The sequence below is a fragment of the Podarcis erhardii genome, assembly GCF_964252035.2.
Source record: "Podarcis erhardii genome assembly, chromosome: 3".
Classification (NCBI taxonomy): domain Eukaryota; kingdom Metazoa; phylum Chordata; class Lepidosauria; order Squamata; family Lacertidae; genus Podarcis; species Podarcis erhardii.
Genome location: NC_138507.1, coordinates 91,158,348 through 91,299,807, shown reverse-complemented (window position 1 = coordinate 91,299,807; position 141,460 = coordinate 91,158,348). Strand labels below are relative to the sequence as shown.

At 40.9% G+C, this 141,460-nt stretch overlaps 1 protein-coding gene across 1 annotated transcript; it reads right to left on the bottom strand.

The window, feature by feature from the left end:
- Positions 1-25,647: 25,647 nt before the first annotated feature.
- On the bottom strand, positions 25,648-116,009 carry LCLAT1 (lysocardiolipin acyltransferase 1). Its single transcript, XM_081854204.1, has 6 exons — positions 115,665-116,009; positions 87,946-88,114; positions 82,330-82,528; positions 74,072-74,218; positions 69,170-69,286; positions 25,648-28,711 (listed from the first exon to the last, which is right to left on the bottom strand). Exons 2-6 carry the CDS (start codon positions 88,108-88,110, stop codon positions 28,215-28,217), a joined length of 1,125 nt encoding a protein of 374 aa, XP_081710330.1. The 5' UTR covers positions 88,111-88,114; positions 115,665-116,009; the 3' UTR covers positions 25,648-28,214.
- Positions 116,010-141,460: the final 25,451 nt, after the last annotated feature.

The window sequence follows — 141,460 nt, the reverse complement described above, 5'->3', positions numbered from 1 at the left end:
ATGGGGAAACAACTTGCAAAAATGTGTACATTAGCCAAAACTGCACATAAAAGTGTATTTATTCAGAGAAATTCACACAAAAACACTGGTGAATTTTCATGAGCTTCTTTAAAAAAGAAAAAAAATAGTAAATTGCTGCAAAATATGGAGAACTGAATTTAAGATTGGAAAAATGAGAAACCCAGAGAACCAAAATAATAATAATAATAATAATAATAATAATAATAATAATAATAATAATATATTTGTACCCCACCCATCTGGCTGGGCCTCCCCAGCCACTCTGGGCAGCCTCCAACAAAAATTAACAATACATTAAAAAGTCAAAATTGACAAATCTTTCCTAGCATGGGATAATATTTACTTGAGACAACTTCTTCTAACCTCACCCTAAATTAATCAGGATGAACATTTCTTCTGGAAATGCCCTAATTTATTCTGTGCATGTGAGCCATGATAAAACACATAAGGTGATATTCTAGTGAGTCCTGTTACTGCAAGGATTTCTGCTTGCACAATAGGACTTTCCCCTGCTCGTCTTCCCCTGCACAATTCCTGCGCCCTCCCCAAATATGCTCTAGGGGGTTGGGAGCACCCCTAGAACAGATCTGGGAAGTGCACAAGGAGAGGAGAAAGAGAGAGAGAGAGAGGTTTCTTTTGTACCAGCAGAGAACTCTCTGTGCTGGCAGAATGATTGCTTTAGCACCCCATGGGATCTGATCACCCATGAAAAGGCAAAGTTGATGGAATTGTACATATGAATACATAAAGAATTTTTTGTGTAGTATGTTACCAGTAGAGTTGTACACACTGATGAAACATGGGGCTTATCATTTTTAGAAGGCACTTAGGGTGCAATCCTATACATATCTACTCAGAAGGAAGCAGTTTTGACTTTTTGCAAGTTCAATAGAACTTAGGTCGTTTCTAGGCAACCTGTCTATTGAGCATTCACCCTGATTTGTTTACAGGGAGGTTAGACGATGTCACACCAAATCTTATCCCACACTGTCTTGTGCATTCTCCCATCACTTATCTTATCACAAGAAGTCCAGTCTTGGGAAGAAGCAGTTTTGTTGCACAGGAGCTTCCAATCAACTTTCTTTGCACAACCTGAACTTCCTGATAAACATTTGAACCCCCAATTGAAAACAGTGGCAGTCTGGAAGCACCACCTAGATTAAGGCAGCCTTTGGACTTTAAGTTGGTATGCAGCTTCAACCTTTGCTATGCCAAGTCGCTGAATCTTTAAATCTCAAAGTGACAACTACCTGTACATTGAAACTTAAATGTATTGAGTCCTAATTGAGTCTAATTATAACCTGATTAACCTGCCTAATCACAGTTGCTTTCTCCAGGGGATCATGACATTGTGAGCTTATGGAGATACACCATTACATTCAATAGTTAGTTGAATAAGACCACCTGCTTGAGTTGTATCACTTCTATTATGTAAAAGATCTGATGGGTGCATTTTGAATTGCTTAATCACTGTGTTTATTTATTATTATGTAAAATCCACAGTTAAATGTTAATAACAAATACATAAATATCTCTGCTGATTTGAGTCTATTTGTGAAGATCCTAAGCAGCAGAGAAAAGCCATGAATTAGTTTGTATGTGGTATCTTGTTCAGGAAATTATCATGCTCAGAGTGAATGACACAGTCTTTAGAAATGTAGTTCATTTGAATTGTTTGGCGACTGCAGGCTCTCCTTTTCCCTTGAACAGACCCACTTTACAAGACGCACACGACTGGGTGGTAACAGACATTTTTGGTCATCATATATGGATGCTCCATCTGGGGATACAGGAATAACTTGATATTTACAAAGTCCATTATGAACTGATCTACTCCCTCTTTCCCAGACGGAAGTGCAGATGAGAATCCAATTTATCCATAGTCTTTCATGCTTCCATGTTACATCCTTGGCTCAATAATCATATCCAAATAATTTATTTAATTTTACTTAACAAATTTTACAACCTCTGTGCAATTTCTGAAAACATTTAGATTCTCAATAAAAACAAATATTTTTAAAAATATTCAAAGGGTTATTAAAATCAGGAGCAGTTACATAAAACACTTGTAACTTCTACATGTCTGGATAGGTTTTTCTAACCAGAAATGTTTTGTACAGTGAAGGCACTTGCTGGATGTCAGTAGGCAGGGAGTTCCAAAGTTTAGGTGCTACAACACTAAAGAGTCAATATCTCACAAGTGCAGGGCAAGTAATACGTGGCGCCTGTAACAGTCTCAGGTCCACAGATGTAAAGGATTGAGTGTGCAAATGTTTGGGGTCAAGTAAACTGGTTCCCAAGCGGTTAAGGGCTTTATAGCAAACATCTTGACCTTGGCTTGGTAATAAGGTTAGAAATGTGTGTTTTGTGGGATTTTTTTTTTTAATGCCTGTTTAAATACTATTTCAAGAAGGATTTTCATGCAGAAGTGAAGCAAACAGATCGGCAGATTCTGCAGATAAGGAAAAGAGATCTGCACAAAAATAAAAATCCAACAAAAGAAGAAGTGAAGCTTGGCCTTTTTTGAAACCATTTTTGGTGCACTTCTCCCACCCACTGAATCTTCAGAAGGAATTGAGCTCAGCTGACCACAAAGGAGAAATCATGACTTTATGAGCTGAATGGAAGATTGCACCATGTTTCCATTCCAACAACTGATTTCAAATGAAAGGAGCTGGTCAGTTGCCCTGGAATTACCCAAAGCTTTGGCTCTCTCTACCACTGGACCTGTGGCAAACTGTCTTTCTTCAGGGATCTAGGGAGGTTTTAAAGGCACTTATTTTCCAGCTGGTTTCTTGTGATTTTTCATAATTGTTATTTTTATTGGCCAGATTACTGTTATGATTACTATTGCTGTGTGAGAGAAAAATACTTTATTGGTTGGGTGAGTATGTCTTATTGGTTCTTATTTTTGTGTAAAAAAAAGGTTTTACCTTTTCTATTGGTTCTTATTTTTGTTTTAAAAAAGTTTTACCTTTTCTATTGTTGATGTCCTCTTTTTGTGCTGTTGGTAGCTGCAAGCCATCTAGGATGGGTAAGGTCCAGAAAGGCATCCCAGATATATTTCAAAACAAAATGAACAATTTGAAGACCAAACATGTATTGATAAAGCTTGTGTTGAAAAATGGGTCAACATACCAAATGCAAGCCACACCTAGGGGTCACCTACCTGCACAAAACAACAAGCAGAAAACCAACCAAGATGTATGAACCCAGGATGCCGACCAAGCATAGGAACAATTGGTGGGGCGACAGGTACAATTTTTTTACAAGCAATAATATTACTTAATTATTTTATGTTGGTGTGTGAGCATCTACTCTTGGGTTTTCATTTCTCTCTGCAGCAGAGTTCCTTTTACAGAGTTTTCTTTTACTTCTTTACAGCAGCAGCACCCCAGCTCTTAGTGAAATCCCCATTATAGTAATAAACACTCTTTGGTTCTGTTTTTCAGTGTATTTTATTATTTACAAAACTTTACACTGGTCAAAAACAAAGAACACAACATAATCTTTTTCACTTTTAGCCATCCAGCCAGAGACCTAATGCTGACTCATTCCCATGCTCATTTACACTGACCCAGACTTAGTTGATCACATGCCCTAATAAAGGCACCTGTTGCTGGGGAAATTTTCTGTTGCCTAGCAACTTCTTCAGGACCATTTTCAAGTTTCTTCTAGAATATTCCAACATTTTATACACTGCTTGCGTGCCAAAATGTCTTCTAAGCTGTTTACAAATATCAAATCAGTTCTAAAATATCCATGTGTAATCAAAAGACACACTAATGCAATTCCATCATTCCAACATTAAAAGCACACAGGATTAAAATATACAATAAAACAAGCCTATTAAAAAGTATGACAATTAAAAGAGCTAAAAGAGCAAAAGAAGGCTGATCGCCAAAGAATTGATGCTTTTGAATTATGGTGCTGGAGGAGACTCTTGAGAGTCCCATGGACTGCAAGAAGATCAAACCTATCCATTCTTAAGGAAATCAGCCCTGGGTGCTCACTGGAAGGACAAATCCTGAAGCTGAGGCTCCAATACTTTGGCCACCTCATGAGAAGAGAAGACTCCCTGGAAAAGACCCTGATGTTGGGAAAGATTGAGGGCACAAGGAGAAGGGGACGACAGAGGATGAGATGGTTGGATAGTGTTCTCGAAGCTACCGGCATGAGTTTGACCAAACTGCGGGAGGCAGTGGAAGACATGAGAGTCTGGCGTGCTCTGGTCCATGGAGTCATAAAGAGTCGGACACAACTAAACGACTAAACAACAACAACAACAAAAGAGCAATTACAGCAGTCTTGGGGGAAAGTGACCAGCAACACTGCAGCTGGCAGAACTGATGCATTCATCTGTAAGACAGGCACTACAAAATGGTGACCCTGTGAGAATAGGACTTGCTGGCTCTGTGATCACCTATGTGTTGTATTAAACAAGCACTGGGCTATTTTGATACATCAGAGTTATGGATTGAGAAGGCCGAGTTTCATACACACCTGGTTAGCTAGAACGAAATGTTTCCCGAGGGTAAGCCGGGTCAGTGAGGTGTATATCTTGGAACAAAGCAGAAACCAATTAGAGCAATCCAGTCCTTCTGCTGAGGGAAAAGTGACTGGTAGGAATAGATATATATATGGCACACAGAGCAAGGGATGGAAAGAAAAAACATTGATTTTTTTGAAGGAAAGAGTTACCATTTGAAGGGAGGGAAGTAGAATGACTTCTGTATAAAAATATCCTCTCTGCCGCTATAATATTTGACTTCACCCCCAAAGGCACACTCCTCCATTGTCTCCTGAGACAGGAGGGTGCCAACAACAACCCTGTTGAATAGGTAACTTCAGAAGTAATTATCAGCAACTGGGACTTCTTTGTTTAGAGAAACGGCGAGTGTAAGAGGTGACAAAATAGAAGTTTATAAAGTTATGCATGGCTCAGAGAGAGGAGACAGGAAAAAAAGTTCTCTCCCTCTCTGCTAGCATGAGAACTCATGGGCGTTCCATGAAGTTGCAAGTTGAAAGAATCAGGAAGGATAAAAGAAAATACTTCTTCATGCAGCACAGTTAAAACCGTGGAACTCATTCAAATTTCTACATGTTTGATCTTTGTGGGTTCTGACATGAATTGATCTGCTCCACACCTCCGAGAAGAATTTATGGATCAGAACATCAAATTTCAACACAGTTCACACCTCAAATACACACGCACACATTCAAATCTATTTTTAAGATGCGTATTTTGAGATAATATACATTTAGACCTGTATTTTAGGAGAACATTTAAGATACACACAGATTTTTTTAAAATTCTCTTTTAAATGCAGAAATAGGCTGGGACAGATTTATGAGTGAACAGATGAGAAAGTGAATCGGACCAAAGAAGGTGGGTGCTTTTGTGATGAGGACTGGTGACTCCAACAACTAGGCGGAGGATTTCTCCACCATCTTGGAAATTCTGATTGGTCTCCTGGGTCTGAGGAGAGATTAAAAGATTGTTTACAGTACACACAGCCTTGGTGAAGCTGTGGAATACAGCAGGCAACTACAGTCTTAGAATACAGTGGTACCTCGGGTTAAGTACTTAATTCGTTCCGGAGGTCTGTTCTCAACCTGAAACTGTTCTTAACCTGAAGCACCACTTTAGCTAATGGGGCCTCCCGCTGCCACCGCGCTGCTGGAGCACGATTTCTGTTCTCATCCTGAAGCAAAGGACTTAACCTGAGGTACTATTCCTGGATTAGCGGAGTCTGTAACTTGAAGCATATGTAACCTGAAGTGTATGTAACCCGAGGTACCACTGTAGTACATCTTTTGGTAGGTATGACCTACAGAAGCTCCCTTCATTATGACAGGCTGGACTTGTGGGGTAGGTGAGGAAAACCTTCGCTTTTCAGGTAGCTCTGGGGAAGGTGTGAGAAACATGGAAGGGTTGTAGTTTAGTGGCAGAGCATCTGCTTTGCGTGCAGAAGGTCCCATGTTCAATCTCCAGCTGCTCCAGATAGGGCTGGGAATGGCCCTCATCTGAAACCCTGGAGAGTTACTGCCAGTCTGTGTTGACAATACTGTGCTCGATGGGCAAAGGTACTTTCCTAAGCTCACTCCCCCTAGAAGCTGGAACACTGGTTTGTTGCACACTGGTCCTGCTGGCAGACTTCTCATAGGCATCTGACTGGCCACTGTGAGAACTGAAGATAGCCTGCTGGTCTGATCCAGAAGGGCTCTTTTTATTTATATTTTTGCAAAGATGTGTACCTTAAGCAAAATTGGGCATATTAGGATAAATTTGCATTAAAACGCTGATGGATTTTCATTATGACTTCTTTTAAAAAAAATAAAAATAAATGTAAATGGATGTAGAAATGTGTAGGACTGAACTTCAGATTGGAAAAATGAGAAGCTTGGAGAAATCAAAATGGTCAGATTGGCCCATCCCTTCCCACTACTGAAAGCACCATACCACGACTGTAATAGCAGGCATACTAATCCAATGAGGTTATTGCCAGTACAGTGGTACTTCGGGTTACAGACGCTTCAGGTTACAGACGCTTCAGGTTACAGACTCCGCTAACCCAGAAATATTACCTCAGGTTAAGAACTTTGCTTCAGGATGAGAACAGAAATCGGGCGGTGGCGGTGCGGCAGCAGCGGAAGGCCCCATTAGCTAAAGTGGTGCTTCAAGTTAAGAACCGTTTCAGGTTAAGAATGGACCTGCAGGACGAATTAAGCTCTTAACCCGAGGTACCACTGTATCCAGTGGGAATCCAGGAAATCCAGCACCCTTCTCCTGCTCAGAAATGGCCACAGGATTTCATTTCTCTCTCTCTCTCTTTTTCTCCCTCCCTCCCTCCCTCCCTCCCTCTGTGTGTGTTGGATTGGGATGAATAACTAGAACCACCCACCCCATTTCTCATTTGTGAATGAGACCAGGAAAGGAAAGCACTGCTCCATTCTTCCCCATCTCTTCTGCTGAAGTTTAAGAAACAGAATAACAGCTGCTTCCTCATTCTTGAGTGAACAAGTGATTATCCTTTCAGCTCTCTAATTGCCCAATCAGTGTTACATCAAGCAATGAAATCAAGCCAATCAATGCAAAATTCAACTTTAAATATACCCTTTCGTTTGTATATATATGTATGTACAAAACTGGTAAACAAACAACAGCACCAATGCTGGAAATGGCATGCAAACATCTTAAGCGAGGAAGAAAGATACAGTCATGTGCACTCTCCACACTGTGGCTGAATCAGAAGGCAGTGCTGCCTTGCAGTCACCCAGAATGTGTTTTCTGAGCCTAAGCTCTGTTAATCATACCATTACAGAAGGTGGACCTCTCTGCCTTTGAGAGACATCAGAAGAGTCCTGTCGGATCAGACCAAAGGCCCATCTGTTTCAGCAGCCTGCTTCCCACACTGGCCAATCAGATACCTAGGGGATACCCATAAGCAGAACATCACACCAATAGGCCGCCTCTCAGTATTGTTCCCTGGCAATTGGTAGCCAGAAAGGCATAGTGCCTCCAAATCTGAAAGCAGGAACACAGGAAATTGACTCATACTACATCAAAGCATTGGTTCATCTAGCTTAGTATTGTCTACAGTGACAAGCAGCAAGTCTCCAAGATTTCAGACAAGGTCCTCTCCTAGCCCTACCAGGAGATGCTGGGGACTGAGACTGGAAACTTCTGCATTCAAAGTAGAGGTAGTACAACTGAGCTACAGCCCTTCCCATCCATATAGTATGAGGCAGTTCAATCCCTGGCATTTCCAGGTAGGGTTGGAGATAACCCCCGTCTGAATGCCTGGAGAACTTCTACTAGTCACTGCATTGGTCCAAACTGACCAATGGTCTAACTCCACAGAGGGCAGCCTTCCATTCTCCTCCCCAGCATTGTTTTTATAACATCAGCAAGTAATGGATGTGTATTTCGTGGGACTTGGATGGTTCTCAGGTTCTGTTCCCCAGCGAAACTGCAAAAAAGTAAACAATAAACCTTTTTTCTAAAACAAAGTAAAAATAATAATGGTAGCAATTCAGGCTGCCAGATGGTAAAGTTTAATGGCTTTAACTACACATAAACTGGAAACTGATGGGTTTCTAAGAAAGCAGCCTCCTGTTTGCAGATCTTCCTTTGCCGGCACTGCTGACTTCAATTACACAGGTGCTGCTTATTCTTTTTTTTTCTAAGTGGCAACCCAGTTATGTAAGAATTCCAGGAAATCAATCAGGCAGAAACAAAGGAGGCAATTCAGAGGCAGAATAGTTCCCCACTCCACCATCCTTATAAAAACAGCAGCAAAATCCAGCTCCCTCCTAAAAATATCAGAGCCGGGACTTGGTTTCTGTCTGTCCCCAGCCAATCCATTGTCACTCGCAATGGGAAAATGGTCTCACCCCTGGCATTCTGTGAATGAGTTGGAGAGGAAAGCAATTAGACAGGAAAGAATGAAACCATTCATCCCAAAATACCTGCCCTGCCTGCTGTAAACAACTGGGTTTCATTCCCGACTTTTGCAGGCATTTATCTATTTTGAGAAGCATTGCAAAGTCAGTGATTCATGTGTACATAATACTGCCTGTATAATTAGAGACAAAAGGGACCCTCTTGGGAAGCAGCCACTGAGATTTGGGTGCCTGTATAATAATAAAACTAAATGCCATGAATTTCATAGCACTCAGGCAGCTAGGAAGCGCCACTTGATTGGATCCACAAGATGCCCAGGCCATGAAGTGTAAAATGGACCCCAGACACTTACATGTAGAATAGCCAGCCTGCAATTATGGAGGCAAACAGTTCAGCCAATAGACACTGTGCCAGAATCTTGCTTAATACTTCTTATTCAAAGAAATAAGTCCAGAGACCTTCCCTCTTCCCAACAACTCAAGACACTCTTTTTTACACTAACATTCTCCACCCAGGTGGAGAACTTTGATAAAGCTGGCAGCTTTTGCAGGTGTGTTGCAAAACCCGCTTCCCAACTTGGGGATCTTTCTTTAGGAGGGACATGATAGTACTGTGACTTAGAAATTGTGAACCAGGAAGTCCCTGATTTGAATGTTAGCTCTGCCATAAACTCACGACGTGGCCACTTTCTCAAGCCTCAGACCCCACATCTCCAATATGGGGGATAATATTACTTGCTGTACCTTACATGGCTATTGTTAGGAACTCTAATGAGAGAACGATAGCTCGTCAGAAATTTGAAAGTGCCATACAAATTTAAGTATCGTGGTCATCCTCAACATCTCAGCCAAGGGTTGAGTCACATCACTAACTTGAACCAAGCCCTGCCTGGCATCTATGCCAACTTCCCTCCCCTGCCAAATAGGTGCTGGATGGAGTCAATGTTTGTTGGGCATGTAACTTGGAAGGGAAACATGAACATTTGTTTGCTATTTTTAGAGCAATTTGCTTTTTACTATATTGGGGAATGGAGCAGAAAGCAACCAAGCCAAGCCTGCTAAACAAAGGTTTCACCATGCACAAGCTTCTGCTTGTTGAACTCTTAGCTGTTTTGTACTCCCTTTAATATACCTTGGAAATTGTCAGAAAATGAAGCCAATCTATTGAAATGCAATGGATCAATTCATTACAAGGAAGAGGACTGATCAGTTAAGCATTGTAACTTTGCATGGCCTAGATCTGAAGCTACAAATGAATGGATTTATTTGTTTTCAACAAGAGGGGCTTCACCCACAGATTCCCTCTGGATGGGGCTTGGCTGAGACCTTCCACAGAAGGATGAACAGAGGAAAACAACTCAAAGCTTATGAGAAAGAACCATATTCATCCTTCTTACTTCTATCTAGTCTTCACTCCATACTTGATGCTCTTCTACTGTGTGTGTGGAAGGGAACTTCAGGTAAGAGTGTCTTCCAGTCAGCATCACTGTATACTCAAAGCATCCTTCACCTTTTAGCGGAAACAATGGATGTGACTTCCTTCACTTATTTAGGGAAACCATTTTCATAACCATCATTCCTGCTGGTAAACCAGCTGATCCAGATCAGTGTAGCATCAGTGACCATGGACCACTCAATAGCCTACTGTGAGAGATTTACAAATCACCTTTTTTGGAGGGGGGGGAATTAGTCAAGTTCTGTGCTGAACTTGATTCCAAAATGGGTTTAGGAGTGTTGGATGTCCCTGGAGCACAGTCGAATTACAGGTCACGGGATTGGTTTCAGTTGTTGCAGCCCAAGAATGTGGACAGGACACTTGTGTAGCAGTGAGGCTGACTCCATGTCCTCTTGGTCCCTATCCATCATGGCTGGTAAATCTGGGCAAAGGGGAATGAATGGCTGGAGGGGGCCAGGGTGTGCTCAATGCCTCACTACAGGAGTGACTTATGCCCACTGCCTTGAAAAAGGTGGGGATGCAACCCCTCTTGAAGAGGTCCTTGGATCCAGAGGTTTATGAAAACTACTGTCCAGTCTCTAATACTCCCATCCTGGGCAAGGTGTTTCAGAGAGGCCTGGCAAAGCAGCTGCAGGTATGCCTAGAAGGAGCAGATTATCTAATTCCATTCTGGTCTGGTTTCAGGCTTGGTTTTGGCATTGAAGCATCCTTGGTTGTCCTGACTGTTGACCGCTTGTCAGGTGAGAGACAGGGGAGTGTGACCCTGTTAGTTCTCCTTAACAGTGGAACAACTCAAAAGTAAGTTGAAGAGAACATAATGTGTCCCTCTTGTAGTGCAACCCTCTACTCTGAACAAGTCCCAACAAACAACAGTCACCTCTGATGTCAAGGCACAGTCAGGAGATGGGAAAGGAATTCTCAACAGCCCTGATTCTACAGACACATCAGAGACAACAAGCAAGCAAACAAACAAACAAACAAACAAACAAACAAACACACACACACACACTTTGCATCGCCCTGCATTGGGTTGTTAAGGGGACTGGGAAATCAACAGCTGTTGCTATGGTGATGACAGTTCATCACCATTCAGTGCACAGACCTGAGAAGCACACAAGAAGGAAATGATAGAAAAAGGCAGGCAAATGGCAACAGGTTCCTCTGGGTCACAGGAGCTCGATGAGGCCAAAGGAGCAAAGGGAACCTTAGCCCCCTCGTGGCTCTTTTGGATGACAGAAGATGGGAAGGTATTCAGTCTGCTGCTCATTTGTGTTTCTGCTGGCAAATGCTTTGACTACAAGCTGGTGAGGCGGGTTTTTTTTTCTTTCTCTTTCTGGGCTTCAGCCCAAGGTGCTTCAACCTGATCATATTTACCTACTTGGGCATCACACATAAGGATACGAAGAAAGCTCTGCTGGACCAGGCCAAAGGTCCACCTAGTCCAGCCGAGTCACAGTGGCAAACGTATAAGAAACCTGTGAGTACCATTAGTGAGAAGAGTAACAAACAATTAAATAGATCACAATGTATTACAGCACAATTGCATGGAATGGTTTGCCATGCCTATTGGGTGATTAGCTCCATGCCACCACAGAACTTTCTTTCAGAGCCATCTGGTAAAGCACCAAGAGTCTCAAATCAGGGGTTCTGGAAGGGAGAACCAAATCCGGTTATTTTCTGTGCACAGTGAATGCTTGTCAAAGGAGGAGTGGCTGCTCATCAGCACCACTGCTGCCAGTGAACAGAGCCAATGACTTAGCTCACCACGCCCAGGAAATAGACACCTGGGTGTAAAAGGGTGCTGACATTCTTCTGCCTGAGTTACCCTTGATGTACCAAGAGCTTTGTCTCAGAACACCACCAGCCCTGGCCCACTTGTGAAGCTATAGAAAACTGACTTATCCATGTGGTGAGCCATGTTTCACAGCATGATAAGGACCACTGCTGCGTGGAGCAATGGGAAGCAGTTGGCTATGTCCACTGTTCCTGATACGAGGCAATAGGGCAGATGTTCCCAAGTCTTCTGGGTCTTCAAAACAGAGACACCCCTCCTTCATGTATGTATGTCTTCCTTCCTTCCTTCCTTCCTTCCTTCCTTCCTTCCTTCCTTCCTTCCTTCCTTCCTTCCTTCCTTCCTTCCTTCCTTCCCTCCTTCCTTCCCTCCTTCCTTCCTTCCTTCCTTCCTTCCTTCTTTCTTTCTTTCTTTCTTTCTTTCTTTCTTTCTTTCTTTCTTTCTTTCTTTCGTCTTTCTGTCTGTCTCTCTTTGTAGTAAGTGGCTCTTTTTCAGTTTTACATTTTGTAAGAGTGACGCTGTTGGAATATTTATTTAACATGACATTATCTGCAAGAAGAAACTTCACTGACTTTTATTTATTTTTGCTCATAACCCCATTTGCCATTTCAGTCTACCTAGCAGGTATTGTCTCAGAGGAGCCAGAGTGGCGGTGAAAACATGCTAGCCCTTGCCAGTGGATGCATGTTTAGTGTTGCACCTGTGCTTTGTGGTTTAAAAATATCCCTTAAATCTCCATTAATAACTGCTATCAAAGTCCCATCTAAACCCTGGTACAATTTTGCCTCTCTTTCCCACCACCAGAGAAGGATAGAACACTGTCATTATGTGTCCTTTAGATCTCTGTGCGGCTCTTTGTAATTTGATGGCATTTGACTCAGTCGATTGAAAGAGCAAAGCCCAGCCTGCATCACAAAGTCTGGCCTCCTCTTTTTTTTTCCAGAACAGGAAGGGGAAATTGCTGGCATTACATAAAAGCTTCGCAAGCACATATTCTATCTATATTTATTTCTCTTTTGCAGTCTGTTCCCTACCACCACCACCACCACACAAAAAAAGGCTGGGCTTACAAAACAGTTGCTGCTTTAGTTTCTCTACCACCTGCTTTGTATATCTGGGAGAAAGATTGCAATCACAGTCATACCTCGGGTTAAAGTCGCTTCAGGTTGAATGTTTTCAGGTTGCGTCCCGTGGCGACCCGGAAGTAATGGAACGGATTACTTCCGGGTTTCACTGCTCACGCAGATGCTCAGAATGACATCACATGCATGTGCAGACATGGCGAATCACGTCCTGTGCACGCGCAGACGCACAGACATGGGTTGCTTTCTGCTCATGATGCAAATGGGGCTTCGGAACGGATCCCATTCGCATCCAGAGGTACCACTGCATTTGTTTCATGGAGACCCCTTGCCTTCTGTTCTGCTCAATTCACTACGCAATAGTTGTGATGCCCTGCAGCGCCCCCTAGGCTCAGTGCCCAGTGTGGCAAAACTGGTTGTACTGCCCTAAATCTGCCTCTGATGGCTACTAGCCATGATGGCTATACTCTACCTCCACTGTTGGAGGCAGGATGCCTCTGAATGCCAGTTGCTGGGAATTACAAGTGAGGATAGTGTTGGTCCTGCTTTTGGACTTTCCACGGGCATCTGTTTGGCTAGTTTGAGAACAGGATGCTGGACTAGTTGGACCATAACCCGAAGACAGCAGGATAGAGAGTGGGATGGGTCTGAACACTGCCCAAATACCAAAGTTTTTAATCTTAAGCAGCGGCAGCAGAAAATTCCAGTTACATCAGCCCCGAAACTAAACACAACAACCATGGACCACCCAAACTGGTACCACCCAGCAGGAAAGCAAAAAGAAATATTTCTCTACTTTGGGGAAAAGAGAAAATGTTGTCAAGATGGTCATAGCCCTCTGACCTCCCAAGGTTGCATTCCAGCACATATTTACCAGGATTGAAGTCCCAGTATGCTCAGTGGGTCCCAAGAGGAGATTTGTGACTGTGTCTTTGCCAAAGAAGCACATCTGGGATGGGGCTGCAAGTGCTTCAAAGGGCAACAAAGCCAGCGACTTGTGGGAGGAGGAGCTCCATTAGAGCTCAAAAGGCTTGGAAAAATATCCATACAGATGGCAGTGGGGGGTGGGAAGAACTCTTCCCTGGCAGATAGTTGCAAAATGTGTTATACTTATTGCTTCCAAGGAGTACAATTGACCACAACAGTACAGTCACCCTATGAATGTGTGGACACTGTCTGATTCACTGGAAAATTATGTTAATCATTTTCATTAATGTTTGTTTTTTCAAAACAAAGCAGAAAAGGAACAAAACAGAGTTAGTTGCAGTGTGTGCAGCAAACACCTTCTACCACCTGTTGAACAAATTTTTGCCTTGTTTGTCTATGATGCACAGTGTTCAGTCTGCCAAGACAGTTATTGATTCTGCTGCAAAGCCATCCTTGATTTCTAGACTGTTCTTCCAGCAATATGTGAGGGACACGTGACCTCTGACTCGACAGTTTCTTTTATTCCTAACATGGTTCCCAACTTGTTGCTCTTCTCCATTTACAACTTCCTGGAATAACCTTCATGAAGAGGCAGCCACTATTTATGGAAACAAATATGTCCATTGAATTTGTGACCCTTTGTTCAAAACATGTCAGCAGTATGTGGGTTTGGCACTTGTTTTCCAAATCCACAGTTCAAGTGGAAGCATCTTGAAGAAGCAGATATTTCCTTTCCAGAACACACTTCTTCATTTTAACAGGCTCCAAGTCCAAATCTCACCACTGCGCTTCTCTAGTGGTGGTGGTCCCACAAGTACTGCCACCTGCAGGGTAGACAATGTTGGGAGCCAGAACAGACCCAAGATGACAGTAGGCACAGAGATCAAGTGGATGCCTGCCTGCCTCCTTACACAGCCACGTGGTTGCATCCTTGGGCTTTCTGAGAGTTCAGGGGCCAACACGGCTGCTAGAAAACGGCTCTTTCATCTTCCTTTCAGAGTGGCCATCCTAGCAAGCATAGGCAACCAAACGAGGTTGACATTTAACGGAATGGCAAAGATTACATTTCTGAGATTATATTTAATATGAGCAGCCCAATTAGTCAAGCAAAATCAATACATTTCTACTGAATAATAAGCCTGGCACACTCTAATGCAGGCTCCTTAGGAGGAGGGGGAAAATAGCCTTATTTTTCTACATTCATTTTCTGTTGTGACATCTCTGGCTGCCTCAAATGATGCATAATGTTATTTTCATCTCTTTCAATTGAATTTTAGTACGTTCCCTTCTTTGATCTATCAATTTCAATATTCATTCATCAAAGCCTTATCAAAAGGGGACAGGAACAGATGTAGGTGGAGAAGTCGTCTGTGCCTTGCCCAGCATCACCCAAGGTTTGTACAATATTCACTGCGCAGAATCTGTTCATTTACCCTTTGCTGAAAAATGGGAGTTCCGTGGTGACCTTTGTATGGAAAGTTTCCTCTGAAGGAGACAGTGCAGGAGTCTTTGTGCTTTTGCTGATTGACTGAGAAGAAATCACAAAGATGTAGAGGCGAACGCTCGTAGGATGTTCACACTGGTGACTTAAAATGCGGTGAGATCAGCCTCCTGCCCTGCTGTGTCCCAGGCCACATTTGCATGGTGTTGTGCGCATCAGATATGGGGCAGGGATGCCTTCACCCAGTGCACATTACCCTTTTGGGTTCCTCATGACTGTAACACACACACACAAACCCCTGAATTTCTATTCACGAAGCTGTCATTTGCGCATGCAAATGTCTCAAATGCATACAGTGGGGGTACATGAAAGTGTTTCAAAGGGCACACACCAGTAACTTTTATTTTGCTTTCTCATAGATAAAATAGTTTTATTAAAACTAGTATTATTTTCATGTGAGGAGTAGTAAGTATCACTTTGGGAAACAATGCAGTAGGGCATTAGGTGAAACACATAAGGGAAATTATTGTTTTATTTACAGTACCAAAGTGTTTGGTACACAAGAATTAAAAGGCTGCAATCCTAAATATATTTCTTATGTGGAAGTAAGCGGCTTTGGAAGGGACTCCCTCAGAAGGTGGTGGACTCTCCTTCCTTAGAAGTTTTTAAGCAGAGGTTGGATGGCCATCTGTCATGGATGCTTTAGTTGAGATTCCCCCATTGCAGGGGGTTGGACTTTAAAAATTTCATAGAATCAAAGAATCATAAAGTTGCCTCCTGTTCAAGACTAGGGTGCAATATACAATCATCTGCCCAGTGCTGCTGCAGATTGGCTCACATCCAGTTCCACTTCTCCAACTTGGGGGGGGGGCACTAAGTGGCTTATGATCACTGTTCCATTCATAAGAGCAGTGCTTTTTTCTGGGGGGATGCAGGGGTATGTGTAACCTTAAACATTTTGTGTTGCCCCAACCAACCAACAGATGGACCAACATGCCAGCTGTCTCCGCAGTAGCAGCGCAGACTGGACCTCTGTCATTCTCCCCACCAGTGCCCAGGGAGGGAAGTCTAGGGCGGCCTCAGTGGAGGCGATAGCGCTCCTCCTCCTCTTGCCAGGCTACAGCCAGCCGGCAAGCACTTGCCCCTTCTCACTCAAGCCAACCCCGCCATCGCCCTTCCCGTCCTCTCAGCGCCACTGCCACCTCAATTCCCTTGTCCAGGGGTTGGGAGGCAGTTGGGGGGAGGAAGGGGGCGAGGGCGAGAGCGAGCAGGTGAAATGAGAGTACCCCTAAACAATTTTTTAGGGGGGGGGGAAGGACTGCATAAGAGTGATTTAATAGCTTTCCAGTCAATTCAGTTAATCTCATGGCTGTGGCCTTGAGGCCCCACATTGGCACAAGGTTCCTGCACTGCAGGGGTTTCAACCAAATGACCCTTATGGTCCCTTCCAACTCTGTCCCATGATTCTATGAATCAGTCAGTCACCGGCAGGAAGTATGTGATAAGCTGGACCGAATTTAGTAGTGAGCTATTCCATCATCATAGTTGTTGTTGTTATTTCTATATTCCCCTTCAGCTGAGGATCAGCGTGCGGTTTGCGATATAAAAACACAAAAATAAAATACTGAAAGATCATGTGGATCATCAATGACGAACATATCACTGAAGGACATATTGACATCATTGACATTGGCCACACACAACTGTACATACTCTCTCTTTTTTGGAGGGCTAACTTGGGTCAGAACTTGACACTGTATGACTCGGAGTGTAAACATCAGGTGAAATCAGCAGAGAGGCTGCATTTTTCAAATTTTCTTTATCCTAGGATAAACTCTTCCAGTTGGGTGAAAGCAGCCTCCCTCCTCCCAACTTCTTTATAATGAAATGGAACAGGAGGGGCGCTGTTGTTTGCTCAGGAAGACAGATGCCCACTAATGGAGGAGACCTTTCCCCCTTCGCCGCCTCCTGCTGGAGAATAAAACCCGAGGCTCAGCTGCCTATTCATAGGGAGGCTACTTCCTATGACTCGTCGCCTGTCAGGCGCGCTTGATGAGCAGAGTCGCTTAATCAGGAGACGGGGAGCTGCAGGCGAGCGATAAAGGGGGATCTTTTGTATCTCGGTGTACAAAAATAAAAAGCAATTTCATCAGGCAGAGCCGGGAAGAAACAGTCTTTGCAATTTCATGCTGGGAAAGAATGAAGGCAGCGGGAAAGGGGTGGAGAGTGAGACCGAGAAGCAGGCTCTGTGCGATGGCTCGCTTCTCCAGGGAGAGAAATGGCGGCAAAAAAGAGACCCAGAGAACTCTGCCAAGAAAATGAAAGATCTTTCCTTCAAATAAATGAGGTTCTCTGAGAAATAACAAGCCTACAGGAGGTCTGGCACGGTGTTGTTGTTTACTCTTGGCTTTCCTTTCATTGCCATGGTGAGGTGCATCCCATTTCTACTCTGCCACATCACCCCAGACTTCATTTTGGTGCAGGATTAAACCAGGGTAAGAGGACCCTGTTTAGCCTTATTGCCCGGCTGATGCCACTGAGGATGCTGAACAAAACTAGCAGTGCCATTTCTCCAGCACTTAGGCCACTCTCCTTTTCAAACTGTCTGGAGAAAAATATCCTGGAGAAAATAAAGGAGAGGCTTGTTTTGTTTGCTTGTGTTCTGCATTCGTATACTGCCCCTCTGCCAAGGCCCACACAAGGCATTTTATTATTTTAAAAAGCTAAAACCAATAAATGATATTAAAATGGAGAGTGACAGAGTGCCCTCAGGCTGATTATATACAAGAGACCTGGCCTGGGCTTCCTGGCTTCTGCCTCCCCTCAGGGCATGTCCGCCCTTCAGTAGCTCCAGGGAAACCAGAGGTTGCTGCCCTGACTGTTCCCTCAAGCCATCATTGGATCTGTCAGGAGTGGAGGCAATATGCTCCCTGGCCTTGTCTTCCATGCTGCTCAAGTGATAAACTTGTCACATGCTCCCATTGGCTAAAATGGATCTAGGTATGAACAACTGCTCTGTTCACAGAACTGCTGTTTCACACAACCACTTAGAGGCACTCCCATCCCCACACTTGCTGGTCATTCTCCCCTCCTTTCCCAGCTCTCTTTCCCTTCCTCCACACTTGCCAGCCATTTCCCCTCCTCCCACTACCCTCACCTAACCTCTCCACTTTCTCTGCCACCACAACAACTTTTAAAATAATCTGGGCCACTTTCCCCCTTAACACCGCCGCTTTTATCTCCTGGGTGACTGAGCTACTCTTCTGTGGACAAAGGGCGGTTTACAAATTTAATAAATGATCAACAACAACAACAACATTGTCAGAGATCAATGAAACAACATTGTCAGAGATCAATGTGGAAGGTGTTGGGAGAAGAGAAGGGAGAGAAAGAGACAGAGCAGCCAGCTGCGACATTATCACAGGAGAGCGTGTTGTTGTTGATCATTTAATAATGGGTATGTGGTCCTTGCGATGCTGCTGGCTGAAATTCCCATCATCCCTAGCCCTTGGCTGTGCAACTCCAACAACATCTGGAAGACACCAGCCTGTGGGGGGCTGGAAACTTGATGCTTATAGGCCGCATGCCACAGAATCCCAGTAGATTGGGTGGGTGGGGGGCAAAGCAGGCTGTTGGCATCAGTCCTTGCCTGCGGTCTTTCCAAAGGGTTGACTGCTGTGGGAAGCAGGATGTTGGACTAGCTCCAGCAGAGTTTTTCTTCTGTTATTAATTCATAAATGACACTTGACTGTTATTTTTATTCCATTGCACTGAGTTGTGTCCCATTGCATAAATATGCTGGGCAGCACGGACCAGGCTAGAACGGGGTCACTTTGCTGTGTAATGCAAAAGGTTTGACATCTTTGTCAAGGTGGGCCTTCCTTCTGTAGGATGGCCACATACACGTCACACAAAAAAAAGAAGACAAGAGGGGACACAGATTGGCATAGAAACTGCATGGGCTAGTATATATGCAGAGATGCAAGGTTAGAAATCATTGTGGCAATTTAAATAGAAACACAGTAAATCTTACCCAGAAGCATACATAGACTCCCTTGCTTCCCTGGCAAGGAGCTGTATCATTGTGTTCCTCTGTCTCTTGACAAGGAGATGTTGGGTGTCCAGATCAGCAGAGTTTCTGGTTTCAGTGAATTCCAATCCTCCCCCCTCTCACGGCAGACAGCCAAGGAAGTAGATGGGAAGCTCTTACTGAGTCTTCAATATTCACAGCAAGAGGCCTCTGTACGCTGCCTCTTAGGTTAATGGCGTTGCTCCAACTGAGCTCCTCCCTCCTCCCTTCCTAGCAAAAGCACTTCCCCTTATGGTGGCTGCCAGGGGCTAATTGTTTCTGAGTCCTCTGCTCTTCCACTTTCAGTGCAAGTCGGGTTCTGGGAGAAGGGGGGTCAGAAACACTCTCCAGTGATAACATCTCAGCTGGCTGCTCTGTCTCTGTCTCCCCCTTCTCTTCTCCCAAAACCTTCCACATCTTCTGTTTGCCTGTCTCTGGGCTGTGACCTTCCTCAAACCACTGCTGTAATTCAATACTGCCTTCCTCTTTTCTGGAAGATTCAGTTTCGTCCCTCTCAGTCCAGTCCCTGACACAGAGGAGTGGCCTGGGGATGACACGGACATGCAGGTGGGCTCAGAGCCGCTCAGAGCCAGAGTGAAGAGGTATGATATTTGCACACCCCTGGGCCTGAGCTCCAGTGTTATTAAGGTTGCAAGGTTTTTAACTGGGGCAATCAGAATAAGACCCACTATTTGACTATTGATTCAAAACCCTAAAATGTATTTTATATAATTGACTTTTTATTTCTATTCTTTGTATATCGTATTGTTGTTTTATTGCTATGTCCAATGGCCGACGCAAATAAAGTTTCATTCATTCATTCTAGTGATATGAGACAGGGACAAAAACTTTTCTCTACCCACTTTCTCTATGACATGCATAATTTTTATAAACTTCTATCGTGTCACTTCTTACTCACCTCTTCTCTAAACTAAAACACCCCAACCCGCTTCAGAAAACACCATGAAGTGGACGGGGAATAACTGAAGGCCGAGAATAGCATTGAAATGCCACAGCCATATATTGTTGGCCCTCTTCACTGTCTCTCAAAACAGGCTTTAAGCAGTGAGTCGTCAAGATGGTTTAAATTACTAGTGCCATGTTGAACTTGATATAAGCCAGTCTAAATGTCTTTGAATAACTACACACACCGAGATATATTCACAGCTAATCCTTTGGGACTGAAATGATGTTGAATTTAGTGAAGTGGCTCTTGAGTTGAGATGGCTGTAGGAATTACCAAGAGAGGGTCATGCGGATCTGCTATGCATTTTGAAGGTTCTCCCCCCCCCCCAACGTGGGGAAATTCATAGGAGAAATCCTTCAGGGCTCTTAACTCCTACTATGAACACATTTGAAATGTCAGTGGCTTTTGGTAGATGTTACTAGGTTGCACAATGCATCATTCCCTCTTTTTATTTATTTGGAGGTAGCATTTTAAAAAATAAATGTTATTATAAAAATTAATTTCTGAAGTACATGGATTACTCTGATCTGTCTTCTGGTCATATACATTTTTTGTGTTTTACTGTGCAGTAGCTTTCCATATGGTTTGCCAGTATCTGAGTTATTAGCCAGTACCCTATGGGGAGGAGTGAGGGCTACAATGGAGGAAGTAGAAAGTGCCATCTTTCCCATTAAGAAACTTGTGATACTGGTCTAGTATAGAATTTGAGAGCAGGGGAGCTTTTCTGGGTGTTTAAGGGACAGAGCAAGACTCCTCCTGTTTTGTAAGTGTTGAATCAGTCCATCGTATTTCTAAATGGTTGCTCAGGAAATGTTCACAAGTTTTGGTAGGATGGGCCCTTGTCAATTTAATGTTTTGCCCATAGGACAGACTTGGCATGGTAGCAGGTAGCTAGGAAGCTGTCTTAGTCAGTCTGCTATACTGACTCTCAGCTGCTCCTCAGAATTTCAGACAGGGCTCTCTCCCAGCCCTACCTAGAGATTGAACCTAGAGCCTTCTTCATGCAAAGCAGATCCTCTACCACTAAGCAATGGCCCTTCCTCATAATTCACAGGGTAGTCAGTTTACTTTAATGACTACAGCAGCCTTTTCCAACCTGGTACCCTCCAGATGAAGACAGGAGTGCCTGGTGTGCTCTGGTCCATGTGGTCACGAAGAGTTGGACACAACAAAACAACAACACCCTCCAGATGTTTTGGACTACAACCATGATTAACCTCAGTCGACTTATCTAGAGGACATCAGGGTTGTTCAATGGCAGTAGAGGTAGTGCTAGATTGGTTCCACCAATGTCCTGACTCCCACCACTGCCCTACCTCACCACAGCCCCATCCATATAAGATGAATTATTGCTGGGGACGGGAGGGTGGCATTGCGGCTCCACCCCACCCCACGGGCTGCAAATGAGGTCCAACTTGTATTTACTTTTGGAAACCCTTAAAATATTTTCCTCAACTTTGGATAGGTGCATACAGGAGTTTACAGGCAACACAACTTTAAACTTTTATTTTTTTAAAGCAACAACAAGGGAAGTCTATTACCTTTTCTTTTTGTGCAAAAATTGAATCCAATTTCCAATTTGGAAACGTGAAACCCTTCCCCAAGTCTCCCTGGTGCTCTTTGTAATTCAGGCAGTACCCTGCTCTAATGCCCACACCTCGCCCACACAATAACCCTAATATATATCACTGTTCAAGGATACAGGTTGTTTTTTTTTAAAGCCACAGTAAGCAGGAATACATTAGCCACATATTTATTTTATTTAATGTATTCATACCCCATAAATACATTTATGGTAAACTTTTACAAGGTGTCTCAAGGGCAGTAAGTCAAGTAATCAATAAAATTAAGAAGAACAGGCCAATGAAAATAAAAAAGCGACAAAGAGCACCATATGCATCTTTGATGTTTGCCTGACAAACATGGCTCCTTGCATTTGCTTTATGTCTGGCCTGAGCAACTATTGAATTACCGCCTATTAACATGACATTTTTATATGACATGAAAGCCCAGCCAAGGATCTGATAATAGCCACCCTTAGCATTTCTCTTGTGCTTTTTCCTAAGTGGTCAAAACACTTCATGCATGTTTTCAGTGATCGTTCCTTACAATAGGAGGTGAGTCAACACCATTCCCCATCACTGCTAGGGTACTGAATGTTCCTAAATTAATGATACAGTATAGCAGCTCAAAAGTGGCTTGTAAGAACCATGTGGTCTCCGACACCGCAGCCAGCTCAGACCTCCTCACATGTTGAGCTTCTCATGTAGACTGAAAGGGAACAAAGTCTTGATCACCTAGACCCTCCCTAGGCAAGTTAAGCCTGGCAGGACAGCTTACTCTATGGTCTTAACCCCTTCATACATTAATTAGACTTAAGCATGTTGGCTATATGAGGCTGGTCATTCTATCCTCACAAGAGCCCTCAGGAAGCAATATTGCCCCATGGGATCTTGTGAGGGGTAGAGTGGCCAAGAGCTTAGAAGCCCCAGTGGCAAAGGAAGGGGGGATATTTTGCTTGTATGACTATGCCATAAATCAGAACAAATGCTAAGAAAGACCTAACCTCTGAATAAGCAAATCATGATGACGGCTCAATGAACAGGACATCTGGAGGGGCCTGAAGAAACTAGAGCATTGTGGTTATTAAAGGACCCATTTTTCTCACACAGACAACCCTGTGACAGCCTGTCAGCTAAATATATGCTCATTTTTAGGCCATCAGCTTTGCTGACTCCACCTATGATACTAGAAGTTCCTGAATTGACCTTAGATCCACGTGTTATGCAACCTTGATAAATATAGATGTGTTTTGATTTCACTTCTTACCCAGCCTGGTGAGCAACCTCCTATTTGTGTTGGGCACGCGTACAAAGTACTTACGTCACAAGTGAAAAACGATGCGTCACCTTCTCCTTCTTGTTGTTGTTTTAAATTGTTTCAGTATCTTAGTCTTTTTGTGACTTCCTGTCACATTTACCTAATTAATGACTCAGTAATTTCAGTTGTCCCTGGAAGAACTCCAGGTTCCAAGTAATCTTACTGCCCTGTGCATCATTGAGAGAGCTTAAGTCTGGAACCAGACCATGAATTCTATAAGCTGATTGACTGAGCTTAAATGTAATATAGGGACACAGTTAGGGGAACCTCACAGCTCCCCATACACACAGTTTTCCCTAGCTGAAGCTCCTTCTGGGGCTGTTTCGTCTCCCTGACCATGTCCTCCGTGGGGCGTATCAGGAGAGGCGGCCTGTTCCAGCCTGGGCTCTTGTGTTCTAAATGCAGCCCCGTTTCATCCAAGGGAAGCCTTTGGGTCTGCCAGATCTAAAGTCCCCCTCATTTCCTAGACATGCCCCCAGAACAAAGGTGAAACTATGCCAGCACTGGTACTTGTGCGGTTATTTCCACTTCCGCTGGAAACAATGGGGCTGGGGAAAGGGGTAGTGAAAAATCTACAAGGAAAAAGACATAAATTACTTATGGCTTATGATGATTTCACACCTAACTCAAATTGTAATACCACTTTGTCTCCATTATACTGAATGGAGAGAAAAAACACCACAGGATGCATTTTTAAGCCTCAAGAATGCAGAGAATTAGCTGCATCCCTGTCACTGCCTAGCAAAGTTTTATATTTACCGGCTCAGTTTTATATTTGCCTCAAAATGGTCATCCAAAGAAGAAAAACTACACTCAGACTGCATCAAAGACCAAAAATTGGAACTGAATAGCACAGGAAATGTTGGCTGATAATGTTGTGTCATTTAACAGGAAACTTGTTTAGAGTCTTCTCCAGCTTAAAAGGCCTCTGGGTCTGTTGTGAACACTGAAGAAGCAAATAGGAGACACACAGTAATTTTGATGACTGCAGTTGGGTAATCACCCATTTTACAAAGCAATTGTGCAAATCAGTCCATTTGCAGTCTGTGTCACTTTTTCATATATTCACCCATCTTGTTTCTGTATTCATCTGTGATTTAAACTGTCAACAGAAAAATACATTTCTAAACCTTTCTTTTGAACTGCTGAAATGCTCTCAAAATATTCATTTTAAACATATTTTTTTGTAAGCCTGATAATGCCTGAATAGTCCTAGAGTACAGTGGATGCTTGGGTTGCGAATGTAATCCGTGTGGGGCGCACGTTCGCAATCCGCAGCGGTGTGTCTGCGCATGCGCAGGTTGCGATTCGGTGCAAAGCGCGATTTAGTGCTTCTGCGCATGTGCAACCCCCGAAATCCAGAAGTAACCCGTTCCAGTACTTCCGGGGTTTCGGTGGGTCCGTAACCCGAAAAACACGCAACCTGAAGCGTCTGTAACCCAAGGTATGACTGTATGCCGACCCAAGAATGATTTTGGCAAGAGCATGGTATGGAGTGATGGAAAGTTTTGCTTCTACACATGACTCTGGCAAAACCATTTTAAGCTGAGACATTCCTTCATCACCCTAGAATGTTCAGTTCACATTGAGTTCATGAGACATTGCATCCTGACCTGTTCTTAGTGCTTGGTTGACCACATCTACGGAATGCGATAGTTATGTTCCTTTAAGTCTTGTTATATCAATCATTAGTAACAGTTTAAGTCCTGCTATATCAATCACTAGTAATAGTTTAATAAGGAGGTTTTCACGCCTGCCTAATTCTGTGTTCCCTTTCCCAGCCTTTAATCTATTGATGATTAATGCCTATATGCAACCCTTGCATTGTATTTGTGTTAACCAATCAGCAACAAGCACCTATGAGGCAATGCTGTAATATTCAATAAAAGGGACTTCCTGAGACATGCTCGGGAGATGCCTCCCATATGACACTTGTCATTCGTCTGTCGTTTATTTCAACCCAACAATGGAGAAAGTAGTTAGGGGGAAGTTTTCCTCCCTCTTTCATTAGACCAGAACTCAGAGACATCCTGTGTGGTTCCATGTTGGAAATACAGGCTAGACAAAACCAATTACTTCTCCACACAGCACGTAGTTAAAACTATGGAATTCATTCCCGCAAGGGAAAGCAATGGCCACCAAATTGTCTGGCTTTAAAGGATGCTTAGACAAATTGATGGAGGATAAGGCTGTTGATGGGTTGATGAAGCCCAATGGTTATGTTCTCCCAGCACAGCTGGAGGTGCTATGCTTCTGAATACCAGAAACGACAGGAAGGGACAGTGCTGTTGTGCTCAGGTCCTGCTTGTTGGCTTCCCATAGGTATCTGGTTGGCTTCTGGGAGAAGAGAAATTTGGATTAGCTGGGCTACAGGCCTGATCCGGCAGGCCTTTCTCATGTCATGTTCTCACCCTATTTGAATTGGTCTGCTGTTATTATTCTGCTACGATGCAATATCACAACCTCTTTGAACCTTTGAGATTGGATGCCTCAATAGTAAATCAATCTCTCAGTAAAAGGCTGCAGACAGAAGCAATGTCTTTGTTTTATGAAAAAGGGACTAATTCACCATGGATATTATACCAAGGAATACAATCACACCAATGTGCATTTGAAATTCTTTTATTGTTGCTGTAGAATAAGTTTGTTCGTTTGTGGCTAAAACATTCTAACAGTTTGGTAAAACCTGAAAACTAAGGCTAGTCTGGAGACCTTTTGTACCCCAGTTGTCTCTTAATACAATTTATTTATAAAATGAACCTATAAAAATGCATTGCAGAAGCAACAAGGTTTGAACGAAGACATGGAAGCAGACATGACACTTAATGAGATCAACAATGAATACTTAAGTGTTGGCTTATGGCTCCGTCTTACTAATTATATTCAGTGCAGGGAAGGGAACTTTGTCAGCTATAACCAATTGATGACAAATACAGTCCGTAGAAAGAGTTCACTGTAATTCTAAGAAAAAGTGCTGGGGGGAAAGTGCTTAGTCAACAGAGATGATGTATAACTAAGCTAGGACATTTCAAGGAATACATGTAGCCTCAAGTCACTAGAGAGAGTAGGGAACTTGCTTCTTAGCAAGTGTGGGGTTATTTCCAGAGTGGCCAAGAGAGTGAATAGAGAAGGGGCAGCCAACAATTCCCAGGCCTACAATTCCCACAATTCCCAGTTATCACAGACAGCAGTCAGGGATATTGGGATTTGTAGTCCAACAATATCTGGAGGGTCACAGGTCCCCCTTCCCTCCACTGAATAGAGATCGGTTTCTTCTTGCTAGAAACCTCTCCCATCTGATAGTTTGCATGACAGCGGCTCCCCCATTTATTTTTATGTCAAAAGCAAAGGTAACAGATGCTCTAGAAAACAGGAAGCAGTTCACGAATCAAGCATATAAACCAGAGTGTCTGAGACACTGAGAATGGTGACCTTCCAAGACCACAGAAGGTCCAACCGGCCACATGTTGCGGCCTGCCAGGGGCTTGACAACCTGATTTTGTCTGGCAGGCAGCAAACACAAGATTTATCAGTCTCCCTGGTGGATAGGTGGCTCTCGGTGTGTGTTTGTTTTAGCTTGCTGGCTCACTAGTTGTTCAGGCATCCCCTTTTACTGGGAAGTGGTCCCGTGAAAAGGACTCTCTGGAGCAAAGGGGAGGTGGCACTGTGAGAGTCCTCTGTTTGGCATTCTAGGAGTCATTTTACAGATTCTTGCTGTAGGGGAGTTACGCTGGGGTGGGTGGAGTGACTGTGGACATGATGCCTCAACTTCACTTGCCATCTATAGGATGCTGCTTTAACCTCAGAAGGTAAAGATGTTCCTACTGGCTGGGGCTTCCAAATGTTGACCAGTAGAACGAAGCAGCGAAACAAAAATAAAAATATTTTCTCTCACATAATCAAGGTGAAATTCTTCACAGCAATGCTGAAACTCATGCTTCTAATACACTGTGTGAAAACCCATCATGTTTTTCAAACATTCAAGTCCTGTACATCTGTATGATTTCCTTAATTGCAAAGCCAATGTACCATTCCCTTTATACTCTCAGCACCTGAATAGGAAATGAGGGGTGATCCAGCTATTGACACCTATCATGTGAATCTTTGTGAGGTGAGCATATCTACATGTGCCATTTGTGATCCAAAAACACATTATTAAAGTAAACAAGCGAACAACAAAAACTCTTAACTTTTCTCATGTTTTGCCACAATCCAAAAGGGAGATTTTTTAAAAAATAAAAAAAATGTAACTGGTACTTCTAATCGTGTGGGCATTAAGATCCTTTGTTGGTGTTGAACAATTGTGTTATGTGCTGGCTCCCTGTTTCCTATCTTGTGGATGGTTTGGTACGTGGTCATGTTGTAGGCCAATCCAGTTTCAAACATGAGATTGCCTACTATCTGAACATATTACAAACCATTCACAGGACTTCAATACAGCCAGCCTTAGGTGGGCTGCTGACAAAATATTTGTTGAAACTTCATGAAAATCCTTTGCCATAATATTTACCTCAAGATCAATTCAACTGATTTTCATTGAAACCTGTTTCAAAATACATGTTCAAAACTTGTTTCGAAGCTTGTTTAAAAACCGAGGTGTACAAGTTTAATCAACAGACAGAACAGGCATATAAAAATGGAGTATAATAGAATAGACCCAAATTAACATCTTTTGTTTTCTCATTCTGCAGGTCAGAAAATTTGATGATACTCATAATGATTCTGTCACAGAAAGGGAAAGGGGGAAAGAGCTAAAGAAAGGCCAATATGAACCATGTAATGAGTGGGGACTTTCAAATTTCACAATTTATTTATGGCAAGGCCATGTAGGGATCACAGGCCACTGCTTTTAGCACGACAATTTGCCCAGCTATTTATAGCTCCCGAAAGGCTCAAGAGCTATAAAATGTGATTGGTTGGCAAATTATTTTGCAAAGACATTGTATATGCTAGCTGCCAAAGAGAGAAACTCTGAAGATACATTCAAAAATTAAAAATTCACATGACTGTTCTTTCTCCTTTTACAATATAAGTGCACAGTGTATTAACCAACCACAGCATTAAGACAGACCAATGATTCTCATGCAAAATCTCCTCCCACTTTTGCAAACCCTGTGGCACATTTGAAAAATGTCCACAAACTTAACCCCCCTCCCCACAACATACACCAAATTTAGTCTCTTTCTGAGTTGCGTAATTTTTTACTAAAAAAACGATGACATGCAAGTTCCAGCAATTCAAGCCCACCAAATGCTTTTTGTTGCATAACAAAAATGACAACAAGAATCACAAAATACCACCGCACAAAGCTGTACAAGTATAGCAGCACAAACATAGCCAGTGTGAAAGATGTCCAGTAAAAGAGTGAAATGCACTTAACAACCATGACCCTGAACTCAGATTTACAGGGTGGAATTTTGCTTCTTCCTGTTGCATCAAAGTATTTTTTGCCTTCATAAAACAAACGAAGCCTTTCTTCCTTTTCTTCCCAGCGCTTCTGACACCAGAGTTGCAGTTCTTCCCGAGAGGTTGGCAGAGACTGTACTGGATATCTCTGGACGTGAAAATGAATCTCCTTTGGGAAGTTTCCATACAGAAGATGCTTCTCGGTTTGAGGAATGTTTTGAGGATATGCCACTGTTATGTCATGGATAGCATCAAGGTTGTTGCCTAGGGGGAAATAGATAAAGACTATGAATACAGCTAGTCAGTATTCACGGAACTGAGCACTGATTAGATACTGTGAACAACTGAAACCAGAATCACCTAAAAATCTAGGAGATGCATTATAAAATGTCATTTTCTGTCTTCTAGGTCCAGGAAAATAGGCCACAAACCTTTAAGATTATGTTTTGCCATTTGCGTTCTCCTCTTCAATCAAAAGAACTTTTGAAAATCTTATCTATTTAATTCCAAAAATTCAACTGAAGTGAAGTCTGCAATTTTCATCCCACTTATCAAGGAGTATTGAATTCAATACAAGTTACTTTGGAGTAGACATTGTTACGACTGCAAGCTAAGTCATCTATGTATCTTCTATTGCTGCTTCCTTTTAAGATGGAAAGTGGTCTACACTATTATTTACGCTCCACATATTTGCACCAATGCCAGCTCTAACACAGTTACAGATAGGTAGCCGTGTTGGTCTGCCATAGTCAAAACAAAAAAAATTCCTTCCAGTGGCACCTTAAAGACCAACTAAGTCAGTTCTTGGTATGAGCTTTCGTGTGCATGCATTCGTGTGTATTTCGAAAGCTCATACCAAGAACTGACTTAGTTGGTCTTTAAGGTGCCACTGGAAGGAATTTTTTTTGTTTTAGCTCTAACACAGTGCACTACTTTCTTGCCTAACAGTGTCCCAGATTTTTTAAAAGTGGCTTTGAGTTACTTTTCATTCAAAAAGATGAATAAGTTAAATAAATAATAAATAGCAATAATACGACATTATTTTTATGCAATCTAAAGTCAGCTTGCCTAATTCAATGTGGGTGCCACACTCACTGGATATGATGTTTAAGATAAGCTGTGCCAGCACATTAATTTATTTTGCATTTCCTTTTAAAACTTCAGTCTGCTGGCTGGGGTAGAGCTGAGTGCATTAGAGATTTAAAACAATGGTTGTTTGGAAATACAGGCCGGCTACTTCAGGAGGGCTTTTGTTGTTGTTATAGTTGTACACATACTGGAAATGGGCAACATGTTGCATAGTTGGGTATAAAATATCTCTCTCTTTGCTTTCAAAATTCTGCTCTTTGGCATTTTTGTCAAATATTTCCATCGGCATACCTCTCCCATGTCATCACAACACTGTTGCCAATTTTAAGGAGAGTATATGCTTTGTAGTATTGCGACTGCGTACTTTTGCTATGACCCGGTTCTAAACATTTATGTGCTGGCATAGGATTTTATTTCCACCTTACTTTATCATTCTGTCAGATGTTATGGCCCGGAAGTAGCCAATGTGGTGTCTTCCAGATGTTTTCGATTATCATTCCCATCAGCCCCAGCCATCATGGCCAATGGTCAGGGATGACTGGAGCTCTAGTCAAAAACATCTAGCGGGTGCCACACTGGTCCCCCATGTCATAGGCTCCTTTTGTCCCTGGAAATCCCTGATATTGATTCATTTTTCCTCTGCCTTGCTGAACTAACATAGATTCTAACCCTTTTAGACCACGGATCATGCCATTTCTGAACATTATACAGTACCCGGCATGCAGCTGGTGTTATGTGTCATATAAGGAATAATAAAAGTAACTGATGACTGACAGTCTTAACATCTTCTCCAGGGCTGTTTCAGCCTCTGTGTGCATGATTCCCAGTTGGCTTACAAAAGTTGTGTTTCATGGATTGCAAATACCCCTCACCCTCCTTGCTAGGTCCCTGTGGTTAGTTGAAGGAAAGCAAGTTTTCACACACAAATGATAGACTATAAATTAAAGTAAAGCTTCAACTTTGAGCAAAGTTACTTGACATTTCATCAAAAATCCATTGAAAATACTTATAGAGAAAATGTCAAGGATGGAAGTGTTAAAGTGAATCTCTTTCAGAAATCTAAAATGTGAGGAAGGTCCCTTCCCATTTTCTCCAAAACATACAGTGCTACTTCTGTGCACTTCACATATTTTTCTGGTGCTACCGCTCTGCTACAAGCTGAAATCTATACTCCTCAAGTAAGGCAGACAGCTTTCAAAGAGCCTCCTGACGGTACATCTGAAGAAATATGCTAGCCTTTAGACATGGAGATCTATGTTGCTAAAATCACCAGCGAGACTGCCTTGTGGTTCTGTGTGACTTTTACTAAACTTTGAAAACTGCAGGAAAACCAGTTGAGTTTGACTGAGGTCAATGCAAAGAACGGAAATTACAACTGAATTGTCAAGCTTCATGTGCTTTGGATGTCACTTATGAGAGCACCTGGAATGAAGGATTGGCCCTCCATCCAACATGAATAGCATATACCTGCATACTTTCTTGTCCCAACAAGTGGGGCTGTGCCCTCTCCTGCCACAGCCTGCATGAATTTTCAAAGCACGGTAAGCCTTCATTTGAAAACTAAGAAAATGTAAATGAGCCTTAGCAGCAGTAGCTGTAACAATGCCTCAGGTGAGAACGAAAACAGTTTTCAAGTATGTCTGAAATGTCCTAAGATCTGCCTCACAAGAAAGGCTCTTTGTGATCCATATTAAGTGCTGTTTTTCTAGAAAAGAAGAGGTGCCAGAATTCACCACAAACACCTCGCTTGTTCTCTTATAATGGCAATGGCGCCCACCTGAGAGGTGCTGGAACTGAGTTCCAGCAAGTTCCAGCTGAAAAAAAGCCTTGTCCGGAAAGAATGGAAGTTATTTTTATACGCAGTAACGGCAGCAAGAATATTAATGGCCCAAAAATGGAAACAAGAAGAACTACCTACGATTGAAGAATGGAGAATGAAATTAATGGAATACACAGAACTTGATAAATTAGCAGGAAGGATCCGGAACCGATGAGACCAGAGATTCACTGAAGACTGGATTAAATTCACAGATTATATGAAAACTACATGTGATGACCAGATAACGTTTGTAAGCTTTCAGGAAGCTCTGTGAGAATGTATGCTAGAAATATTGTTTAAAAAATAAGGTAAATTAGGATATTATTGTAGTGCAATATTAAATTAAGAAATGTGTAAGAAGTGATTAAGACGGAGAATTATCAGACATGTTGGTGGAAGTAAAAAAAAGATGTTGGTGATAAATTGGATGATTTGTTTTATATAGTTTTATATTGGAAAACTAATAAAAAATATATATTAAAAAAAAAGCCCTGTCGGCATTCTCCTGCAGATCCAGAACATTCAGTTTTGTTAAACAAGATCTACTTGTTAAGGATACAGAATGCACAATCAAAAACTCCTGCAGAATAGAGCTCATACTAGCTTGTCCTCAGTGCAACTCTTCAAGGCCACATTGCTTTATACATTTACCTCATACAAAGTCCCACTGAATCCTTCTGAGTAAACATGCATAAGATTTCACCAATATATTTGATTTCCAGAATATTTGCTTTGTACTTTCTCTACCACTATAGTACATTGAAAATTCCTTCCTTCCTTCCTTCCTTCCTTCCTTCCTTCCTTCCTTCCTTCCTTCCTAGTATAACCAGATTATGAACTGCATTGTACCTGCTGCTATTATTAGTTGATGAACTTCCCACACTATAGTAGGGGCAATCCAAATAATGTCATTACTTAAGTATGTGTAATAAGGTAAAGAATAAAATGTATAATCTCTTCTTTAGTGTAATGTCATATAGCATAAAAAGTACAATCTCTTCTTTAGCACAATATCTCCCACAATCTATTAGTAACAGGGATTTCATATACAGTGGTGCCTCGCAAGACGAAAAGAATCCGTTCCGCGATTCTCTTCGTCTAGCGGTTTTTTCGTCTTGCGAAGCAAGCCCATTGATGGCTTAGCGGATTAGCGGCTTTTAGCGGCTTATCGGCTTAGCGGATCAGCTGATAAGCGGCTTAGCGGCTTAGAAAAAGGGGGGGAAAGGGAAAAAAAGTCGGAAAAACTCGCAAGACATTTCGTCTTGCGAAGCAAGCCCATAGGGAAATTCATTTTGCGAAGCGCCTCCAAAACGGAAAACCCTTTCGTCTAGCGAGTTTTCCATCTTGCGAGGCGTTCGTCTTGCGGGGCACCACTGTATATCCCCACATTGGTTGGTAACCTGAATTTCACTGACACTTTCTTTCCTTGGACCACTGTTTATCCAGCTTGGGACTTAACACATCATTCAAATCATCTGTCTAAACAATTTCTTTATTTGTAAAAAGTTAGTCAAAATTTTACAAAAACGAAGTGAAAAATCTTGCCTGTTCTAACATAATCTTGACTAATGGAGTTTTAATAATTTAATAGAATGAATCTACCCTCCGAATGAATGTACTAAGCAGAAGAATGCTCTTTGTATCTGGAGTTACCACACTTCTAAGAACAGAGCAACTCAGAAAACAGAGGCATCAGTATTCCACTGCTGGCAAACTAATAGGAACTCATGCATAACAATTCCTAATAAAGATAAAGCACTAAAATGGGCACTGGCTCCAGCTACTTAGAAGTTACTAAGCAAAAGACAATCCAGAAAGCATTATTGTCTGGCTCCTTTCTATTAATATTTCTTTTGACCTATTTGCATTCCACTTAAAGTCGCTCATATTTCAGGATCTACAGACATCACATCTTTCTCTCAATAATTACAATGCAAAGCTAATTGTTTTAGGCATTATGTCTGAGCCAGCAAAAGGCAACTCCCAAAACTATAACTAAGCTTGTGACCAAAGTAAAAGCTTCCTTAATAAATCACTCTCTTCAGTTAAATGCATTTTCAAAAGCAAACAAAAGTCACTTTTATCGCATTGGATTTTTGAAATTCTCCTTTTATTAAAAGCATCTTGCTTGAATTTACACAAATTTAACTTCATTGGTTAAATTTCTATCTTACTATCACGGGAAATTATTCATCCTTGGCACATATCAAGCTCTTAAGATGTATCTGAAAGCTTTTCTTTACTTGGTTTATGAAAATAACACATTAATCTTGTGAGGTGGCTAAAAAAAAAGCGTGGGTGAAAAAATCCAAACGATGTAGTATGGAATGTAGGTTTGCCTGCAAAGATCTTGGGAAGCAGAAGTTAAGACTTGGAATGATCAAAATTACACTGCAACCGGCTTATTGAGGTGGAATCCAGGGCAGCATATGCCTTCCAAATGGATCACCAAGCTGGCTGTTCTCTTTGCCTAAACCAGGAGAGTTTGTCAGCCCAAGGGCTACAGCTGGAAACCTTCGCAGAAGCCACATGCCAGTTTGGGCTGAGCAATGGACATGACTTTTACCTATGTATAGTTGGGTACATTCTAGGTGCACAAAAGTTGGAGGTTTCTACCCCTGCCCTTGCCCTTCATCTCTCCATCCATGAAAGCAAGAGACATGACACTTGAAGGATCCATTCCAGCCAGGCCAAAACACTTGAGGAGAGTGCAAAGCACAGCTGGTGGGGGGTCCAGAGGGTGGCAATATGTGGGAGTGGTGATGCAGGACTTTTTTTTGGGGGGGGGTGACAATCTGGAAGAGGTTGGGCAATCTGATGGGGGAGGGGAGGGTGACTTGTGAGTGAGATGGAAAGGGGAACAGGTGAGATGCGAGGAGATGGGGAGGAGGGGTTTGGGGGTGAGTTGTAAAGAGAAGGGGGTTGGCAATGGGGTGGGGGTGAAGGAGGTAGATGGGGTTGGTGAACAATGAAAGCAGAAGCCACAACCTGTAGTTTTTTGGGGAAACAACATCAGTAAAGGGGGAATATACTTCAAAAAGCATTTCACTAATAACATCAATAACATAACACAGCAACCTGATAGCTCAGTTGGTAGAGAATGAGACTTAATCTCAGGGACATGGGTTGGGGAAAAGATTCCTGCATTGCAGGGAGTTGGACTAGATGATCCTTGTGGTCCCTTCCAGCTCTATGAGAATGTAGGTTTAAAGAAAACTGGGTGAAACCAAGCCTTAAGCATCTAGCTCACTGCCATCCCCTCTTCAGGCTACGATAAGCCTGTCCATAGAGCAAAGACACAATTTGCAGAATTAAAACCCAATCATTCAATCCGGCTTTAACGATACCATAGTGATGCTACTGAACATTATACAGGGTAAACACTCTGGTTGTCAGGAAAGTCTAGCTATCAAAAGCTGTGATGTGTCCCTTCTGGCAAGCTATGTAAATGAATCTGCATGGAAAATAAATAGCACTTTTGCCTTCTCAATTGCATGTTTATCAAAAGGGTTTGGGTGTCTTGCAGTCCGTACAGACGAATGAGGTTGCACTGTACTCCTGGCATCTTGCCAGAACAAAATCTAACTGCCAAAAGCTGATGAAACCTATGCCAAAGGCCAACTGCGAGGCAAGGAAAGAATCCTAAATGCGCGCCTAAGAATGTCATTGTGCACTCCTGCCTTTGCAACAAGAAGCAACTTCACCAGATATCAGCAAAGAGTTCAACAGGACCCTTATTATCTCCCAAGCTTTCTTTACATGACAAGAGATCTGCCACCTATGTCCTGAAAATTTGTAACCCTGGCCAGACTGATAATGGTTGTGTTTTTTTTTTAATGCACCCCAATCCTATGCAAGTTTAGTCAGCAGTAAATTCCTACTGCTTGTATTACTGTGCCAAGTAAATAATTATTCCCACTTAGGAGTGCAACCTTTTTTAAACTCATTTTTTCTGTCCCACCCTTTAGGCTAGGGGTGGGGAACCTGCGGCCCTCCAGGTGTTGCTGAATGTGCCATGCTGGTTGACATGGAGGGAGCAACATCTAGGGGTCAATCAGTTCCCCACCCCTGAACTTTAGGCCTTTATTTGTGTTTTTTTTTTTTTTTTTTTTTTTGGATTTCAAATATTTTTATTAATTTTACAGAATAAAAAAGAACAAAGAATAAAATACAAAAGTTTCATAAATCATATTTCTTTTACAGAATCTTTTGGACTTCCCCACATCTTCCCGAATCTGCATTATTTATAATACCAATTTCAGCATTTTGTTATCTTATTTCATCACTTATTGTATCTTTCATTTTGTCATGTTACCCATTTCAATATATTTATAACCCAATGTTCATAATACAAAGTCTTCAGCTATTTATTATCTTATTTCATTACTTATTGTATCTTTCAGTTCATTATTGTATCTTTCAATTTCATGTTACCAAAGTCAAAGTTATTGTGACCATGATCTTATATATTGTGATTAAAACGTAATGCAATAAAGATTTTTCTTAATTTCACCTCTCTTTTCTTGTGCCTTAATTTTGATTTCACCTAATTACCATTGCTGGGGCTAATATTTCCTAAAAAGTGCATTTTCTTAACATTCATACAGCTTATAATATTTTTGTAAATAGTCCTTAAATTTTTTCCAGTCCTCTTCCATTTTTTCTTCTCCCAAGTCTCGGATTCTGCCAGTCATTTCCGCCAGTTCCATATAGTCCATCAACTGCGTCTGCCATTCCTCCAGTGTGGGTAAATCTTGTGTCTTCCAACACTTTGCGATGAGAATTCTTGCTGCTGTTGTAGCATACATAAAAAAAGTTCTATCCTTCTTTAACACATTCTGGTCTACAATGCCCAGAAGGAAGGCCTCCGGTTTCTTAGGCAAGGTATATCTAAATACCTTTTTTAACTCATTATAGATCATTTCCCAAAAGGCCTTCACTTTCGGACATGTCCACCAGAGATGGAAGAACGTCCCTTCCGCCTCTTTACACTTCCAGCATTTATTATCAGACAGGTGATATATCTTAGCAAGCTTGACTGGGGTCATGTACCACCGGTATATCATTTTCATAATATTTTCTTTCAGGGCACTACATGCCGTGAATTTCAATCCGGTGGTCCATAACCTTTCCCAGTCCTCAAACATAATGTTATGTCCAATATCCTGTGCCCACTTTATCATGGCGGATTTGACTGTCTCATCCTGTGTATTCCATTTAAGCAGCAAGTTATACATTCTTGAAAGTAATTTGTCTTTAGGTTCTAACAATTCTGTCTCTAATTTCGATTTTTCCACCTGGAACCCAACCTTTTTGTCTGTTTTGAAAATTTCCCGAATTTGGGCATAATGCAACCAGTCTCGCACCTTACTTTTTACATTTTCAAAACTCTGCAGCTTCCAATTGTCACCATCTTTTTCTATTAATTCCCAATATTTTGGCCAGTAGGCCTCCATGTTAAGTCTCTTGCGTGCCTTGGCCTCTGCCGGTGAAAGCCACCTTGGTGTTTTACTCTCCAATAAGTCTTTATATTTTGTCCAGACCATAAAGATTGCTTTTCTAACAATATGGTTTTTGAACATTTTATGAACTTTAACCTTGTCATACCACAAATACGCATGCCACCCAAAAGCGTTATCAAACCCTTCCAGATCTAGGACATCGGTGTTCTCTAACAAAAACCAGTCTTTCAACCAGCAGAAGGCTGCAGATTCATAATATAACCTCAAGTCTGGCAGGGCAAATCCCCCCCTTTCTTTCGCATCTGTTAGTATTTTAAACTTAATTCGGGGCTTTTTGCCCTGCCAAACAAACTTAGAAATATCCCTCTGCCACTTTCCGAAGCATACCACTTTGTCCACAATCTGCAGGGTCTGAAACAAAAATAACATTTTCGGCAAAACATTCATCTTTATAGCTGCTATTCGGCCTAACAAGGAAAGTTTTAGTCTTGTCCAAGTTTCCAAATCCCTTTTGATTTCTGACCAACATTTCTCATAGTTGTCCTTAAACAAATTCAAGTTTTTAGAAGTCAAGAACACCCCTAAATATTTTACCTTTTTAACCACATTTAGTCCTGTCTCTTTCAAAAACTCATCTGTTTCTGTAGACGTTAGGTTCTTAGCTAAGACCTTAGTCTTTTGCTTGTTCAACTTAAATCCCGCCACCCGACCATAATCGGATATTAAATCCAAAACTCTTTTTGTGCTAGAAACTGGCTCCTGTAATGTTAGTACCAAATCGTCTGCAAATGCTTTCAGTTTATATTGTTTCACTCCGACCTCAATGCCCCGAACTGACCGGTCCCTTCTAATCATATTCAAAAGCACCTCCAGGACCGAGATAAACAATAATGGGGATAGAGGGCACCCTTGTCGTGTCCCTTTTTCAATATTGAATTCCTCCGTCACCACATTGTTTACTATCAATTTAGCTTTTTGGTCTGAATATATTGCTTCTATACCATTTTCAAACCCCCGTCCCACTCCCATCCCTTCCAAATTTTTCTTCATGAACATCCAAGAAATGTTGTCAAAGGCTTTCTCCGCATCAATGAAAATTAACGCCGCTCTAGTGTTAATATTTGTTTGTAAGAGTTCCAAGATGTCAATAATGTTTCTCGTGTTGTCAAACAAATGCCTACCCGGGAGAAAGCCTGCTTGGTCCTTATGAATCACTTCATTCAATACCTTTTTAAATCTATTTGCCAAAATGTCTGCAAAAATTTTGTAATCCACGTTTAGGAGTGAGATGGGACGGTAGTTCTTAAGTTGAGTCTTTTCAGTTTCTATTTTAGGAATCAATGTGATGAAAGCTTCTTTCCACGTTTCTGGTGCCTTCTTACCCTCCATAATCTGGTTACATACCTCCATCAAGGGTTGTATCAAATAGTCCTTCAAAACCTTATAATATTTGGAGGTAAGTCCATCAGGGCCTGGAGATTTGCCTAATTGGAGGCTCTGTATGGCACTCTCGATTTCCTGCTGTGTAACTTTAACATTCAGGGTTGTTCTCATTTCCTGAGGAATTTTTTGTAATCCGTTAATTTTAATAAATTGATCTATCTCAGATTCTTTCTGCGGCCCTTGTGCATAGAGATCTTTGAAATATCTCTGGAAACATTTCCTAATTTCTTCTGGCTTCTGAACCATTCTTCCTTCAATCTCTAGATTTGTAACTGTATTTAATTTTTGTCTTTTTTTCAACTGCCATGCTAGCAGTTTCCCACATTTATTTGCTGAATCGAAAGATCTTTGTCTCATTTGTTTAATTTTCCACTCCACTTCTTGGTTTATCAGTTTCATATATTGGGCCTGGAAAAATTTCACTTCTCTCAGCACTTCCTTAGACTTGGGCCTAGATCTTAATTTCCTTTCACCCTCACTTATTCTCTCCAATATCTTCTGCTTCTTTTCATTCCAGAGTCTTTTCTTTACAGTGTTTTGTTGTATTAGAAACCCTCTCATCACCGCTTTACTTGCGTCCCAGATTGTTCTTTTTTCCACCGTAGTGTTCAGATTTATCTCAAAGTAATCTTTTAAAGTTTTTTGGGCCTTCTTCACAATCTCCTGATCTCTGAATAAAGTGTCATTCATTTTCCATCTGAAGGATCCGGTTATGTTTAGTCTCAATTCCATTTTCAAAGCATTATGGTCGGAGCAAGTTTTTGGGCAGATTTCCACTTTTCTAGTTTTAGGTGCCAGTCCTTTAGTTATCCATATTTGGTCGATTCGTGTCCATGACAAATGAGCTTCAGAAAAGAAAGTTCCTTCTTTTCCTAGGGGGTTCTTGACTCTCCATATATCAATCAAATCCATATTGTCTGTCATTTCAAAAAAAGTTTTAGGTAGTCTGCCTTCTTTTGTTATATTTACACTCTGCGACTTATCCATATTTACAGAGACAACCCCATTCATATCCCCCAACATAATAATGTTGTTATAATCCAGATAGTCCAGTAAAGTCTCATGCAGCTTCTTAAAAAATTCCGATTTTCCATCATTTGGCGCATAAATTCCTAATATCAAAAATTTTTCACCATGTGTGTGAATTTCAATAGCCAAAATTCTGCCTTGTTCATCTTTAAATAAAAATTTCGGTGACAGGCTCTCCTTTGCGTAGATCACTACTCCTCTTTTCTTAACTCTGTCCGAAGAAATAAATTCTTGGCCTAGCCTTTTATTGATTAGCACTTTCCGATGAAGCCTTGTCACATGTGTTTCTTGCAGACAAATAATGTCCAATTGCTCTTTCTTCAATATATGGAATACTTTCCTTCTTTTTTCTGGAGAATTTCCGCCATTTATATTCCAACTAAGAAGTTGCAGAGACATCCTGAGTCAATTTGTAGGCCTTACAATGGGGTGTCTAGATCTCCCGTTCCCGGCGGTGGCAGTGATGGTCCAGCTCCAGGCTGTTTAGTTCCTGGTGGTGGAGGTGGCCAAGACGCAACTGCTCCTTTCTGGAGGTCTTCCCCGTTGTCGTGAAGAAACTTCTGCTGGTCCTCTGGTGTTCTGATTCTTGTTTTCCTTCCTTTATAGCTAAATGATAGTCCTTGCGGGAACTCCCACCTATAAGGGATTGTGTTGTTTCTCAACAACTTTGCCAGTTCTAAGTATGAGGCTCTAAGATCCAATAACAATTTGGGTATATCTCTGTAAATTTCAGCCTTTTTACCTTCTATCTCTAGAGATTTTTTGAAATGTAGGCCTAGTATCTTGTCTCTTTCCTCTCTTGATTTCAGAATAACCAAACAATCTCTGGACTTGTCTTTCTTCACCGATCTGCCCAGTCTAAATGCAGTCACAATTTTAAAGTCTTTATCCTCTTCTATTCCCCAAAATTTGGAGAATAAAAGTGTCAAAAATCCCTCCAAGTTGCCTTCCTCCAATTCTGGGACAGCTCTCAACCTGAGGTTATTCTCCTTGTTTCTCAATTCCACCATCGACAGGTAGGCCTGTTGTTCCCCTACCTGTCTTTGCAGAGGCTTGATTTCGCCTTTAATCTCATCAACTTTTTTACTTGCTTGCTCCGCTTTTTGATAGGCTTCCACAGCTAATTTATGATTTTCAGCTGTAGCTCCTTGTAGATTCTCAATTGCCTGTGTGTTCTGAGAGACCTTTTCAGAAAGTACGCCAATAGTAGTTGTTGCTTGGTCTATTTTTAATGATTGACTGTCCACTTTTTGATTTAAAATTGCTAGTTGTTCTAAAATTTGTTTCAAAACTGTGTCAGATCCTCCTGTTGCCATGTCCTCTTCAGCAGGCTGTTCGGCCTCCACCTCCTGTGCTATCAGGACGGTTGGAACAGATGATCTGCGATGATGAGCTAAAGTTGTTTGGACAAGTTGCACAGGCTTCCTTTCTTTTTCTTTTTCTTTTTCTCTTTCTTTAGCTTTGGCTGCTCTTGTTTTCCCTGTGCCACTCATTCCACACCTGCCTCTTGTTCAAGGTCAAGTTATCCTTTATTCCATGAGAAAGCAAGTCCGGAGTACACACAATTAAACCACAGAAATTCCAAACAAAAAATGTTTCCCAGGCCTCTATAGCTCCACAATCCTCTAGGGGGAGTATCTTAAAATTTCAGGGAAGGAAAAGGTTTTTCCGCCATTTAAAGTTTCTGTAATCTCTTTTTTAGTTTGTAATTCCAAGACAAAAAGGAAGATTCGCAGAGTCCTTTACTTTTTAAGCTAAAGCCACTAGGAGCCAGACTGGTGATTGCAACAGTATTTCAAACGTTTAAAGTTTCAATATATGTAGCAACTTAAAATCTTGTTACTATAGTCCGCAGTTTGACAGCTCAGTTACATACTGACAGCCCGACGACTTGCGTTCTTAAAACAAAGTCCCAAATATAAATCCCATAGGCAAAAATAAAGTCTCTCTTGGTCTTTTAAATAAGAAGACTGCAAATTCTGTAAATGCACGATAGTTCCACTTTACAAAGTTCCCATTAAGCGCCTCAGCGCTCCTCTGTACTTTTGCTTTTGATCTTGTAAGCAGTATCGGGAGACGGACTTCCTTTTACTCGTCACCCGTTTTCAAACCCGGAAAAAGGATATTTAAAGTCCAAATTGTAGTTCACTTTACTCACGGGTATGTTACTTGCCAAATTGATGTTCACAGGAAGAAAGGTCGACGCTCATCAGCAGCAGCTGCGCGGCTTCGCCTCCCGCAGAAAGAGCGATGAACTCACAGCGCCGCTCCCCCTTTCGCGCTCCGGAGCCCCTTACGGGGTCCCTTCCGCACTTCTGGGGAAGTTCCTGGCGCCCGCCGAGTCCCACGGCCACGGGCTCCCTCTGCCCGTGGTTTTTTCAAGCGGGTCGTCGCTATGCCGCAGCGAACGACCCTTTTCTGCGGAGCCCCTCTTCAGACGACGAAGAGGACCGCCATCGCTGTTTCGCGCCGCCTCCGGAAGTCGGCCTTTATTTGTGTTTAAAGTTCTTGAGAGGCTGTGCACTTCTCCTTTCCAGTGCCGACGCTACCTACATTGTTAAAAAAGCAAGTGGACCACTGCGTAGTTATTCTTCTTCCTCTCTTACGAGATACGAGATAAGGGCTTTCAAGCTCATTGTGTCCAGGATAACATGCATTTGAGGCATTCTTTGTGCAGAAAAGCCCTTCATTTGCTCCAAAGTTCAAACAATGTCAACCCCCCCCCCAAATATACAACTGTCCTTTAAAGGCTGCCTTTTGTGTACTGAGAAAGGATTCACTGAAGAGCAATGGCTGGGCACATAAAGATATGGGCAACAGGACAAAATCAGCTGTTGTGATGTGTAATATTCTAACTCAGGGACTGCATTCATCCTAGTGCCAACCTGGCAGCTGCATTTTAGCCTTCATAGCAATGCTTCTCTTTCTCCTGCAGCTTCTGAAGTGCTATTCTATGAATTACAAAGCGAATGAGCTATAAATAAAGCACAGACAACATACAAAAAGTGGGATAGGAGAAGGTCAAAAGGGTGGAAAAACAAGTTATTTTCAGCCTCTTCAGGATGACCAGGCAGAACTGACTCACGGACTCTGTTTATCTAACTCAGTTTACAGGCTTCACAACTGCACATTTCTCCCAATTATGCAAACTTGTTCCCTTCTCAGGACCACATAATTTTGAATCTATGTAGACAAGCTCTCACAGCCATCGCTGTTAACACAGTTATGGGACGTAAAATAAATGGTGCATGGTCAAAGTTTGAGCTCTTTGGCAGCTTCAGTCCACATGCATGGCCTACATGAGTGACAATGCCCCCCTTCACTTCAGTGTACAATGGACTGTGTGAAACACTTACTGGCATTGAAGCAAATGAGTAAATCCATGCCACGTGGAGAACTTGCATGTGTGCTGCTGTCCCTGAATGCACACATCATTACAAGCTAGAAACATTTAAACTGATTTTGGATATTAAATCATGATTCCTTGCCAGCGTCTGAGGCAGGGAAGCTCAGGACTGAGGTCTCTTTATCCAACCTTCCACACTCACCCCAATTAACTCCTCTTCTCGTTCGCTCTCCTTCACATCTCAAGTGTTTTTGCAAAGCTGGAATGTGTCCTTAAACTCTGCTGCCTCTTGCCTGCTTGTCTGAGTGGAGGATAGAGAAATGTCTACGAGTGTGTGCAGAAACTAGCCTGCTGTAGAAGGGTAAAATTTACATGTGGTGCTCTGCCTACTTTTGCCTCTGCCCCTGTCTAACCCCTGGCATACAACCCCTGAAAGGTTGACGAAAGAATAGATGCCAGCTCCCCCAAAGTCTGTTGGGACGGGACCAAAACCCACCAATCTTGAGGGGGTGGAACAGGCTGAGCCCATCCTCTCCCTTCCTCTTACGTTTCCCCCGCAATCCTAGGCCACACGGCCTAGCTGGAGGTTGCCTCAGGCTGCACAGCACTGGAAGATGCAGTGAGGACTAGAACAGTCTAGCAGAATTTCGCCGCACAGCCTGGCAGGAGGACACCCCAGGAGGCAGGGTGGCTTGGAGCAGCCTGGCTGGAGGTTGTCCCCGGCTGTACAGTGTCTGAAACAGTTACGTCACACACACATGCACCCCCCCCAACTTGGTGCCTCTGACGAGAAGGGAATGTGGCACTCGGACTGAAATAGCCCTGTTCTAAGATTTAGAGAATGAGTTCTGACAATAGGCCCATGTCCCACACTGCCTCTAAAAAGAACAAAACCCTTTGCTCATATGATCAGCGTAACAACAGCGTCACTACCTCACACAAAACCCCTCCTGTTGTGTGAAAAACCCATGAATGTGCCTCAACATTACCCTGTTCATGAAATTAGTCTGCTTGCGTGAACCATTAAATTCCAGGGGTGAAGGCCTAGTGCTGCAACCAAATCCAGCATGCCACATATTTGACAATAGTTTTCACGTTGCTGAACGTTCTGGTTCCCCAACCTGCAGCTTTGTGTGGAGTAGAGGCAGCCGGCCTTTTCTGTGTGGGTCAGGGACCTCTAACTTCCCCACCTGCCCTTCTTTGTACAGTGGAACCTTGGTTCCCGAACGGCTTAGTTGCTGAATAAATCGGCTCTCAAATGCCGCAAACCCAGAAAAGAGTGTTCCTGTTTGCGAACGTTTTTTGGAAGCTGAACATCCTATGTGGCTTCCCCTTGAGTAGAAGAATCCCCTGCAGCCAATCGGAAGCCACACCTTGGTTTCTGAATGGACTCCCGGAACAGATTAAGTTTGAGAACCAAGGTACCACTGTATATAGTTATAACTTTTGTGACTTTCTTCATTGAAGCAGGTCTCTATCTGCAACGTTCCTATGGACATGAGTCGGTGATTTGTTCTCAGCATCAAGGAGGAATTTTTACCTGCAGGCAGATTGGCTTCGGTCCTGTGGGGTTTTCACCACCTCAGAGCAATGGCTGTTTTTGATTCCCCACAATAGCGGAAGGGGCAGAGCTTCATTTTTCATGAAGGGAATTAATAAAGTTGATTCTGGAGCCAGAGTTGAATGGGGTAGGCCACAACACATTTTGGGATGAAGTGGGCTACTCCCCGAGGTAGCAAATTCAGAACTGAACCAAATCTTGATGGTAGTGCATATTCCTAGTTTTTACAATAAAGTGGATTATCTCATTTAACATGTCCTGAATTATGGACAGTTCAAGTGTTTTTGTTTTTTGTTTTAAGTGAGATAATATGTAGGTAATAGCAAGAGTTAACATTGCCTGACAAACCAGGGGCCTTTGCTACTCTTAAGAAGGCTTAAGTATCTGCTATTTGTAATTAGAGGCCGTCTCAAAATCTTATTCAAAGAGAACTCACACTTGGAAGTCTCATTGTAAAATGGGAGATACCACCCCCCAACCAGATATGCAGGTAAGATTTTGTTGCTGCCAGATACTCCATGCAAAAATTCATTTCTGCACTTTTCATCAGTGCCCCAACTCAACCACTAGAGAGTTCTCTTTAGCTGCTCAGGGATCTTCACAACTGTATCTCAGACATCATTAAGGACCCTTCCGGCCCTTGGTAGCTTAGGAAAACAGCTATAAAGTTAAGAACTGATTCATTTACAATATTCACTAATATGACAGATTAGCTGCAGCAAACAAAATAACAAAACAGTTTTTAATTCAGAGAGCTTTACTGTGAACAGCAAGGCTATTAACATTAGCTAGGATCCAAAGAACCATGCAACTAGCTCCATTAGATCAGTGGATCTTTAGAATAGTGCTGTCCCAGTGGAGATAAAAAAAGGGTAAGTTTAACAATAAGTTTAAACTAGGAACACTAGAGTTTTTCTAATGACCTTCAAGCACATAGTCGTCTTTTGGGGGATTCGGGTTCAAGTAAGCTCTGAAAATGACTGCATAACTCATGAAATGGCTTCTTATGGGTGTTTTTGTTTTTATTTTGTGAATCTTATTCCTCCCAAGACATAACATATACTGGCTTTACTGGAATGATACAAACTGCCAAACTGCTTAATGAGCAATTATTGGAAAGAAGCCATGAGCAGATTTTAAAACTTTTCTTTTTTCACCTAGCATGTAAACTGTGGTGTAACTGAATGTGCTTCATAATGCTTACATCTTACACGTTTTCTGTCAAAACCATTTGAAAATACAACTAATAGTAAGGCATTAACTTGTCATCCAATCTAAGATGACTAATTTTGGAGTTTAATCAATCTCTTAAGCTCTTTCCTTAGTTATTTAAATCAAATCAGATGGAATCTGGCCCATGCTCCTTCAAGCAGTTAATGCTCTGCCTAAATTTCTTGCTGTTTCATTAAAACTATTCAAATAAGTTGTGTTAGTGAGTGAACATTCCCAGCAGAGCTTGGTGAGCATCATACACAAACAAGCTCATCTATGTGCCTCTGAAGGAAACCAGTTTCAGAAGGATAAACTATTTGTGTTTCAACGTGCATCCCTGATCGGCAGAAGAGGGGCTCTTTTAAAAACCACTTAGCGTTAAAGATGCGGCAACATTAAGTTTCCTATGCAGTCATGATAGTTTATATATATCACTGTGTGAACAGCCTGCTAGCCTTATAATATAAAGTGGTAGATCAGACTGCAGCTTATATATAGTTTTCAAAATGACAGGTGTTTAAATCCATGAGTGGACAGGAGGAGAAACGATCTTATAGCTGCTAATCTGCTGGCACTGAAACAGTTTCTGCCATGCCACAATACACAAGTGGACAAATCTTATTAAGTTCAATAAACCCAGTACTCAGGGAGCCATCTTAATCAGAAAGGGATTTAATTAAAAGTCTCGGCTGCAATAAACACTCTTTTAATTATGACTGACTAATATTTATCCACAAAGAAGAATTTGTTTCAGGATTAGCCAGAGACCTGGAGGAAGCCAAATACATCAACTTAATAATGGAATGCCTAATTAAACTATAATGGATTTCTAATTGTGATATATTGCTTTGTAGCACATATGATTTATTTAGTACAATTGTTTTTCATTGGCTGTGCTAGGCCATTTAAAAATGCAATCATATAAAGGAGAGAGACAGACAGAATTAGGATGCACTGAAAGCGAGTCCAGTTGTATTTTTACTAAAGAGGATGTTGCTGCCTCCCAATACACATTTCAATATTTATTAAGGGGAATGACTCTAATTCCATCACCCCGTCCCAAATCTGAGATAGTCAGTGGGCACAATGGGACTTCCTCTCCCCGCTCCAATCTGCTCTGCAGGTTCCCCAACCCACTAGAGCAGATTTGAGGATGTGTTAGGAGCTGCAGGTGGGAAGAGGAGGAATGGGAAGTCTCGCTTACAAAAGCAGAAGTCTGTTGCACAGAAGGGATGCCACAATTGGATATCACTCGAGGTAGGCATCAGAACAACCTCTCTGAAAGGTCGGCCCCTGGTTTTTGAAGACTGTGGGATCAGGAGTGGGGGATGCTGAGAAGAGGAAGGGAATTCTCCTTGCCTAGAATTCCTTGTTCATTTATATTAGGATCCAAGCCAGCATTTTTGTTAAGGCTTGATTTCCACCCACCCACCCACCCACCCACCCCAAGTTGGATAAAGGGATATGTTTTCTAGCACATTTTCCCATTTTAAACTAAATAAAATTTATTTATAACAAGATGGGAACAGTTTGGTACATCAGAAACCGCTGCCTCATATGTGAACTTGCTCGATAACTTTTTCTGAGGCACTTCTTGTTAACCCTCCTCTGACAGAGTTTCAGATGGCAGAGATTAGGTGGGGCCTTTTTCAACATGGAACCCAGACTCTTTCCAGAGAAGTTCAACAGACCACCTCCTTGCCCACTTTTAAGCAGGCATTGAAAGCTGTATTGTTTTAGCTGCCATTTTCAGTTAATTTGCCTCCAAAGTTTATTCCATGGTAGTTGTTTTTGATCTTTATCATGAATGCACATTCATTCAATTAATGTATTATTAGAATGTGTAGAATTCCAAACACAGTAGGACTGTGAACATGGAACAAGAGAGGAGGGAATATGAAAAAGTTACATACTTATGCATATTAGCATAATGGACATGTGATGATGATGATGATGATGAGTCTCATCATCATCCACAACAACAACCTCAAAAGGTGAAATAGAGTTGATCAGATTCCAGTCCAATCTTAAAACAAAATACACACACAAACACAAATCCTGGCTTTAAAAAATCCCTTCTTTTATACAGGAAGTCAGTTTCACTAAAGAGACCCACTTTTATTCATGTGGCTTTCCTCATGATATTTCGGTGGTTTCTTTTAGAGTAGATTCAAAGGTGCCATCACATAATTTTCCAGCTATTTTTTTCCATGGTTGGTTTGACCAAGAACTGGGAAAAGGTTTATTTTCTGAAGAAACTAATACAGAAGCAAATGAAGCCTTAAATGAAAAGATGAATATTCACTCCAGAGACAAAGGTAAAATTTGAAATACTTTTATAAAATCTCCATGAAGCCTCCACAATTACAACTCTTTTTTTGTGCTGACAATTTATACTTATGAAATAAAAAATACTTTCTGCATTAAGTTGTGAGAAGTGTCGGCAGGTTCACCAACAATGTCTTACATTCAGAAAAACTTTCTGACAGTATGAGCTGTTCAGGAGTGGAACAGACTCCGGTGAGAGGTGGTAGAGTCCTTGGAGGTTTTTAAACAGAGTTTGGATGGCTGTCTGTCATGAATGCTTTAGATGAGATCCCTACATTGCAGGGAGTTAGACTAGATGACCCTTGGGGTCTCTTCTAACTCTAAGATTTTATGTTTCTGTATTTTAACCTTTCTTAATAATATACCTTTCTATCACCACTAGGTGGTTATACATTTTAAGGGGTGTTTGGCAAATGCTCCTGAACCATGAAGCACTCGTGGCTGCTTTACACTTCCACCTGATGACATTAAAACAGAATTTTGATAATATTTGAGTTTAGAGGTCTGTGGGTTAAACCACAGAGCCTAGGGCTTGTCGATCAGGAGGTCAGCAGTTTGAATCCCTGCGATGGGGTGAGCTCCCGTTGCTCGGTCCCTGTTCCTGCCAACCTAGCAGTTCGAAAGCAAGCAGTGCTAGTAGATAAATAAGTACCACTCCAGTGGGAAGGTAAACGGCGTTTCCGTGCGCTGCTCTGGTTCGCCAGAAGTGGCTTAGTTATGCTGGTCACATGACCCAGAAGCTGTACACCGGCTCCCTCGGCCAGTAAAGCGAGATGAGTGCCGCAACCCCAGAGTCGTCTGGGACTGGACCTTTACCTTTTAGAGGTAGTAACAAACAATGCACACAATAGAGAAGGTTTCCAATAATATTCTTGGTATAGAAATAGGTTCACATAGGATCTTTTTTATAGTAAATTTATTTCAGTGATCCAATGTTGGGTAAAATGCTTATCAAAGCTGTGATCATTTCAAAATAGTGAAAGAACAATATAACCTAGATAGCTTTGTCATGATTAATTCATGAGCTTCTTAAGCTTTTAAACGGACTCCTTGTTTCAAGAAATATTTACATGTGCCCAATGTCCTCAGTGTCCTCTTAGAGAACTAAAAAAATAAAACAGGAGGAAAAATCCCTTCAGCAATAAAAAGAAATATGGCATGGAGATCAGTCTAGTTGGGGGCTGAGGGGAGAATCATCAGTGTCCCACAGCAGCACGTTTTACAAAAGGAATTAAAGCCATGAAATTAACATTTTAATGAAGCAGAAAGACCATTGACGTCAGGACTACTCACTGATTGCTGCTTCCAGGTGGCCTAATGAGATGAAAATGAAGTTTATATCCTCAGCTAGTCTAAGCCAGGCTTGTTTTGTGACTGTGATTGAATTTAAATGAGAAGACACTGCTGTGTGCAAACATGCCTAGGCTGGTTAGTAGCCTGTTCAAACGTAAGCACAATAAAAAGCTTGATTTAAAATACTTCAGTGCACAGAAAGCAACAATGAAACAATGGGGCTTTCTTCCCCTCATGCCAGCCCCACATTTTTATACTTTAAAAAATACACAGAAATGTTACACAGCAGTATGTGTACCAGACCATCTCAGCATCTCTAAGCACAAATTCATCTCAATCTATTTGTTCTTATATATAGTGGCCAACTTCTTACTTACCTATAAAGGAAAGAATACCTTTTGGTCAGTATGTATAACTCAGTGACTACTCCCTGTTGTTTCAGTCTCCAGGATCTCTGGCTAAAAGATCTCAACAAGGCTGAGAAAGACCTCTTCCTAAGATTTTTGAGAAGTACTGCTCAAGTAGACTCTGATAGGCTAGATTATCATTACCCAACCTTGGCCCTCTCAGATTATGTGTTTTTAATGTGTTTGAGGGGGGTTGGGTGGGAAGAGGGAGGGATACTGGTTTGTTTGTTTGTTTGTTATTATGCATTTTGTGCTGTTTATCTTGTATTTTTGTTGTTTTGTATTATTTTTGTTAGCCGCCCAGAGCCCGGCTTCGGCTGGGGAGGGCGGGATATAAATAAATAATTATTATTATTATCATCATCATCATCATCATCATCATCATCATCATCATCATTATCATGTTGTGAACCACCCCAATGACTGGCCACGCTGGCTGGAGTGATGAGGTTGTAATCTAGTAGCATATTGGGTCACAAAGTTAGGGAAGGCTGGGCTAGATGGCCTGATGGCCTGGTAGTATTCGAGATAACTTCATACATTCATATGAAGCAGTAGACCCAGGTTAAGAATTGCATGCAATGTGAAATACCAGAAGTCTTTGCATTCTTACTCACACATTTGATGAACTCAAGGGCAGCAGCCGCCTGGAAAGTGGTTATCATGTTATATGAGCTTTTGCCAACTTGGTGCCCTAGCAAATTAGACATTTTGAACTACAGTTCCAATCAGACCCATCCAGCAGGGCCAGTGGTCAGAAATGCTGGGTGTTGGTGCCCTCCAGATGTTTGGAGCTACAAGTTGTCAAAGGCTACCTTAGACCAAAATTAAGATCATGTGGGATTGATACCACTACACCGTACTGGTTATTAAAGAAGCTGTTAGCAAACAAAAAACAACAATTTAAGGTGTGCGTTGGTCTATGGCTGAGCCAGTAGGGACAAGGCGGCTTTTCCCAAATGTTTTTCATCAGCTGAAAAGTTTGTGCTTTTAAGGCAACGGGGCTGGGAAATCACTGAGAAGGGGTTCTCTGATGGAAGGAAATGCATTGTTAAAAATCTTTTGATCACTGAGGGAGACCTCAAACATAGGTTTTATTTATTTATTGTTTGTCACATTGATCAGGCCTTGACCTGGATAGCATTTTTATTTATACCCTTCTTGCATTTTAACTTGCTTTTGTGGGATTAAAGTTGTATTTTATTTTCTCATGCTATTTGGGAGTACTTACTATTTTTTTTTGTTCTCACCCAACTCAGTATTTCAGTTCATCTTCAGAAGTTGGAGTCATATCCTTTTTTGTGTGACTCCAATTCCCTGCACCTCCACTTTAAAAGGATCTCAAACAGCAAATACAAACAGACCTCTGTAAGAATCCTCTGCCACCCAAAGGCAGACAGCATTGGACTAGATCCACTTAACAGTATATAAGGCATGAGTTTTCAGCAACACTTGTATAAGCTGTGGGAAAATACTGTTAGCCCATCTGAAAATGGCAGCTTTATTTAATCACAGCATTTTTAAACCACAAAGCAATTTAAACCCATAAATTAGAATACAGAAAGTAAACCTCTCGGAATCATAAATTTAGACTTTGTAAACAAAATTGGATGATAACATTACCCTGCAGAATGTCAGTGTTAAGAATGATTCACCAAAATTACAAACGCTGTTGATATTCAGAGGATGAAATACTGAAGCTAAGTTTAATATTTAATATGGTTAAAATTCCTACAGAGAAGAATGACATCATCTCTCTCTTGGTAGCTATTTTTCCCACCCTTTAAAGAACAAAAACTGTTACTAAATCAGGAGGATTGTATTCTGAAAACAAACACTTTACATTCTTTCACCCCTAAAGATATTTCTGCCATTATAGAAGGAAATACTATCAATATTTTCTATGGTTCTAAGACCATCCAGTTTTATTAACTAAAGGTCGGTTTAAAAATAAAACCAGGTATTTTACTAATAAAGAATGTAAGGCCACACTGAAGAAATTAAATCATATGTATAAGAAATGGCACTTTCAAAGTGACTGAATGGAATAAAGGAAACTTTTTTAGTGAATCACAGACCAAGATGCTGGAGAAAAAGTAGAAAATGAGAAAGCCGTTTTCAAGTTTCTAAGAGGCAAAAACAGTTCCTGAAATATGTAATTCTGAAAGTATTTGGCATGCATTCTAAAACCCATCAGCCCAAGCAAGATGGGGGTCAGTTGGCTTTCCTGCAAAATACTAAGTTGAATATTTTGAAGCCATAAATTTAATAAAATGAACATGTGCTAATTTTACCCCCTTGGCTCTGTCAACAAAACCCTTATTTGGTAACCTATGTTCTAGGGCAGTATTTTCCAATTTGTCAATGCAGTGAGAAGGCTCAAAGTGTAATCCTGTAGGAATCAGTCCAAATGAAGCAAGCAATGGTTGAACGGTTAAAAAAAAGCCTTTTAGGGTATAAAAAAATCAGAGAAGACATATATAATGCACAAGCTCTGTAGTTTTCTTAGAAGGATGTAAATAAGAACTAAGCAAAGCAAGGTGGAGAAAACAAAATAGCTTAAATTTCATCTCTTCCCCGCAGGCTTTCATATTTGTGAGAGGCACAATACTTTTGTCCTACTATCGCTTTTAACCCATGATCCCTTATTTCTCTCCATTATCCTTTATTTCTTTCAGTACAAATGGCTGACTGGTCAGGTCACAGTTCTGCCGCTTGGTTCAAGCCATTTTTAAAATCAGTCTGATCCTTCAGTTTAAACAGTTTCCAGTAATTATTATCATGATTGTGCATCTAGGTACCAGGTTAAAAAACACCCTTGACTATTACCGTATTTTTCGCACCATAGGGCGCACCGGACCATAGGGCGCACCCAGTTTTTTTTTGGGGGGGGGAAATAAAGGGGAAAAAATTATTTCCCCCCCAGGCACGGGGCTGGGGCGGGGGAAGCTCGAGCTTCCCCCGACCCCAGCCCCCAAACAGGCAGCTCTCTGCAAGCCGTGGGAGCGCTCCCACTGCTTGCGGAGAGGTCCGCGAAGCCTGGGCGCGCTGAGCGCAGCGCGCGCAGGTTTCAACATGCAGGCAAGTCTCCGCAAGCAGCGGGAGCCCAGCGCTGGGCTCCCGCTGCTTGCGGAGAGGTGTGCGAAGCCTGGAGAGCGTGAGGGGTCGGTGCGCACCGACCCCTCTCACTCTCCAGGCTTCAGCGAAAGCCTGCATTCACACCATAGGACGCACACACATTTCCCCTTCATTTTTGGAGGGGAAAAAGTGCGTCCTATGGTGCGAAAAATACGGTAACTGGAAGGGTAGTAGGGGTTTTGTGGTCTTTATACTACTTGACTTTTAGTTGGATGGGTAAAATTTGTCCTTTTATAAATATTCCGGTGGAGGCACATTTATGCATTGTGTTTTATTCCTTTATATTGAGTTTTGATGTATTTCATGCTTTATGTTGCTTTGAAGCACTCTTCTGTGTATGAAAAGTGATAAATTAATACATACTGAAAACTCAGTATGTATTCAGTATTCATACATATTCATAGATACTAAAAACTCAGTTCAGACAGAACATGAAGATCAAACATCTCCCTTTTTCTTGAAAAAGATTGTGTGGTGTTTGTGAAGTACCTTGCAGTACAAATCAATATATTATCAGAAGTGCCTCTGTGTTCATGTTCACACCCGGCACACAGCACTTAATTAACAAGTATCCTTTGAAATGTGTTGTTTGCTTATTACTTCTGGTCTAAATGTTTTTAAATGGCTGGATAAGAGTCTCAGAGAACAGAACATTTGATTTATTTTACTCTTTTGTGCTGGCACACAAGTGAACCAGTAGGAGAGTACTTTAGAGATCATTACCCCTTGCCAACCATACGGGGCAGTGTTACTAAAACAACTATTCCCGAGAAGTATTTAGTGACACTGTTTCTAAAGGCTTCATTAACCAGCAATTCCAACTTCCATAGTTCATGTCTTTCATTATACAATACTTACCACAATACATAAGCATTGTTATATTCAAAAATTCATTCCTGCCCATAAATTCGTTACTCTTTATTTTGAAATCGTTCATTAAAACTTTAAATGTTTTAAGTTTGATCACTGCCCTCAGCTTTCTATATTTGACATGAAAAGGTAATATACACCTGCAGTAATATACACCTGCAGGGGCTCAACCCTGAGAGTACTTCCTCAACTACAAGAACTAACATTTCTTGAACTTTCAATTTTGCTTCCTATTCTGCTCCAAGGTTATTCACTCCTGGCAATGTTTCACTGGTGAGTTTGTTACATGTGTAAAGGTAAAGGTACCCCTGACTGTTAGGTCCAGTCACAGACGACTCTGGGGTTGCGTGTCCATCTCGCTCTCTAGGCCGAGCCAGCGTTTGTCCGCAGACAGCTTCTGGCTCATGTGGCCAGCATGACTAAGCCACTTCTGGCAAACTAGAGCAGCACACGGAAACGCCGTTTACTTTCCCGCCGGAGCGGTACCTATTTATCTACTTGTACTTTGACGTGCTTTCGAACTGCTAGGTGGGCAAGGGCTGGGACCAAACAACAGGAGCTCACACCGTTGCGGGGATTTGAACCACCGACCTTCTGATCAGCAAGCCCTAGGCTCTGTGGTTTAGACCACAGTGCCACCTGCGTCCCTAGTTTAGATGTGTACACTAGTTTAAAGAAGTAATCAGTCTGTTTGGGGCTGCATGAAGCTCACTATGAAAAGTATAGTAGTATTAGAAGGAAAGTTCTTCCAAACCTGGCTCAGACAAACTTTGGACTTAATGAAAAGTGAGCTTTTAGAAACCCTGAATTATTCTGTGGTTTGGATCAAAAACCAAGCTGGAGAATAATTCATTGTTTCCCTCCCCCTGTCTCTGCAGCTCTCCAAAAATTTTTAATCTCTGGTAAGAAGTGGTGTGAATAGAAGATTCTCTGTTCCTTCCTCCCTTTTCTGATGTGCTGATTAGCAGTTCACTGGGACTCCAAAACTGTGCAGCAGGGACAGGGTACCGTTTCCATAGCTTTAGCATTACCTCTGAGAGTAACCTTTCTGAGCCTGCATGCCAGTGGTAGGTAGCACTGGAACCAAAAGGGGCCAGAGCCAAAAATGTTCTGGGTTAAGTGATTCAGAATAAAAACTACCCTGCTTCAATTTTTGCCAAAACAACCTGTGGAGAAAAGCTCTGTCTGTCTGTCTGTGTCTTCTTGTTTATCTTTTGTGCTTTGCCAAACATTTCTGTGATCTCTGTTGATGCCAGAACATTAACTGTCAAAGACCTTAACTGTTGGAGACCTTGTACTGTTATTATGTGGTAGGCCTATGTAGAGGCAGCTGCTTCAAGAAAGGTTCTGAAAGGGGAGAGGGAGAGAATCATAGATTTGTAGAGTTGAAAGGGACCCAGAGGGTCATCTAGCCTGATCCCCTGCAATGCAGGAATCTCAGCTAAAGCATCCATGACAGATGACTATCCAACCTCTGCTTAAAAACCTCCAAGGAAGGAGAGTCTACCACCTCCTGAGGGAGTGTGTTCCACTGTCAAACAGCTCATGCTATTCTTCCTGATGTTTCATCAGAATCTCCTTTCTTGAATCCATTGGTCCAGATCCTAGCCTATCAGTATTCCCTTGTGGAAATATCTCTTTGATAGGCAATCTTGGTTAATAGCTCATTCTGTCTCCAGTGCTGGTGTCCATCTCATGCACAAGTCCATTATACCAAGCTATAAGGAAGCTTTGTAGGCATTCAAAGGGAACAGGTGGCAGGGAGAATGGGTCACACCTGAGATCTCTGCTTAACAATGCTACATGATATTGCACACTATGAATGAAAAATACTGCTCCTTTCAGCTGTTCTCAGCCACACAGAAAGAGAGGAAAAGACACTCCATAAGGCCAGAATTAATTCTGAACAAAGGCAAAGTAGCAGGAAAGTTGAAAATGGTTTAAAAACCAACATCCACAGAAGCGTGCAGCACATCCACATCCCAACTGGGGTGGTAATCTGCATTTTAAAGGTTCCTTAAATCATGCTATTGTTTAAAAGCTTTAGTCTCTCTCACTTCAGCCTCTACGAATCTACCCTCCCTGCATTTCCAGGACTTGCAGGTGCTGTGACGTTTACAACCCTCCCACTCCCAAAGCTTTTGGTCTCTCATCCCGAGATGCCAGCTTGTTGGAGTCTCCTCTTCCTAACTGTTCATAAAGGATGTGTGGTGGAGGTGGGCAGAGCTGCTGCAGCAGCTGAAGAAGACAGAGACAGCTGTCCAATGGGACTCTGCAGCTGTACCTGCCTTGTCTCTACTGTTTTTCTCTGATCAGCTGAGGGCGAATTTGTGGCGAAACACAGCTGATTGGTAGGAAACTGATGAGAAGTGAAACAAGGGCCTCTTGGTGGGGTGGGGCTTTGGAGGCCCCTTCTGGCTCCATAACTTCTGAGCTAGAAGTTCTCTCCCACATCTGTACTGCCAACGGGGGATGTAATTCTCCTAAGAGCTACGGCAATTACTTCAAGACATTTTAATGGTTCTTAAGAGCATGAGTGGCTACAACACTGCTTCCTAAATAAACAGCTGTACATTTATTGAGACTGAAAATCTGCCACGTAGCTGGTTATATCCGTAACATCAACTTACCTTCAGTTCTACCAACAGCTCCTTTGATTGGCTCTTTTCTCGTCCTGCCCAATGGCAGCACATGCTGCCTTCATTCTCAGCAGCACCCTGATCCCAAAACATTACTGGTAGTTGCTATTTTCTCACTTCCATAAGCACATATTTCTTAGGGCACACTTAACATTACTATATGATATAACACACCATGAATGAAAAACATAGGTGACCTAAAGGCCATAGGTATTAATTGAACAAATGCAGAAAAAGTAGCTTACACAACATATGCTAGTCCTGAGAGCAACCTCAAGCAGAGATTAAGGAATAAGCCTGAACAGTCTGAACCTAAAGAATTTTAAGAATCATAACATTTACATCACAGTAAGGCTAAGGTCAGCGTGATGATGTAAGTGGGAGGCTATAAAAGAAGCTGATTTGATAAAGGAAAGGAAAGAAAGCTATATTCAACAGCCTCATGTTGTATATTTATAATAAATTATACTGACATGGTACTAGCAATTTAGAAATAGCAAAGTTTGAAGCCTATCATTTAATTCCAGTGTAAAAAAAGTATTATTTTCTCCTACCACACTATAAATGTTTGGATTCCTGGCAAGCTCGCTCGGCATGCCAGAGCAGTTGCTGAATGCCAACAATGTGGGTAGCTGCAGTTAAAACCAGATAAAAGGAGCTTCAGAGAGAAATTTGGTTCCTGCAACAAAGCTCTCCATTTTTTTCCCCGGTCAGGGGTTTCCCCCAAGGCCTATACAGCCAAACGTCACACCTATAATCTTTAAGAATTGTGAGATCAGGAACAGGTCTCAGGGCCATATACTTCTCATGCTCAGAATGCAGAAGACAGCTCCAAAAGGGGACACACTGAATTTATTTGAATGCACTAGCTCCCTGACCCTGTTGTAAACAAAAATTGCCCTTTTCCCTTATGGGGTATCCAAGAGCCCATATAGAGTCCTTACATAGGTTCCCTATTGGTAGGAGAAAATAACAGAGGCCAACCAGAGAATATTGAGAAGCAAAGCAGCTAGTAAGCTTGACCTTTATTGATCTGTTGCAACAGGGTGATACGCTCACCCGCAAGAAAGGAGGCGGACCCAGAAGGTTATGAACATTACCATTTATCTAAGACCTCAAAATTCCTATCACAACCCTGTAATCAAAATTTATGTTTAAAATATATTTAGTACATTTATATCCCACCTTATTAAGGGACACGGGTGGTGCTGTGGGTTAAACCACAGAGCCTAGAACTTGCCGATCAGAAAGTCGGCAGTTCGAATCCCCGCGACGGGGTGAGCTCCCGTTGCTCGGTCCCCGCTCCTGCCAACCTAGCTGTTTGAAAGCACGTCAAAGTGCAAGTAGATAAATAGGTACCGCTCTGGCGGGAAGATAAACGGTGTTTCTGTGAGCTGCTCTGGTTCGCCAGAAGTGGCTTAGTCATGCTGGCCACCTGACCCAGAAGCTGCACGCCGGCTCCCTTGGCCAATAAAGCGAGATGAGCGCCGCAAGCCCAGAGTCGGCCACGACTGGACCTAATGGTCAGGGGTCCCTTTACCTTTATCTCACCTTATTACATCCCAGAGCTCATGATGGCATACAAAGGTGGTCTCCCATTCTGGCACTGAACAGATTTCGACATGCTCAGCTCCAGCACAATGGACGGCTTCCAACAGAACATTAAAAACACAATAAAACATCAAACATTAAAAACTTCCCTAAATAGGGCTGCCTTCAGATGTCTTCTAAAAATCAGATTACAAAGGGCTGATCTAGTTGGGATCCTGGAAGGGGAAAGGGAGGCACTTTTCACCAATTACTCCTTCTGCCCTGAAACCCACTATGTAGGCTGAATTTGGATCTAAGCAAATTACAATTCACTTGTGTCTTACCTTAATGCATATGCATAATATAACAAAAACCAAGTCTGAAAAATAATGTATAAAGCAAAAGTAAAGTATCCTAAGCCTCATATTTGGACATACTGGTTGCTTTGAATCATGTAAAAATATTGGACGGCTTTGCAATTCACTTTTGTGTATTATTTTTCCAGTATAAACCCTGTACAGTGCTCATAAAAATAAACTATGATGCCACTTTAGTATAAATAAAGTATTCATGGGTAACCATCTATGTATATTTAATATATTTCCATGTCACCAGCCATTGCTGAATAATTAGTTCCTGGAACTCTTACTGAGCTCAAGCAGTGAAACTGAAGATGATCGTATATAACAGCAAGTTTCCATTTAATAGGCGAGATGCAATTCTTCTTCTGCCTTCTCCTGTTTTGATATACTTTTCCTAAGCAACACACTTAAAGGAGTAAATAGAAAGGTACATTTCATTGTTACAGAAACAGTTACACAATGTCCCTGCCATCAAGGGCTGCGAAGGACATCAATGCGCAAACAGCTAAGTCTTATGCCTTTTGTGTAATTTTTTCCAGTGAGTGACGCTACAAGACTCTCATGGTTTATGAAAATGTAAGAAACTGTTGTGGGCACCACAAAACCCCAAATTCACAGGAGGACTGATAATGAATGGTCAGACCCCAGTCTGACAAAGCACCCTGACTAAACAAAGAAAGCACAACCAACCCTTCATAATTAAAAATTGGGAAGGGTAACCATGGTGTCCCTAAGACCCCAACAGGAAATGAATCAAGCCTGTAGTTGCTTACAGGCACAGATCCTGAGCATTTTAGTTCTATAAAGACTGGGAAAGAGAAGTCCCTTTCTTCCTCCAGAAACATCCCTGCATAATGCAGAGAGGCAGATTTTGTGTTTTTTTTAACATCATGGCACACACCCAGACCCCTAACAATAAGCTGTGAGTGACTCAAATAGGTCAATTCCATCTTCTCTCAATTCCCCCTCCCAAAACTGACACCCTTAATATTTCATGGTAGAAAATCCCCAATGTCCTGGGAAGCCAGTATAAGTCACTGTATAGCTATTTTTGTTTGTAGAACGAAACAAAATGAAAACAAACAAATATACTTTTGTTCAACTTGAAATCTATTAAATATGTAAACATCACTATCTTATTTTTAAAGTGAGTGGTATCAGATTACCTAAATTTGGTATTAGAGGGATTATGATTTGTTTGTGTAGAAAATCATGTGTAAAACCGGTAGAATTTTTAATAGAAACTGCTATCATTTTTGCCAGTATTGTCTCATTTAAAAAAACATGTAAGATGAAACATTGTTAAATGCGAGCATGTTGACTGCACTCTTTTCCTCCAAGACTGACAACTAGCTACTGAAAAAGTACATGTATATTTCATTCTGCTTTTGCTTTTCTACACATGCTATATAGTTTAAAATGGAAAGTTTTGTTGAGCCGAATGATAGCACTAAGTGGATTGGCATTTGCACTTAGTTTTCCAGTGGTTTGGCAGTATTAATAATGCAACAGAGGCAGGATATCCTCCAAGTACTTTAGTTAAAGAAAAAAGGTTTTTATTAGCATTACAATGAGTGTTGCTCACAACTAAGAATATACATGGTGGTTAGAAAATAATTGGTTGCTTTTAGCATTTCATCATATTTACAGGCTAAGAAGTCCATGGCTGTTAATGCCCCATTTTTTTATTCTGTGCTGTAAGGATAAACGAGCCCTCTCAAGTGGTTGCAGTTTACAATGGATTATTTTTAGTACTCTTATTCAAAAATATGTTCTGAACCAGAAAGTTATACTCAACTAGTTGGTTTTAGCTAAATGTAAGCTTTTCTTTGGGGGCTGGGTTTTTTTAAGCATTAGCTAGAAGGATTATAAAATTTCAGGAGACTTAAAATACTGACAAAGATCCGAGATGATTTGGCTTTTCTTATTTTCCATAATGATCTGCTTTCTTGGAAAGTTTGAACAAATGAGGTGGGCCTGTTAACACCAGCTCGGCTTCTTACAATTATGTGGATAAACTTGGTTGGTTCCAGCAAATACATTCTGCTTTGTCAGCTATGCTGAAAGCAGACGAAAGCAATGTGGTTTTGCAGAAGCTGGTGGTTCTTGGCAGGCTAATGAGCTACAGAACTTGACTCTCTGAATGCAGTATACCCACGATGATAATTAACGGACAGAATTAGACACTAAGATGGAGAGGATGGAATTATTGTCTCTGGCAGCCAAGCTCTTTGGGGCAGGGCCCTTTGTTTATTGATTAGAAGGGATCCAACTCACCAAACTTCTTTTAATATTATATATTCTGTAAGGTAATATTCCCACTTGCGGCGGGACTGGCATTCTCTGCCTCCCATGGTGATCACTACACTATTAAGTATTCTTAAAGCTCAGTTGAAGGCTTAGCTCTCTGTGTTATTGTCTCTAGCATCCTCCAACCAACCAGGCCTACTATTCATGGCTTATTTAAAAATATTGCTATAGCATTATTATTCAATTTCACAGTGGACTGGATTTTTTACATGCATATACCATGATAAAATTAAAATTACTTTAAGAGGGCCTTTATAGGCTTCTTGATTATGCTACTGAAACTTAAAAATAATTTAAAGATGGGATTGCTAAATGCAATGTCAGTGGGAAATACCACAAACCTGTGGTGATCGTTTATATGGTTGTACAGAGCTGAAATGTTTCTGATCCATGCCTATTTTGTGCTACAGTGAAACTTTGGGTTTCGTACCATCCCTCCTTATGAATGCTTTGGGTAACAAGCTCCACTAACCTGTAAGTAGGTGTTCTGGGTAGCGAACTTTGCCCCGGGGTGCGAGCGGAAGTCATGCGCCGGTGGCGCAGCGGCAGTGGGAAACTCCATTAGAAGAGTTTGGATTTGATATCCCGCTTTATCACTACCCTAAAGAGTCTCAAAGCGGCTAACAATCTCCTTTCCCTTCCTCCCCCACAACAAACACTCTGTGAGGTGAGTGGGGCTGAGAGACTTCAGAGAAGTGTGACTAGCCCAAGGTCACCCAGCAGCTGCATGTGGAGGAGCGGGGACACAAACCCGGTTCACCGGATTACGAGTTTACTGCTCTTAACCACTACACCACACTTAGCGAAAGCGTGCCTCAGGTTAAGAACAGTTTCAGGTTAAGAATAGACCTCCGGAAAGAATAAAGTTCGTAAACGGAGGTACCACTGTATTGTGACAATCTAAAACTGAAATGTACAGCTCCAATTGCCCTGAGGATACAATTTGAATACAGTACTTGCATGCTACATGCTTGATGCTCATGGATGGAGCAAGATTTTCCATGTGCACTTGTGTTCAAATCCTGTTTGCTGGCCTCCCACACACATCTGGTTGGCCATTGTGAGAACAGGATGCTGGACTAGATGGGCCATGGGCCTGACTCAGCAGGGCTGTTATTTTATGCTTACCTGCTCAACTGGGGGATGGTCCCATCAGCCTGACCATCACCTTAGCCTATTACACTGGCAAACTAAGTACACTACTGTAAGGGAGGGCACACATTACAGTATATGGTGGTCCTGCCTGCAGTGTCAAGGTCTGGGGGCTCTAACAGTTCATCAGCTTTTCATGCTAGAAGGAAAAAGTGACTGTCAATGCGCAAATCAATAATACTCATTCTCCTGCACAAGCTCAGTTCATTCAGCAAGGCAACTGGCTAGGTCTGGGCCTATGTGCCTGCCTGCACGTATCTTAGCAAGAGTGGTAAAAATAAGTCTGGAAGAATGATGCTTCTAATAATATGACAGTTTTGTAAGGGGCAAAGTAATGAATTTCTGTTTGTGTTTTTCAGTAAATATATTGTTTAAAGAGGAGTCCTGACTCCACTGTAACTTTTTCCCAAGCATCTCTGCCCTGTGTGTTTTGACATTTCAACTTCAGTACCCATGGCAACATCCAACAGCCAAAATAAATATGCCCATGCTTTCAAGAGCTTTTCAGTAAAAACCAGCAACTGACTATCAAGACCAAAAAATGTGAGTCACCTCAAAACAACAGGCCAAAATATGTACACTCTGGGAGTAAAAAACAGAGCTGAAGAAAATGAGCCCTCATACGGTGCAGACACAAGGCAACTACTGAAAGCTGAGGTAAAAAGGTAAAGGTAAAGGTACCCACTGACCATTAGGTCCAGTCGCGGACAACTCTGGGGTTGCAGAGCTCATTATAATCAGTTTCAGTATAAATAACAACAACAAAAACCCTATTCAGGATATGTGCAGAAAACATAGAGAATGCTCATGTAGGGAAGAAAAGATTTAAATTTGACATTTCAGAATTATGCCAATTAACAAGGGGCAAACTCTCTATAGAGGACCACATACTGAGCATCTATATCAGCAAAACCATATCAAATTAACATGATTGTCCTCTAGGGGCCAGTGTTGTTTTATTGAAGTAAAGGCCACACCGCTATTCCTCTGAATAAAACAACAATGGCTTTAAATCTGGGACATGTACCATTTTTCATCAAGCTACTCTACACTTAAGAAGAGACAATTCAACTTTAGTCATCTTCAGAAAGCAGAGTTCACAGCTCCTAATTCACAGGTTCAGATTGCAGGCACAAGGTATCATCTGTGAATAGTTCCTTTGGATCTGCAGTATGTGTAAATCACTCTGCTAACAACCCATGCAAGGAAATCTTTCAAGACTGACTACAGAGCTCACAGGCAGGCAGGGAAGAAATTCAAAATTTCACACACTGAATTTCCACAGTAATCTGGGCATAGTGAACTTTTACAGCTACAGCCACCTCCAAGAGAATGTAATACATCAACCAACCATCTTTCCATTATCTCACTACTATCTTAAGAGAAGATTGCAAAGTCTATTGCACCCAGACAGAAAGTTGTATAAAACTTTCCCCCCTGTACATTAACCCAAAAAACCCTCTCATCCTGCCACTAATGACAAGGCAGATGACCCCTAACTTCTTCATAATATTTGAAGACTAGTGGATGGTTTGTTTAAGGGCTGCTCAGTGGCAGAGCATTCGCAAGCAGAAGGCCTCACATGAAACTACAGGCAGGGCTGGCAGACAGCCTTGTCTGAAACCCTGAAAGCTGCTGTGAGTCTGTGTTAACAGCACTGTAAAAGGCCACTTCATATGTTTGTATGTGTAACTATGAATGCTACCTTGACTTTATTTGTAGCTGCATCCTCTTTTCCCCATTGCTCCGATTTTCTGAATAGTGCAAAAATTCCATACTGTAGCAAAGCACATACACACACAAAAATGCAACCCCTTTTCTCTGGTTTTTTCATATGGAAGTTTTTAACAGATGTTCTGAAACCGTTGGCAAAACAAGTACATTCTTTCCTGCTATATATAAACCCTGTCCTGCAACTACAGAAAATAAAATTCTTCTGCAAGTTACTAGGACCACTGAGTTATGAGAACAAGTCCGTACTCATTTCTGAGTACCTGGGCAAAATTCTTTACATTACATTCATTCTACAGAAAATGCGGAATGGTTTATTTTACTGTCACGCACTACATATGTGACATTCAGATTGACCTGTGATGGCTAAAATGCCTTCATCAGGGCATATAATACTAAGTAAATACCAAGTAATTCAGTTTCTTTAAATAACATAATGGAATATAAGGCATTACTTCACTGCAGTGGTGTGCCAAACCACCAATTCCAGCGCACTGGTAATAGCACAGTCTGCAGAGCCAATTCGTTCCATGATTATATGGAAAGCAGAATGCTATTATGAGCTCTGGTTCTGCATACACTGAGCCTATTTGGATCAGCTGTAAAACAAACAGTATTTCAACAATCCACCCCTAAACAAATCGAAATCTAGGACTGCTACCTTCATTGCTTTATGGTTCCTCTTTACACAAATCTGTTCCTTGTGCTGTGGAACAGTAGAAGAAGAGAGCAGGACAGGATAAAAGGACTTCTAGCCATGTCACAAAGCATACTTCATGTCCTTTTTCTCCCTGAAATAAGGCATGTCCAGTTGTTCATATGAGGCAAAGCAGTACCACGCAAGGTGTATCGGCAAAGTTACTTAAGATCTCTGCCAATGTCTCCTTAGCTCTAAGCCCTTTAGTTAGCTGTTGCAGCTCATGCATAATTTTGGATTTATCTTCCACTTTATTAATATGACACTCCAACAGCTTTACTAAAGAACAACCTAAAAAAACCCTTTAGAATAAATTTTACTAAAAAAAGTCTTGGGCCATTACCGAGGAATCAAAAGTTAAATTTAGCCCGTTTTTAACTACTTTCATCAACAACACTCTGTAGAATAATAATAATAATAATAATAATAATAATAATAATTTATTATTTATACCCCACCGATCTGGATGGGTTTCTCCAGCCACTCTGGGCAGCTTCTAATCAAATATTAAAAACACAATATAGCATTAAACATTAAAAAAACTTCCCTAAACAGGGCTGTCTTCAGATGTCTTTTAAAAGTAAGATAGCTGCTTATTGCCTTGACATCTGTTGGGAGGGTGTTCCATAGGGTAGATGCCACTACCGAGAAGGCCCTCTGCCTGGTTCTGTCATTTAACTATCCCTAAACCAGTAACTATGACCAGGTGCTGGTTTTAACCTGTAAAGTCCTACATGGCCTAGGACCCTCCTACTTACGGGACCGCCTCTCCTGGTATGCCCCGCGGAGGACCTTACGGTCCGCAAATAATAGTATCTTGGAGGTCCCGGGCCTCAAGGAGGCTAAACTGGCCTCAACCAGGGCCAAGGCCTTTTCGGCTTTGGCCCCAGCCTGATGGAACGCTCTATCGCAGGAGACCAGGGCCCCGCAGGACTTGACATCCTTCCGCAGGGCCTGTAAGACAGAGCTGTTCTGCCTGGCATTCGGTCCAGGCCCAGTTTTGACACCCCCCCCCATGGGACCCTGTAGGTTACCTCTATGGCCCTTTTATCAGCTCATGTGGGACCAACATGGATAGCTGGCCCTGATGAATACTTGAGGTTCCCGACCCCTATGGTTGTAATTAATGGGCAGTCATTTAATTTTATCCTGATTCTATTTTTAAGCTGTATTTTAATCAATTGTTTGATTGTGTTTTAATGTATTTGATGTTAGCCGCCCTGAGCCTCCCTGTCTTGGCCGGGGAGGGCAGGGTATAAATAAAAATTTACTTACTTACTTAACTATCCCCAAACTAGAGTGAAGCAGTGGAACCCCTGAACAAGTGATGACTGGACTAATAAACAAACTCAACCCTGAGATAACAGAGTTGTGGAGTAGGCCAGGTGACAAAGGACTGGGTATACAGTGGTACCTCGGGTTACATACACTTCAGGTTACAGACGCTTCAGGTTACAGACTCCGTTAACCCAGAAATAGTACCTCTGGTTAAGACTTTTGCTTCAGGATGAGAATGAAAATCGTGCGGCGGCAGCAGGAGGCCCCATTAGCTAAAGTGGTGCTTCAGGTTAAGAACAGTTTCAGGTTAAGAACGGACCTCCGGAACGAATTAAGTACATAACCAGAGGTACCACTTTACACTCATTTTAAAGGAACAGGTTTGCAATTCAGAGGTGCTAACTGGACCCAATGCTACACTTTCTTTTTCAGACAGTGCCCTCCTGGCCAGGAAACATCCTTCCCCTTTCTACACTTGGAATGCCAACTGAGCGAGGCTGCATAGATTTTCGAAGCAGGCAAGCCAAAGGACTTGCAAAGAACTTCTTATTGGGTAGTTGTGTTACAGACTGAATTGTTTCTGTGCTCAGTTGAAAGTGATGATGCTAAACTTTTAAAGCTCTGAGGCTTGGGTACTATATGCTCTCAAGTGTGTGTTGAGATCGTCAAGAGGAGGCCCAGATTATCATCCCCTCCTTTCAAGCGTCATGGTTGCAGCTAAGTAAATCCTAGGCCTCTTTTTTAGTAAAAATCTGCACCTCAAACTCCCTGCTCAAGGAGATGTACATAGCCAGTTCTATCCACCACCTTTTGGACAGAATAAGGGGCCTATTGTACTTAGGGTTTTTTGTTATTTCAGATGCTTTTTAAAAAAGAGTTTTGTATTTAAAATGTTTGATGTGCTTAACTGGTTTTGTTAGCTGCTTTGAGAAACCTGTTATTAGATTAAGAAGCAGGAAACCAATAGGAATGTTATTATCTATAAATAGTGCCTCTGAATAGTGGCTGCTGGAGATCAGAGGTGGGAAAGCACCACTGTGCTCTTGTTTTAGGCATCTGCTTGACCACTGTGAAAACAGAATCCTTATGGTCTGATCCAGCAGCCACTTCCAGAGTTCTGTTAATAAGATATTTAAGTTTCCCACTCAAGATAGGAAAACAGGCTCAGTTTACATATAGAATTACAAAAGTTTGCTCTCTGAGAACAACCAACCAACCATCTCAGGTGTGCTTAAGCATTCTTAGGTAATTCAGTCACCTAAATAAACCACTGTAGTTGCCCAGACCATCACAGGAGATGTCGTATCACCAAATTATGGAAAGGTGCCATTTCTCTCATATGATCCTAGCGAACCAAATCTGAGTATATTTGAGAATGGCTAAGAGTTGAGTACATATATTTATATATATATATCAGCTCTGGAAAGCAATTCCTCTACTTCTTGCTGTAAGCAGTGGAGAAAAGCAATTCACACGGGGCAAGTGAGAATCTACTAGACATAGCTCTAGTATTCTGCACACAGATGGCAACTGCCTCAGGTGAAAACTAATTTAACCCAGGACAAAAGCTGCAGAACTGTAAAGGGTCCACAAGCTCTGAACTATGAGATTGCTAGTAAAAAGAAAAGAAAAGAAAAATGTTGGAACCCAAACAAGAAAGATGTCTGGAAGCAGATGTGGAGGAGCAGCTGTGGCTTCAAGAACAGTCCCCCTCGAGAATGTACTTGTTGTGAATTCCACTAATACCTGCAAGAAATCAAAACTTCAGCAGCAAAAGTTTAGCTGTGATTGATTATAGAGGTCATGCATTTATAAATAGAGACAGCTATGCTCAGGGAAAATATATAGGAGTGTGGTTTTGAGACTGATGTAAACCACAGCAAATAAAGACCTAGTAAGTTTCAGTCATTTTACCGTTGCCAGTGCTTAATACAAAAAGGAGAGAGCAACACTCTTCTGAAGGTTATTACTTCAGATTCTTCCTTAGTATTTTTACGGTTCATATAACAGTGGCAGTTATAATATAACAGGTAATTCATTCATACGACAGCCTGCAATACAGATTAATCAAGGTTCTTGACAAATGAAATTAATTTTTGCAAAGTTAAAAAAGCAATTAAACTTCTCATGACATTTCCCCCCTTCACCACTGACCTATTTTTGGAGCTAAATAATGTACTTATGCCTGAAGGGAATGCATTTCAGCCTGAGGAATGGAAAACTGCCATGAGCCAAAAATTTATTCACAGAAAAGTATGAGGCATTTAAGGTTGTCATCCATGCACAAGGGAAAAACAGTCTGCGAAGATGTAGGCATGATATTGAAGACTTCACCATAACAACCTGGAAATTAACTTTCCCCGTGTTCTTAATCCTGTCAGCTTTCAGACAGGTATGAGTGATAGCAGATACCTTCAAGGGCAGCAAATGAATTTGCTGCAAAAAAAACAAAGAAAAACAAAACAAAACAAAACAAAACACACACAAGGAAGTGGAGGAATTTGTTATTGTAGCACCAAAGTTATTTTTTCATTTTTGTTGCAAATAACAAAGCTGCTAATGGGTTTTAATTTCAAAATGCACTAGTTTTTGCTGTTGTTGTCTGTACGCAATTAGTACCTGTAGTGAAAAGGCAATTCAGGAGGCCCACCATAAGTACAGATGTCTTCTGACAACAACACTACAAAAGCTGCTGAAGTTTATTTGTTATAGTGCAGTAGAGAGAAATCTGTGGTCATAGCCAAGCAGTCAGAATATTCCTTTATTATGCATACATTTAACCTCTCAACAAAAATAATCTTCCGGGACTTAAAATAAAAAAAAGCAAAAAGACCCACTGGCTGAACAAAATGACCTGAATACATGGTCTGCCAAGTAGTTGTCTGACTAGGCCCCATTCTCAGGCCGTGTCTGCATTTTAGATCAAATCCTATTTCGTGCTCACTTGCTCCCTCCAGTATTATAATAGCATCCTATTTATTATCCCTGTCAGGTTTTGCTCACAGATTTATTGCCAGAAAAATTAACCTTTCCATGTGTTATGTAGGCTGGAATCACTTCAAAAAAAGTAGTGCCATGAATGACAAATGCATCATTTCATCATAAAGATGCTAGGACTGAATTTCACACCAGATATAAAGAAAGAGTAAGACAAGGGACACAACAACACCGATACACTCCTCCCTTTGCATCAAAGAACATACAAAGATCAGCTTTTCAGTGCCTGACTGTCGAAATTTCTCTCCTTTTTCTGAAAAACTACAAGAGTGGGCACCTATCACTAACTGAAATTCTTGCAATGTTCAGTGCAACAAAACACCCTAATTGTAGTAGTAGTAGTAGTAGTTATGATTATTATGATTATTATATTTATTAATATCCCACATTTCCCCCTAACAATGAAAACACAATGTCATGCTAACCCTGAGTCTGGCATACTGTTAAAGCAGACAATACATTGATCCACTGAGCTTTAACAGTTGATACAAAACAAGTTAGATGACTGCTGACAAAATCATGTATTTGCAAATATAACTCTGAAACCCCACATGGAAAAGCAGCTGCTTCAGTGCTATTTTGAGTAGAAAAACTGCCCCGAGGGAGAGCATCAAGCTCCCCCTTCAAAATCACAGTGCTCTAAGGTTGTTTTTCATTAATAGTAATTCTTGAGGTTGGAACCTGATTACAAACATTTTCATACAATATATAGTTTGCCCCAAGACCAACCTCATCTAAGTGCTTCCCAATACCAGCATACAAAATTCACTGTATAGAATGGAAGCAATTTAATTTGCTATAATATCTATGCCTTCATTCATCAAATTATTTCATTTTTAAAGACACTAGAAATGTTGCCACTACTCAGAATATGTAATTTCTTCTTCTTTAGAATGTAGAATCCATTTTTTAAAATCTCTTTTTTTGGAGAAACCTTCTCAAAGCAATTGGTTCTCAGCTACATTCCTCACCAGATATTATTTATTTTGAGATGACAAGAAAAGAAAAGCATATCCAAAGATCCATTACCATCTCTTAGTCGTTCCACTATAAAAGTGAAGCCTGTAGTTCTTGGATGCAAGACATATTCGTATTTCTGAAGTCCATTCTTTTCAGCAAATTCATTACTGCGGGCTTTGGTGTTGTCTATAAAGAGCATGAAAAACATTGATTAAAATCAGTGTTGTGACTAAGCTTTAGAACATTTTAGCATCATAGAGCACATCAGTGGAGCAAGGGATCAAGGAGATTATAAGAGATTAATAACACCAGGAAATAATTCTTGTTTTGCTTTCTTACATAAACATCTCTCCCCCCCCCCCCCCATGTTCAGTTCTTATTATGCAGAGAGTCAGGGAAAATTGGCTGATGCAAAGCTTTGGGTCAAAGCTAGCCCCAAGCTCATCCGTGAGCTGTAGGACTCAGCCTCAAACAACAGAACTCAGGGCAAATCCGAAGGCTTTTGCAGAATGATGCCCTAGGAACTAGAGGCAAACATTCTGTCAATTTGACATTATTCCAGCTCTCCCATGGAAGGAGGGGCAAACAGGTAGAAAAACAGGAAGGTGTGGATAAAGAGTCAGACAAAAAACACACAAAAATGTGTGACCTTAGTCAGCAGCTTCCATTTCCCAAGAGACACTGGTTGCTCCAGAAGGCTTCATCAATAGTCAATCAGGCTGCAACTGGTCACCAATCAGGTGGGGCTAAGGCATTAGAATCAACAAGATCAGAAAAAAAAAAAATCCTTCTCAGGCACTAAGATTTGACAGTATGCCAGTTGAAGCTGCTAGCAGATGGGCAATATTAGGGGCATTTAGCATTTAGCAACCAAAGGCAACAGCATTAGGCGAAAGAGCAGGTACCACACACTGTACCTTTGATCTGTGGTACACACAGGAAGTCTTCACTTTCTTGCCACACGAAGCTCCACCAGGTTCTTCCTAGGTCTAACCATTTTTGGGGGGTGGAGAGAAATCTCCTACATCCCTAACCAAATTTGATACCCTTTTGGACACATCACACTACCTTACTTTTTCCAGAGTGTACAGAGGTCATATGATGCAGGGCTTCCTTTGCACTCGATCCAGAAGCTGCAGTTAGTGCAGAATGCTGCAGCATGGCTGCTGGCAGGAGTGAGGCCTTGTCAGTAAATGACACCTGAGCCCAGAGATTGCCGATTTGCTACCGGGCCACGTTCAATAAGTAACTGCAAGTTACAGCCATTAACAACCCGACGCCATTTTACCTGCAAGATCACCATACCCCATATATGCCCATTTGACCATTTTGATTCGCAGAACTGGCACTGTTACAGTTACCACATAATACCTGTTCTGCATTTGTAAGAAATAAATATTTTGGTGTTGGCAGTGCCTACAATCAGGAACTCCCTGCCTATTTACTTCAGGCAAGCGCCATCTCTGTATGTTTTTCAGTCCCTGCTAAAAACACTTTTCTTACCCAAGCTTACTCAGACATGTAATGTGCAGATATATATTTGAACCTTTTTAGTTTATTGTTGATTTTATGTTTTGAATGATTTACAGAGTTTTATGGTTTTTTTACTGATAATTTTATTGTTTTGCTCTCTTTGTAAACACCGTTGAGATTTTTTTTTAACAATCAGGCATTGTATACATTTTATGAAATAGTAATAAAATAAATAATGAATATTTTTATTAGCCCCTAAAAATACTTGGTTCTGCTAAGGTAATGGTATAAAAGAAAAACAAAATGTACAAAATAATTAAAATCTGGGAGGAGAGTACTGAAATGCTTTTGTATCTTTAATATTTCAAATGTACTGAGTTTAAACTTCACAGAAATATGAAGTGGTGATGGAAAATCATGACATTCCGGGGGCAAGGGGATAGTGTGAAACTTCATAATCAAAACAACCTGAACAGAATATGATATTCTTTGTCATTAGAAAGTATTCTGTTTGTGCTGTCTTCCTTACAGGAACACATTTCAGTTTACTTCCCGTGTAAACTTAGCTGCTATATGCAAGAGCAAACATTTGCATTTGGTTTATTATTTATTCTATTTATGATGGAGCGCACAGAAGAAAAAAAGCTACTTGTTACCTGCTGTCACACAGCACTACTTTGCCTGGCAACACAATCTAAGAATAATCGAACTTTGTGACTCTCAGACACATAACAGAAAAAATGTCTTTAAGTACCTAGCAACCTGACCAACTTCTGGACCCATTTCACAGCTTGATTAATTCTGGGGCATCAGGACCCCCCACTTGGTATATAAACAACTATTTCAGTGCTAGAATAGGAGGAATAGAGAGAAATACTTGCAGCAAAAAAATTATTCCTATATTGCCACCCCAAGCTCAGTATGTAGATGATTGCACTTCTCATCTTTCTTTTCAGGTCTTACTCTCTTCTATTATCTTTCCTCTTGTTGCTTTTATTTAATTTATCACCAAGTAATGCCATTTCTTCTGGCAAAAGTGTGTCTTCTCTATCCAATTTCTCATCTTGAACTACTGTTAAATTCCTCCCTTTCCCTTGTCAATCCAGAACTCTGCTGACAAATAATTTCTTTATAGTTGTGCAGACCACGCCAATTTTGATGCTACTCATTTTCATTCACACCAATGCAAACTCGGTGACCGGATTTTTAAAATGCACCAGGTATATCTCCAAGACTTTTGTTCTTCTAATTTTGCCCCCAGTTCCTTGAAACACGCTTTGCTCTCTCAAGCATCTCTGCCCCTTCTTTCCTGCTGCCATTCATTTATTATCCTCTCCCATCCCTCCAGCTTGTGCTCCCTTCCATACTGTCAAACTTACTGTAAGTTCTTTGGGGCAGCATGTTGTTAATTTTGCTTATATTTCTTTGCCATGTTCACTGACAATACTACAATACTAAATCCTCAAAGGTATGAACACGAGTATACTGGGACATCTCTGTGGTAGATTGACAAGAATTTCTGATTCCCTGCTGTTTAACAATAGTAAAAAGTAACTTTTCCTAAATAAGGCTGCTAAAATTGAAGAAAGCTAACTGTTCTGCTGCTGAAAGCAAATTTCTAAGTTCAGAATGTGCTCGTAAACACCACATTCTTTAATTTCATACTATACTATATTATTACTTTTATTATTATTATTATCATCATCATCATCATCACCATCATCATCATTGCTAGCTCTGGCTGGTAGATCTAGGAGTTCTAGTGAAAAACAAAGCTGTAAGTCTGTTCACCCCTTAAGAAAATATTATTTATTACATTTCTAAACCGCCTTTGATCCGAGGATCATAGGGCAGTTTACAATATAAAAACACAAAAATGCAAAACATAATAACATATAAAACAATAGCCCCCATCTCTCTCTCTCTCTCTCTCTCTCTCTCTCTCACACACACACACACACACACACACACGGAGAGAGGGAGACAGAGAGCTTAAAAGTCCAAGCAGATTTTCTGAAAATCAGCAACTCATGTCAGCTCATTTTTTTTGCCAGAAAAATATAAAAAGAAAAAGCTCAACAACATTTGTCCAGATTTTCACTTTTTGAAATATGGCAACCCTAGTTTAATTAGCTAAAGGGTTGAGAGTACAGGAAAGTTTTTGCCCGGTGCCTAAATATATGTGTAGAAGGCACCAACCAAGCCTCCCTGGGGAGAGCATTCCACAATTTTGAATTTAATGTAGTAATGTTCAGATTGTACGAATGTGACTCGGAAGCATTCAGCACTTCAAATACATTTATAAAATGCATTCCAAAAGTGCACTTTTGAGCCACAGACCATCACCAGGAAGCAGTGACTATACCCAAAGCAATGGCATTTATTCCTCTCTGAAGGCCACTCCACATGGAAAAAGTCACTTTTATTTGATTTACACAAAAGAAAGTCCAGACAGTATGATACAGCATCAAAATTATCAGTGAACCTACACACTTGTGCATTCGTGCTAAACCGTAAAGGTAAAGGGTAAAGGGACCCCTGACCATTAGGTCCAGTCGTGGCTGACTCTGGGGTTGCGGCGCTCATCTCGCTTTATTGGCCGAGGGAGCTGGTGTACAGCTTCCGGGTCATGTGGCTAGCATAACTAAGCCGCTTCTGGCGAACCAGAGCAGCGCACGGAAACGCCGTTTACTTTCCCGCCGGAGTGGTATCTATTTATCTACTTACACTTTGACGTGCTTTCGAATGGCTAGGTTGGCAGGAGCAGGGACCGAGCAACGGGAGCTCATCCCGTTGCGGGGATTCGAACTGCTGACCTTCTGATTGCCAAGCCCTAGGCTCTGTGGTTTAACCCACAGCGCCACCCACGTCCCGGGTTAAACCATAGCTTGGCCTTAATGTGACATGCAAACCAGGCCAATGTCTCATTATAGACACATTGGAAGCACTGGGCTGGATGTATAGCAGGGATAAGCACGGGTGGGATTCCCTGCTCCCCACTGGGAGATTGTTGTTTCAAGGCAACTAACACATAAGATTATTAAAAACAGTTAATCCACTTAAGGAACCTTTGGATGTCACTTCAAAACCCAGTCGAGTTTGGGGGCTGCCATACCCATCCAACATCCAGGTCGTTCACACCTTAGAAATTTCTCAAATTTCTACTACTCCCATCAATGTGGGCTGGGTGGCTGTACTATCAAATAGCAGTAAGGATGATCCATAGTTGATCTGTGCCCTATGCCACATCAAAAAAAGGTTGTGGCCGTTTTGAACCCACTTCAGAATATATGCAGTATTTGCTCTCAAGCTCCTGCCCTATGGGTACTAGTATCACTTGTAGAAGTCTCATAAAGCATAACTTTTCAAGATAAAACACCACTGAACACATGGCAGATCAAACTTGCATTTTAAACTGTAAACTTTTAAATGGAATAATTGTGACACAATTTTTTCTACCCTGAGAAGATTGGTGGGGAGAGAATTGAATTAAAGTACCTGTCAGATCTGTTCCTTCGGGAAAGATGAGAAGCTGCAGTGGTTCGTTAATGTCACAGAAGTAATCCAGCATATTTTCAAAATGATTTTTGTCTTCTTCCCATCTTCTATGAATAAAAATGAAGGCAGCAACCTGCATGGCCCAGCCTAGAACAATTTTGAAGAGTCTTTTAAATACTGTGCTGGAAATTTCTTGCTTCTGCATATCCATAACTTAAGTTCTCAAATTATCAAACATAAATTTTGTAACACTGTGTTAAAAAGGATTATAGAAAGCTTAGGATTTGGAGAACGATTCAAGGGTTTAATAAATCAATTATACTTGAGGAACAAGGCATATGCCGTCGTGAACGATGGTATAACAGAACAAATAACACTAGTCCGAGGTACAAGACAAGGATGCCCCCTTTCCCCAATTTTATTTGTATTGGTCATTGAAACTCTGGTCAATGTAATTATAGAAGATGGAAATATAAAAGGAGTAAGCAATAATGGAAAAGAGAAAATAAGCTTATTTGCAGATGACACCTTGCTAGCAATCAAAAATCCGTTGGAAAATATGCAGGCAATAGAGGCACATTAGAAAAAAAAAGTGGAGAAAAAACAAGGTTGTGAATTAATTGGTCCAAATAGAGATGATGATATTTAACTACGATGAAGATGTAAACCAAAAACTTTTGAAGGAAAAAAAATAGATATAAAATTAAGACATGTAATAAAGTACTTGGGAATAAATATAACAAGAAATTTAGAAGATTTAGAACAAGAAAATCTTAACAAATTAAAAGAGGCAAAGGGTGTTTAAGGATATAACAGAAATCACTAGGTTAAAGCTGGCCAAATGTCCAGAGGTAGCACTGTTCTCAGTTTATGATGGGGTGGAAGGTTCACAGGCTATGAAAGACTTGCTCACAAATTTACTGACAGCTGCACGAGGTGTTATATCTTGGAAGTGGAAGGGGTGAGGTGAATATAAAATGGATGAATGGTATAAAGAGGTGTGAGATATAGCTATTAATAATAAATTACCATGTGCTCTTAAGGTAAGACAGGGAATATGCAGGAGAAATGATTTTGATGAAATATGGAAGGTATTTGTAGAATTTGTATTGTTAAAATGGAAAGAGGTCAAATCATTGCAAGAGGTGTTGAAATTTGGGAGGTTGGATAGTTACAATGGGGTGGGGGCGCACATTTTTATTTGTATTTATTTATTATTATTACTTTGTTAAAATAAAAATAATAAAAAGGATATTAAAAAACAAACAAACAAACAGATAATTTTATGTGAAAACATAACCAATTTCTTAGGGAAGACTACTTTGCATGTAATACAGTTATTATAGCAAAAAGTGTATGGGCTAGCACTAAAATATGTCAGATGTGTTAGTGACCCCTCTGAAAGGTGTGGGGAAAAGTAGGTGTTATGTTATTCTTAATGATATTAAATCAGGGGTGCAAAATAACACTAAGAGACTGAGTCATGTCTAACATTAAAAACATGAACTAGAACATAACATACTTGGGACCTATTAAGAATACACAGGCGAAATTTTCTTATAATTAAGATTTTTTTTTAGCAGAAGTACATTTTAACAGCTTTTTAGCTCAATATCATTACTGAAACTCAAGCATCTTGCCTTCTCATTTCAATCTGCAAATTCAACTGCCTATCATTGTAAAGTGATAAGTCCTTGAAATGCACACCACTTGATCTTTCCTTTCTTTTTGCAGAATCTGACCTGTGCTGCATAAATTAATGCATTTCACATGTGAACTCAGTGACCTGGCAAACAATTACCAGATTCAATATGGGACAGAGTTGCTGCACTATTAATAGTTGTATTCAAGGGAAAATGTTGAATGTTACAGTTTCACCAACCAACTAGTTGCAGGAGAAGCCACTACAAAAAAAGTCCTTCATTTGAAAGTAAATGAGAGGTCCTCCAGATATTGTGGACTACAACTCCCATCATCCCAGACCACTGGTCATATTGGCTGGGTCCGACAGGAGGTGTAGTCTACTGCATGTGGAGAGTACCATGTTGGCTAAAGGGTCCTCAAGCTGGAAACAACTACAAGATACCACATAATGTGTCAGAGATCATGTTGCACATACTATCATTTATTGTAGGGCATGCTGCATAGCCATCTCTCCTTGTAGAAATTTGGAAGAAACTCCTTTACTCCAGAACATCAGACAATAGCTCATTATGTAGCTCCCACAAGCAGGTAATTGAAAAAAATTTGAAAATGTATTTTTCAATTATAATGGGGGTGGTATCTACGTGCTCTCTCTCTCTCTCTCTCTCTCTGTGTGTGTGTGTGTGTGTGTACAGTGGATTTTGGAATACTGTTCATCATCTTGAGCACCACAGGAGTCAAAAGACATCTTAAGATAATTTATGAACAAGCATAAATAAATAAATAAATAAATATGCATGCAACAGAATGCATCAGTGACTTTTACATCGTTTTTCTATGGCTGAAAGTAGAGTAGGTTAATTTCAACACTATGATCTAATAAGGGCATTCAGATGACCCAATAAACACCTATCTCTTCAGGGAAGGAAGAGAACTGGATTCTGTGTTCTCTATGATTTTAGTCCATGTAAAGTTCTTTTCCTGGTGTTGCAGCAACCATCCCATTAACAAATGCACTATCATGACTGAGGAAACCCTCAAATTCTAACAGAAGAATCCTACATATATTGACTCAGAAGTAAGCCAATGAGTTCTATGTTGCTTTCAGGTTAAGTAACTTGCTTCAAAAGACAACGCTCTAAGTGGAGCAAAAGAAAGAAATAATTTTTTTTCTCTAGAAAAAAAAAGATTCAGGCTTGTTTCCCATAGATGATTTTTGAGAGGAAGCAGAAATTTGGCCGTTTCTAAAGCTTGCACAAAGTGCAAGACACATTTACTTCTTTTCTCCTTTATATGTGAAAGTAAATGTGAAAGTCTTCAATATTGTGGGGTATATATGAGACGAAAAATTAGCTATGAATTAAAGAAATTATCACACAAGCTACAGCTTTGATCTTATTTTTTAAAAATTGCAAAAGCATCCCTCTGCAATTCTACTTTATGTCCATGGACACTAGCATTTTTCATGACCAGCCATCTCTGGAAAGGCGAGTGCTTCCTTGTTTGATCCTTTCTCTACAGCCAGGATCCAACAAAACGACATGAATGAATGGAGGAAGACTTGCATGCAGGTAAGGTTCAGTTTAATCATCAGTAAGGACTGCTGCAGCAAATCAAAACCTCAGCTGAATATGCATCTATTATTTCTTTGAACTCTGCTATGCAGTATTCACCTCTAATCCAGATGCTTGTCTCATTGCTTGACATGCAACCTCAAGTCTGCCTACTTATTCTCAGTCTATAAGGCTGTTGGCATCCATCTGTCTCAGGAGACAATGGAATGTGTCTCCAAGGGTGAAGTCATTACTGGCACCAAAGTGATCTCCCCAGGGTACTAGCCTGGGCTGTGTGCATGGAGGTCCTGGGCTGCCCAGACGACAAGACCCAACCTCTCTAGTTAATCAGGTAGTACATTGGCTCCTTGCCCTCTACATTAAGATGTTTGAGCTGGAAGGTATGGACATTTCAAGTGAATCGGAACATATTATTTCCTCCCCCCCCCCCATTTTGTATAAACAAAACTTTTATAGGATGTTTAGTAGATGATTTGCTTACTTGAGTCATCTGGCACATTTGCTTAGCAGGCAAAAATATGCAAATTAGTTGTTTTTAGTGATTTTAACACACTGGCCTGAATTCAGTTTACCTATGGGAGACTAGATGAATGCTTTTTAAACCGAACCTTTGGTCTTTGTGTTTTGATCCCTTCAAATTATTATTCTAAGCCATCACTTTTCACAAAATGTTCCCTTACAACACAGACCTTTATGAGACCAGACTTATTTAAAGCATAAAAAGCAGGATTACAAGCTATTACAATAGTCATTTTATTCCCCTTTCCCAGCACAAATTTAGAGCAGAGTTAATGTTCCAACTTCCAAAATAATAATAATAATAATAATAATAATAATAATAATAATAATAATAATAATAAATAAAATCTGGTATGCATCTTTCTGATGTAAACAATTCTACAAGAGTGATAACACTACAGAGAACACTTTCCAACATACACTCCCAAAGCTACCTCATAATATAAATAACTCTAAAGTAATTAAGTCTGACAGCCCTTGATGAAATTGCTGGAAGATATCACATGTCACTGGTGCTCAGACTCTCACTTAAAGAGTCCATTGCCTCCAGTCCACATAGCAAACCACAAGCTATTTATACAGCACTTAGATAATGGAAGGCCTATGCTTAACAGAAACCTTTGACCCTACTCAAATACTATCTTTTACAAAGAAAGAGGTGGCCTCCCTGTGGAGGAGCTGTGGACTTGACCCTTTCCACAATTTTATTACTGCATTATGCATAACTTGGAAAAACAGACCAAGGTCTAACCATACAATTTTCTGATGCAGCTAATGCCATGCCATGGTTATTTCCACATGTGTGGTATTGTGTGGAACATCCAAAATGCAATTCAAAAATAACCTGCAAAAGTCACTATATGAGAATGTTATTATCTTAAAAAAATTGCAAGGGAAGCAGCCATCAGGGAATAGCTAACATTGAAAGACTTCGGGGAAAGTTATCCCACCATAGCCTTCTACCTTTAACAACTCCTGGATTTTCCTGAATCTCTCAGCAGGTTTTGATACCATCAGCCATGGTATCCTCTCTGTGGCTGGGAGATGGAGGCATAATATTATAATGATTCCGCTGCAACCTGCAGGGCTGCTTCCAGCGTGTAGCATTGGGTGACTTCTGTTCAGCCCTTTGGCAATTGGGCTGTGGGGTTTGACAAAGTTCCATCTGGTCCCTGGTGCTATCTAGCATCTATATGAAGTTGAGTGGAGTTATCACAGGATTTGGGGCTCAGTGTCATCAATGACACCCAGCGCTGTTTCTCCATACCATCTGAACTAGGTGAAACTACTTTGGTGGTAGTCCAGTGTCTGGAGGCAGCAGTGGGATGCATGAGGGCCAATAAACTGAGGTTGAATCTTGACAAGATGGTGGTGCTGTTGGTAAGTGATTTCCAGAGTTGCATTCATCCATAGGCAGCAGGTTCAGAGTCTGGGGATACTCTTAGGAGTGGTGCTATCCAGTGCTATCACCACTTGAGGCTCAGGTGGATTTGGTGGTGAAAAGTACCCATCAGCTGTGGACATTCCTGCATGGACCACAGAGGAACATGCTCTGGTAACCTCATGTTTCACTTGCACAGAAAGGAGCTGTGACCCACAAACCCTAATATAACTTCCCACTTCGCTGTGGAAAGAACACCAGGAGAGGACGAGAGAGAGAGGCAAGCAAAGACCAACTTAGAACTTGCTCGATCTGGATCTTCCCATTCCTCATACAGAGTCATCTAGCATCAATTGCCAACTGAGAAGGATACTGATAAAATGTTACATTTTAATGTTATTGTGATTTTGTTAATGTATTTTTTTGGAAGGATTTATATCCCCAGAGATAGGATTTAATAACTGATTGACTGACTGACTGACTGAACGAATGAACAGCCAGTAAATAGCAAGGGTTGTATCCAATGCTCCATGTGCAGAGTTCCAGAGGTGCAATGGGACCCCTGTTTCCTCTTTCCTTGTGCACCCCCAAAATCTTCTCTGAAGAAATCTCCAAACCTTCAGAGCTGATTATAAGAATGTGAGAAGGGGGGCTGGAAAGGATAGGAGATAAAAAGGAAGCTCCACATGTATGCATGGAAATCCACTGCAGCAGCATTGAACACGACTCCAGGATTTTAGCAAAACAAATTGAAGTTATCATCATCATGATGCTGATATTTGCTTATTACTGGCAGAAGCTCTAATGGGTAATTTAAGTTTTAAGAATGGTAAGTAACTAAAAGAAAAAAGGCAAATGCTCTCCAAGGTAATCTTTGTTTATTCTTACAGTTATACCAGTGGTAAGTGAACTGTACCATACCATACATTCCACAAGTTAATTGGTGAAAGAGTAAAGGTGACCTAGCAATAAAGGGGTATGATTGAACTGATGACAATTTTGTTTGAGATAGAAGGCTTGTTAGAGCCTATACGTTCAACAGAACAAAACTAAAGATTGGTATGCACAATGCAACCGGTGTACCTTAATAGTTTCTGATATCAGCTGAGAAATCAAAGTAATAGTAGAATAGTGAGTGAAAGCAATAAATACAATCAGAACTTTTCTGAAAGGGCAAACTCTAACTAGTGGAGGGTGGCCAGTTAACTTAATTTTTACAAGTGTACACATAAAACAAAGTATATTTTTGTGAACCAGTGAAGTGAGCACCTTTTGCTAAATGAACATCCTGCTTGTGGGCTTCCCATAACAGGCACCTGGCTGGCCACTATGAGGAACAGAAGGATGGACTAGATAGGTCTTTGGAGCTGATCCAGGAGGGCTACACTTGTGTGCTTAGAAAGTTTCAACACAGGCTACATGCGTAGCCCCTTACAAAAGTGGTATGTGTACCACACTATCTATTATCACCACACTAGGATATACTGTATATAAGATAAAGAGAATACAAACAATGCCTTGAGACTTCTCTTGTTGATTGAGGCTGACAGTGCCACAGCTACATTTGAAGAGTTGCTGTTTATTTTCTGCCCCTTCTAAATGCAAAAGGAAAGGGAAGAACTACTTCACAGGCCAGTTGCGACGTGATGAACTTGGCCTAATAAACCTTAGTTTATTATGGCAAACATCAGCTTCAGAGATTCTATTGTGGTTTGTTTAAAAGGGAGAGGAGCGCTCCAGGCCCAACATGCATTGTTGGCTTTAAAGGTGATGGTTCGTTACAACTGAATGGGCTCTTTGTTATTTCCTTTCTGTCACTTACATTCCATCAAAATAACACAGCTGTGAACAGCAGAATCTTCAGTACTGAGTAGGTAAGAATAAATGTTCTTAGTAAGTTTTTAAACCAAGAATAAAAAAGTATAGTGTTATCAATGACTACTACTCATGATAGCTATATGCTGCCTCCAGGTAGAGAGGGAGCATACCCCAGAATAATGGTTGGAGGAGCGGGCTACTGCCCATAGGTCTTGCTTACAAGTTTCTCAAAAGGCATCATGGGAAACAGGATGCTAAAAATTAAGCAGCCTTTGGTCTGATCCAACAGAGCGCTTCTTATACCTCCTCTTTTCCAGGCTAAACATACCCAGCTCCTTCAACTGTTCCTCATACAGCTTGGTTTCCAGACCCTTGATCATCTTGGTTGCCCTCCTCTGCAAATGTTCCAGCTTGTAAATATCCTTCTTAAATTATGGCACCCAGAACTAGACACTACTCCAGGTGGGTCTCACCAAGACAGAATACAGCAGTACTATTACTTCCCTTGATAAGGACACTATACTTCTGTTGATGCAGCCTAGAAAAACATTAGCCTTTTTTGCTGCTGCATCACACTGTTGATTCATGTTAAGCTTGTGGTCCACCAAGAGACCTTCTCACATGTACTACTGGTAATCCATGTGTCCCTCATCGTATATTTGTGCAGCTGTTCTTTCTGCCAAAGTATAGAACCTTATATTTGCCCCTATTGAAATTTCTTTTGTTAGTTTGGGCCCTGTCAGCTGTATGCTTAAGGTCATCAAGCTGACCAACCAACAAATCCACCTAACAGTTGCCTCATCTAGACCACATTTTACCGGCTTCTCTGCAAGAATAGCATGGGAGACTTTGTCAAAAGCCTTACTGAAATCAAGATACACTATGTCCACAGCGTTCCCTGATCCACCAAACTTGTATGTCTATCAGAAAAAGAAATGGGATTTATCTTCTAAGAGTTTGACTACTGTGCAATAAAACAAGACAGCACAAACAAATATGCAACTAATCTGAAGAGAGTAATATTTTAAGACATATTTTGAAAACAAATTATTTTAGCCTATGTGAGTTGGAAAGCAGTTTACATGCTTGACAGAAGGTTTTAGATATCATTTTGGAATTTTTCTCTTTCTGCATGGCTCCACAGATCCCTTAAGACAGCTAACAATAATGCCAAAAAATAATAAATAGAACAATGAAACCCATCATTATAAAAACAGCAGAGCTAAAATCAAATATTCTGAACTACCATATAAGGTAGCAAATATTACAACATCATATAAAGCTAAACAAAAAAGCAAGTTTTTATCATGTTGGTGACCTACCAAATCCTGGAACGCCTTTGAGGCTAGATTTGAGACATATTTTTTCAAGTCTGAGGTAGCTATATCTCAGCAGGCAGTTCCATAGGAACATCCAGTCCATTCGAGTTCGGTGGTTCATGATAATGACACTTCTTTCTCCGGGGATGAATCCATCACCTGTTATAACCACTTTTGCTCCAAATACAATCTCCAGTAAGGCCTAAGAGAAATAATTTGATTTTATATTAACTTTGAAAACATGCAAATATCTGAGAACAAATAATTTACAATGATATAAATCAAGACATTATCTTGCACCAAAAGTTTATAGTAGCCAGTGCATGTTTCTAAGATGTACCTAGGTTTTTTTAAATTATTTAGCAGAATGGTTTGGGGAAAGCATTTGAGGAGTAGCATACTGTTCAACTGTACAGTACCAATGGGACTATTACAGAGCACCCACTGCAGGAAAAAAATGTGGACCTTGCATACTCAAAGGACTCAGTGTCGAATAACCACATGATTCAGAAGAACCATTATGGTTGTGGTGAAAGCAGCAGAAAATAGACACATTACTTCAAGGCAGTCATATTTATCTCCCCAAACAATGAACACCTTCACCCTTCCATGCATGAAGCAAGATTTGCCTGTGCTGTGGGATCTCCTGCCTGATAGCATCTACCCTTTGGATGATTCCTTCTGGGAAGCCTCATACCACACCAATCTCTTTATGCCTTTCTCTGACACTGCTCTTTCTGTCCATAGACTGGTCAGGTTGTGGTTTGCTGCACGGCAGAATCATTTAACTCAGGGGTTGGAAACCTTTTCGGCTCCATGGGCTGATAATGATACGCTTCACAGGACATCCCATCTGTCAGTCTCCTGACTTCCCTATTATGTCAGCTGCAGGGTGCTTTGTAGTCCCAAACTCAGGACTTCAGAGCACCTTGCAAGGCCAGTGCCCCCCTCCATTTCAGCAGGAGTTTCCATACAGGCCCCCTTTCTGAATCAGGAAGGTGCTGCATGGAATCCAGCCAAACCAAGCAGGATTTATCAGCTGACAAGCATGGAGGTCAAATCCTGCTGCTTCAGCTGTGCTGCTCTCCTGTTTCTTGCTCGGAACAGGAATGCAGCCAACGCAGGATTTAACCGTAGCTTCCAATCCATCAGATGATGCCATGAGTGACATTAGCAGAAGGGTGGAAGTGACTTTGGGAACATGGCTTTGTGGGTCAAATTGAGAACGGGCCAATATTGGTTTGTAAGTCAGAAGTTCCCTACCCCAACATAATTTATCTGTATTGATATAATTTGTATGAGTTATGTCTTTTTTATATAAAAAATGTTGCACATCAACTTGAATTGTTATTAGAAAAGACATTTTAAAATTACTACGCAAGGGAATAGTATTTACACTATTTGAACAGTTAAAGTTATCCAGCTTCAAATTATAGAGGAAATAACTTTCTTCCTGCCTAACTGATCACAGAGTTGCTTTGAGAATAAAGTAACTATGGACATGCAATCCTGAGCCTTTCAGAGAAAGGTTGGAATACAAAGATGATGGTTAAAAACAACCAATTGCAATGGCAGAAAAGGTGACGAAGGCACCCAGACCCACAATAGAATCAAAACACCAATTTTCTTCCCTGAACTACCCAAGGGGAAAAGTGAAGCCTTCTAACCCAAAATAAACCTTGACGTTTGGAATATAAAACAGCATTAGAATTAGAAAAGATGAAGGAACAAGGAAATAAGACATACAATGTCTCATCTAATCAACAGAGATGTCACTTACCTCTGTGAAGGGCTTTTAGTTCCCTGTGTGAAATGAACTATATAAAGAGCATAAAGCATTAATGGATGACTCAGCTAACTGCAGTACTGGCATGTTATTATTGATCAAGGTTAAAAATGAACCATTATAAAAGCACAGCAAACTCTGCACGGCTATTCGGACTGACCATCTATCGAGGTGGGAGAGAGATAGTTTTGCTCATTAACATGTTGCTTACAACTATTAACACACAGTGGTAGCTGGTGCCTCCAACAAGTGTGTGTGCTGCAAGTGTTCCCCAGCCCAACTTCATCCATCAAAACCATTCCTACTTTCTCAACCTCAGTTTTGCCCATGGAAGTCTTCCCTATCAGTAATAATAGATAACTGGAGCTCCCATGTTCAGAAGCAGTATGAAAACAGTGGGTACTGTGGCCCTCATGCCCCACCTGTAAGCTTTCTAAAGGCATCGTGGGGTCATCATGGTGCAACAGATGGACTAGGTCTGAGGAGACACAGATTCAAATCCCCAGTCTGCCACTCTCTCTCAATCCAACCTACCCCAAAGGGTTGTTACACTAATAAAATGAAGAGCGTGGAGAGCCACATACACACCCCTGAGCTTCTTGCAGTACATAAATGTAGTAAGTAAAATAAATAAATAAATAAATAAATAATGGCTGTGCACCGCTACAGGTAAGATTGCTGGACTATGGCTTAAATGGTAAAATAAGCCACCTTAAGGAATTTCACAGAAGGTAAGTTTTCTATCCCACGTGAAGCCACTTTTGTCCTCCAATGGTTGGATCACATGGGGTACAGGAAGTGGATCAGATACGTAGGGTACAGGAGGTTTTTTTGGGTGTCTTCTGTTGATATGTAATACCCGTGTGGTGCTGTGATTTGAATGCTGCACTAGGGACTGAGCCATTCAGTCATGAAGCTCACTGGGTGGCCTTGGGCTATTCACTGCCTCTCAGCCTCATTAACCTCACAGGGTTGTTATGAGGATAAAATGGGGAAGGTCAGGGCTGTTTGAGACTGGAACAGACTCCCATGAGAGGTGGTGGACTCTCCTTCCTTAGGGGCTTTTAAGCAGAGATTGGATAGTCATCTGTCATGTGTGATCTGGTTGAGATTCCTGTATTGTAGTGAGTTGGAGTAGATGACCCTCAGGGTCCCTTCCAACTGTACAAATCAGTGATTCTGTACCTAAAATTCTATACATTTACGTCACCTTGAGCTCCTTGAGGGAAAGGTGGGATATAAATGAGATCATCATCTTATGAAAAACAATGAGAACTAGAGAATTAGTCACTTCAGGGCTTATGCATGACAAAGCAGACAAAGAAACATATACCATGGGACATATTTGTAAGTTCCATTACTTCTACTATCAGTCAATAAGTTGTTCCTTATTAAAAACAGGTTTTTAATCTGCTATCAGCCTTGAATGAATGAAAGAAGTAAAATGAATTTTACTTCTCATTTAGCCAGAATTTTTATTTCAGAGCTCTGCTCAGAGAAAACAAAGTAATATGTAAGTGACTATATAGTACAGATTATTTACGGATTCTAAATATTTGTAAACCTCTAAATGCATAGCCTCTGTGCAGTATTATTAGATATTTGAAATCCATTTTAAGAAGACAAGAATCATAGAATTGTAGAGGAGGGAAGCACACCTGGTAGAGTCTCTAAAAATGCTGGCATTACGATAATTCAGGAATTGAATCAAATACATGATCAGAAGAAAACAGTTTGTTCCTACATTGATTTATTTCCAAAGACTCACCAAGTTCCCACTGAGTTCAATGGAGCTGGCTTCAAATTAATCTTCTTTGGGCTGCAGTCTCAGGGCACAATTATAACTCCCCACTGCTGTTGTTTTTTAAACACTGAACAGCAGTGTTCATGTGTTTCTGTGAGACTGCAGTTCATAAACATAGTGCTGGGGATGTGATGGTTGAACTACAGCACTTCAAACCTAATTATACATTTTCTTCCATTCTGATTTCGGCATTATGCTAAAATCCAAGTGGGACCTGCAACTAAATGTTGCAGTGTTAAGTGTTCCTGTTCAGGGTTCCAGCTGGTCAACCAGGATCTTACAGGACACTCTGTTCCATTCCCTCTGGTTTTCCCTTCCTTCAACAGTCAGCCAGCGTTTTGCTGCAACCGCAGTCAAGCTTCGTTCACATTCATTCGCCCGGTGCTTCTTTCCTATAGTTCTTAAGGTCTATATGAGATGTATGCACATGTACTCCTGATTAACATAGATACCCAGCATAGGATATTGCTTTGATGGCTACTCTGCCTTGTCACCTTACCCCTCAAGTAAGCTTACAAACAAAAATCATGTCAACCAACAACAACAAAGTTGTTGTTAAACCACACAGTTAAAACAGCAGAAAAACAAGAAACCCATCAACACAGTGGACCCTCCGGATAAGAATTTAATTCATTCTGGAGGTCCATGTGCACCCCGTAAAAAACGTAACCAGAGGTGCCATTTCTGCACATGCGGCAAAACTCAGAAGGATACACTTCCGGGTTTGCTGCGTTCGTAACCTGAAAGTTATGTAACCAGAGCGATACATAACTGGACGGTCCACTGTACAGTGAAACAAACAAATAGGTAACATTTAAGTGGTCTGGTAAAAAAATTGTTTTAAAAAATGTATTACTGGTCTGCTAACCACCTAAAGCTTACAAATTATTTTTAAAAGACTCTTCACTGTCATTACACTGATATAGATAGGTAGCCGTGTTGGTCTGCCATAGTCAAAACAAAACAAATTCCTTCCAGTAGCACCTTAAAGACCAACTAAGTCAGTTCTTGGTATGAGCTTTCGTGTGCATGCACACTTCTTCAGATACACTGAAACAGAAGTTTCCAGACCCTTCTATATAGTGAGAAGGTGGGGAGGGGTATTACTCAGAAGGGTGGTGGGAATGGGTGATTGGCACAGCTATCTGCCAATCACCCATTCCCACCACCCTTCTGAGTAATACCCCTCCCCACCTTCTCACTATATAGAAGGGTCTGGAAACTTCTGTTTCAGTGTATCTGAAGAAGTGTGCATGCACACGAAAGCTCATACCAAGAACTGACTTAGTTGGTCTTTAAGGTGCTACTGGAAGGAATTTGTTTTGTTTTGATTACACTGATATATTAGGGTTAATAGGTGGTGACCTTGTCAGGCTGAGGACACTATGTGCTGGAAAGAAGTGACCTGAGAGTTACAGCTGTTAAGCATAGCAGTTCATCTCAAACCATTCCAACCAGGAAATCCTATCTTTTTTTTTATCTCTCTCAAATAAATTACTATATTTTACATGGAAAAGAAGGAAAAAACATGACCACTTGTTGATGAATAATTAAAGGCGGATCATTCAAAGAATGAAGAAACAATGATACCTTACAATAAAGCAGACTGCTGAATATTATAATTGAATTTTCCATTCCAGAACAGAACAGAACAAGGAGTACTGTTAACTTATCTGATAGCTGTTCTTCCTTGGCCCTTCTATAGTTTGTCATTTTGGCCATCTGCCAAAGTCTTTCCAGTCCAGACACCTCCCATCTCTGTCTCAAGTTTAGACACAGTTGTCCATCAACTTCTGCCATTAGCTCTGAAGCTTATCCTGACAGGACATAGAAGATTATGCCTCCAATCCTAGGTAGACTTAGGATAATAAGGTCTACTGAACAGAGCAAGGTTGTGTTGCATGGCTGCAATCCTATACCTGAAACTAAGTCCAAATATTGAATATAAAAAGTCATTGTTTGGCCTTTTAAGACTGGGTGGTTTGAGCAGTTGGGACTTTTCATAAGACGTAAGATGTAAGCAACTTACCACTGGAAGTGTAAGCCAAGTAGCCACAACGCGATCAGTGATCCAGCGATACCAAGATGGGGAGAAAAACATCAATGGCAGCAAGGGGCCAAGCATGAAAATGCTTCCGAAAAAACTTCCCAAGAATAGTGTAAGTACAAAATAAATTCCTTTCCATGACACCATGGCTCTGAAAAAGAGAAAGAAAGGTGTTTATGGAAACAGCTTCAATGTTGATGTCTTCCTGAATTGGCTCCTCTCCAAGCTTTTCAATTGACGGTACTCAATTTCTGTCATACATTTTGGATTTGAAACTACAGAGAGGGGAAGAAAACCAGTTTGTTGGCAAGTGAGCCTCAGGCCAGAGATGGTCAGTTTCTTAAAGCCACTCTGTACCTCCAGCGTAACCCACAATATAGCTGCCTAGATAACTTGCACCATTACTGAATCCACCACCCTATAATTTGTACTCCGCATGTGATTTTCATTCCATTTTGCACAGACAGATCTTGTGGATTTTGCACCAAGAGAGCCCTGAAAAGTTTTGAAACAGACACAAACTGTAATGCCCCCCCCCCATGGCTCAGGTGCACAGCTTGCATCTGCCAGGAGCCGTGCATTCAGTATTGTCAGCCTAATTCTGTCTCCCAGTTGAAATCAAAACAGGCCGCCTGCCTCCCTGAACAAAAGGCACTTTGTGAACAAAAAAGGAAGCTTTTCTGGTAAAAAAATTAACTTGTTTTATCTGTTGCATCTCCTTTGTAACCTCACTGTACACTGCTTAGAAACTACGCTGCTAAGCTGTGTATAAATTGTTGAATTAAAATAATTAAATAAAACCATTACTTCAAAAAGTAAAGGAACATGAAACGCTGAGGTGGGGGTGAGAATATGCGATTCTGAATGAGGCCATACAAGAGGCAAAGGGCTAAAGCCTGCTCCCTCCAGGTACCGGTCCAGCTCTGGCCCCCAAGTCAGCTTTTGAATAAATCATGTACGGCACTAGCATAACATTTAGTTTGGCCTTCAGCCTAACGGGAATTCAAATGAGGATGTCCAAGGGAGCATATCTCCCTGTCTGTGTTTACTCTAAATTTTTCTCACCTTCTGCAGCAGAATATGTTTCTGCAGAACTGACCCCTCTGTAAGAAAAAATGCTATATCAATTCCCAAATCACCATTGCAACAGACTCTGGGATGAATACAATACATCACCAATCTCTATTAAGATACGGTATAATCAGAATAAAATTATAAATATAATTAAGATAATATAAATTATAAAAAGACTATCAGAGTAGCACTACTGTCGGTTAGAACCATAATGTAGATCTGTTATTAAATGTGCTAGATACAACAAGAAATGTTGCTGGCCAAATGTGGACCAAAGAGTATCTTATTATTCTCTAGGAAACTTTCCATCATAGCAGCCACCTTGTTATCATTAAACAAATATGGAAACACTAATTTTCTAAATTAGAATCTGCAAATAGCCAGTTTTTCCATTATTTAGGATTAAATTGGTTGTTTAGAAGATGAGGAGCTTAGCACAGGCTTTTCTTGTTCACTACTCTGAAGAGCTCTCTAAAAGGCAGCTTTAAAATTACATGCAAGAAATCACACAAGACAGACAGGAAACTAGTGCTTTCAGTTTGGTGGAAGTGGGGAGGAATAGCAGTGGGAAAGCAACCCATTACGCAAAGCCATTGGAGCCCATTTATTTTCAAGTTCCAGTAAAGCATGAACATGCAGAACCTGGCTCTCTCCAGCAAATCAAGATGTGAGTACAATGGAGTGGTGACTGAATTATCTAACAAATACATTGTGTCAAACAAGCACAGAATTTCTAAAATTGTGGCTTTTAGCTTTGGTAAATAACAGAACAAGAAAAAAAGTCACTTGTTGTTTACAAAACACAAACACACATACTGCTTATAAAGGAGAGGGCCGTCTTTCAAGCTTTTCATTCAGAATGCCAGAGAGTATTTTTAGTAAGCAATACAGGAATATTATCCAATCCAATCCAATTGGGAGGACTAGCGTGAAGTTCCACCTCTGCCACTGACTCACTGTCTTGGTTCACACATAATGCTGAACCATGGTTTAGCTTTTTGTGCACAATGCTAACTATGATTTACTAAAACAGATCAGGGTCCATAATCATGGTTTGAACTTTGCTTATTTCGATAAATCATAGCTAACTCTAAGTACAGTTTGTCCAGATTCAGCCATAACAAGAACACATGGATAGTTGAAAATGGAAGATGGAAGCAGAAGTTTCTGATATCCTCTCCTCAGCTGCACTGGAGGTGGAAATGCACAAGCTTATTGTCCATGCACATTGGGCAGGAGGTGTATGCAGCTGCTGGGCTTGTTTGCCTGTAACACTAAATCATGGTTCAGCATTATGGAGACAAGTCTCAACAAAGCATCAGGCTCACATGTTACTTTCCTTGCCCTCCTCTGCCAAGTTTACTTTAAATGTCAAAGCATGATGGCTTAGCATCATGTGCAAACACAATCAGCAGTTAAAACATGCCAGCTAACCCATGGTTTGAGGTCTGCTTGTTTTAGAAACTAACCACTGTTTGCTTTAAGCCAGAATTACTGGTTCACAAGTAATGCAAAGCCAAGATTCTCTGAAGCTGAAACTAAACTTGGCAGGAGTCCTCCTCCTGGATGCAAGGGGCCTTGCACTTCCATCATCATCATTTCAATTTATATACAGTGGTACCTCGGGTTACATATGCTTCAGGTTACATACGCTGCAGGTTACAGACTCCACTAACCCAGAAATAATACCTTGGGTTCAGAACTTTGCTTCAGGATGAGAAAAGAATTTGCGCGGCGGCGGGAGGCCCCATTAGCTAAAGTGGTACCTCAGGTTAAGAACAGTTTCAGGTTAAGAACGGACCTCCGGAATGAATTAAGTACTTAACCCGAAGTACCACTGTACTATCTTTTATCAAAAGATCCCAGGGTGGTGTACAGCATTAAGAAAACGTTTTACAGAACGTCAATAGTGAAAACGTAATAAAAAGCATAATAATATGATAAAATAATCATAATAAATGTCCCTGGCACCTAAAGAATGTAAATAATGGTGCCAGGTGAGCCTCTCTGGGGATAGCATTCCAGTCAGGAAGCCACCACAGAAAGGGCCCGTTTTTGTGTTGCCACCCTCCAAAACTCTCAGGAGTGGGGACATAGAGATAACAAGTGCAGGGTCTGGCTCAGTCTGCATGGGGAGAGGATGTACTTAGGGTATTGAGGTCCTGAGCTGTGTAAGGTTTTATAAGTGAACAGCAGCTCTTTGAACTGGGCCTGGAAACTAATTGGCAGCCAACAAAGTTGGGCCAGGATTGGTGTTATATGCTCAAACCATCTTGTTCTGGTGAGCATTCAGCTTGTTAAGGCTCATCCATGTACCATTAAATCATGGGAAAGTGTTATTTGTCAACCAACCCATGGGCTTCATTCAAGGATCATGCCTTACATGGTTTCTGCTATGCATAGTTAGGAACCGACACCATTGCTTATGCTTCCAAATACATAATAGGCAATACATGTGCAGTGTGAAAAGAGGAAAGCACTTGGTAAGGAAAGGGAGTTGTGTGGACTGGATGTAGCTGATTTCATTCTCCTTTCTTTCTCTATTTATCTCCATTTTGGGTAAGCTGTGTGGTGGGGTGAGTAAATATACAGTATAACAGCAAGCAGCAGGCACAAACTGTAATTTTCAAGCAAGCCCCTCCTAAATGATGGTTTGTGAGCTGACAAAGGTTCAGAAGTAAAAGCATGGCCTCTGAATTCAGCCAGGGTAAGAGCCTGAGTAAGTCACTCTGTCTCATTTCACCTTCTGCAAGTAAGAATAATCACCCCTGGAGGCGCACTGCATTGTCTCTTGAGACAGACGCCAACAACAACAAGGAACTTAAGTTGGGTTGAAAGTAGCTGCTCTTCATTATCTCAGTCTTCGTAGGTTCATGTCAACTTAAAATGTATTCAGTAAACTTGGGGAACAGTGCACTCTCAGTGAGCTTTCAGCATAAATTCTTAAAACCTTCCTGTCACCGAAAAATACTAAACCATCCTTTTTGTCATTTTGTCTCTGTCTGTGAATTAAATAAAAAGCTTCAACCCAGGTACTTGGCTGCCCAAAGTTATCCATGATCCACTGCTTGCTTCTGAAAATCTAAGGCTACTTAGGAATTTGAAAATATACAGTATGTCCACTCCTGAATGACACAATAGAAGTAGTCATTCAAAATCTGAATTCAATACATTGCTACTACTTTGTCCAAAGAAAGCAAAAGCAACTCCATCCCAATATGGTCCATTTTGTTAATCAGCTTAGGGAAACATTTTTTCCTACACTTAACAGCCATCTTTTCCTATAACGGGAATAAGTTTGCAAACCTTCTAAAATACAATATAAAAGCTTTATTCCAAGTAATTTTCCACTTCTACAAAAAGATTGAGAAGTGTGGGGATGAATTAGGTCAAAGTGGAGGCTGGAAATTTTGAGATACAACTCTACTGCAGCACTAAACAGATTTCTCATCTATTTTGTGGCAGAACTCCAAGTTATTGGTTTATTGTACATTCACATTTTCTTGTTGCCATAGCAAGAGAAAAACATTTTCTGTTTCCAGGTAACAGGGGACAGTAAATCCTAAAATATTTTGTTTTATTTTTCAGTTAATTTTAAACATTCTTGGCTAAGAATAGAAAGTAACTTTCCAAAACAGTTGCATTTTTATTCCAGTGTTTATTATTGTAATAAACATACAAAACACACATAACCAAATCACATAAAAGAAACAAAAATATTTCAAAGCCAAAACTCATAAGAGCATCAAAAGCATACTAATCTATATAGAAACCCTAATGTACAAATATTCCCAAATCATTCAACACTATTTATTGACTATAACCTTCCAAAAATAACTTCAACGAATTGTTAGATCTAGTCAGTGTCAGTTCCTAACTTGCAATACCATGTACTCCTTTGCCTCCTTCCTTGGTACTTGCATCTTGGTTTAATTAAATTGAAGTTAGTCATTACATTTGAAATGGGATGCCGTGATTTATCACCACTTTCCTAACCTGGCTGCTAAACTATGAATTGGGAAGCTGGGAACTGAGCTTCCAAACCAGGCCATAAGCAGTACAGTACAATGTTGAACAAGCCTACTTGACTTCAATGAGGTGTGCTCCTAGATGAGTTAAGAATGCGGCCAGACAGTGCAATCCTAACCATGTCCACTTAGTCCTCCTGAATTAAATAAGACTTACTCCCATATTAGTGGGGTTAGGACTGCAGCCCTAGTCATTCAGCAACTCCAGATTTCAGGTTTGTACTTTCCCATCTCTTCAGAACAAATCATTTTAATTTTTGTTTACTATAATTCAAGAAATAGTATCTCCATTGTCTTCCAAAATTGAGAAAGATTTTTTTTGGTAGATTTTAAACAAGTGGAATAGCAATCCAGTCTCCTGTTTGTGCAAAAACCTTCCAGTGTCCTAAAATAAATGCTACTGCATTCATCAGTATAACCTGTTATTTCTTGTATTTTTCTTTTAAAAAAAATAATGCAAAAGAAATTTCACAATACATGCATCAAATTAACTGTTGTGGTTTCACATCACAAGCAATAAGAAAGAGGATTCTTACAATTTCTTAAGTTTCTAGAGTGTCAATTACCATTTTGCAATGATTTTATAAGAATTTCTGATTAGATGACAGAAATTCTCATTTCCATTCTCCAGATCTCCATTGTGGGAACATGTTGTGTGCAGTATGGATGTCATGATTCCATGCATTACAATGTTCCTTTCTCTGATTGGCTCTCTCATGCATCCTGTGTTTACAGTCAAACAAACATGGAAAAAATAACTCAGTTAGAAGCCTGGGTAATTAACAGGCCCTCCTGGTTCTGGGAAGTGAACAATGTGATAATGAGGCTTTTAGTTTTGCTGTTATTTGTGCCAGGTAAGCACAGAACAAGTCAGAGCCTGGGGAAAATAATCAAGCAGGGGCTGGATACTTCTTTCCTTCGATGGGGTTCCTACTTTATTCTAGCAGTTTAAAAGGCAAGCTGTCTTTCTTTCATTTCCAATTAAAAGCTGCATTGCAGCTGACTCAAGCTCTTTTGTTAAAACTCAACATGCTTTTCAGATACCTATGCACAGGATAGCAGTCATGCCACCTGACTGATCAGTGATCTGAGTTATCTTCCCAGACAAATTCCAACATACAGTACTAACAAAACCCACCTTTTGCAGCTATTCTATGAGTGCCAGCTGATTCAAAGTCTTGTGGAGGGTATATCAGTTCCGTCTAGGAATATGGGCTATGGGACTGTCATATTTAGAAAGAAGAAGAAGAAGAAGAGTTTGGATTTGATATCCCACTTTATCACTACCCGAAGGAGTCTCAAAGCGGCTAACAATCTCCTTTCCCTTCCTACCCCACAACAAACACTCTGTGAGGTGAGTGAGGCTGAGAAACTTCAGAGAAGTGTGACTAGCCCAAGGTCACCCAGCAGCTGCATGTGGAGGAGCGGAGATGCTAACCCAGTTCCCAAGATTACGAGACTACCGCTCTTAACCACTACACCACATTGGCCTTTGGGGACATGTAGAACAGCAGTTGCAGACCATCCATGTCTCTTAAATGCAGAGGAACCCAGATGCAATCCTTAGCATCTATCCCCAGGCTGTGCTGTTGAGGAATGGAAGCCGCTGCCAGTGAGTGTAGATAATACTGAACTAGATGGACTAATGGTCTGACTCAGTATAAAGCAGCTTCCTTTCTAAGTCCTACCCATCAAAATTTACCAGTACACCATTGTTCCTGCTGCTTAAACTAATCCTTTAATTCCTTAATGTCAACTTAACTTTTATCACATGCTTAAAGTTTCACGTCAAACTTTTTGAAACCTGCTTCTACGGGCAGGTTTCTATATACAAAAGATAAACATAATCTCAATGTTTCCTGTGACATTGATTTCTTATTCCTATTCTTCGCTAGTGCTAGTCTTTGTGATTATCTATTTTCCATTCTTTTAGCTTGAGAATATTCAGATATTTATTTTTACTACTACTATTCATGGAGAAGTATTATTGTGAGTTTGTGGCAAAAATGATTTATTCCCATATTCTAAAGTTCAGTTGAACTAAATCAAAACCTTTATGGTTTCCAAAAAATGCTTTAAAACAAGAACTTGGCCTCTACAGTAAACGAGAATACACGCATGAAGAATTGCATCCCATGAAATACATGAAACAATATGAAATCTATTCCTATCTTCTGGTTAAAAATAAATGTCTTAACTGTTTCTAAAATTAAGAAATGTCCAAGCAGCTGCACAATAGTCAAAATTTGACCTCTATGTTCAAGTGCATTTTCAGCTTCTGAACAAACTTCAGAACCATCGATCCAATTTAGAAGCCTACTTTCAAATCAGCTGCAATCCCCGTCTCTGCCCACCCCCAAACTCAGACCTCACCATCATCAAGGGAATATAAATACACACTTTTCTCCACCAAGTATCGAAAAAACTGAAATAATCATTAGATAGGTTTCTTTATATTTTGCTATGTCATCTTTCAATCCACTCCCCTCAGCAGATGCTGAACCTTTTTACCCTTCTGTACTTCTCTGGATATCTAGAACTAAACCAGCATCTCTTCTCAAACATGAAATGGAAGTCCATCAACCTCACTGAGTAATACCCCTCCCCACCTTCTCACTATATAGAAGGGTCTGGAAACTTCTGTTTCAGTGTATCTGAAGAAGTGTGCATGCACACGAAAGCTCATACCAAGAACTGACTTAGTTGGTCTTTAAGGTGCTACTGGAAGGAATTTGTTTTGTTCAAACATCTCTAGGTACTATTGTTTAAAAAGTACGAACAAACAAAGGAGTATTGTGATATCTTAAAGAGTAGCAAGATTTATTTTGGCATAAATCTATGTTCACTTAATCCCATGATCTTTGTGAACATGACAAATCAGTTCTGAAACTTAAGACAAAAACTGGTTTCATATAGTTAATTGCCTTATTATGCAAGACAATAAAAGATGTGAGACGCATCCTGAATTGAACATTTGGGGTGAAATTTATGCTAGTCACGTGAAATATAGTTTATATTTTCTGACAATCACATTACACCAATTCTTTGTTTTACTTATCTTCTTCCACGTACAGTCATTTCATTACCAGTTTGCTGATCTGTTGGTCCCAACTTATACAGTATCTATTCTGGCATAGACCGTTATTCCTTTTTTTGCCTTCATCACTTCCCATCACAATCCCAGCAGGACTTGGGCAGAATTCTCTCTCCCTTCCATTCAAGCTCTTCAAATATTAAATTGCAGTGACAAAAAGGGAGTGGGTCACTGGATTTATATCATTCATACAGAAGTGTGATGCACATTCTGCTAGATTTAGAATGTGAGTCTCGATTTGTAATCTTGGTTTGGAGGGATAGTCACACGCAGTTTTGCCAGTTTGGATGTCATGGCAAACAGCACTTTGAGAAAATCAGGAAGTGTTTTATTAAGGCACATATAAGAAGGAAGGAGCATCTTGATTTCTGAAAAAAACAAATATGACCTTAAAGCAGCCTTGGTACATACTTCCAACACCCCCAGGCAGTAGCTTAATGTTGATTTTTATGCCGTTAAGCTGGTTCTCTCCTTGTTTTATATATTATGTTTGACAGATTTGACAGATGTTTTAGTGGGTTGTTGTTTTAGGATTATGTTATTTCATTTGTGTTTCTATTAAAAACATTGTTAACTACCTCAGAGGTTGTTTTTTCCCCAAAATATAAGAAAATATTAATTATATTCTCAAATACCAAGGACAGATCAAGAAGGTCATAAGTTTTTTGTAGGGAACAAAATGCCCACATTAAAAGAAGAAAGGAAATCACAGAAAGACAATGAATGGCTCAATATTCCCTCCCTCTTCTCATTTGACCTTACTCTCAATGAACGCAGCGTTAAACCAAAAAGCCATATTGAGAACACCAGGTAAGTTATTTAGAAATGGCTGTAAAAGGGGTGTCAAACAGTGAAACAGCTGCTCCATAAATAGAGTGATGGAAAGAAGCCTCATTTTTATTCTCAGCTGTATTCCTATTCATGAAATCTCACACAATCAGGACTTGAGCAGCAGTAGCAAGAATTGTCCAGAGAGGAATAACTAATCAGCCACAGCTTGTAGCTTTCCCCCCATCAAAACTGTTCCTGTTTGTTAATTACTCTGTGTGTGTGTGTGTGTGTGTGTGTGTGTACGTGTGTGTGAACAATTCCATGTAACTGCTTCACAGCTTTCTAGACACAAACCTGGTCAACTCATTCTTTACATTTCTACCATCTCATGGTGCTCATTTCAACAGCAATAAATGCAATAGCTCTTTGGTCATTTTTGCTCTGAAAAATGGAATGAGTCAAAAAAGAGCAACTATACTACCTCCCAAGGGATTCAGTTTTGTTTTGTTTTTGTTTTTAATTCTGTTGGGATAGTCACAACCACAAACATCTGTAATGGAATGCAAGGCTTATTCGTGAAATTTCCACTGATAATTTTATTTTACAAAGAAGAAATGGATTGTGTCCTCTATTTTGAGAGGGCCTTTTTAAACCTTTCATGCTTCCACACATACACAGGAGCTCCAAACTTTAAGAACCAAACGTGTTTGGCACATAAGACACCAGTGTTAACTGGCCTTTTCCACAGCAAAATTTATGAATCACAGAAAGCATACAGATGCTGGCATTATCAGGGTTCCAGTATTTGCACATAGGCCTCAGGTGCCTTACATGCTTAACTTGGGAAACACTAGTGTAACACTAGTTTACATGCAGCAATCATATTTGCTATGAAAAGAACACAGCTCCTTTTTAAACAGACACAAAAAAACCCTTTTATGCTTTCTAACAATTTAGTTTTTGAATGCAAAAAATGTGAGAAGTTTACTTTAAAAAAATAAGATTTGGGGAGGGGGGTGTTAAAAACCAAAACAACCCTCAGCCATAGTTACTTATTCTGTCTTTTTTTTAAAAAAAATATATGTCTGTTTCCTACAGTGGTTCCCATTAATTCCAGTAGGGACCTCAACTCCTGCTTTATAAATGCATATCGAATGTAAATGCTTGCTCGACAGGTTGCATCCTGGCAACCCTGGTTAGCAGGATGTTATTTTTAAACTATATGGGTATGGTTCTGATCCCTTCACACCTTAAATGGAAACAATAGAAATGTCTATTTCTGCGGCATTAAAAATCAAATCACTTCATATCTCCCTGTCAGCTCCGTCTGTAAAGATCTTGGAGAGGACAACAACAGGGACAATCTGAAGTACCAATTCATTGTGAAAAGCATCTTGTATTTTTAAAACATTCCATAAAGGGTGGGTTAAGAAGCAATTAAAAACCACCATTAAAAACCAGCAACTTTGGACTGAAGAAAAAATAAGCAATAAAGTGTATATAACTATACAGTCTTCTTAAATGGAGTTTGGATAAGGTTTTGTCCTTAACTGGTGTTTAAAATAACCATATTTTTTAACTGAACCATCTTTTTAGCTCAATCCCCAATTAGATTTTTGACATTTTCCTCAATAAAATGTTGAACCAGCAGGTCACTAACATCTTCTATTTCATGAGCATTACATTTGTGACATCACTTGTTCCACTTTCAGTAAAAGTGCATTTATTTAATTTTAGAGAATTTGGAATGTCCAATGCATAGGAAAAACAATGACCTCAGTCCAAAGGCACCTGCAAGAGCTGGGAAAGCTAGCTCATCAAACTTAACTAGGGATTTTTGAGGACTATTACCTCCTATTTACAAGAACTTGGCATAATGGAAAGAAGTCATCATATATCTGCAGTCACTTGTACAGGAAGATCACAAAATTTTGTAAAAGCTGTTCCCCTTAGTAGAGAGCTTAATATAGTTAAATGTTCATATGAGAGCCAAATGGCACATTAAACAGCACAAAATGATCGAATTCTGGATTCTACCACTTCAGATTACAGGGAATGGAATATTTTTGGCTGCTCCATCCCCTGGTGAACTCCAATTACTTCTAAGAGAAAGAGAGTGTCTTTAGCATCTCAAAATATTTCCTAAAAGAAATGGGCAAAACAGTTATTCAACAGCACAGAAAATGGACCAAGAAGAAATTGTTTTAAAACTATGAAAAGGTAAAGTGAGATTAGACATCAGAAAAGAAAACCTCCTAATGGTAAGTGGAAAACACTGATGATGGAAAACATTTGCCTGAGTTTGTAGTATCTTATTTCCTTGACAATTCCTTGAAATGCCAGACAGATGTCAGTCACAGATAACTGTGTACAGGTAAATCATACCCCTCGACCTAATCTCAAAAGTTGTTGAGTGTAGTAGTTTGCTCATTAAGAAGTTGCTGCCACCACAGGAACTTGGAAGGGAACAGTTCCAATATGGGATGAGTGTGCGAGGGAGAAAGTCTAAGAAACCCTCTCATTCTAGGAGCATCAGGCAAGGTTGGGGAAAGACGTGCTCAGGGGCACTTCTGGTATTAGCAGGAAAGGAAAATAAACTTTGCTTCCAGAAGCCAAAAGATGCAGAGGGAGGCTTGGTTACACTTATTTCCTCATTAAAAGGTAAATGTATGAAAGGATCCTTAGTAAACACATTCTGAAGACAGAGAAAAGTTGTTCGTTTTTTACAGAATGGTTGATGGTGGAGGGCAGTAAGGGAATTTTGCTCGGTAAACCCTGGCAATGACTGAGCATACCTTCTCGTCCTTTTGTTATTTTGGTTCATGCTGCTGACATTTTTCAATCTGAACAACAAACGGGGGGGGGGGGGATTACTTGAGGCCCATTTCCCAGGCTGCCTGGACTCAGAAGAGCCGGAAAACTGCCTCAGCAGATAAAAGCATAGATGCTGAAACTCCGAAACAACTTATTTTTAACAGAGAGCATGCATGTAGAGAAGGGAGAAAACGCCTGTAAAATAAATCAAGGCCATGCTTTGCCTCCAACCAGAGTGATAGTCTAGTTATATGCCTAATAAAGGAAATAGTTCTTTTCACATCTCCTGACGTACACCAAACAGTGAGCTGGAAGTGGGATGTTAGAATACTTTGCAGGGCTGAAACCAGAACCTTGCTAGTACAGTCTTATGCTGCCCAGGAAACCAAGTTGGAGCTTAGCCAGTCCTCTTAGTCCTTTCAGTTACCAGCTAGTCAAGCATCAATGGCATCAATGGGCTTTGTACCTCAAAACAAAAGTTCAGCTTAGCTTAGTAGCTAACTGACAGCTAGTGCAGTTATTTCAGCAGTGTAGTGAGGTAACCAAGTTTGCTGATTTCAATGGGATCTAAATGAAACTAATTTAATTTACATCCAGTCTATAGAGTTTTCACTTGCAACAATGATCTTCATGGAATTTACTCATAGGTTGCCTGCTGTGCTTTTAAACCGTACTATGATACACAGAATTACAGGAGCTAAAGCTTCCCCACCATTGACTTTAATGCCAGCTAAAGCTTTGAATGAATGATGTCTGCATGCTACCTTCATACATTTTGATCATCTAGAGTCCTTTAATCTAACACAAGACTCTTAGCCTCCCAACTGATGAAGCATTCCAATCAGATCTGCAACTCAGTTCTGGAAACATTACTTTGAATTCTCATAATGAAAACTTCCTTTAAAATGTTATTGTAATAATTCAACATTGGCTGCAGCTTTCTTGACAGCTTGTATTTCTTTAACAAAACTGTCTCAAATGGATTGTGCACAGCATTCTTTCAAGAATTAATTTCCTTTCAGTGTAAGATGTTAAGGCACTAAAAGTGTGCAGGAATACTAGTCTTGAGGGATACACTAGCTCTAAAATGTTATTTTATAATATCCCACTGACTTTTTTGAAGATATAATGTTGGCTAAAGTTCTATTTTGGGGAAAGAGAAAACTATTTATTTCCTGTAGCAGTTCTAGTGTAAAACTGTATGGAACAAACATCTGATGTTATGTATTTGTATTTCAATATAAAACACGACATTTTAAGTACATAATTGTTAATTCTAAAGAATTAAATGCCAGTCATTACTTTAAAGACAGAATTTCCTGATGTCACTATATTCTGAAGAATTCTGCAGCTGGAACTGCTTGGCAGGTGGTTGGACTCGATGGCCCTTGTGGTCTCTTCCAACTCTATGATTCTATGATTCTATGAAATAGAACAGCACAGTTCAGCCAAACTACATAGCCTGTTTTTTCCTGCCTTTGCTTCCCATGTGCTCTTAAAATACCTAGTTTGGGGCATCTAGAGGTCTTATAATAACCTCATGAAGCAGAGTCCCATAAAAGGTCAACTAAGAAGGCAGATCAAACTGGTTAAGTATGTGTGCAGGTATGCACTCAATCACACAACACACTCTACAAGCGGGGAGGATGAAATCCTGCACAGGTTTACTCAAAAGTCCAAATGAAGTCAATACAGTTTACTCCCAGGTAAGTGGGCAAAAGACTGCGGTCTAAGAGTTTGTCCTGCACCTGTGTACACAATCTGCACGCCAGGATGTGAATGAACTAGCTCTCATTTTAGCTATTACAGGGGACAATTTGCTCTACTAACATGAAAAAAGGTAATTACTACTTTGAAAATTCTCCACCTGGTGCTGCATCCATTCATTATGTTGCTAATTGCTTTTTTTTTTTAATGTATTTTAAGACATGGAAAATTTTCCATGAAAATAACAGCAGGGAGAATTTTTCCACCCCACCTCGCTGATTAGGAAAAAATGAATAGAAAGGACTGTTCAAGAGCCAGGCATATTTTACATCAGTTAGGCTACTTTTCCCCTTATGCACTCAAAGCAGAATTCTTTCCTCTGATTTAGAGATGAACTCAGGCTCCTTTGATGTGTTTGAACAGGTAAAACAAGTGGGGTCTGCAACAAAATGTTGCAGTAGGGAGTGCTTCTGTGTATAGGTTACTTCTCTCCCCCACCCTAGCTTTCCTCCCCACCACCCCATTCCTCCCAAACAGTCAGCATTGTCAATGAGCATGCTGAATGGGGCACTTAGGACTTCGTCTCTTGCCACTAAAAGTGCACCCTCCCCCCCCCCATAAAAGGGTTGGGGTGGTTGGTACTTCTGAGCATGCTAATACCTCCCCCCTTGGGCAGTGACATTTGGTGAGTCAAGTTTTCTATTAGTATATTTGACAGTTATTTAACATTCTACAGTACTGATAAGTACTTGCTATTTTATGAACCATGACAACAAACTGCTAACATGACAAAAAGACTAATGAATGAGCACACATCCATTTCATTAACAGGTTGATGTCTTCATTCAATCTCATTTCTGCTTTGGCCCAAGTTTATATACATTTAATAAGAGTCAACCCTTGGAACAAAACAAGAATTTGTACTCAGCACAGGTTCTGTGTTGAGCCACCCTGCAGTGTTAAATGAAGGAATGAACAATTTTCATATGACAGAGCTCCATGCCTACCATTAATGCAGTTGTACGTTGTGAGAGATTGCTTCTAGTAGCTTGAGTTCCTACTTAAACAGGTATTTCTAAGGTTAAGCTCTGGGACCTGAAACCCAAGATATAACCACTGATGTGGGATAACAAAATTATAAATTGAAATGTCCATTCTGGCATGAAAATGTTGCCAGATATAAACATTGGAAACAGTGGATACTTGTCAAGTTTTCTTTGAAACTTTTATTCGAAGACAAATAAATTTAAACCTTATGTTCTCAACAGCTCAACACTCTGTTCTCTGAAAATCAAGTTTTTGTGAGAAAGCCATCCTCTTGTCACTTGCAATCATTAGAAATATTTTTTTAAGAAACTTATTGCAACTCACAAAGAGTTCTTTCCAAGATAACATAGTGTAAAACTGAAGTGCTTTTCTAGAGATAGCAAGTTGAAACAGTAGGCCCAATGCCATGAAAAATTCAGCATAGGAACAATTACATCCCCAGGAAAAATAGGATCCTCAGTGAGTGAACAATTTGGAATGTGGTTACCTCACTGGCCTATTGAAGAATGCCCTTGATGGAACTAGTAGTGCGGCAACGCTGCCTCCTCAGAGGCCTGGTCTATTGCAAGGCTTTTAAAAGAAGCTTTATAAATTTGTATTTATACACAATAATTCATTTGTAGCTGAATGTACTACTAAAGAATGGCAGCACCTTTTAAGCCCTTTTTAAAAAGCTGTAAGTTGCAATCCCTGACAGAAACAAAATGATTTCCTCTACCGCTCACAAGTCTCCCCATTCTAGGTGGACAGGCAGACATACTACATTTGGACCACCAACTGGAAAAAGGTTGATATCTTGATAAGCCACTGAAATATTGTTTCTAGAGCTGCATAGTATCGAAAATTCATGTATGGACATCATTCGACTTACACGCGATCAAGACATGTGTAACCACATAAATGTGCAGTGGTGGACAATCAATCTAACAATTTACATCAATTCAAAGCTGGAGGCAGTGGAAGACAGGAGTGCCGGGCGTGCTCTGGTCCATGGGGTAACAAAGAGTCATAGAATCATAGAATCATAGAGTTGGAAGAGACCACAAGGGCCATCGAGTCCAACCCCCTGCCAAGCAGGAAACACCATCAGAGCACTCCTGACATATGGTTGTCAAGCCTCTGCTTAAAGAGTCGGACACAACTAAACAACTGCTTAAAGAGTCGGACACAACTAAACAACAACGTAAGCTGGAAATGATAGGAGAGAGCTGGAAAGTCCTCATAGCAGGTGAGGAGATCCTCCCCAGAGCCCAAAGATGTTTTAAAGGCTTTTTTTAAAAAAGGAAGGAAAGGAGGGAGGGAGGGAGGGAGGAACTTATGGGCTCCAAAATGGCGCGAGTGAGCTCTCAATGCTGCTGTTGCACTGCCCTGCTCAACAGCTGTCGGGCAGGAAGCTGTACTGCTGCAGGCTCAAACACATTGTTCTCTGCCCTTTCTGGCAATCTGTAGGCAAAGGTACAGTATGGGTTGCTTTTTGTTATGTAGCATTCCAAATAGCTCTGAACTTTTTTGCTGTAAAAGAAGAAGAAATCATCCTAGTTACCCGCTCTCACAAGGCTCCCCACTTACATGCATTTCACTTACTGTATGTGCACATGGGCGCAGAACATAATCCACACATAAGTGGGGAGTCACCTGTATTTGAAATCTTTCAAGTATATTAACACTGCATCTGCTTCATTTCTTTTACTTTTAGGCAGCGGATACACAAATATTTATCGGCATAAAAGAGTAATAGCAGTAAGAGGGAGACCTCACGACAGCTTCTCATTTTCTATACTCAAGAAGGCAAACAGATGATCGCCAAACAAACCCAATGTATCTCTTGACATTTCAAAGGGGAGAGTAGTGAAGTCTAGAGCCATTTTAAATGAGCAACTATATGGCATGATGATGTCGGGTTGAGTTACAGAGAAGAGAGAATACCAAGCTTCTTCATTCTCAACAAGAAGAGAGGAAAGTAGAAAGAAATACTTGCTACAACACCACCACATTTTTAAAAATGCCTCTGCAACCTGCCAGTGCTCTCAACCACTAGCGCACAGATCTCATTCATTTCTTTAAAAAATGATACACAGTATTGTAAATGGCAGTCTTCCTGTAACATGTTTATTGCAGCATGAGAGAGCAACTGCTTTCCTGTCCAGCTGTCCTGCAAAAGGCAGATATTTCTCTGATATTTTAGTAAATTCCAGTGCTGCAGCAGGCAAATGAGCAGAGCATGTAGTAGGAGAGGTAATCTTTTAAAGAAAGGAACTGGGGAACATTGAAGAATAGAAGCTCTGCAAGCTTAGGAGTTTTCCCTCCACTTTTACAAACTAATTTTTGTGAGCAAGGGTTTACAAAGAGGCAAGTTAAGGCCCAACTCCATAACTTTTCCACATTTGGAGGTTTTATACCAGAAAATGTAAGATGTTGTATACTTCTGAGCTTTTATTAGATTTATTGCAAAAAAAAAAATATGAAAAAGGCAAAACTGCCAAGTTACAAAATTAATGACAGCTTAAAAATTTGAGGGTGGGGATGAAATCCACTCAGGCAATAATCTTCTCTCCTCTCCTTCCTCCACCTGCAGCCCCCTGAACGCTTCCAAAATGTGTTCCAGAGGGTTGGAGAGCCGTCTGGAAGAAATTTTGGGGCATGTAGGGGAAAGGAAGGAAGGAAGAAGCAGTCAGACTGCACAAGCAAGAAGTCCATTCTGCTCGCAGATGGACTCTATTGGAGATCACCCAAGAATTTCAGTTGTTCAATGACCAAGATAAAACCCTGAAACAGCACTGCTATTCAAGAAGAAAAAAGAAAAGGGGGTAGGCTACCAAGGCCAACCACAATTTTCTGAAACCCTGTTTTTTGAGTGCTTGTTAAACTATAAATTTCAGTACAATCTGAAGATTCAATTATACAAACCATTGCAGGATTAAGACAGTATTTTATTTCAGAAATGCATTCGGGAAGGGTCATAACTGGGTGGAATGCTTTGCACACAGAAGGTTCCATTTCCAATCCCTGACTTCTCCAAGGAAGGCTGGGAAAGATTCCTGCCTGCAAACCCTGGAGAGTAGCTGCCAGTCAGTGCAGACAGTGCTGAGTTAGAGGACTAAATAGTCTAACTTGGCATGAGGCAGCTTCCTATGGTCATATTACATATGTTACATATATTTTGCATTTTAAGTGTTTTAACTGAAGCACTTCATATTTCAAACTAGAGCTTAATGGAGTATTTTGTACTTTTTATTTGAATCAGTCAAAGGCATACTGTTTTGCCAAGATGTGGTTGTTTCCATAATATCAAGATATTCATCTGAAATTGCAGAGCTCATTACTAGCTGAACAAAGCCCTTACCACATAGTAACATATGCAAAATGGACTGGAACATATTCCCAAACAAGTGCCAGAACCAGTGTTACAGGAATCAAGCAGTGGTGCCAATCCCAAGCATAAGACTGAACAATCCTGTGACCACCAAGGGCTAGGTCTAGATTCATGCATGAGCTAAAGGAGATCTGTGTTTAAGCTATTCACATGCTAGCTTTGGGTGCTGGGTCAATACAACAATAGATGCAAATCTTTTTTTGTTTGTTTTCTACAGTCAACAATCTGTACTGACAAATGATTCCATGGCATGAGCAATGCTTTAAAAGCATTTAATGCGATCTGGGAGCCAAACCAATTTTCTTTTGCTAATCCAGTGGTTCTCAATCTTTTTTCGTCTGGGTCACACTTTCAGAATAAAAATTTGCTTGTGCCATACCAAATTTTTAATTAAGAAACACATTGAAAACAAAAAGAAACAATTTCTAGCGCTACTTAATTTATAAAATAGAACACAACTACTTTATAACATGATCATGGGACATCCAGAAAGTATTAAGCAATGCAGCTACATAAGAACATGAATCATTCCCAAAATAGAATTATAAACGAGCCTCTTACATACGTACCTTAAATATATATATACAAACTCAATAAGATGTGTGAACTTGCTTTTGCTGGGTTATCTCATTTATATTAAGTCTAACTAGAGACAAACAACTCAAATATCAACACAAAAAAGCCTTGCTCTTGCTCTTATTTTGAAAAGCTATCTGCCAATATTCTGCAGGTAATTTTATTTTGATACTATATTACACTGAAATGTGCTAATCAACAATGCAAAAGCCGTGGGAGACCCGTGGGAGACCCTAAGAATGAATTTGTTACATCATGTTCGGATTGTCCTTCAATAAATTTGAAAAGTACACCAACAATAAGATCCAACTTAACAAAAATGAATGCAAAGCCTTCATGTGGAAGAACATCCACAAGTGCACAATTTGCTTTGTAGAACACCAAACAGTGGGCAGCTATTATTTCAAATAAGCAAGTTGGAGCCTCCAGAATGCCCGCAGCATCTGTTATTCCACAGTACATTCTATTTTGGTTCCAATCTTTCATTTATTTTTATGATTTGAAGTGTGTTGCTTGCAGCTGGGCTTCTGTGGTGGCTTCTAAATGTATTACACTTTGTTTGTGTAGTACATGCTTTCAAACAGGACTTTAAACCACTTTTTCAATTATGGCTTTTCCCAAGAATGTAGATGGCTTATGTGCTGCAAAGGAGATGCCTCAAGTAATATATACCTAATAGATCAGGCATAGGCAAACTGCGGCCCTCCAGATGTTTGGGACTACAATTCCCATCATCCCTGACCACTGGTCCTGTTAGCTAGGGATGATGGGAATTGTAGTCCCAAACATCTGGAGGGCCGCAGTTTGCCTATGCCTGTATTAGATTAATCTCACACATTAACTGAAGTACTGTGTCCAGTTCTGGGACCCTAATTTAAGAAGGATATTGACAAGCTGGAATGTATGCAGAGGAGGGCAACCAAGATGATCAGGCATCTGGAAACCAAGAGTTACAAGGAACGGTTCAGGGAGTTGGGTATGTTTAGCCTGGAGAAGAGGAGACTAGAGGAGATAGGATAGCCATATTCAAATATCTAAAGGGCTGTCATGGAAGATGGAGCAAGTCTGTTTTCTCCTGCTCCAGAAGGTAGAACCTGGACCAATAGATTCAAGTTACAAGAAAGGAGATTCTGACTAAACTTCAGGAAGAACTAGATGATGCTAAGATCGGTCTGACAGTGGAAGGGACTCTCTCAGAAGGTAGTGGACTCTCCTTTATTAGATGTTTTTAAGCAGAGGTTGCATGGCTATCTGTCATGGATGCTTTAGTTGAGATTCCTGCATTGCAGAGGGCTCATTAGATGATTATTGGAGGCCCTTCCAACTCTATTATCAGTATAGCTTTTGGGTATGCTGCTTTTCATTATTAAACTAATTTTCAAACATTCAAAATGAAAAATTCAAGAATGTACCAAATTACAACCAAAACCCACACCCTAAAAATGAAACAAATTATTGGCATTTAAGGCACCATGCAAAAAAACATTTTCCATGCACATTATCATATTTCACAGTCATTTATTTTCCATAATCACATTATAGTCAACAAGGTCAGGAACTCCTCAGATAGGTGCACAGAGCAAAATTCAGGAGATCAGAAGGAAATGCGTTTCAATGGAAAATAGGATTCAAGATCCGGACATAATGTGTGGGTGAGAAGCCATAGCCCTGAAAGGCATCTTACTTTATTTGTTCAGTGTATTTATATTTCTCAACTGAGCATTTTGTTACAGTGAATGGAATGGAACTATTCTTGCCCTTCACAAACAAAGGGTTCTTTACATTCACAGAGCAAAGTAGGATCCAGTGAAGGCTTCCCACTGAGGGGAGTGGGTTGGCAATTTTTGTCAATTCCTCTTTCCCCCCGCAGCCCCCAGCACCACAACCCATGCTGTCTGAGAGTCCTTCAGTACCACAGAACAGCCCTGCAGGACAAAGGAGAAACTGGTGAAAACTTCTGGGCTGCCCCTTTCCTGCAGTACACTCTGAACACCATTAAGAGCAACTCTGGATCTAGCCCAATATATGCACAAACACATTGCAAATATACACATACACCAAAATCCAAACAATTATCTCTATGCAAGGGGTCTGTTGGATTTTTCCCTGTGCACAGCACAAAATGCTATAGAAATCTATCTGGGGGTTGGCATTTGAGAAGAAAAAAACATTAAGCTCCCTTGGGTCCAACAAAGCTCTCTGGATTGTGCCTTACTGTTTTGGACGATTTTCTTCCACATCTTTCCCAAATTCCTACCTTCAATTTATTATTGCAGAACATTTTCTATTTTCTAGGAAGTGTCACCATCTCTTAGCCTAACCCACCTCACAGGTTGTTATGAGGATGAAATGGGGTGGAGAAAGATGGGTACCACCTTGAGATCCTTGGAAGATAAAGGTTGTATATACTGTGGAACCTCTAGTCACGACCACAATCCATTCGGGAGGCCCGTCCTTATGGCGAAACGGGTCACTGGGAGAGGCTATTCTGCACAGGCGCGAACGGCAAACGCCGCTCCTACTCATGCGCAAACAGTGATCGCCACTCCTGCACATGCGTGAACAGCAGCAAACCCACCGGTTACTTCCGGGTTTGCCGTGGTCACAATTTGGAACGTCCGCGAGTGGAGGCGGTTGTAAGTAGAGGTTCTACTGTAAATGCAATGAATGAATGAATGATTCCAATGCTGTTTTTCTAGAAAAAGAGGTGTTGGAACTGACCACGAACGCCTCCCTTGTTCTCTTAGAATGGCAATGGCACCCACCTGAGAAGTGCTGGAACTGAATTCCGGCGACTTCTGGCTGAAAAAAAAGCTCTGAATAAAACCTCTCCAAACATGAGAACCATCCACCCACACTGTTTCTGTATCATTGGGATTGAGTTTCTTTACTGCTTTCTTCCACACATGGAGATGCGCAAGATTCTGTTGGCAGTGCATGTTCCTGAAACTCATCTGAACATGTTTAAAAAAAGTTTTCCTACAAATTTACATCTATTTATAAAATGAATGGAAAATGTCACCACAGAAACGGTCTACTTTAGAAAAACAAGTACATGTCTTCCAAAATGCTGCCCTCCATTTAGATGCCTGTTTCTTCAAATACTGTAATTATGAGAAACCAAAATTGATTTCTAAATACTTCAAGATGAAACTGGCACTGATATGCAATTATCTTTTTCAGTTCTACATTGCTTGTACATAGAATGGATCCTTTCCATGAATTATTTTAGACTGCAATTCTTGACTGATATAAATATCCTACAGAAATCATCCCAAGATATAAGGATCTAAGTAGAATGAATAATCTAACAAGCTTTACACATATATAACACTGGTGCTGAAAAATCTATACTGGCTGTCTGTTCGCTACCAAGGCAAATTCAAGGTTTGGTTGTTGACATTTAAAGTCTTAACCAGTGGCAGACTTTGGGGTCTCAAATTTCAGTGGCGCCCTGTGTGACGCCAAAATTGGGGGGCAGGGCTGCCTCTCACCTTCCATTCTACATCATTGTTGCAGCGTCCCCTGCAGCACCCCCAAGGCTCTGCACCCAGTGCAACTAAACCTAAATCTGCCTCTGCTTTAACAACTTGGAAACAGGACATCCTAGGTGCAGACCAGCCAATCAATTCCATGATCAGTCAACTGCCACTTGGTGACAACACAGAAGCAAGCCTTCTCAGTGATCACACCCACCCTCAAAAATGCCCTCCCTCGGGGAATTCTTGAGCCAGGCGCCTCTTAAAAACTTTTTTATCCAAGCTCTACTGGATTTGGGAACTTTAATTTTCTTTTCAACACTATTTGGTTTTGTATGTGGTATACAGTTGTGTTTTGTTTTTAATCTCATTTTAACTAGTTTTTATGTTATGCAATGTTATACTTTACAATATTACCCCATGTTGTATTTCAATTGGGCTGTTTCCAACTAAATTCCATGCAGAGTAGAGCACTGAAATTAATGGACCTAAGTTAGTCTTGTCAATTAATTTCAATGGGTCTACTTCCATTGGGACTAACCCATTTTTATGTCAACTTGTTTTTATTATTGCTTGTTAGCCGCCCTGAGCCTGGCCTTGGCTGGGGAGGGTGGGGTATAAATAAAATTTATTATTTATTATTATTATTATAAACTGTTTAAAATATTATTCTATTAAGTAATATAAAGATGTTATAAACAAACAACTTTGTAAAGAAAATATGTTCAATGTGCAAATTATTTTGTGCCTTATAACCATAAAAAAACTTTTTTAAAAAGCTTTGCAAAGTTTCCAGTTTTATGACAGAGACCTGCTTCAGACACTCACTTAAGCCACAGTTTTTAGGTGATCACAAGCAAGGCATTCCATGCTTTCATGATTTCACTTTCCCAGCCTCATCTGCCATGTGCAAGAGGAGAAGTGAAAGCTTTCCTTTTTAATTACGAAGAAACCACAGTTCCATGTCATGTACAAATGCAGAGGACAAACCAGGATCTCAAGCCAGTTTTTTTTTTTAAAAAAAAGAAAAGAAAAAAAGGTTGTTTGCAATGGGAACTGTGGTTGGTTCTTAGGCCCCAGCTTGCCTCATCCCTAAACACCAGCCATATGGGTTGGGGCTGATAGGAGTTGAGCCCAGCATCTGGAGGGTCACAGCTTAGCCACCTGTGTTCTAAAGTGAACACAGATTCAACTTCTCATATGTGTGAAGAAGATGGAAGCACATGTGTCCATGTGTTGCCATCACTCACTGTCATTGATTTAAGTCAAAGAGTAATAGGTTTATATCAATCTAAAGATATGCACTTAAGTCCAGTTATTTAAACAGCATATGCAACTCCATACTATGTTACAACTTGTATCTTTTGGACTTCTCAAATCATACACACTAAACCCTACAAGCAAGTTAGTACTATTTTTCTAGATATGAATCACATGATTACATGAAGTATAACATCCGTAACAGAGGAATTAGAGAGTAACCTGAAAAGACACAAAACTATAAATGCACTCATCCCATAACTACATCTGCATTACCTTCTTACATTAATACAGTGGCCCCTCTGGATACGAATTTAATTTGTTCCGGGGGTCCATGTGCACCCCAAAAATTTCTAAGAAGAGGTGCTGCTTCTGCGCATGCGCACACGGTGAAACTACATTACCCAAAGGTAACATAACCTGAGGGTCCACTGTATGTTAGCAGCAACACTTTGAAAACAATGCTACAAAAGAGTTACAATGAAGCAATGTGAAACAGCCATTTTTTATTATTATTATTAAGGGTTTTCTTGTTTTACAGTGTAAGTGTAATGCCTCGTGTATTTTTTTTCCCCCGTGTAACATTTTTACAAATCCATTTCATTTGTTGAGGCATTAGGGGGAGAAGAAAAAAGAAAAGAAAAAAAAAAGAAGAAAGGAGGGTGGAAGGAGGGGAGATGGATGGGGGTGGGGTGGGGTAGCGGTGTTTCTATTATGTTTAATGTATGTAGAGTTTGGTGTCAGCGTTGCTTGTGTTGTTCACTTGTGTTCCTTTGGTGGTGAGAGAGGTTGGGGTTGGCCTAGGATGTGATTGTTTGTTTGTGATTGGCTGTGGTGATCTTTGTTTTCGTGTGTGAGTGAGGTGGGTGGGTGTTTTGGATCAAGTTAGCCATATTGATTTGTATGCTGTTGGTGGATTATTGTCATTGTCCTGTTGGGCTGTGTATGTGATAAAGGGGAGCCATACCGGGGTGAAGGTGTCTTCTTCTGTTTGTCCCCGTGTCAGTTTCAGTTTGTTAGTTAATTTTTCTAGTAGGGCTGTTTCCCATACTATTTGGTACCATTGGTCCATGCTTACTCCTGACAGGTCTCTCCAGTGTCTGGTTATGGTGTTTCTGGCTGCTGGGATTTGCTCCAAAATCCCGCAAATCCCCTAGATGCAATCAAAAAACAATGGGAGAATGACATAGGCTATGAGATTAACCCCACTCAATGGACCAGAATGTGGTCTAAACCCCCCTTTAAATCCATATCAAGGAAAAGAAAAGAACTCACACTGAAACTCACCTACAGGTGGTACCTAACACCAAGGAAACTAGCGCTAATACACCCAGGAACCTCACCAAAATGCTGGAGAGGGTGCACCTCCACAGGCACATACCTCCACATGTGGTGGGAGTGTCCCAAAATCCAACTATTCTGGACAACAGCCATACAAGAAATATGTAAAATAACAAAGCAAGTATTAGACTTCACCCCAGAATTGGCCCTACTAAACATCTTCCAAGACAACAATGCCCATTTACTGAAACAGCCATTTTAAACAGCAACTGACAGCTATAATCAAACCCAACTGAAAAGCTTGACAAGAAAAAGACAAGACTGAGACACGCATGTTTTGGGGAAATGCATAACTCAGATAAGAAATCTTATTTGAAACACCATTCCCCTAAGAAAGAATGTGTGCTTAGATCCTTAAAGACTAGTGTCAGAGCTGAAACAAACAAACCTATAAGCCTGGTCTCTCAAGCTTCTAAAACTGATGCTTTGTATCAGCTCATGCTTTGTATACAGGTCTCTGTTCCAAACCTCAAGGCCTCTAGTTTAAAAGGATTAGGTACTAAGTGGAAGTCCATACCAAGCTAGATGGACAAATGAGGTAGCTTAATTTTCCCTCATCACTCCTGTACAAAATTGGTACCTAAAGATGTGGTGCCGACATCTAGGTATTTAAAAATAAAACCTATAGTTCAAGCCTCACTCACTCTCACCTCAGGTCTCTCAGCTTCCAGCCTCATCAGTCGGTGCAGACCTAGTCCACAAGGATGCAGAAGACCACAAGGACACCCACAAATCCACAAGCGCTAGAAGTCCAAAGGCAAATGGGGCTTGCCATGACATGTATCAACTTCTAGATGTCAATGAGGGCACCACCGGGAGGGTGACCATTATTAATCCAATACTTCCAAGCCCAAATTCTGGGGTAGCCATGATGAACTAAGATGGATGGAAGCAGTGGAAAAGTAAATCTGTGTGTAACCTCTCCCAATGTAATAAAAAAAAAACCTGCCTTTGGGAGAGACCTTGACACGTGGACTGCTAATGAACAAAGAAGAATAGCATAGTTGAGTTAATAAGAACGTCTTGTTAACCAATAGACAGAAATTGGCTCTTGAGCAGCATGTGAAGCCATACTAATAAGCCTAAGGAAATATGTAGAAGTGGTTTGTTTATAATCTAATGTTGAAATGGAATAGCAAAATAACAAACTGGGATTCGTCTGACAGCTCAGCTCCAGCCTGTGAAGTCTCGTGATCTCAGTACTTTATCTCGGTCTCAGTACTGTGATGCATCAGAATCACAAGCACTTGCTGGCACACAAACTCTCAAGCACCGCCTTTGCCAACCTGGTGCCCTATAGATGTTTTCAAGTACAATTCACATCAAGCATAGCATCTAGGATTGATGGGCTGTAGTACAACACACCTGGAAGGCACCAGATTAGCAAAGGCTGTTCCAGCAAAACAAGATCAAGGTAAGAACATTCCATGCCACTGGATATGAATCTAGCAAGCTTTAGATAATAATATGAAACACATTAACAATGACCAATACATAATTGCTTTATGCACTCTTTCAAATGAATCACAATCAGATTTTGAATTAGACAAATTTTAAACAAATTTAACAAGTTTTAAATATTTAAAAGTGAAAAAGCCAATATCAAGCTCTATTTTGACTATGTCCTTACAAAAACATTAAATCGTATGTTCAACAGAACAGACTTTGCACATTGACAAAATTCTCTCTTTGAAATCATACAGGTTTACAACTGACTTTTAGAAGACACCTGAAGGCAGCCCCGGATAGGGAAGTTCTTAGTGTTTCATGCTTTCCTTTGACACTGTAATCATATCTGTGCTTAAGTAAGATTGGTAGCTATGGGCATTGCTGAAGAAGTAAGCCTAAATAGAGTAAGTGTAGCCTAACAGTTAAGAACCTGGGGTTTGAACCCCCATTCAGCCATGAAGCTCATTTGATGACCTTGGGTTAGTCAGTCTTGCAGTCTAACATGCCACACAGTACGTCAGTAAGTGTAAAATGAGGAGGAGAACCATATATCCCATCTTGAACTCTTTGAAGGGAGTGAGGGATATACATTAGTATTCAAGACATTAAGCAGGAAAGTTCCTTTTACCTAATTATACACTGCTAGCAACAATTCTTACATACTTGCTCGAGTAAGAACTCAGTAGAACTTATTTCTGAATACACATCTTCTTTATAACCTGCAACTTAGAAGAAAAAGCATCCAAATGTATACACTGATCAGTAAGAGCTTGAGTTTACAAGACAGTAACTACACAGGTGTACATGGGGGAGCGAGTGCTACTTTAGCACATCAGCAGAAATATACAGCAGGGTTGGAGAACCTGTGGGTCTCCAGATGTTGTTGTGCTAAAATTCACATCATCCCTGACCATTGGAGCAGCCTAGCTGAGGCTGATGGGAGTTGGTCCAAAAACATCTGAAATACTAGTTTCCTCAGAATCAACAGTCTACTTTATCCAGCAAAAGCAGTGTCATAACTGAGCTGAACAATGTTAGTAAGGAAACTGAGGCAGGTGACAGTTAATTAAAGAATGCTATATTATGTACAACATGAGTCTCAGTGCATACAAAATGAGGCACCCCTCCCAACTTTCTTAATAATTAAAGCACCCCATTGTAACCTGGAATTGAAAGACAAGGACTCGAAACTAGCACATATTTTAATCCCACCTATATTCGTCGCCAGCCTTCCTCCAAAGATCTCAAGCTGGCGTTTCCGTTTCACAACCACACTGAGAAACAGACTGGGCTGCAAGAAGACAATTGCGGCCAAGCTACCCCAGGAAGTCATAGCTGGCCAGGGGGTTGAATTGGATTTCCCTTGCCACAATCCACCACTATGCCGACACGTCAGCATGCAAGTCAACGTCACTTTCTGAAAGGTGTGAGGAAAGGAAAACACGTCACACGTGCGCAACACCCAGCTGTCAAGAGAGCAAAAGGAAGAAAAGCCTGTTTAAAGAGATGGAACCGAAGCAGGAAAGTGACGAAGGCCGTTTTGTACCGGGGGAGGGGAGGGGAGGGGGATAAATTTAGAGCGCGCACTGGCGCCTCCACCAACCCCACTTCACCCGGAGACGACCCGCCCCCGTCCGCAGGGTGAGCCGTTGCCCAGCCCTCTCCGCCTCCAGCCTCACTCCCCTCACCTGATGCGCGGACCCAGAAGCGTCGCTGGAGGAGGAGGCGGCCTCGGCCCTCGCGGCTCCTTCACGACGCTCCGAAGCGTCACCAGCAACGGGCGCCTCAGCCCCGGCTCAGGCTGCCGAAGACCCCCATCAGCGCGTCCCAGCCGCTAAGATGCAAAGGCAAATCCCTCGCCGCCGCCATCTTCCCCCCGCCGCCACCTTCGACCTTCGAACTCTTCCCCCCCCCTCGGGTCACTTCCGGTCCGCTGTCGCCTGAGCTTCGGTTGCCAAGGTGATCTCCGCGCTCTCTCGCGCGGGGAATCGGATTCTCTTAAAGAGATAGCGCCCATTTTGAGCAACGCCTGCCTTCTGTGTAAAAGGACAAGGGACCAACCTTCTATCTTTTTCCTTCCCTGAAGCTCGAGCCACCCAACTATGGCACTCTGTTGTTGTTATTAAGAACAAGGATTTCTCCCGTGCCGTGAAATTACCTTTTAATGTTGTGGCTTTATATGCCCTGAAGCACACCCACCCACCTCAATGCAGTATAATTAAAATTACCACCACACACACAAAAAATACTACCTATTTTCATAGCTGTCGACTTTTCCCTTTTCTTGCGAGGAATCCTATTCGGAATAAGGAAATTTCCCTTAAAAAAGGGAAAACGTTGACAGCTATGCCTATTTTTAACACTTAAGTGTTAAGCTAGCAAAGCTTGGAGTGTTAATTCCTGTTGTAAATGGTCACTGCGCTTATCTCGCAACACATTTGCGATTTCCATTGAAAGGTCAGGCAGGCTTCATGTACTTAAGGCAATTCGTGATCTTTAACCTCCACTGGTGCGTTTACATGTGTGTGCACGTGGGGATGTTTGCAAACTAGGGGTAGCATCTCATGTATCTGAAAGGTGCAATAATCCATTAGATTTTAAGGAGTTCTAAAACTACACACACCAAAAAAAAATTTGGTAAAAAAAAATTAGCTTGCCCCATAACGTTTAGACAAGTGTCCAAATTCTATGAAGGGCTTCATCAGGATCCTCCACCATTTGTCATCTACAGCAGTCACTGGAAAGAGATGGGACTCCAGGGCCTTCTCCATCAGTTCTACGGAAATATCAGTAACTTTAAGCTCCTCTGGTTTTTGAAATGTTTTCATTCCAGCTGGTCATTTTCAAGAACTCCAGAGTTGCCAGTGTAATAATGTAGGGGCATTTGTTTCCTGGAAACACTGGGATGAGAGAGATCAGAGATGATCCCTGGAGAATGGTGTGAGGGGATGCATGAATGTCTGGAGAAGCTCCAGCACAAAAATAGTTGTTGTTTTAACTGGGGTTGTTTTTTTTTTAAAAAAAAAATTAAATAAAAACACTTTCAACAACTTTATCAAGTCTCCTCTTACATTTTTCCAAATGAAAAAGGCCCAGATTTTGTATCTTGCCTTTGGATAGACATCTGCGAACGCTGTCCAGCTTGCAACATGTTGGAAATCCTGGAAGCCAGGACCCAAGTTTGGGGCAAGTACTCTTGGGTGAGACAACCCCAGCGGAGAGTAAACATGCCCCCATATTGTTTAGAGCACTTGCCTATCTCCCTAGAAAAGGTCAACAACTTTGGATGATTACCCATAGCTGAGCAACTAATGTTGCCAAATTTTAACTTATTGAAATGTGGCAACATTAGTTTAAGTCTTGTTTTAAATTTATTTGTTGTTTTTGCACTATAACTGCTTTCAATTTATTATTCACCTTCCAATCCACTGTCTCAAAGCAATTTACCCAGATGGTTTGGAAGGTGATTAATAAATTAATTGTGATCACCATCATGCTTTTGGCCATGCCAGCATAGTTCCACTGGTCACTTGCCCTGATATATAAAACCAGGAGAGTGTTCTCTATGCTCTGCTGCAACAGACACTGGTGATATGTCTCTTGAGCTTGAAGCTGTCCTCCTTTTTGCTTGCGCAAGAAACTATAGAATTGAACTGGCAGCTGCATGGTTATTTTGGGTATAGACTTAGACCATGCTAAAGCGTTCAAGATTAAAAACAGCAACACAATAACATTTATTCTGTAGAGCATGTGTGAAGCCATGCAAAGAGCAATGCTACTTTGCTTAAGTGATAAAGTGGATCGCTTGCTAGGTCTTTTCCATTTCTGCATGCTGTGATTCATGTTGACTGGAATGTTTTTGCATTTGTAACCAGAGAGGAGCCAGATTAATAACACGGGAAGGGGCTGCAGTACACAGCCTTTGTACTATAAAAGAACAGTAATCCGGTACTTCATTGCCTTTGCTGGGATTCATCCATAGTTCTTACAGCAACCAAAGCGTAAGTGTTCCTGAGTGGAGTCCCTATTCCCTTAACATCTGTTTTTAAATATTTGTTCATTTTATTGTCCTGCCCTTCCCACGCATACCTGCCGTTTCCAATCTGAAACCATGAGCAGCTCACTAGACTCAAATTGCTCCTAACGTCTGTTCTTTTCATTACCACCTGGCTTGTTCATTGGATATGCTGCATAACAAATGGTGCCTTTTGTTGCCGGATCTTCAATAGAGTGTAGCATAGGGACAATTATATGCTGTCCTCTGGATATATGCCTCCTCCTTCATGACATCACTAGATTAAATCAGGGGAGGCCATAAGTGTGGTCAGTATCTACTTTTGAAGTCGTAATGCAGTGAGTCCAATTCACATTCATACGGTTTCTGGCATATTGAACAGGTCATGTACAGCTGGGTTATTTAAACTGTTAATCACCTCCCACATGATGGCTGGATTTGTGTTTCTGGTTTCAATTTTCCCTTCTAAGGGGGCCTCTGCAATAGCCGGTGGAGTCTGTTTAACCAAAGGAACATCATATATGCCATGTTATTTCTGCTTTTGGCAGGGTTGGGCGGCTTGACTCCAAATTCCCACTTAAGAATCAAATGTTGAAATGGGAATATGAAGAGTGGTGTAGAAAATTCCTCTCCAGCTAATTAATGTGATAATTTTTGATATAGTGACTATCCGTTACATTGATTGCTTGAGTAGAATTTCCTGCGTCAAACCGATATTGTGAGAAACCTGGTTTTGGAAGTTTTAAAGTATTTATCTGAGTTGTTTATACTTCATTTTTCAAACCAACTTGACTGTCTACTCCTCAGCACTCTAAGCTTTGTGATGGAGCACCCTTTGAGACCAGGGCTTTATAGTGCACCAGAATTGATCCTAGGAGTTAGCAGACTGAGAGGTTCTCTTGGAGTCCAGAACACTACCTATCAGGCTTACTACAGAAATGAGAGTGTTGGTGACCCAAGGAAGTAATGTGCTGGAATTTGGGAGTCCTGGTTCAAAACTGTGAAAACAGAAACTATCTAATCTACCAGCTGAAATGCAGACACCTCTGACATTGCACCATACAAATGGCTTGAGGCACTTTGGAGCCCAAGGAAGAAAATAAAAAGGTTCTCTCATGGTAACAAAATATATTATATTAAACCCAATTATTGACTATTTGCTGTGCTTGGATGGTTCTTTAAAATCTGGCATCCAGGGCAGGTTGTCTAAGCCTGCCTAATGGTAGGTTCAGCCCAGAGTACACTACAATTTTAACACTGAAGGTTATTTACACAATACTTCGGAAATCTGGTTTTAAATTGAATCTGTACTGGGGAGAGTGTTAAGGACCCTTATACATATACTGGAAAACTGATTATAAACTAATCAGTTTTAAATAATTAGTAGAGTGACTGAGAACAGCTATTTTGATAGAAAGCAAATGTTTATTCAGAAACTATATATACACTATTAAAGCCTCCATGATTTTTTTTTTTAAATGGAAAGACCGGTTTTTATAGCCAAAGACAACAGCTAGGGCAAGAAAAGAATGTTCAGTATTCGGCAAAAGGAAGGATGTGATAGACTGGGAATTTATGTGCAATTCTTAAGGCTTTGTTATACTAATACTAAGGATGAAGACTTCATCCCAAAAAGGTCAAAGAAGAATGTGGGAGGAGATGGTAGGTAACACCAGTTTGTCATTGCAAGACACAACTGAAAATGTTTAAAGAAATACGCATTCAAAACAAAATATCAGTTTGTTTTATTTAAAGAATAGTAGCTGTGGCAGTTCCAATTCCACATAAACATACATATTGATGTATAAGGTAGCTTTGTATTCAACCAATGGGTCAACTAAAATGATGATTGCTATGAGCCACAGTTTCCAGAGTGATTTAACAATCAGTCCCTCTTGCCAGGAAACTCTGGGAATTGTAGCTTGAGGGGGGGGGATAGGGGTCTCGTGACAACACCCTTAACAAATTACAGTTCCCATGATTCTTTAGGGGGAAGCCATGGCTATTTAAAGTGGAATCGCACTGCTTTAAATGTATCATGTAGATGGGGCACGAGTCATGATCTGTTGCTCAACCAGCAACAAAGCCAGAAGTTCAATAGCTGCAGAAACCAGTGCTAATGTAGCAACACGACTATTTCCACAGTGTAGCTCCCTAGTAGCTCACAAGATCATTTGCCAATGACACCTTTATACCAGCCTGAATGAAAGGCATCTGTCAACATGTTGCAACACCATCAACGTTCCAGTTTCCCCACACTGGCTCTTCTACTCAAGTGGGTAAGGCAGGAAGAGTTGATGGGGGTTGCAGCAGATACACATGTTTTGCATGGAAAAGGTCCCAGGTTCAATCCCTGGTGTCTCTGGGAAGGGCTTGGAGATTCCTGCTGCCAGTCATTGTTGACAATGCTGATCATAATGGATCAATGGTCAGCTTCCTATGTTCACCTTCCCCAGTGCAGACTACCAAGGCTGCCAAGATCTTGAGCAAAAAATAATAATGGGATGTCCCTTTTCCCCCAGAGTGCTTGGAAGGTATGAGGTTGCGATAGCATAAGTAAAGTGATAGGCCTCATGTACTCCCAGGCTCCTCTTGACTGTATCCAGCCACCCAAGCAAGCCCTTGGCCCTCTTGGTCAGGAGGAAGGACCACAAAAGGTTTCTTGTTTGGGGCTCCCAGCCATGTCAGGACAGGGATGGAGAAAAGCACAGAGCTTTGCCACAGGTGTTTTCTGCCAGACCCCAGGAGCAGTCCTCAGGCCCGTGTATCCTTCGCCGCTGGGCATAGAGGAGAGTGCTCTCTGTTGTGAGATGACCTTCCAACTAGCCTCCTCAAAGCCAAGAAACAGCAGGAGTAACGGTTAATGTTCTTTATTCAATTTTCTTCATGCAAGAACAACAGACACCAACAAAACCACACAGCTTGTGCTCACTAGGCATACAGACTAACACACCCTAGCCAGTTCTAACTGGATTATGGAGAAAACCTTCGCTGTATTGTTTTCGGCGCCTGCTAAGAACCTTTTCGTTCCAGCAAGACTACCCAGGCCTGTAATTTTAGCACATGATATTACTGATTTTATTTGATATTTTCAAAACGTTATGTAACATGTTTTTGATTATTTTAGACTGTCTACTGGAAACTGAGACAAAGCCTTTTGTTCTAGTAAGTGGTGTATAAATTTTGTGAAATAAATAAATAAAGCGACACTCCCCCAATTAGGAAGAGGTGCTGCTATTACATGCCAGCCTAGCCTCTTACTTCCTTCTTCTTCTTTAGCTAAGTTATACAGTTTCCGTGCAGCTTAGTTAAAATCTGTATGCAGTTTACAGAACAAGACTAAAAATGCAAATGACATATAAGGACATTTTCTAAATACTAGACGAAAACACAACTGTATATTGCAAATAAAACTTGGGGTCATCCAAGAAAAGGAAAATATTGTCAGGTTTCTAAGAGTGAAATATAATAAATAGAGTTTAATTTTAAAAGAGGGGAAACGTAGAATGATTTGACCTTGTGCTTTTAGGTTGGGCCTCATGCATGCCATTGTTTTGTGGGTTTAATTATTTTGTTCCAAGACAGATCTTTTTTTCTTTGTTCAGCCATCTGCTTATATAGATTGGAAATGAGCAATCAGGGAAGAAACAGTGTTTTCTTTTTACATGATGCAACAAGATGTTGTTCTTCCTGGCCACATGTACAATGCATTTACATCAGAAGCATGCCAAAAATGCCCCAAGGTAACATTAGCCATAGCTGAATACTGGAATTTTATTATTATTATTTTTGAAACACTGCCAAATAATGGAAGTGAATGCTATTTTTCTTAAAACAACACTGGGACAGATGGCTGCATTTTGCTGAAGAGGAAGATCAAAGTTAGCCATCATTCATGTAATATCAAAAAGTTACTGAGAAGCAGTAGGAAAACAAAAAAATAGCACATGTGAACACTGAAGTCCATAAATATCTTATTCTGCAGAAGTTCTCTTGAAGTCTGTCTGTTTCCTATCACCTATCACTGTATTATTATACTGATACCTGTAAGCAGTTTAGCAGGTGGGGCACAAGGAGAAGGAATCTGATAATTCATTAGATGGGTGTGTAAGGAGTTCACTCTTTTCATAGAGAATGTACTGTATAAAGAATACCTAAAAAATTATGGTGTAAATGGAAATCTCCTGGCAGAATTAGACTGATCCTTGAAATTCATAAAAGGTGTTGTTGTTTAGTCGTTTAGTCGTGTCCGACTCTTCGTGACCCCATGGACCAGAGCACGCCAGGCACTTCTGTCATAAAAGGTAACTGAGGTATAATGAAAAATCACAAGAAACAGGTAACTGTGCAGTATAATGTACATAACAGATAAAGTGCAATGAGAATACTTGGAAGTCTTTTTAAATGTTTGCAGCACTTTTTATTTCTAATTGTGTGAATAATCATTGTATTAACAAAATACTCAATGTTGAGGAATCTCATAATTACGCATGTTTTTTCTCTTCTTTTTTCCTTGATTTTTATACACTTGTCCTTATTTTGCTTTTCTTTTTTATGTTATAAGCTTGTAATGGCAAATACTATATGGATGTATTCATTTTAACTTAATAAAGATTGATGGGGGGAAACAACTAAAATAGGCTGTTGAAATGAAGACAGTAAACCAGGAAGGGGTGTGTGTGTGTGTGAAAGGACTCAATAAGCTGAGTTCATTTCTGGTGCTAAAAACAAATGTGCTCAGAGGCACCCTCTTCTTTAGCTCTATCTGTAGGTCTTTTGCATCTGGCTCTCACTGAGAGATCTGACAAGACTGACATGACCTGCCCCTTGCTGTGTATTATATCTAGTACAATGCTGCCACTTTTTAAACGTCACAATGCAGGATAAATGTTCACATTCTAGCATCAATAGCCACTTCTGTGAATGGCCTCTAGGATAGTCATTGTGTGTCCAGAAGGAAGCGAGAGAGAAGACGAGTGGAAAATGCACTTCCCCTCTTGGCCCACATTGTTGCTGGAAGATGCCAAAAAGAATTTGTTTCCAAATTTGCAGAATGCAAATCCAGCTTTACCTGGTCGATCTCAATTTGACATCCTGAACTGCTTTAAGACCTAGAATCTGTTCTAGCTAATCTCGAGGCCTGAGCCAAGCCCCTTCCTTCCTAGCCGAATCAAGCACTGGAGGTTTCCTGCAACTTCAGGTTGGCTGCTGAAACAGCATGAGGGTTTTTAGAACATCCTGCAGCCTCAACCAAAACCTTGTGTTGCACTGCAAGCCATAAACAATGAGCTCTGTCAGCACCGACAGAGGAAGTAGTCAATAATACAGGGTGTGAATGATGAAAAATTATCCACCAAGGAATATTTGAATTGCCTTATTATAATATCAGCATGCCCAATTTGGTTTCACTTAGTTAAATCACTCTTTCTTTTATCAGAGCACATCTCCCAATTGCTGGTCTCCAGGAATCCACATACTAGGGTAAAGTGTGCATTAAAAATGCATATAAATTAGTGCAAATAGCATCCAAAAGTGCATTCCATTTGGAGGAATACCTTTGCAAAAATGTGCATATTAGGTGAAATTACATGCAAAAATTTGTATATTAGGAGAAATTTGCACTAAAATGTTGCTGAATATATGTGTATGTTTGTATAGAAAAAAATGATGCAGAAAAGTAGAGAACTCAACTTATGAGATATGAGAAACTGAGAAAAACCAAAACTGACATATTTGGCACTCTCTATTTTCAACTAGCCAATATGGTAAAAAGCCATTGACAGATTGACAGGTTACACTAAGCCCTTCCCTTGACTATGGTATGAACAGAAAGTCCAAAATTAGCAGGCTTTCTCATTTGTAGTGCCCCAGATATGGAACTAGGTGCATCATAGGCATCGGGTTATTCTTGGGTTTGTATGTATAAAGTATTGGAACAGTGCTGTCTATGAAACAGTGGAAATCTAGAATCACTGTTGTTTTAATTGATATTTAATTGTTTCACTTGTTTCTTGGTCTTCATGGGTTGAGTCTATGTTGTTGCTTTCATTTGCCTTGTAGACTACCCTGGGTTAATATTGTGGAGGATGGTTAAAGAAGTAAATACAATTAAAATGATTTGTTTATTTAATTAATTTATTGTTACATTTATATCCTGCCCTTCCTTCCAAAGGAGGTCAGGGAGGCAAAATGATGGTGGACCTCCAATTCCATTTTGTGCATAAATACAGTAAAGGGAAAGGCTCACTGGTGGCAGAACACATATCTTGCCTGTGAATATATCTCCAATATCTCTAGGAAGGGCTGGGACAGGCTCTGGAGGCAATTACCTTTCAACTGCATTGGACACCTGCCTACTGTTTTACTCGCTTTTATATCATTTACTCGCTTTTTATTGTGCATTTCATCTTCTGTTGTCTTTCAGCCTTGACACAGGACCAAAATGATTGTACAACAGCAAAACCCAGCAGCACTGCATGACCCCAGACAGTTCATGCAATGTTTTCCATCTGCTAAGCGTAATCACAATGAAAGGCTTACCTGCCTTTGTCACAGGTTTTCAGCTCCTTGAATGAGATTCACTGTATTAATACTCCCTGGTGTATAACTTAAAGTAACAGCTTGTGGAACAGCTCTTTCATTGTCTGCAACATCACCATAACCTATTGTTGCAGTGCTATATTCTCCATGGATTATGAGAAATGAATGTTCTTTTATACATGTGCAGGTTGTTCTTAAGATTCGCAATCTTGGGCAGTAAGTGTGCAATCTCTTGTTGCTTTATCCAGTGCCCTCCAGCTTTTGAAATATCACAAACTTGCCATTTCTGTTCCTAAATCCAGCATTTCTTGTGTTCATGCCACTTCTGTTGTCTAGTCCATCTTCAGGTACCCAAATATTTTCATTTGGATTTTCCCATTTTCTTATTTGATATCTCTGACCAGATCTCACATACCACTAATTCTTTAATTTGTAAACCAGTGCACAATGATGTTCTGCAGCGGCAATGCTCCACTGCCATTTGCCAATGAATTAAATTCTCTCATATTTAGAGCTGAAATCTTAAGGAGTTCTATATTCTTGCAAAGGTTTGTTCTAAGCAGCTCAGGTCCTGCAACGCTTAATTTTAATTACCCATTAGTTTGTATTCCTGTATCCTGTTGACCTGCAAGCAGATTCACTTTCTTGGACTTAAACAGATCATAGCAGGGGCTGTGAGAATAAATGTGACTGTACCTTTAAGGATGCCTCCAATATCTAGGTAAGAAGGTTAGGGCGAAGCCAGTGAGAAAGTAGCTTAAGGACCTGTTGTGCATAGTTATTTAAGAAAAATACTTCTTGTTCAGCTGCTCATTATTAAACAGGGAATATTACAATGACCCAGTGCATCATAGTTGATGGTTTACTAGGAGCACTCCAATCTAGGCAATTTTATTTCTTTCCTCTTGATAGTAGGGAAAACAAACCATAACCCCAGGGTGAGTGTTACATCCAACTTGGAGACTGTGGTTTATTTCAAAAGAGGTGACAATCAGTAAGCCTGGAATAAACCTTGGCCCACAGATCATGGTTGTTGTGAGAAAAACAAAACACTGAGTTAGTGATCATGGTTTGTGTTCCCCCCATGCAATAGTAGGAAGAGCAAAGCAGCTAAGATTGGCATGCTCACAGTAAACTTTTAGCTATGGTTTATAACGACATACAAGCAAGGCCACTGATTGGGCAGAAGTGGCTAAGAACATCTGCTGTTCTTTTTCTGTGCAAAACTCTTCCATTGCCCCACCAAAATAAATTGAGATGTATAGCAATGGTGTTTTGCCTATTGTTCCCATACTAAGGATGAATGCCTTTCTGCAAAGTGTTTGCATATTCATTGGAACTCTTTTCAAATCAAAACTATCTTTATATATACAAGGAATGTTGTTCCTAGTAATTGGATGATTTTCAGGGATGATATCTGAGTACATTTCTATGGCTTATTTCCTCTGAGGTCTATAATATTTAAAGTTCATATCCAGGCAGATAACATATGCAGATATTTGCATCTGCATGCAAATGTAGTTCTATAACTGGTATTGTTCCCATATGTTGAGTAAACCTGATAATACATGCAGCATGTGTTCTTTTCCCTTGACAGTTACGACAGAGTTCAACTTATTTTTTTCTGGGCTTGCCTTACATGTTTAGAACATTTTGAACAGCGATGAGATCTTATTATCTTTATTATTTCTATTGTTATTAAAAGTTGCTACACTTGAGAAATGTATGGAATTTTGACACAAGGAATATGATCCAGAAACAGTGGGATTTTTGCCAGTGAGCTCAGTGGGAGGTGGCTTGCATCCAAGAAGAACTTGATCTGATGCAGAAAATCATGATATGTGGAGCAACCCTGAACTATATTGCTAGTTGGAACAATAGATTATAATTTGTAATGAGGAGAAAACATTCCAGAGGTTTCTGTGGGGAAAGGCATAATTTTATTACTTGGATCGTTCCCCCCCTTTTTTTTCACTCAGTCAGAAGCATCCAAGGTTTATAACCTCGCAACAACTCCATGAGAAAGTTAGCATAAAGTGTTAGCAACATCACCAAAGTCACTGAAACATAGGTAGCTGCTATAAACCAGGTCAGACAAGCTGACACATTTGCTGCCTGACTGTAGCTCTCCAGAGTTTTTTTCCCATCACATTATCATTTTAACTGAGCCTACGGTCTACCATTGAGCTATGGCCCATTCCAAAGGCTAGCTCATGCATGTGTTTTCATATACAGTGGTACCTCGGTTTTTGAATGTCACCGTTGACGAACATTTCAGTTTTCGAACGCTGTAAACCCGGAAGTAAATACTGTGGTTTTCAAACACGCCTCAGAAGTAAAACATGGCATGCAGCTTCTGTTGAGTGCAAGATCTTGAGGCCTAGCTGTTGGCTGTTGAGTTTTCAGTTTTCAAACGTTTCAGAACTTGAACGGTCTTCCGAAAAGGATTACAGTGGTACCTCGGGTTACAGATGCTTCAAGTTACAGATGCTTCAGGTTACAGACTCCGCTAACCCAGAAATAGTACCTCAGGATGAGAACAGAACTTGTGCAGTGGCGGCGTGGTGGCAGCGGGAGGCCCCATTAGCTAAAGTGGTACCTCAGGTTAAGAACAGTTTCAGGTTAAGAACGGACCTCCAGAACGAATTAAGTTCTTAACCCGAGGTACCACTGTACATTCGAAAACCGAGGTACCACTGTAACTGCAACATCCAGCTAAATGTGTGACTTAGCCATGAGAGATCCAAGAAAAGTAGGCAGAACCTCACTCACCTCAAAAACAATGCAGTTGACAGTGTTACTGCATTAATGCTACATATTGCACATGAATCCTATGGAGTGAAAATAAAATGAAATACATTAATGTGCCTGTCCTTAAGTGAATTCCATGGCAAAGCAGAGATTAGAAACTGTCTCTGTCATCCCAGTGCAAATCCCAGCATTTTCTTTCACATATTGCACTCTTATTGGATCAGTAAGGTAATTTGGACAATAGTTTTGTATAAATGCTTGTATATGTATGTGTGTTAGAGAGAGAATTAACTGACAACAACACTTATTTCTTGAGACAGTAAGTCTTAAATCACTTCACAGGAAGCTTTTAAATATTTATGATATTCAAACATATAGCCTTTATTTCACTGCTATAAAGCATGTACCTTATTAAAGGTACAGTTGTATATTGGAAGTTGAACGGAATCCGTTTCGACTTCCAGAAAGTTTGGAAACCAAAGCGCGGCTTCTGATTGGCCGCAGAAAGCTCCTGCAGCCAATCGGAAGCTGCCAAAGCTTAGAAATCATTCCTCTCTCAGTTGTAATTATCCACTATACATTCTCTTGGGCCAATTGTTGCACATGGCAGCCTGTAGCGCATGACAATATTTGGACACTCTTTCTTCTCACAAACAATGAAAGTTGAATATGTATCCAGTTATCTAAAAATGACATGATCCAGAATCTCTACTGGGCTGAATTTGTGCATCTTTCAGCTATATTATGTAGAAGATTGGCTACTCCAAGACTGATATCTCTGCTTTTAATTTAGACTTAGGTCAAAATTGGCATGTGTGTTCTCCAGAATAATGGAATACAGTCACTATGGGCTATTTTTGATATCCCACCAATTTTGCTATTATTATTAATTAGCTGGAGGACAGTGAGATTAGTATTGTGCAGGCTAAATTCAAACTTATTTTGGTCTGCCATATGCAACCATTATATAAAACTATGATGCAATCATTATATAAAAAGGAGTGCTGGCGATGCAGCGGAAAAAATATTTACATGGTTAGTCTCTGAAGACTTCCACAATGACATTTTTAGGGGTATTAAATGCAGTCCACTCACATTTAAATTTGATGCAGGCATATTCACTCTTTTGTTTGCCAGATGTGTGATTATTATTCCATTATGAACAGTTGTCAAAGGTTCGCATTTAGATCAGCAATAGACTTATGAATGAATATTCTATCCTACTCTCTGAAACGTCTATGAAGCTCCCTGCTCTCAGAGGTACAGCTGGCATCTTCACTGTTTGTTTTCAGTGCCAGTTGCACCTCTCTTAGGCCTTTGGAGGAAGATAATCTGGATGACACCAACTGTGCATTGATGAATTGCTGCATTCTAAATTATGGTTGTATTTTAATGTTGGTTTTAAATTGTCATTGGAATATTATTGTTTTAATGCACTGACATTTTGGACTGTAAACTGCCCTAAGATTATAATTGTTGAAGGACAGTTTAGAAATGTAACTAATAAATAAACAATATAGGATAAATAAATATTATATCATATTGTACTGCCCTGCATTGTATTACAAAATAACATAATAATATCTGTAGCTCATTTGCCTTAGAACTCAGAATCTGCAGGATCTCACTAGACAACTCTCACGGTGCTGAGCAAAAATCATCCAATGCTACTTTTTGGAATTGCCCTTGGAGTTAGGAGCAGAGCCACCACAAAGCAATACCCCCAACTTCTAATTCGCGAAAGCGGTCTACAAAGATAGCTTGGCCGCTCAGTGGTATGAAAAACTGCTGAGAGGTAATGGGGAATCATCAGGGTTGCATTCCCCATTCTCTCCTGCAACTAAGGCCATCAGCCAAGCTGACCAGGACAGTTTGGGCCCCTTGGTCCCTAAACCAGACTTGAAGACAGACTGAAACAGGCATGTTCCATCCAAACATCAGCTCCTCAAGCACTTTGCCCAAGAAGGGGATGTTAGCATTCAGTCAACAGTTGCCAAGCACTTCTGGGTCCAGATGTTGGGAATTCCATTTCACCTTTTGCTGCAGATATGTGGATTGTTACATGTCACATGTCTGTTTACATTCCAGCACAGACTGCTGGCATGAGCGGAACTTCCGCTCTGTATTGCTTTTGTTTTCAGTCTCTCTCCGAGAAGACAGCAAGGAGAGATGCCATGTTTTCTTTGTCCTGAATTATGTATAATAAATGCGTAGTTTAGTACGTGTCCAAGCCTCAAGGCTCATCTGTTGTGTAGTTTACACTGCTGAGTAATGTGTGCTCAAGTATGCACTGCAGCTTGAGTCACTGACAAACGTCAGAGGAGCAGAGGTCGATGGATATCCACAGCAGCAAAGCTGAGAGGGGAGATGCTCTAGCTAGGGCCAAGCCAGCTGGCTTTTCCATCCCCTGATTCCGACACCAGGAACATCATCTCAAGGAGGGAATGAACCACTTCCTCCTTCAGAAAGCATTACCTCAGAAAAGGAAGCACTACCTTGCACTACATTTTGAGCATCATTTTTCTGGACAGATTGTGCCATCTATGTTGATTTTGTCATTCTACCCTATTTGCTAAGGGTGGAACAATACGTTTTGCTTCCTGAGGTGAATGACAAGATAGTGCCCTCCCCACCAACACACACATTCCATGTACAAAAGCCTATCAGATTGGCAGTTGAATCTTCCTTTGACTCTGGCAATGGGCAGCCCCACTCCCCACTGAACTTGAGGGCAGCAGGGGATGCAGGGCAAGGCATACACCTCTGTCCCCCTCCCTGCCTCTTGGCATTTGCCACCTGAGGCAGGTACCTCACGGTAGGGTTGGCTCTACAATTTGTCATAAGGGCTGAAAGTGTCATTTTATTACTGATTGAATCTTGTTTTTTGCAGTTATATGGACTGCCTTCCTTCTGAGACACCCAAAGCTGTTTACAGTTTCAAAATACCCAAACAAAGAAATGATATTAAATGTAATGTTGGCCCTTTGGGTGGTAGTGCTGTGTAAGGAGCAGTCCAACTAGAGCAGGCCCTGTTGTTTCGTTTGTCAGCCGTCCTTCCCACAGGGCAGATGGCATCCATTTTCCGTGTGAAACCTCAGGTGCTGAACCAGCATATTCAGCAAAACCCAGGCAAACACACCCTTGCTTTTTTTCTGGATTGATCCTAGAAATAGGATCTCAAACTAAGTTATGTCTTCTTTATCTTCTTCTTCTAAAAAGACAACAGAGAAAGTAGGAAAACCAAGACTGCGTAGTAGTCTGAAGTAAAACAGATCTAGGCCTGGGCAGTCCTGGGATGAGAGACCACCTGGAAACCTCAGGCATGTCACTCCAAGCCCTTTGGAGGAATGGTGGGATTCAAAACAATTAGTAAACAATATCTGCAAGCCCAGCTGTTTTACAAAACACCTCCCTGCTTCATCCCCTCGCAGCATAAACACTTATGACAGGACTATGACATTTTGCAGATGTTGGGTGCATAAAGCGGTTCCGGGAGTGGTGATGAGTGTGAGGCAAGCTTGCCAGAAAGCTGGGGAGGGAGCTAGGATTACTAAAATTCATTACTTGGAGGGGCCATGGGGTCAGTGACAGGGGTGCTGAATGGATTTTTCCAGCCATTTTGAGCTGAGATCTGCACTTCATAATCTGAATGCTTTTATCTGTTTCTGAAAATAGACAGGAATTTTTTCCACCGGCTGCTCCAATCTGGCTGTGGAGATGTGAGGAAGGATTACATGGATAAATTCAGGTTTTGTCAAATAAGCGTGTCTCTTCCAAGAGTAGGCTGTTCACTTACAACACTGCCTCCCCCCAATGTCATCCTAAAAAGAAAGATATGTCAGCTTGTGAGACAGGTGAAAGGCCAAATAACTCCAAGGCCCACTCAAAGCAGTTCACTCTTTCTTTCTTTTCCTGGTAAACTGTTGGGATCAGCTATTTTTGTCCCAAGGTTTCAGAGTCACTGAAGTCAGTGTTAAACAAATATTTCCCCTACAATGATAGCTAGTTGCTAGTATGCTTCCAATAACACATTGCCCTCTCACTGGTGTTGCATCCTGGTTTCACGGTCAAAACCTGATAGTGCTTTGGGATTATTAGCCATGAAATTCCTCAGCCCTCCATCTCTACAGCCCTCCATCCCTCAGCCCTTCATCCCGACAGACCCCATCGGTTGTTAAGATGAGCAGAGGGGTTGTAATTCCGCCACCCTCAGAAATTCAGGGGGGCGGGGGGCCACCAGGTGGCGCATTGGAAGATGGCCGACAATAACATCTCTCCGACCCGCACGAGGTAATTAAGAGGCTGCTATGGGAAGTATGCAGTCTTCCCCCACCCCAAGGATATGGGGGGGGACTGCCTTGCCAGCGGTGGCCACAATGCACCCCCAGATTTGAGAGAAGGGGGTGCGCCGGTCACTTGGCTAAGCCCTCGGTGCGGTCGGCTCTTCCTGGTCTCCAATATGCATGTGCTGGCTTGCTTTAACATGAAAATATAATTGGAAATGTATAATTGGAAGATGTTAAAGCACATACGTCAAGCAAAGGTCGGGAGATAAGACTGCTGATTAATGGATCTCTGGGATCGGAGCGGCGGGCGAAGACATATAAATCAAGAGACGAAGCGCCATTAAGAAATGGGTATGTTTGGAGCTAAGAAGGTGGGGTGGAGGAAAAAACTTTTCTTTCTTTATCTTATATGAGCATAAATAATAACCCTCCACCCCAAAGAAAAAAGAACCGCCATATTTTACTACACAAGCAGGAGTCTAAAAACTGTGTGGGATGAATTAATGATGAATGAAGAGAGGATTGGTAAAGATCGGAGAATGGAAAAATTTTATGACGCAGTTTTAAAATGGCGTCTCGCAAGACAGGCTTGTTTAAGAAAGATGGGTGGAGGAGAACCAGGACTATTTGAAAGTGAACGATGTTTGGAATTTGATCTTTAACCTGACAGAGCCCTCTAGGAGATATTTTACAAGCCTGGGAAAACTAAAGGGCAGACCAAAGATAAATTTTCGAAGGAGGAGTGGAATGGCAGCTGTCCCTATGAAATATGACTTGTGGAGTGCGTAAAACCCACGCAGACGATGTTTGTTCTTAACCTGCCTGTGAAGTTTATCAGAGATCGCAAAGAAAGGAATATATGACAACAACAAGAAGATGAAGAAAGTAAAAAAGAGACTATCTGGATAGAACTGTTTAATTAAAGCAGTAATAGAAGTGATGTTTGGATTCTCGTCCAGAGCTTGATGTATGGGTACCCCCAACAAAATTGAAAAAATCGGCTGTATAATTTGAAATTAATGTGATTTGAAATAATGTGATATGATTGGCCTGTTAATAAAAATTATGTTAAAAAAAAAGAAATTCAGGGGGGCATGAAAAGAGATTCTCTGTGGCAGCCCCATAGCTTTGGAATTTCCTCCCCAAAGAAGTGTAACTGGCACCTTCATTGGTTTTCATTGTATGTTGAGGATGCCCAGTAGAGGCTGGTTCTCATCCAGTCCCCAGGTTGTGGGTGGTGTTGCCTTCCAGCTTCTTTCTGCTTAATGTCAGAGTTGCCCCTGTAGAACGCAGCAGAGAGAAGGATGGGAACAAAACTAGAATTAGCTGGCTCTGCTTGTCATTGGCTCTGGCTCAACCTACAGTTGAGCTCCCTGCCTTCTGCCCTACCAGCCTCAATGGGCACCAGCCACTGCCTCGTTACCCTGGCCTATGACACCTAAGAGATCTATTATTGTATGCCATCCCAACCTCTGAGAGTTACGAGTTAGTAGCCATTGATATGAATGCTTTAGAAATAAACAGGTGATGATGATGTATTAATATCTTTTCTCTATTAGTGGTTGTGCTGCATCTTTTTCTTTGCCTGTTTGGGGGATTCCAACCTGTTTCCCTAACATTTCGCATAACAATTAACAATTATGTTCATATTTGCATTCAGAGAACAACAGCACAAAATTTGATATTCATGAAGTGCTGATGATCTCTAAATATAGAACTGGAGTATTTGCCCCTGGAATTACTGATTATAATTCTAAAAGAAGATGAAAGGAGAACTGTGGGTTCTAATTTCTCAGAAGTGCAGGGCTTTTTTTTCTTTCCAGGGGGAACTCACATGAATGCAGTTCTGGCACCTTCATTGCTATTCTAAGAGAATGAGGGAAGTGTTCATGGTGAGTTCTGACACCTCTTTTCCTAGAAAAATAGCACTGCAGAAATGAGACCAAAGAATCGATCACTCGTGTCTAGATTGGTGCTTTTTTACAAGGCAGTGGCAAGGGAAATGTCACCACCCAGATGCAGTTTGGACTACAGTTCCCATCATCCTTGACCTTGGACTAGGGCTGATGGGTGCTGGAGTCCAACAACATTTAGAGGGCCACAGGTTCCCCACCTCTGGTTTATAAGGACCCATAATTATACCATAATTGTTGAGGGGGGAATGAAAACACAAAGTTGAGGGGTTTGAAGGGGATGTCATGTTTTTTATTGTTTCAGAGAAACCTGGAACAAGATTCAGCTTCAGGCCTCTCTGCTTCTTGGTCTTTTGCCCAAAACTGCCTTCTGTAGGAAAAGTTTGAGTAAGCAGGAAAATCTGGGTAATAAATTTTCTGTAATTTGCTTCCCACATACCAAACACTATAATACATTACTGAACTGTGTTAATCCCCCTGTGCCCTTGTGTCATTTTACATAATAATGTTTCCACATATCTGCCTGCTTGCCTTTGCCTCTTGAATTGCTTTGCCAGCATTGGGTGGGGAAAGTGCCGTGTGAAAGCGGAGAAGGAAGATAAGGTAAACGGATGATGTCTGAGTGAATTAGGACCTTTCCCCCAAAAGAGAAAGCTCTCCCTTAGTCCCAGGAACTGCATGTGGCATCATTGGCTATGGTACCAATCTGTATGCTCCTGTACCTCAGGAGTAAGGAAAGAGCAGGTCTTGTTTATAGGTTTCCAAAAGGCATATACTTGGCCATTGTAAGAACAGAGTGCTGGACCGGATGAGACTTTCACCTGATCCAGCAGAGCTCTTCTTGTGTCCTTAAGGAGGAAAGACTGACATGCTTTGTGATCCTAGAAGGAATAAAGACATGCATCTAGAGTGAGCAACAACTAGAAACACCAGGGCCTGGAAGCTCAGTTTTGTGCAGAGCATTGAGGGGGCAGAGGCACATTTTCTGAGGGTTGGGACCAAGCAAAAAACAAAACACAAAGTTCTGCTAATCATACAAGCACTTGTGTTTGCAATGTGCATTCCACAACGCGGTGGGCATCCTGATGATTATATGTTAAACACATGCTGTTCTATTTCAAGGACAAAAGGAAACACCTTGGTTCCCTAATATGGGGTTGGGAACCTGCGGCTTCCAGATGTTGTTGAACTGAAACTCCCATCAACCCTAACCATTCACTATACTGATGGGAGCCCAGCAACATTCCCTATTTATATAAACGATAGCCTCACACAAATTAAATATATGCTAAAAGTAACATGAAACCAGCAAACTGTCTTTCATCTGTGAGACAGGAGTGAAAAATTAAAATTTTGCTCAGTGTCATTTCCAGGTTTTAGAGGGGCCCTGGGCAAGATACACTTCATGAAACCCCATCCCTCAGTGCGCCTAGCTCCTCACCACAGTCATTAAAGGGTTTGTTGTTGTTAATGGGCCCCATAACAGGATGCCGTCCCTTGACAGTGGCCTTGATTTAAATTAATGCATTTCCTAAAATGGAACTCACTGGAGCTATATTTAGCATGGGCCTGAGGAGCATCACCCTGCTGTCTGCAGTGGAACTTGCCATGTCTTCTACACCTGCAATTCCAACCTGTAACCCCAATCCAAGACTTTTATGGCTATCTCTTCTCATTGCCCATTTCCATTACCTACAGCAGCGCTCTCTCTGGAATGAATGGTGGAAATGGTCTCTCTAGAGGTCATGAGAAAGGAAGAAGGCCCTAAAATCAGTTGTTCTTCCTGTTTCCAACAGGTGAGAAAGGTTCTTCATAAGGGGGGGGGGGGCTGCTACAGCAGACAGTTTTTTTAATAATGGGTGTGTGCTTGTGTGTTTGCTTAGTTCTAAATGCTCCCCGGAATGCTTTTTTTTTTTTTTAATAATATTTATTAAAGTTTCAAAAAAGTTACAAAAATCAGAAAAAGGGGGGAAAAATAAATACAAAATACAATAAAATAAAAACAATTAAAAACAAACCAACTTTTTCATATCTTGTCTTTCATTTACTTGTTTCCCTGACCTCCTCACACCTCCCTTTTTCGTATTCTAGTTCAGTCAGTTATTTCAGCAAATCCTTTCCATTTTTACTTTTATCTTACTAATTTATCTTAATATATTATAACTTTACATTCTCACCTGTTAATAATCCATCTTTAAATACTCCTTTATAACATTACTGCTGAAACCTCATAACTTCATTCCAACATCCTTCTAACATTCCTTAATTTTACAATATTTCTGTAGATAGTCTTTAAATTTCTTCCAATCTTCTTCTACCGACTCTTCTCCCTGGTCTCGGATTCTGCCAGTCATTTCCGCCAGTTCCATATAGTCTCTCCCCGGAGTGCTATTAATGTATACTCACTGCATTTTAAAGACTGAACCTTGTGTGTTTTCTAATGCTTTGCTTTGAAGAGAACTCCAGTCATGTGCCTTTAATATTTATTGTTGATGGAAAAACTCATCAAGGATGGGTGCTCTTGTGTGACATACGAGAACATAAGAAGAGCCCTGCCCCTCCTATGGTGCCTGCAAAAGGTCCCAGTATATATCCCATCAAAAATCCACAGTTCATGAGAGACCATTTGTTCTTCCCGCTCAGTGCCTATTTGTACTGATTCAGGCTCTCTTATGTTAAAGACATCCACTTAAGCACGCCAACGTTCCATTGGATGCCAGGACTGGACATTCACTGTCCCATTCTGAACAGAGGAAGGGTGGTGATTGATCTAGACAGTGGCGTAGCGTGGGTTGTCAGCACCCGGGGCAAGGCAAGTAATTTGCGCCCCTAACCCATGGATTTGCGCCCCCTAACCCTAACCCCCAGATGTTGCGCCCGGTGCGGCCGGCCCCCCCTGCACCCCCCACGCTATGCCACTGGATCTAGGTTCTTTCCCCCACTGATGAGAGGTGAGTCCATTGTCACACATTTCTCTCTTTCTGCTGTTTTAGATGCGGTTGCCATTTTGTGTTATGTTACACCTATATGGAGCTACAGCACTATTTCAAAATTCCAATTGATCTCCCTGTTTCCAAAATGCTGGCAACCCCCTGGCTCACAAACTAGGCATGAAGGTCACAGTCCTCTCTTCTCCAGGAACTTTATGGAATGCTACCTCTGATCCTGGAGGTACATAAAGCAATCATGACATTTCGGCTTTGCTAGACATACCCTACACGAATTTGCCTAATTCTCATTTAAAGCCATCTAAATCAGTTGCCACTAACTAACTAACTCTCTTTTGCCTTCTGTCTGTCCTGAATCTCCTGCCAATCTGTTTCATTGGATGACCCCAATAAGTCACTTAGACAAACCAGAAGAGGCACAGGTGATCTCTCTAGGTCATTACTTTATCATTCTTTCTTTCTACCTAATATCCTTAAGTGATTGTTTTAATCAGTATAGTGCAACCATGTAACTGCCTGGTATTCATGTGGGAGCAATAGCCTTCCCCGAGACAAAACACTGGTGCTGAAGCATTGTACTTGATATGCTTAGTCAGTCAAAACCAGCAATCCACCAGGACTGCGGTGTTATATGCAAATCAGGATCATTCCTGCTTAAAAAGGTAAAGGTACCCCTCCCCGTACGGGCCAGTCGTGACTGACTCTAGGGTTGCGCGCTCATCTCGCTCAAGAGGCCGGGAGCTGGCGCCGTCCGAAGACACTTCCGGGTCACGTGGCTAGCATGACGAAGCTGGGACTTTTTGCATGCAGTACAAGTAATAATAATAATAATAATAATAATTTATTTATATGCCACCCATCTGGGTGGGTTGCCTCAGCCACTCTAGGCAGCTTCCAACTGAATATTAAAAACAATACAGCATCAGACATTAAAAACTTCCCCAAACAGGGCCGCCTTCAGTTGTCTTTTAAAAGTAAAATAGTTATTTATTGCCTTGACATCTGCTGGGAGGGCGTTCCACAGGGCTGGCACCACTACCGAGAAGGCCCTCTCCCTGGTTCCCTGTAACCTCACTTCTCGCAATGAGGGAACCACTATAAGGCCCTCAGCGCTGGACCTCAGTGTCTGGGCTGGATGATGGGGGTGGAGACGCTCCTTCAGGTATACAGGACCGAGGCCGTTTAGGGCTTTAAAGGTTGGCACCAAGACTTTGAATTGTGCTCGGAAACGTACTGGGAGCCAATGAAGAACTTTCAGGACTGGTGTTATATGGTATCCTGCTACTGCACTGCTGCCCTTCCCCACAGTGCTAGCAAGGGTGCATTTAATTGGTCAGCTTTCTTTGTCATATGTTTGCCTGTGACAATGGAATGCAATGAGCCATGGCATAAGAAAAAAGCTACGAAAATATTATTTTCATTGCTCCGAAAGAAATGATTAATCAGGGACTAGAGGCAAAGGTAGCAATGCCTATGAGAGCTGACTCTCCAGATTGAGGTATTATAGGATATCAAAAGGCTACCTGAAAAATCCATCACTTGAGTTTGCCAGACTCTTCCGAAACATTTCAGGGAGTCGAGCCAGGCACATTAACTATCTCTTGGGTTATGAGCTCTGCAGACCCCGAGGCATGTGCTTAGCCGTTCTTCACTCCAATGGCTTCAGACTGGCTCTCTGCTATCTATATTTATCACTATCCCCTTGGGAAGTGCTTTGGCAGACACTTGCAATGAAAACCCTGCACAGAGCACTTTCTGGCACACGGTGAGCAGCCTTTAAATAGCACAGTGACATACTGCAATAATTACTCATATTAGCACTTTTCTGTGAGCTGCAGTGTGTGTATGTGTGTCACAGCGTCTGTGTCACCTGATGTGATTCACAAACACAGTGCGCAAGCAGCTAGGTCGAACAGGAACTGGCGAAGAAGATGCAGAGAGTGGCCTCAACCCAAAGTTCTGCCAGAAACCGCTTGATTTTCAGAATGGTTTTAGCTCAGTCCAGAAATGTAGGTCAATGGATGTGATAGCACAAGCCTATTATCCCCCAAAGTCTTTGCATCTCTATTCTTCACTTTTGGCAGTTACTGTTACAAAAGTTGGGTGCAGTGGCAAAAGCCCATGGGGTTCCAGGGTCTGTGGTACTTTGGAGAATTGAGACACAGTGCAGACTGTCGTAGCTTTAAGAAATTTGGTTTCCTCACCTATTTACACCTTCAGTCTGCATGGAGGGAGTCCAGATCTTAACGCATGGTCATTTCAAGAGGGGCTTTTACCCCACAGCAGTGCAGCCCTGGAGTCCAAGGACTCCCAGCCTGCCTGCAGCCAGCCTGCCCAAGATGGATCCATCTTCCTTTTTCTTTCCTCTTCTTCTCAGCAACTGTTCAGATATTCATCTGCACTGACTTGTGTAGCGCAGAGGGAGGAGGGTAGGGAGACAGGAGCTGGATGCACATAGCTTTGTAGAAAGTTCCAAAATCATGGCTATGTGATTTCAGTTCTCCTGCAGCACCTGTGTTCTTTTCTATATCTCATTTCTTTCAATAATAACATTTAAAAAATTTTTTAAAAGCAAAACAAAGAACACCCAAAGAGGTGTGTGTGTGTGTGTGTGTGTTTATGGCATAAATAAATACTGATTACAAGTGATGATTGCCTGCAAGAAAGGGACAGTTGACATATAGACGTATCATTTGATTACCGCCCCCCTGAAGGCAGTTGAATGCATGAACTGATCGCACGGAACTGCCATTGTGTTTGATATATCACAATACTGTATGTGACATAGCATAAAATAAGTTATGTGTTGTTTTTGATGGCCCATTCACACATGCAATCATCGTACGATGAACTTTCATGTGTGACCTTGTCCCAAGTTTGTGGCAAAAATAATAATAAAAAGAACAGTACAACAGTTGTGCCTTAGCCACAGATCTTATTTTTCATTCCTTGCATTCTGTCTATATCCTCCGGTAGGTTAGATGGTAAGAAAACAAACAGAAGAATTCTTTTCTGTGCGGATATGCTGAAAATTACTCAGCTCCATTCAAGCCTGTTTGATTCCATCATAGTGGTTAATAACTCTTTGCAGAGTGGGGTTGTTTTTCCTTCATTGTTACTCTACGCAAAGTGCTCTGGACTCACCAGCACTTAATGAATCACTCCCGAACTACTCATATCAGCTTCAAACGCATTCTATATTCAAACTAACAGTAGAATCTGGACTAATTTGGATTTCCTGGCTAACAGTTGGTTTCTGCTGTTTGTTGCTCATTGCGTGTGGAGGCTGTGGGATATCATTGACTAGATGACTGAAACTTGGTGGGAGAATAACAAATGGTCCATAATGAAATGACAAAGGATCAACATATGAGCAATTTCCTGGTCGAATAGTGAATCTTTCAGGATTTGCAAGGAAATGCAGGTACACCAGCAGCTGGTGGTCCCTGGATTAAATCCAGTCCCTTGCACCATCCGTGGGCAGACTTCAGGCTTCTTTTACTTGTTTTTACAAGAATCTCAATATCTACCCAAGTCATAGAATTAAAGATTTCTGAGCCCAGGAGTTTGTTTTGAGCTTTGGAATTCAATGGCGCTCATAATCCTTTCAGGCAAGCTTTGTTGCCCAAGGTGTTTCCCCCCTCTTTCCAGGGTAGGAGAGGGGTCACTTTGTTGCTGTTGTTGTTAAACAATCGGGAGTCAGGAAGCCTTTGCAACCTACTGCAAATCACTCAGATCTACCAGTATTTCCAGGTCTACTTTCCACCCACCCTAGGGGGTATCTTCCGGCTTCAGTGCTGTCAACAACATCCAAAGTAGAGGGTGATGTTGGTGAACAGCATCCACGGCAATGGGATTTGGTCCTGGGCCATTTGTGGGTGGGATCAGAGCTCTGGAAAACCACCCCTGGTTCTATTTTGATTCGTTGCTGGCCAGAGGTCTATGTAGAAAATGCACACATACTTAATGCTCTTTCGTTTAAAGAATGGGCACACATTCCTGCTTACTAGTGTCCAACAACCTTCACCCTCCTATCTAGGATCATTTTGGTTGATACAATCAATCAGATATAGTTACGTCACGATATACTGTATTTTTCCATGTATAAGACAATGTTTTTTAAATTACCTTCCTGTGGCTGTCATGAAGAAGCTGCTGGAACCTCCAAAAAAGTTCGACATGCTTGGTGGGGCACAGGCTCTGTTTAAAATACTGATTTCTTAATTTTTGGTTCAAAATAATAGGGGTTGTCTTATACATATGGGCACCTTATACATGGAAAAATATGGTAACTGAGGGTGACAGGGATGAGAACTCATGAAGGCCATTTAAACGAATATGCGATATTTAAAAATGATATTCTGAGAAAGCATATTTTGGGACAGCTGAAAATGCTCACAAGAAACAATGTGTATAGTTCTAAAAAATTAGGACTAAGTCATTCTAATGGTGCATGTCTACTACTAAGACATAAGAGCTGTTGAGACCAATGGGAGTTACTCCCAGGCAATTATGTGTAGGATTGCAGCTTTGGCTACGTTATTCATGCTGTTACCATGCCTCTTTGCCCACATCTGCAAAGTAATACACATATATTCTCCAGCAGTGACGCACACTGCTCCACCCGACAGTTCTCAAAGTGCCGTTTCGGCCTTGGCTCCAGCCTGGTGGAATGCTCTGCCACAAGAGATCAGGGCCCTGCGGGATTTGACATCTTTCCGCAGGGCCTGTAAGACAGATATATATGTATACATACATACATATATATATATATATATATAACAGCCAATTCTCAATCAATATATCCATTTACATCCCCCCTTTTTTACAGTTCCCAGGGATCTTTGGGGAAACCATGACTATTAAAGAGGTCGTAGAGGGGCACTTACATGTATACTGTAATGTGAAGGTGTCCAGGGTCTCTCTAAATCAGAAGCCCTTGCCTCAGCCTAGATCTTGCTCTGTTTAGCCTCTGCTTGCTCAAACCTGAATTATTTCCTTGGATCAGGACCCTGTCATGTTCAGACTGTC

Excerpts from the sequence above, each read along its gene's own strand:
- LCLAT1 (XM_081854204.1), bottom strand. The coding sequence starts at position 88,110 with ATGGTGTCATGGAAAGGAATTTATTTTGTACTTACACTATTCTTGGGA. Across the intron at positions 74,219-82,329 it reads CAAAGGCGTTCCAGGATTTG|GCTGGGCCATGCAGGTTGCT; the intron begins GTAGGTCACCAA and ends AAATTGTTCTAG. Across the intron at positions 28,712-69,169 it reads AGTGGAACGACTAAGAGATG|GCAACAACCTTGATGCTATC; the intron begins GTAATGGATCTT and ends ATTTCCCCCTAG.